Source organism: Musca domestica, unplaced genomic scaffold (assembly GCF_030504385.1).
Source record: "Musca domestica strain aabys unplaced genomic scaffold, Musca_domestica.polishedcontigs.V.1.1 25, whole genome shotgun sequence".
Taxonomy (NCBI): Eukaryota; Metazoa; Arthropoda; class Insecta; order Diptera; family Muscidae; genus Musca; species Musca domestica.
In genome coordinates, this window is record NW_026712277.1 from 2,745,986 (window position 1) to 2,890,164 (window position 144,179).

General features: G+C 31.8%; 10 protein-coding genes across 11 annotated transcripts; 3 read left to right on the forward strand and 7 right to left on the reverse strand.

Moving 5' to 3' along the window:
* Window positions 1-10,548: 10,548 nt before the first annotated feature.
* On the reverse strand, window positions 10,549-17,609 carry LOC101894938 (alkyldihydroxyacetonephosphate synthase). The gene is made up of 5 exons (XM_005188975.4): window positions 16,380-17,609; window positions 16,084-16,170; window positions 13,243-14,428; window positions 13,068-13,172; window positions 10,549-11,352 (listed from the first exon to the last, which is right to left on the reverse strand). Exons 1-5 carry the CDS (start codon window positions 16,706-16,708, stop codon window positions 10,912-10,914), a joined length of 2,148 nt encoding a protein of 715 aa, XP_005189032.2. The 5' UTR covers window positions 16,709-17,609; the 3' UTR covers window positions 10,549-10,911.
* Window positions 17,610-22,572: 4,963 nt separating this feature from the next.
* On the forward strand, window positions 22,573-24,952 carry LOC131802921 (uncharacterized). Its single transcript, XM_059123698.1, has 4 exons — window positions 22,573-23,254; window positions 23,327-23,448; window positions 23,506-23,646; window positions 23,706-24,952. The coding sequence occupies exons 1-4, from the start codon at window positions 22,951-22,953 to the stop codon at window positions 23,934-23,936; spliced, it is 798 nt and encodes a 265-aa protein (XP_058979681.1). The 5' UTR covers window positions 22,573-22,950; the 3' UTR covers window positions 23,937-24,952.
* Window positions 24,953-33,449: 8,497 nt separating this feature from the next.
* Window positions 33,450-36,170, forward strand: LOC101896093 (DNA polymerase interacting tetratricopeptide repeat-containing, protein of 47 kDa). Its single transcript, XM_011296461.3, has 5 exons — window positions 33,450-33,530; window positions 34,669-35,222; window positions 35,285-35,761; window positions 35,825-35,989; window positions 36,065-36,170. Exons 2-5 carry the CDS (start codon window positions 34,774-34,776, stop codon window positions 36,165-36,167), a joined length of 1,194 nt encoding a protein of 397 aa, XP_011294763.1. The 5' UTR covers window positions 33,450-33,530; window positions 34,669-34,773; the 3' UTR covers window positions 36,168-36,170.
* A 5,681-nt stretch (window positions 36,171-41,851) lies between these two features.
* Window positions 41,852-46,832, reverse strand: LOC101896249 (serine-rich adhesin for platelets). The gene is made up of 3 exons (XM_011296462.3): window positions 46,168-46,832; window positions 43,825-45,505; window positions 41,852-43,008 (listed from the first exon to the last, which is right to left on the reverse strand). The coding sequence occupies exons 1-3, from the start codon at window positions 46,599-46,601 to the stop codon at window positions 42,151-42,153; spliced, it is 2,973 nt and encodes a 990-aa protein (XP_011294764.1). The 5' UTR covers window positions 46,602-46,832; the 3' UTR covers window positions 41,852-42,150.
* A 1,066-nt stretch (window positions 46,833-47,898) lies between these two features.
* Window positions 47,899-49,988, forward strand: LOC101895272 (sister chromatid cohesion protein DCC1). Its single transcript, XM_020038735.2, has 6 exons — window positions 47,899-48,055; window positions 48,125-48,206; window positions 48,409-49,299; window positions 49,356-49,519; window positions 49,664-49,764; window positions 49,850-49,988. The coding sequence occupies exons 1-5, from the start codon at window positions 48,012-48,014 to the stop codon at window positions 49,761-49,763; spliced, it is 1,281 nt and encodes a 426-aa protein (XP_019894294.1). The 5' UTR covers window positions 47,899-48,011; the 3' UTR covers window position 49,764; window positions 49,850-49,988.
* On the reverse strand, window positions 49,627-52,959 carry LOC101895099 (ATP-dependent RNA helicase ddx24). Its single transcript, XM_005188976.4, has 10 exons — window positions 52,700-52,959; window positions 52,117-52,644; window positions 51,620-52,061; window positions 51,235-51,558; window positions 51,059-51,178; window positions 50,680-50,996; window positions 50,487-50,622; window positions 50,238-50,421; window positions 50,044-50,172; window positions 49,627-49,974 (listed from the first exon to the last, which is right to left on the reverse strand). Exons 1-10 carry the CDS (start codon window positions 52,883-52,885, stop codon window positions 49,818-49,820), a joined length of 2,523 nt encoding a protein of 840 aa, XP_005189033.1. The 5' UTR covers window positions 52,886-52,959; the 3' UTR covers window positions 49,627-49,817.
* Window positions 52,960-53,483: 524 nt separating this feature from the next.
* LOC101895443 (solute carrier family 25 member 3) lies at window positions 53,484-56,636 on the reverse strand. Its single transcript, XM_005188978.4, has 5 exons — window positions 56,475-56,636; window positions 54,873-55,040; window positions 54,221-54,797; window positions 53,965-54,155; window positions 53,484-53,898 (listed from the first exon to the last, which is right to left on the reverse strand). Exons 2-5 carry the CDS (start codon window positions 55,012-55,014, stop codon window positions 53,738-53,740), a joined length of 1,071 nt encoding a protein of 356 aa, XP_005189035.1. The 5' UTR covers window positions 55,015-55,040; window positions 56,475-56,636; the 3' UTR covers window positions 53,484-53,737.
* Window positions 56,637-60,499: 3,863 nt separating this feature from the next.
* Window positions 60,500-68,546, reverse strand: LOC101895623 (VWFA and cache domain-containing protein CG16868). 2 transcript variants are annotated; one of them, XM_005188979.4, is made up of 6 exons: window positions 68,392-68,546; window positions 66,615-67,279; window positions 65,346-66,555; window positions 65,024-65,281; window positions 62,931-64,955; window positions 60,500-61,962 (listed from the first exon to the last, which is right to left on the reverse strand). In XM_005188979.4, exons 2-6 carry the CDS (start codon window positions 67,164-67,166, stop codon window positions 61,151-61,153), a joined length of 4,857 nt encoding a protein of 1,618 aa, XP_005189036.2. In that variant the 5' UTR covers window positions 67,167-67,279; window positions 68,392-68,546; the 3' UTR covers window positions 60,500-61,150. The 2 variants fall into 2 exon arrangements, with proteins under 2 accessions (XP_005189036.2, XP_058979557.1); XM_059123574.1 differs by lacking the exon at window positions 68,392-68,546 and adding an exon at window positions 67,793-67,811.
* A 1,699-nt stretch (window positions 68,547-70,245) lies between these two features.
* LOC101895923 (uncharacterized) lies at window positions 70,246-85,175 on the reverse strand. Its single transcript, XM_059123493.1, has 3 exons — window positions 85,152-85,175; window positions 79,150-79,152; window positions 70,246-71,165 (listed from the first exon to the last, which is right to left on the reverse strand). Exons 1-3 carry the CDS (start codon window positions 85,173-85,175, stop codon window positions 70,308-70,310), a joined length of 885 nt encoding a protein of 294 aa, XP_058979476.1. The 3' UTR covers window positions 70,246-70,307.
* Window positions 85,176-86,607: 1,432 nt separating this feature from the next.
* On the reverse strand, window positions 86,608-100,663 carry LOC101893599 (pro-resilin). The gene is made up of 2 exons (XM_005186996.4): window positions 100,552-100,663; window positions 86,608-88,029 (listed from the first exon to the last, which is right to left on the reverse strand). The coding sequence occupies exons 1-2, from the start codon at window positions 100,555-100,557 to the stop codon at window positions 87,376-87,378; spliced, it is 660 nt and encodes a 219-aa protein (XP_005187053.2). The 5' UTR covers window positions 100,558-100,663; the 3' UTR covers window positions 86,608-87,375.
* Between the last annotated feature and the right edge of the window lie 43,516 nt (window positions 100,664-144,179).

Sequence of the window (144,179 nt, forward strand, 5' to 3'; positions counted from 1 at the left end):
TTTTTTTTTAAATTCGGAAAAAATTCCAAAAATTCTTTTAAAAATTCACACTTTTTTATCTCGAAGTAGCCGTTTAAATAAAAAAAATATATATTTTTATCAATTATATATTTCACTGCTAAAGAGAAGGCTTTTTTCTAAGTGTACTGCCATAATTCTTTCTCCCAAATCTCTCTCATCGATTCCCTTAAAAACTATTGAGAAAGATGCTCTCAGATGCTTTTGGAGTCTTGGAAAAAGCTTGACAATGTTGGATTATTTAAATATAGTTTGAATTCTGTTGTGTTTATTCAAATGTCTAACCCTCTATGGAGTAGGTTCCGATAAAAATGGACCAATATTGTCCATTTCGTATCGGATCTAAATAAATATGACATAAATATTGCGATGTGCTAGGTTTGGACAATATCGACGAATTCCTTCACTTTAAATCAAATGTGTGATAATAGGGGAGGTACCAGAAGAAATGGTCCGATCTCTACCATCTTTACAGCAGATTTTGTGTTGATGGAAATATTGAGATGTACCAAGCCTGATTGGAATCGGATGTCATTTTCGCGTTTTATGAGCTTCATGGATATTCAAAATTTTGACCCTTTTTGGGGGAAGTACCAAAAGGAGTGGACCGATATGTCTCATCTTTACAAAATATCTTGTGTTGATAGAAATTATGGGATGTGTGAAATATGAAGAGAATCGCTTGCTTATTTCGGATTTTATAAACGTTTTGGTTATTCAAAACTGTGATCCCTTTGTAGGGGAGGTACCAGAGGGAGTGCACCGATATGTCTTATCTTTACAACAAATCTTGTGTTGATAGAAATTATGGGATGTGTGAAATATGAAGAAAGCCGGATGCTTATTTCGGAATTTATAAACGTTTTGGTTATTCAAAACTTTGACCCTATGTGGGAGAGGTACCAGAAGGAATGGTCTGATCTCTACCATCTTTACAACAGATCTTGTGTTGATAGAAATATTGAGATCTACCGAGTCTGAATGGAAACGAATGTTAATTTCGCGTTTCATGAGCTTCATGGATATTCAAAATTTTGACCCTTTTTGGAGGAAGTACCAAAAGGAGTGGACCGATATATTCCATATTCACACCAGACCTTGGGTTAGTGGAAATAATGTGATGAGTAAAATGTGAAGATCACCGGATGCTTATTTCGAATTATATGATCGTTTTGGTTCTTTAAAACGTTGACCCTTTGTGGGGGAGGTACCAAAAGGATCGGATTGATATGTTCCATCTTCACACTAGACCTTGGGTTAGTAGAAATAATGGGATGCGTGATATATGAGGAGAACCGGATGCTTATTTCGGATTTAATGATCGTTTTGGTTATTCAAAATTTTGACCATTTGTGGGGGAGGTACCAGAAGGCGTGAGCCGATACATTCTATTTTCACACCAGACCTTTGGTTAATGAAAATATTTGGATGTGTGAAATTTGAAGACAGCCAGACTCTTCCATCATATTTTATACGAGTTATAATTATTCAAAATTTTGACCCTTTGTGGTGGAGGTACTGGATGGTGTGAACCCATGTTGTCCATTTTCGCACCTGACCTAGCACTGACGCAAATATTAGTATTTGCAAAGTTGGAGCAATAGCGGATCATCCTTTCTCTTTCTGTGCAAAAAATAAATTTTATGAAAATTTCGACCTTTTGTGGGGGAGGTACCAGAAGGAGTGGACCGATATTGCCCATCTCCAAACTCGATCTAAGTTTTTACAAAAATATTACGATGTACCAAGTTTGTACCAAATCGGATACTCACTTCGAGAGTTATCGTATGCACCAGCCAGACAGACAGACGGACGGACGGACATCACTAGATCTACTCCAAATGTCCTGAAACGGCTTTGGTCCAAAGAAACCGTTATTTCGACTAGGCGCATTTTAACCGTATCAAATGATATATAACCTCTGTAGCCATATGGCTGAGGGTATAATGATCTAGGAAAAAATTTGAGAAAAAAATTAAAGAAATCCTCGAATTGTTGCCTCGAAGAAGTCCCGTTCCAAAGGCCTCAAAGATCCTCAAAAAAAAAACTCTTCAATAAATCAATGCTTTTGTGGCCTTGAAAGAAATTTAAAAAATTCTTTAAAATATCAGATTTGATAGTTCTTAAAAATTTTTAATTTTTTTTTTTTTAATTCGGAAAAAATGCCAAAATTTCTTTAAATATTCTCGCTTTTTTTTTGTCTCGAAGTAGCGGTGAAAATTAAAAAAAAAATTATTTTTTTTTAAATTCCCAAAAAAATTCCAAAATTCCAAAAAATTCTTTTAAAAATTCACACTTTTTTATCTCAAAGTAGACGTTTAAATAAAAAAAATATATATTTTTTATCAATTATATATTTCACTGCTAAACAGGAGGCTTTTTCTAAGTGTACTCCCATAAGTCTTTGTCCCAAATCTCTCTCACCGATTCCCTTAAAAACTATTGAGAAAAAAAAAGTTGCTCTCAGATAAACGAATATGCTTTTGAGGTCTTGGAAAAAGCTTGACAACTCGCCTAACAATTCACAAAGAACGGCATTAACCCTAAAATGCGTTTTTAATATATATAAATTCCTGGAGTTTAGGTATGATTTAGAATCTTGATGTCTTCTGGAATCTATAGTAGAATTTTATGGTAAATAATTGTATAGGATATTTTGAATTACTATGATCCGGTTTAAAGGGAGTTTTTAACGATATTTTAAAAAAAGGACCAAAAAGACCCCTTTTTGACTCGTTTTAGGGTTAAGATTTTCCACCAAAATATTCCTGGTATTTTTCTCTGCAATAGTGCCGAAGATACTATATACCTAAAGGACATAGATTCCGAGGAATATTAATGCGAACATTTTCAAAAACCGGGGAAGAGAGGGAAACTTGCCTCCTCCTTAAAAAAAATTGATTTTATATATTTTTTAAAACAATTTTAAAAATTCTTAAAAATATTCTCTTTTTGCTGACCCGAAGAAGCCGCAAAAAATTTTTTTTAATTTTTTTTTCAATTTTATTTTTCAGACTTAGAACCCTTCAATTTGAATGATTTTTCTCTGAGTGTACTCCCATAAATCTCTCTCATAACTATCTCTCTTCATTACCCTTAAGAAACTAAAGTTCGATTGAGATGCTCTCAATCCCCTCCATAAACATTTTTGAATTTCTGGTTTTCTAAAAATTTTTAAAAATTCTTAAAAATATTATCTTTTGGCTGAACCAAAGAAGCCGCAAAAAAAATTTAATTTTTTTTTTCAATTTTTTTTTTTTTTTTGAGACTTAAAACACTTCATTTTGAATGATTTTTTTCTAAGTGTATCCCTGTAAATCTCTCTCATAACGATCTCTCTTTATTACCCTTAAGAAACTAATACCCGATTGAGATGCTCTCAGATAAACAAAAACAACAACAACACCAACAACTCCACGAAATACCAACAAAATTAAGACAAATTACAGCGCACGGATGCCCTCTGAACACAGAGAGATTTAAACGAAGATTAAACGCTTTAATCTTCGTTTTGTAAACGATGCCGTAAAACGCAAGCCAGCCGCAAACAACAACAACGGCATCCAAACTACACCACTAAACGCTTACAATTTAATGGCGTTTCACTTCGAATTTTGAATTCTGGCCAATTTTTTTCGCACTTCAACGACGGATTTTATTTTCGCTCACACCCGCTCGTTTAGCCGTTCTGGCTATTTGACGCAACAAATGTTTTCAAATGACTGAATGGACGAACATGGACGATGGCATGCCAGAGTGGGTTAAACGTGCCGACCAGGCATTCCTAACACTTTAGCGGACAGACAGACAGACAGCAGGGCAGGCAGGCCTCTCTGAGTCGAAAAATAAAATTGTCACTCTAACCAGATTCTTGTTACGACAATTAGACAGCCCGTCCATAGCTGGAATTTTGCTAAGTACATTGAAGTGCTATTAAAGTACCAGTTCGCACATAAGCAACAAAAACAATAACAACAACATCTAGCTCTAGCTGCTAGAGTCCAAAAGACAAAAACAAAACATTTAAGCTGAGCTTAGTTTAGTATTACGTGTATTTGCCGTATTAAATTTCATTGATAGAGCCACGGAGAAAATGACAATAATAACAACAACAACAACAAGACAAGCAAAAATAATAATAACAAAAACAACAACAACAAAAAAGGAAACCAAAAATTATGGCAATTGTCTATTACAGAGAACAGACATCACGAATAAAATGAGGCAAAATGTAAGAGAGAGGGATATGGGGAGAGAGAACGAGAGTGGGATTTAAGAAGAGAGACTTGAAGAGATTTTTGCTAATAAATGCAAGAAACCAGGCTTGGGATAGTAAATATACACTCGAAAAAAAATAATTTAAACAAAAAAAAAATCAGAATTTAATTTATTTATCAAAGTTCATTAAAAAAATATAAAAACACTTAAAAATAAAATATTAGTCGTTTTAATCAACAGATGTTAAACCTCAGCCAATGGCTTGCATTATTATTACACTGGGCAACAGAAAAAATAAATTACGAGGAAATACCAGCAGATTATGAAATTAGAACTAAAAAAGAAACCTATATCGGTGTTTTGCAAGTTTACATATCAAAGTAACCTAAATAGTGGGTAGGGGAAAGTTTCCCCTCTTCCATAATTTTGAAAAAATGTTCGCATTAAGATTCCTCGGAATCTATGCATTTTAGGAATATAGTGTGTTCGGCAATATTGCAGAGAAACATGCAAGGAATATTTTGGTCGGACATTTTAAACCTCATGCGAGCCAACAAAGGGGTCTTTTAGGTCTCTTTTTTAAAACATGGTTAAAAACTCCCTTTAAACGGGATCGTAGCAAGCCAAAATATTCCACAAAATTATTTGTCATAAAATTCTACTATAGGTCCCAGAAGACATCAAAGTTCTAAACCATATCTGAAAGCCAGAAAATAATATAAATTAAAAAACACATTTTAGGGTTAAAGCCGTACTTTGTGTGAGTTTGTGCAAAAATCTCCAACAAAGCATAATTTTGGAAGAAAGTCGTTGAAGACAAAAATATTCCTCATCAAATTTCACTATAAGTCGCCAACGAAAAGAAATCTCTATTTTCAGTGTGTATCAAGAAAATACCTACATCATGCGCGTCAATATGTAAAGAGGCCTTTTTGATCCTTTTTTTTAAAATATGGTCTAAAACTCCCTTTAAATGGAATCGTAGCAGATCCAAATATTCTATAAAATTATTTGTCACAAAATTCTACTATAGGTCCCAGAAGACGTCAAAAGTCTAAATATTATCTGAACGCCAGAAATGCACATATATATCTCAAACACTTTTTTAGGGTTAACGCCGTACTTTGTGAGAGTTTGTGCAAAAATCACCAACAAAGCCTTATTTTAGAAGAATAACGTCAAAGACAAAATTATTCCTCATCAAATTTCACTATAAGTCACCCAAGAATAGAAAACTCTAGATTCACTCTATATCAAAAAAATATTTGCACCAATGTTTCCAACAAAACACGAAAATATTTCCTCCTTTGTTGGGAGTTTGTGCTTTATGTATTCTGTGTGAGTTTGTGCAAAAATCTCCAACAAAGCTTGAGTTTAGATGATTAATGTCAAAGACAAAATTGATCCTGATCAAATTTCACTATAAGTCTCCAAAGAATAGAAAACTCTATATCCACTCTATATCAAAAAAATATTTGCATAAATGTTTTCAAAAAACACCAAAATATTTCCTCATTTTTTGGAAGTATTGTGCTTTATGTACTCTATGTGAGTTCGTATCAAAATCTACAACAAAGCATGATTTTAGAAGAATAACATCAAAGACAAAATTACTCCTGATCAAATTTCACTATAAGTCGCCAAAGAATAGAAAACTCTATATCCACTGTATATCAAAAAAATATTTGCATCAATGTTTTCAAAAAACACCAAAATATTTCCTCATTTTTTGGGAGTTTGTGCTGTATGTACTCTGTGTGAGTTTGTGCCAAAATCTCAAAGAAAGGCTCTTTCCAGAAGAAATACGTCAAAGAAAGAAATGTTCGTCATCGAATTTCACTATGAGTCTCGAGAGGAAAAAATCCGCATTTTCATTGCAGATCGAAAAAATATCTGCATTATTGTTTTCAAAAAACACCAAAATATTTACTAAATTTTTAGACTTTATGCTTTATGTACACTATGTGAGTTCATGCCAAAATCTCAGAGAAAGCCTTTGTCTAGAAGAAATACGTCAAAGACAAAAATATTCTTCATCAAATTTCACTATAAGTCACAAAAGAAAAGAAAGCTCTATTTCCATTGGATATCACAAAAATATTTGCTTTAATATTACCAAAAACACAAGAAATTATTTCCTCCTTTTTTGGGAGTTTGTGCTGTATGTAGTCTGTGTGAGTTTGTGCCAAAATCTCTAACAAAGCATGATTTTAGAAGAATAAACTCAAAGACAACATTACTCCTGACCGAATTTCACTATAAGTCGCCAAACAATAGAAAACTCTATATCCACTCTATATCAAAAAAATATTTGCATCAATGATTCCAAAAAACACCAAAATATTTCCTCATTTTTTGGGGGTTTGTGCTGTATGTAGTCTGTGTGAGTTAGTGTCAAAATCTCAAAGAAAACCTTTTTCTAGAAGAAAGACGTTAAAGACAAAAGTATTCCTCATCAAATTTCACTATAAGTCATCAAAGAAAAGAAAGCTCTATTTTCATTGGATATTACAAAAATGTTTGCACCAAGGTTACCAACAAAACACGAAAATATTTCCTCATTTTTTGGAAGTTTGTGCTTTATGTACTCTATGTGAGTTCGTACCAAAATCTACAACAAAGCTTGAGTTTAGAAGATTAATGTCAAAGACAAAATTACTCCTCATCAAATTTCCCTATAAGTCACCAAAGAAAAGAAATCTCTATTTCCAATCTATACCAAAAAAATATTTGCACCAATGTTACCAAAAAAAAACAAGAAAATATTTCCTCATTTTTTGGGAGTTTGTGCTGTATGTAGTCTGTGTGAGTTAGTGTCAAAATCTCAATGAAAGCCTTTTTCTAGAAGAAAGGCTTTAAAGACAAACATATTCCTTATCAAATTTTACTATAAGTCATCAAAGAAAATAAAACTCTATTTCCACTGTAATCAAAAAAATATTTGAATCAATGTTTCCAAAAAAAAAAAAACACGAAAATATTTCCTCATTTTTTGGGAGTTTGTGCTGTATGTACTCTGTGTGAGTTTGTGCCAAAATCTCACAGAAAGCCTTTGTCTAGAAGAAAGACGTTAAAGACAAAAATGTTCCTCTTCAAATTTCACTATAAGTCACCAGAGAAAAGAAATACGCATTTTCATTGCAGATCGAAAAATTATTAGCATCAATGTTCCCAAAAAAATAATGGAAAATATTCCATATTTTTTTCATCTATTTTTCCTCGGACTTTTTTCGAGTTGACACCTGAAAGTGACATAAAATTTCATTTTAGGTGAAAGTTTTCAAAGGAAGAAATATTCTATACAAAATTTCACTACTTATCTCAGAATTAATCAGACATATAGGTACAATAGTTTTTATGGAAATTACATTCTAAATTTAGATACCTGAAGTGAAAATTATGTGTTGGCTTTTTGTTGCTGTTAATTTAAAGCGTATCGAAACCGAGTCAAAATCTACTTTTATAATTCAGTTTTTGGGAAAAGTGTCGAAGGAGGAAAAATTCTATGCAAAATTTCACTATAAGTCCCGAAATAAACGATATATCTAGCTACAATAGTTTTTATGAAAATGACATTTAAAATGCATGTACTTTTCTTTTGTTCTGCCCCAAATTTCGAACATTCCTAAAAACTTTCCCACCCCGCAAAATTATTAAATCCTAATACCCCTTTTGTCGAACACACTCAAACCTCCCAACACAGGTAGCCTATTTGTATTTCTTTTCAAAATTATTATTCCACGGGATTTAATTTCAAAATAAAAACAACAACGACAAAAAACACAAACAAAAGAGGCATGTCTGGAGATGCGATGACGTTCTTTGTCATTATCGTCATCGTCAACACCATTGGCGGCATTGTCGTCACCATATCAGCTGCTGCAGGCGTTAATGTGATAATCTAGTGGGTCGTTTGCATGCCCTGTCGCTACGCCCTCCTCCTCCTGAGGTTACTCTTCTTTGTTTAGAGCATTAATTGTAATTTGTTTTCTTGTAAAGATAAAAAGAGGAATTAAAAGAAAAACACTTTTCCCTTCTGTTACAGACAATGGGATGTATCAGACATTTAATGATTAAAAAAACAAGAGGAGACAAGAAGTAATTTGACGTGACATAAGTGTCTTTTGACAAGTATATAATACGTCATACAAATGTAATGCAATACATGCACACACACACACACATACATACAGACACGCATGTGGTGTTCTATTAAAAATGGGAGAAGAAGTCTCCCAAAATGTGGATTAAAAAAATATGTCAAAGATCTAAAAAATGTTTATTTTTTTCAAAGATGATAGTCTTGAAATTTTAAAAAAAATATTTTTCAAAGTTAGTAAGGTAGTGAATTCTTAAAAAAAATATTTTTTAAAGTTAGTGATGTTTAAGGATTTTTTTTTTAAATATATTTTCAGAGTTAGGGAAGTTGTGGATTTTTTAAAAAAATATTTTTTTCTAAGAAAGTGAAGTCCTGGATTAAAAAAAAAAAGTTAGTGAAAACAAAATACAAAGTTGTGAAAACGTGGATTTTTCAAGAAATATTTTGTGAAATTTAATGAAGTCGTTTTTTGAAAGTTAGTAAATTCTTGGACTTTTTAAAAAATATTGTTTTCGAGTTAGGAAAGTCGAGAATTAAAAAAAAAAATATTTTTTCAAATTAGTGAAGTCGTGGATTTTTAAAAAAATATTTTTTCAAAGTTAGTGAAGTCGTGGATTAATGAAGTCGTGAATTTTTTAAAAAATATTTTTTCAAAGAAAGTGGATTTAAAAAAAAAATTCAAAGAATGTGAAGTCGTGGATTTAAAATAAAATATATTTTTTTAAAGATTGTGAAGTCGTGAATTTTTTAAAAAATATTTTTTCAAAGAAAGTGAAGTTGTGGATCTTAAAAAAAAATTCAAAGAATGTGAAGTCATGAATTTTTTAAAAAAATATTTTTTTCAAAGAAAGTGTAGTCGTGTATTAATGATATTGAAATATTTTTTTAAAGAAAGTGAAGTCGTGGATTTTTTAAATTTTTTTTTTTCAAAAAAAATGATATCGTGGATTTTTTAAAATATTTTTTCAAAAAAAGTGATGTCGTGGATTTTTTAAAATATTTTTTCAAAAAAAGTGATGTCGTGGATTTTTAAAAATATTTTTTCAAAAAAGTGATGTCGTGGATTTTTTAAAATATTTTTTCAAAAAAAGTGATGTTGTAGATTAATGAAGTCATGAATTACAAAAAAAATTAAAAGAAAGTGAATTCGTTGAATAATGGGGTCGTGGATTTTTTAAAAAAATATTTTTTCAAAGAAAGTCGAGTCGTGGATTTTTTTAAACATTTTTGTCAGATCTAATAAATTCGTAGATTTTTTAAAAAATATTCTTTTAAGATCTAATGAATTTGTGGATTTCTTAAAAGTTATTTTTTATTTATATTTTATGATAAAAAATTTAAGTTAGTGATGTCCTGGATTTTTTAAAAAATATTTTTTTAAAGTTACTGATGTCGTGGATTTTTTAAAAAATATTTTTTATGATCTAATGATGTCATGGATTTTAAATTAATTCTTTTAATTTTTTTATGATCTTATGATGTCATGGATTTTAAATTAATTTTTTAATTTGGTGATGTCGTAGATTTTTAAAAAAATATTTTTTTATAGTTACTGATGTCGTGGATTTAAAAAAAAAAATTTAATGTTACTGATGTAGTGGATTTTTTAAAAAATATTTTTTTAAAGTTACTGATGTCGTCGATTTTTTAAAAAATATTTTTTTAATGTTACTGATGTCGTGAATTTTTTAAAAAATATTTTTTAAAACATTACCATGGTAAACATTACCATCGTTCTCCACTAATAAACAAACATTGTTTTTATAAAAACAACAATAAAGGGATAAGCCTGACCATTTTGCAACAACAAAAATATTTTTTTAAGTTACTGATGTCGTGGATTTTTTAAAAATATTTTTTTTTTCAAAGTTATTGATGTCGTGCATTTTTTAAAAATATTTTTTTTTTTTCAAAGTTATTGAAATTGTATACATTTTTTAAAAAATATTATTTTCAAAGTTTGTGAAGTCGTGGATTTAAAATAATATTTCTTTCAAAGTTAGGGAAGCCTTGGATTTTTTTAAAAAATATGTTTTCAAAGTAATTGTAGCCGAAGATTAAAAAAAATATTTTTTTCAAAGCTAGCGAAGTCGAGGATTTTTTAAAAATATTTTTTTTTTAAATACCAACATTGTTTTATAAGTCTCTCAGAATAAAACATTTCAAATTTTTTTTAATTAAATTTTATTATTCTCTTTTACTAATTTTTAATATAAAAAATTACAAAAAATACAACAAAACAATTATGTTACAACCTAAGAAAATACGCAAAACAAACAAAAACACAACCCCCAAAAAAACGAAACACAAAGTAAACGTTCAACAAATGTTAACAACAAAAAATTACTTTGACTTCATAGCATTAGCCTAAAAGTATGCTCTACATGTTTTAAAAAATTGCTTTAAACTAAACAAATCATGGAATTTAATCATATCTATTGTGGAAAATGTAATTAAGCTAAGGAAATTTGGTTGTAATTCTTTTTTGACTTTTCAATAAGCGAGGATATTTTCCAAGAAAAGAAAATTGGAAAATGCAGAAAATCGAAAGAAAAAAACACAAAAACCTCGAAAAATTAAAGTTTCGACTTAAATTTAATATTTGTCAGGTTCGTCAATGACGCCACCGCCGCTGCTTTTGAATGTGATGTCAGTTCCTCTGATGGTTTGTCCTTGTCCTCGTCACTGTGTGCCGGCAGCAAATTACCCGTTGCAAAAATATTCTTAGGATCCAAACGCTCTTTGGTGGCCTTGTACACCTCCGTCCCTGTCTTCGTGATCGTGTGTTCATACCACCGTGATCGTATTTTTCCCACCCCGTGATGATGTGACAGTGAGCCACCACATTTCAATATCTCATCACGAGCCGCCGACTCAATGTATTCAAATAATTCCACCGGATGCTCAAAACCTTTCATGTTGAAAGCGAAGTAGAAGTAGACACAGGCTCCAGCATCATAGGTTTGCGTCACCCGGCACGATATACTGTAGTGATGGACGCTGCGGGCATGACATTCCTGAGGGCAAGAAGAAGAGGGGAGAATAATTTTAGTTGATTTTAAAGGATTTCAGAGAGAATTATTATTTCAGAGAAAAGAGAGCATTATTTTTGAGATAAGAGCCTCGGAGATAAGGATAAGATAAGTCAGCGCCATTATCTATCAGATAAGGGCCGAAGAGGAACATTATCTAGCAGCAAATGACCAATTCGGACTTTTATCTATCAGATGAGGGTCATTCAGGTTCATTATAGGTCAGATACGGAATATTATCTGTTGGATAAGTGCCAGCCAGGACCAGTATCAATGAGTTAAGGACCAATCAGGGTCAATATATCTGTTGGATAAGTGCCAGCCAGGACCAGTATCAATGAGTTAAGGACCAATCAGGGTCAATATATTTTAGATAAGGGCCTATTGAAACCATTACCTATCAGATAAGGACCCGTAAGGACCTTCATCTTCCAGATAAGAACCGGTCAGGATCATTATTTGCCAGATAAGAACCAATCAGGACGATTATCTATCAGATAAGGGTCAATCAGGACCATTATCTACCAGATAAGGGTCAATCAGCACCTTTATCTATCAGATAAAGACCAATCAGGACCATTATCTATCAGATAAGGGCCCTTAATGACCTTTATATTCCAGATAAGGACCGGTCAGAATCATTATCTGCTAGATCAGGCCGCTTATCTATCAGAACCATTATCTATCATATAAGGATCAATCAGGACCATTATCTATTAGATAAGGGGCAATCAGGACCATTATCTATAAGATAAAGGCCGGTCAGGATCATTATCTATGAGATAACGACCGGTCAGAATCATTATCTGCTAGATCAGGACCATTATCTATCAGATAAGGATCAATCAGCAACTTTATCTATCAGATAAAGACCAATCAGGACCATTATCTATCAGATAAGGGCCCGTAAGGACCTTTATCTTCCAGATAAGAACCGGTCAGAATCATTATCTGCCAGATAAGAACCAATCAGGACGATTATCTATCAGATTAGGGTCAATCAGGGCCATTATCTATCAGATAAGGGTCAATCAGCACCTTTATCTATCAGATAAAGACTAATCAGGACCTATATCTCTCAGATAAGGGCCCGTAAGGACCTTTATATTCCAGATAAGGACCGGTCAGAATTATTATCTGCTAAATCAGGACGCTTATCTATCAAATAAGGGTCAATCACAACCATTATCTATCATATAAGGATCAATCGGGACCATTATCTATCAGATAAGGGCCCGTAAGGACCTTTACCTTCCAGATAAGAACCGGTCAGAATCGTTATCTGTCAGATAAGAACCAATCAGGACGATTATCTATCAGATTAGGGTCAATCAGGACCATTATCTATTACATAAGGGCCGATCGGGGCTATTATCTATCAGATAATGGCCAATCAGGTTCATTATCTGTCAGATTAGGGCCGTTCAGAATCATTATCTGTTAGATAAGGGTCTTTCAGGACCATTATCTATCAGATAAGACTCATTATCTATTAGATAAAGGTCATTCATGATCATTATCTAAGAGATAAATGCCTATCAGGGTCATTATTCTCAGATATAAGGGGCGGTAAGGACCATTTTCTCAGAAATCAGCCCCATTTAGTTCCAGTTTCTCTCCTCCTTCTTCTCCTTTCTCTCCACCTCCCTTTTCTCTCCATCTCTCTTTTCTCTCTCTCTCTCTCTCTTCTCCATACTCACCAAGGACACACGTTGCTTTACATTCCGACACAGCCTGGCACAACGATCCCAAGGTACCGAAGTTTCGAAGGACTCCGCTATGATATCGTGCCTCAAACCCAGATCCTGGAATTCAGACGAAAAATTAAATTGAAAAATCCCTTCAGGATAGAAAATCCGACGCTCCTCCACTCACCCTCATATAGGCAATGACAAAAGTCATAATATAACCACGCTCCCCATTCTCTCCACCCGCCGCAAATCCCTTGTATTTCTTAGCGATTCCAATTACCAACTCCTCCTGCCGATTGACATCTTCCAATTCCCCCTCAAAGAGCAGTGTGGCCGCACAGATGCTACTCAAATCGATGCCCTTAATGCTCGTCACATAGAACTTTTTCACATAATCCACAATGCTGGCCTTCCAGCCTTTCGGTGGCTTAAGGCTCTGGCCCATTATGAACTGTTCATTGTCCATCAGACGCACCGACGAAGGTTGACATCTTCGCAAGGCCACTTCACGCATAAACTGGACACCGCTCTCAAAATCAGGGAACACCAAACTGTTGTAACGTCGCACCGCCGGCAGGGGTCTCACCTTGAGGACCACCTCCGTGATGACACCCAAGGTGCCCTCGGAACCCATAATTATGTGATTAAAGTCCGGACCACATGACACCCGGGGCGCAGTGCACTCCCGCTCAAGGACACCATTGGCTGTGACCATTTTCACATGGACAACCAGATCTTCAATGTTCCCGTAGACATTTTTCTTCATGCCCGAGGCACGTGTGGCCACCCAACCACCCAAAGTGGAAAATTCATAGCTGTCCGGCTCATGGCCCACCGTTAGACCTTGACTCCGCAAAGTTCTCTCCAAATCCTGGCCCACAATGCCAGCCTCAAAGCACACCGTCATATTGGATTTATTCAGCCAAACCATGCGATTCATTTGCGACGTATCCAGACAACACATCATCCGTTTCTCCTCCTGGGGACAGGTGGTGGCGCCCGACACCGAGGTACCTCCACCATAGGGCAGCACCACAACATTATGGCGATGGGCCATTTCCACCAGACGCACCACCTTACTATGGCTTGTGGGCCAGGTCACAACATCAGGTATCCGCTGGAATTTATTGCTGCACAAATAGTAGATATCATGGAGGGTCTGGCCATGGCATCGTATCAGTCGATCCATTCCCTCGAGGCTGTGCGCTATGCCAGACGTTGCAAGCTCTTGCAGAAATTCAGCATTGACGGTGGGCTTCGGAAACTCTGTGGGTAGTTCGGGTAGCGGTAGCTTATTGTGCAGGGTACATTGGAAACGATTCAGCACCCATTCGGTGAACAGGGGTAGGACTGTGCCGTCGAGGGGGTATCTGGAAGGAGAAGAGGGTATAAGTAAAGGAAGAAAAGAGGCTACTCAGGAGAATTAAGTTGGACTAATCAGATAATGACCAGAACCATTATCTCCCAGATAAAAATCCGTCAATTATCTGTTAGATATTTACATGTCAGGATCATTATCTCCCAAATGGGGACCAACCCGGATCATTATCTGGCAGATAAGAGCATGTCAGGACCATTATCTGGCAAATAAGGGCCTGTCAGGACCATTATCTGGCAGATAAGGGCCTTTTGGGACAATTATTTCCCAGATAAGGGCTTGTCAGTACCATTATCTGGCAGATAAGGGCCTGTCACGAACATAATCTCTCAGATAAGGGCCGGTCAGAACCATTATCTGGCAGATAAAGGCCTGTCTACACCATTATCTGACCGATAAGGGCCGGTCAGAACCATTATCTGGCAGATAAGGGCCTGTAAGGACCATTATCTGACAGATAAGAACCCGTCAGGGCCATTATCTGACAGATAAGGGCCTGTCAGGACCATTATCTGGCAGATAAGGGCCTGTCAGAACCATTTTCTGGCAGATAAGGGCCTATCATGACCATTATTTGGCATATAAGGGCCTGTCAGGATCATTATCTGACAGATAAGAACCTGTCAGGACCATTATCTGTCAGATAAGGGCCTCTCAGGATCATTATCTGGCAGATAAGGTCAATTATCTGTTACAGATTTACATTTCAGGACCATTATATCTCAAAAGGGACCTGTGAGGACCATCATCTGGCAGATAAGGGCCTTTCAGGGTCTATCAGGACCATTATTTGGCATATAAGGGCCTGTCAGGATCATTATCTGACAGATAAGAGCCTGTCAGGACCATTATCTCCCAGATAAGAATCTGTCAGGACCATTATCTATCAGATAAGGGGCTGTCTGGACCATTACTTGGCAGATAAGGGCCTGTCAGGACTATTATCTGGCAGATATGGGCCATTATCTGTCAGATATGGGCCTGTCAGAACCATAATCTGGCAGATATGGGCCTATCATGACCATTATTTGGCATATAACGGCCTGTCAGGATCATTATCTGACAGATAAGAACCTGTCAGGACAGATAGGGGCCTCTCAGTATCATTATCTGGTAGATAAGGGCCTGCCAGTACCATTATTTCCCAGATAAGAATCTATCAGGACCATTATCTATCAGATAAGGGCCTGTCAGGACCATTATTTGGCAGATAAGGGCCTGCCAGGACCATTATCTGGCAGATATGGGTCATTATCTGTCAGTTAAGGGCCTGTCAGGACCATTATTTGGCAGATAAGGACCTGTAAGGACCATTATCTGGCAGATAAGGGCCATTATCTGTCATATAACGACCTTTCAGTACCATTATCTCTCAGATAAGAACCCGACGGAATCATTATCTGTCAGATAAGGACTATTATCTCTTAGATTATGACCTGTCATAGTTCATATAATGGCCGGAGAACTCCATTATCTGTCATATAATGGCCGGTGAGTTCGATTATCTGTCAGATAAGGGCCAATGGGTTCCCTTATCTGTCAGATAATGGCCGGTGAGTTCGAATATCTGTCAGATAATGGCCGGTGAGTTCCATTATCTGTCAGGTAATGGTTATCTGGGACGGTCAGAACCATCTCATCACTTACTTCTTTCCTCGAAAACATATCATGTCGTTCTCCACATAAAACTCGGAGTCATTGTAGCCCCAGCCATACCATTTGAGGACATCTTGTCTAGAAGGAAAGAAAATACAATAACAACAAAATCAGGACATACAAAAACAACACCCTGCTTTCGAAAGACCAACAAAACAAAAATGTGGGAAGGCACGCACATATGTGAAGCAGGGGGATGATTTTACCACAACAACAACAACACACTTCCAAATATGATGATAACAACAAAAACAACAACACAAATAAAATTCAAAACTATGTCATACCTTTTCTTGGGGAATACACTTTCAACATCCTTAGACAGGCGCTCATCTAATATGGCCATGTCTGATGTCGTTGACGCCGGCGACGATTGGGCGCCACCATTCGCCAAATCGGACGTTAACATCTCCGCTGTTCCTGATTCTGTTGGCGTTGGCGTTGTCGTCGTCGTCGACTTTGCAGTCTCGCTTGCCTTCGATTTATACGTGTGCTCCACCAACGCCGCAGGAGCTCTGATGGCCAGATGAGGAACATTTTCACTGTCGCAACTTTTCTCCGCCGAGGATGTGGAGTTTGATGTAACATAATTTATGCATTTGTTTGTCATGGCCATGGTGCGTTTTTATTTTTTCTTCTCCTTCTTCTTTTTTTTATAAAATATAGTTTACACTGCTATATCCTTAATCCTTAAATAGTATTCTTTTTTCCGTTTGCTTTGCGTGTAGGCCTCCAGTTTCTAGGCGGGGGAGCAGCAATTAGGAATTCTTATATTTTTAATTTTATTGATTTTTTTAAGTTTCCGTTTTAGTTACTTTACTAAAGACTTTTTTTTCAAAGCTTATTTAATTTCTTTTTTAGTAATCGCTTTTATTTCTTTTTAGAATTTCCACTAAGAGCTACTTGTATCAGATTTATTAAAAAATTAATTGTATATTTTTGTGTGTGTTATTTTTTCTTGTTGTAGTTTCTGCCTTTACACGCACAGCTTTCTTTTGCAAATTGTCCATTACAACTGTCTGCCATAAAATTTGAAGGGATTTTTCCTACTCTAGTTTCATTCTCAAAAAGAAACGAAAGCTCTGCAGTGCGCCTGCACCAGATGTGTCAATTCATAATTGTTAAGGGAGGTAGTATTCACATACAAAGAGAGAGAGAGAGAGGGAGGCGGAGAGAGAAAATGGAAGGCAAACATGTGTTTCAGTTTTGTCCGCCTTTTCTCCTGTCCACCACGAACTCTAATTGGTATGTGTTTTAAAGGATATACTTAAAATTATAACGGCCATGTGGTAAACAAAGCTCTCTTCTCTTTCTCTCTCTTGTGAGTAGTAAGAGCATGGTAATGTACTCTTAAGGTGTACAACACACAGTTACTTTTAAAGGGGGTATAAGATGAGAATATTAGTATTTGTTTATATCCAATGCAATAGATACGGAAAACCAACCACAAAAAATTCAAAATATATCAAACCCGGCCAATATTTGAAAATCGGCTAAGAACGCAAAATTCGACCAAATACGACCAAAAACGACAAATACTCAAAAAATCGTCAAAAAAAAAAAAAACAAAACCACCAAAAATCTCATTTTCCACGAAAACCAACAAAAAAAGAACTTTCAAAAAACACCAAATCCGACCAAAAGCCCAAAAGCAAAAGTCCGACCAAGAACGACAAAAACTCTGAAATCGAAAAAACGCAAAAACTACCCAAAAATCTCAATCCCCAGAATACCAAACTCGACCAAAATTTGAAAATCGTCTAAAAAAAATAAAATTCGACCAAAAACGACTAAATCGTAAAAAATACAAAAACAAGCAAAACAAACCAGAAATTTCGATTCCCAGGATAACCGACAAAAATTTGAATAAATTAATGAATGAATAAAATTCGACCAGAAACTTCAAAAACTCAATTCCCAGGAAAACCGTTCAAAGAATACCAAACTCGCACAAAATTTAAAAAAACGACTTAAAAAGTAAAATTCGACCAAAACACAATTTCGTAAAAAAATACAAAAACTTTAGATTTCCACGAAAACCGACCAAAAAACGTTCTTACAATACCAAACCCCACCAAATTGTTTAAAATCAACTAAAAGGGTAAAACCCGACCAAATAGGACAAAAACATAGAAAACGTAAAAATGACCAAAAACAACCAAAAATCTCAATTCCCACGAAAACCGTTTAAAGAATACCAAACTCGACCAAAATTTAAAATACGGCAAAAAAAGTAAATTTCGGCCAAAAACACAATTTCGTAAAAAAATACAAAAACAAGCAAAACAAACCAAAAATTTCGATTTCCACAAAAACCGACCAAAAAATGATCAAAGAATGCAAAACCTGATCAAAATTTGAAAATCGACTAAAAAATAATAATAAACTCAGAAAACGTAAAAAAGACAAAAAAACAACCAAATATCTAATTTCCCACGAAAACCGTTCAAAGAATACCAAACCCGACCAAAATTTTAAAATCAACTAAAAAAATAAAATCCGGTCAAAAAACGACAAAAAACTCAGAAATCGTAAAAAAGACAAACAAAAAAACAAAAAAAATCTTAATTCCCACGAAAACCGATCAAAGAATACCAAACCTGAACAAAATTTTAAATTCAAACAAAAACCTACAATTGTAGAAAAAATGTCTAAAAACGACCAAAAATGTCAAAATTGAAAAAAAAATATATCGACCAAATTTTGGAAAAATCTAAGAAAATGCCCAAAATTTAATTCATCAAGAAAATTACAATCAAGTCCTTCAAAGTTACTCCCGAATAAAACTAGCAAGTTTTGAAATGAGCAAAAAAATCTAAATTGGACCAATTTTCCACAAAACCTAAAACAGACTAAAATAAATCCAAAATAGACCAAATAGCCTAAAATAAAAAAATAATGTAAAAAATTTGAAATATAACGAAAAATGTTCGAACAGTTAAAAAGAAAAAAAAAAAAAGAGTTGGACATTTTTTCAAAAAAAAAAAAAAAAATTAGAAAGCCAAAAAAGCATCAAAAATCTACCAAACTGTTCAAAATCCAGAAAAACATGTAAATAAACTTAAAAATGTGAAAACCAAACAAAAACTCTAACAAAAGTCTAACATTTTCAAAAAAAAAATTATGTAAAAATTGGCCAAAAAGTTAAAATTAATAAAAAGTCTCAAAATCGACCAAAATGTCTAACCCGAAAAACTGAACAATGAATTTAAAATTGTCGAATTAAAATCAAAAATTGGTCGAAATGTACAAAAAACTCACCAAAAAGGTAAAAAACTAACAAAAAAAAATTCCATATCCTCAAACATCCTTAAAAAATATTGGTTTTCAAAAAAATTCAAGTCTACAACACCCTTAAAAATATATTTTTTTCAAATCGACGTCTCCAATACCCTTAAAAATATTTTTTTCAAAAATCCATTTTAAAAAATATTTTTTCCAAAATCCAGCCTTAAATTATTTATATTTAAAAAATCCATTTTTTTTTATTTATAAAAATTTATATTTTATATTTTAAAAATCCACGTCTTCAATTCCCTTAAATTATTTATTTTTTAAAAATCCACGTCTTTAATTCCCTTAAATTATTAATTTTTTACCACGTTGTTAGAGAAATAGGAAGAACTATTTTCTAAAAAACCCAAATCCTCATGGTCTACGGTGTTATAAGTTAAAAAAAAAAAACAAACAGTTAAACAGTTGACCAAAAGGGAAAAAAATAGACCATAATTTACAAATATATTCAAAATTAATCATTGTTCACATTTCCCCTGATTTTCTAAAAGGTTCCTTATAATTTGTATGGCAACATCAGCCATTACTCAAGCAAAAATCCCTCTCTCTCGTCACGCATAAACAAAATTCTAGTTCTCTCCCCCATTGGATGCATTATTATCTCCCCCCCATTAGAATGAGAAAGAGCACACATTTCATTCCCCTCTATCATATCCCTTAATGTGCAACTGTCAAATTAGCCCAAAACAAAATATAACAAAAACTGTTATGCGCGCGCATTAAATGACAAAATACTAACAAACGACAATTTAAACGGAAATAAACAACTGCTGTTAAAAGTGTCAACTTTGTTGTTGACTACAACAGCAGCAGCAACAAAAACAACAACAATAACACTGCTATTGCCGGTGTGTAGCGCAATTTGTTCATGTCAACAAACGGGGTGTGTGTGTTATGTGTAAATCCCTTTTATGATCATGATGGTGATGATGATGGTGATGCTGTAATGCAATGTAATTGGCAAAATTTGTTAACCCTTTGGGGGAGTGAAAAACGGAAAAGAGGGGGTATAAAACAATGTAACAAAAATGTAACTTCATTGTCATGGAAAGAGTTTTCTAAATTCCTTGCATTAACTATTTCTAAAAAAAGTCCTCTCTTTTAAACGTGAGAATACATAAAACGCTTTTTGATGGGCTTAAGTCATCGGCTGGCTCTTTCGGAAAAGAACAAAGGAGTGTAGGGTCGAAATCGAACTAAGTCACCTTTAAGGTGGGAGTACATAAAACACTTTTTTGACTGACTTCGGCTGGCTGCTTCGTACACGAACAAAGGAGTTTTAGGTTATCTTAGTTCGATTTCGGCCCTAGGATCCTTTGTTCTTTTCCGAAGAAGCCAGCCGATAACTTAAGCCAGTCAGAAAATATTTTTAAAAATACACGACTTGATGGTCTTTGAAAAAATATTTTTAAAAATACACGACTTGATGGTCTTTGAAAAAATATTTTTTAAACTAATCCACGCTAGGATAGTTATTGAAAAAATATTTTTTAAACAAATCCACGCTAGGATAGTTATTGAAAAAATATTTTTTAAACTAATCCACGCTAGGATAGTTATTGAAAAAATATTTTTTAAACAAATCCACGCTAGGATAGTTATTGAAAAAATATTTTTTAAAAAAATCCACGCCATGATAGTTATTGAAAAAAATATTTTTTAAAAATCCACGCCATGATAGTTATTGAAAAAAATATTTTTTAAAAATCCACGCCATGATAGTTATTGAAAAAAATATTTTTTAAAAATCCACGCCATGATAGTTATTGAAAAAAATATTTTTTAAAAATCCACGACTAGTTGGTCTTAAAAAGAATATTTTTTTAAAAAAATCCACGCCTTGTTAGTTTTTGAAAAAAAAAGTATTTTTTTTAATACCCCAACAAGATGGTCTTTGAAAAAAATATTTTTTTTTAAAAAATCGACGCCATCACATTCTTTATTTTTTTTTTAAATCGACACCATGATAGTCTTTTGAAATATATATTTTTTTTACAAAATCCACGCCTTGTTGGTCTTTGAAAAAAAAGATAATTTTTTAAAAAATTGGTCTTTGAAAAACAAAATATTTTTTTTTAAAAAATCTACGCCTTGTTGGTTTTTGGAAAAAAAATATTTTTTTTAAAAAATCCCCGCCTTGTTGGTCTTTGAAAAAAATAATTTTTTTTTAAATCCACGCCTTGTTGGTCTTTGAAAAAAATATATTTTTTTAAATCCACGCCTTGTTGGTCTTTGAAAAAAATATATTTTTTTAAATCCACGTCTTGTTGGTCTTTAGAAATTTTTTTAAAAATCCACACCTTGTTGGTTTTTAAAAAAATATTTTTTTAAAAAATCCACGTCTTGTTGGTCTTTGAAAAAAATATTTTTTTAAAAAATCCACGCCTTGTTGGTCTTTGAAAAAAATATTTTTTTAAAAAATCCACGCCTTGATGGTCTTTGAAAAAAATACAATCCTTAGAAAATATAGTTTTATAAAATCATCTTTTCTTTTAAAAATACTACGTACCCCATGGGTTAATATAACACTTATTGGCATTTGTTTGTTATTGTTTTAAAAAATTATGAATAATAATTTGAAAGTATGCCAAGAGTAGTACTTTGCTCTGTGGCACATATTGGCTAATAGCCTGCTCCGTAGGCTACCCTTCCCAAGCAGAAAATAAACATTTTTGTGGTATTTGTTGTAATTCCAAGTGCGTATTCATTGCTCGTAAATGTCAATTATTTTGTTTTGAAAAATAACAGAAAACAACAAATAACACCAGAAGAGGGTGGTTTACAAAATAAAATTCAACCGCACACACACGGAATTGGGGTTGCTGGCAGGGTACTCCCTGCCATTCTAGGGCAGTGCGTGACCTACCCTTTAAAATATGGAATCATGAGAGTGGCGCGGCCCTAACCCCCTTCTTTTTGGAATTGAAAACTATGTCACTTAAAATGTTTTGGGAGACACCGAACGGACAATTTGTGGGAATTTGAAAATGTGTGCCATAATTAATTATTTAAACGGTATTATTTTCTTCGACAACAATGACAATTGTAAGAATTGCTTTGAATTGTTGAAATCGAATGGAAATAGATTTCAAATTTCCTAAATATTCAATTACGTCCAGTTATCAATCCCCCCTGTTAAATGCTTTTGATATCTACATATTTATAAATAATTAATTGCCACTACACTGAGGGAAAAATCCCGTTGCGAAATCAAGCACGTATGTTGTCATTTTCGCAACGACCCGTTGTTATATTTTTCAACAACGGCTGTTGGTGAATTGTGCACGAACGTGCTCAAATTGACACCGAGACGTGGTCAACTTTCGGTACCAACAACAGCCGTGCTTAATTTGTCCATTTGTAATATTGGTAATTGCAGCCGATTACACACGAGTAAAAAATGACAACGGTGGTGCATGATTCACACACGGTCGTTGTCAATATGACACCGGTCGTGTATGAATTATGCACCACCACCTGCATAATGATGCACCACCGTTGTTACTTTGTACACCGACGTGCATGAATCGTACACGATCGTTGCCATTTTAGCAACTACCGTGTATGAATCATGCACCACCGTTGTCATTTTTTTTACTCGTGTGCAATCGGCTGCATATTTACCATTTTTTCCGTGTTATTGAAAGAGAAAGGACGCATTGTGCAAAAAATTTATTGAAAATGAATAATAATTCGCAAGATCCTCAAAATATCATTGGTGAGTTGTTAGAAATCGATGGCAATATTGTTGTGGTTCGCGATACAAACCATTGCAGCAGTCAAGATGCGGAAAACAATGAGGACGATTATATGTTAAGGGAGTTCTTAAAAGGAATAAATATGGAGTCGCTTTTTGAACAATTAAAAGGTAAGTAAATAAAAATGAATTTTTCAGTTAATCAGTGTAATTAACAAAGAATTTTCTTTTTTGTTCTTTTAGCATCACATGTAACATTTCGCAGCTTGCAGTACTTGAAAAAAGAAGATTTAAAGGAAGCAGTGCCACCATTGGGACTGCGTGTTGAATTCAGAGAAAAGCTCTTTGCTTGGAAAAAACGAAAGGTACGTATTATTTGTTTTACAGAGTTGAACTCAGTATTAATATTGTCATAACAATAGCTCGGGATTGATGACGAAACTATGTCAGTTCCATCTGAAATAGGTGAATGGTGGAAACGCAACGAGACACCTGCAAGTACTCCTGGTACTCCCGACACTACAGGTTCGAACTGCTCAAAAGCCAAAGGAATTTTGTCAGAGGTAAGGTAAGAGTAATATTTGTGTAAGCATAGTTAATGTAGTTTTTTTATTTAATATAGGATCTAACGGAATTGTTAACACATACCTCGAAGGGGAAACTAGCGCTTGAATGTAGTAGCGTTAATAAGAAATTAAGTGACGAGCAAAGAGATGATATAATTAATATAATTATTGAAGATATTTTAACCAACAATGTTACTCTTTACACTCAAGACTATATGCGCATATTGGATGAAATTTGTTCCGTTTTTCCTCTTGAAAACGAAATGAGGGTAAGATTAACAATATAAACAACGTATCTGATTATGTAGTTTCTTAACTTATAATATGTCTTTATTTTTAGGATTATTATTACATTTCAAGAAAAGGAAAGAACAACGCAAGCGGAAAACTTTATGCCAAGTATAGAAACAAGAAGTCCAAAAGAATAAAGCTTTTGATTTCCGAGCCTAGCACAAGCAAAGCAGCAACTCACACATCTCCTAATTTTTGTAACAAAGATGTTCCCGAAATTGATGAATCAGTTGAAAATTCATTGAAAGCTTCCTTACTAAGAGAATGTAATGATTGGGGATCGATCTGCGAAAAATGGAAAAGATCTTTTAACATACGGCAAAGAGATATAAAAAATTTAAGTAGCCATACATTTCTCCTTGAATGGACGAAGTTGTCCGATGCAAGAGCTTCAGAATTGGTAAGTAGCCATGAGCTATTTATTTGTATATGGATACTAATGTTTCGTTTTAGGTCAACATTGATTTCGATATTATGTATCCACAGAAAGGCAATCTTCTACTTTCTAAATGGGACCAATTTAAGAAAAAAATTTACAATTATTATGGGAAAAATATTCATAACGAACATTGCAAACAACTCTTCGCAAATGTTTTGACGGCAAGCAGCATAGGTAAATTTTAATTCCTGAAGATAACTTAGAACCAAATGTTATCATTAATACGCATACCATCGAAGATTTGGCAAAAGAGGAATATTGTTACAAAAAAAGTAAGCCAGTTTTAAATTACCAAAATTGCAAAGTGTCTGATGACATTTTTTTTAAGGGAACTAGGTATAAAAAAAACTATTATTTAGCAACAAATAATGCCGCAATTGAACTTTTCAAAATTAAACATTTAATAATTGAAAATGAAAATGTTTACATTTTATGTAACCAAGTAAAAGTTAAAAACTTTGATTACCATTTACAATCGTATGAAGTTGGTTCTCTGAATGAGGATACAATTTTTTTAATACCAATTTTAGATTTTATTACTTACCCATTTCACTTATATCCTATGAATAATGGAAAAGTTTATTTCAGATTTAAGTTAATTTAATTTGTTTCTATACATTGAATATATGTAATTCGAATTGTTTTGTTAAATCAAATATGTATTTATATTGAATTTATGTAATTGGTTTCGTTCAATAAAATACTTTTCAAAAAATGTCGTTTCTTCTACTAAGGGTATAAAATGGAAAAGGAACGGATATCAAAAAATGACCACCATTGATTTCAATCTGACAACGGGCGTTGACAATCCGACAACGGAGCGTTGACAATCTGACAACGAAGCGTTGACGATCTGACAACGAAGCGTTGACAATCTGACAACGGGGCGTGCTCGAAATGACCACGTATGTGCTCATTTCATGCACATCTGTTGTTGAAATCGTTGCCAAAATCTCGGTGTCAAAATGACAACAGCGTGCTCATTTTGACACCAAACGTGGTTGATACACTATCATACACGGATGTGGTCATTTCATACACGGATGTTGTCATTTTTTCTCTGGGTGTAGGTCACACATGATTTGAATTCTTATGAGATATTTTAGATAATAGTAATTACATTTTGACGTAGATATTAATAATTATGGTACAGGAAGGAGCTATTAGTGGTTGGTCAGTAAGTAGTTACTAAAGGCAAATTAATTAATAATTTTCTTTATAGCACCTGTCGATTTGGTAACAGTTTGGAAAAATATATTTTAAAACATTACGAACATAATCTTGTAAATATATATTTTTGTATATATATATTTGTTTTTATATACAAAAATCCCATCCTTGTGGTCTTTGAGAAAATATAATTTATATTTTTAAAAATCCTTGATCCCTCAAAAAAAATATTTCTTTAAATTTTTTGCCACTTGAAACAATATTCCGCCCGAATAATGAATATCCGAGCGGAATTCCTTTCCCACAAAAAGCATTTTCCTAGATAAACAATTCCTCTCCAATCACCAATAATTGAACAAAAAATAATTAGTGAAGATGGAAACGTGAATGTGTCTTTTTCGTACCTTGTGTAACCTATGTTTGCATAAATTGGTGCAAAATTTGAAGTGTTTTTGTTTTGTTTTAGGCTTAAGAGTTTAGACACAACATTTTATGCCGGTTAATCCGGTTTATACCATCAAAATATATCTTCTCACGATGGAATTCAAAGTTTTTGGAAAATATATTATTTTTAAATCCATGCCTTGGTGGACTGTGGAAAACTAGAGTTGTTAGTTTAGTAAAAACTCTTCGATTTTTTTTCGAAATTTTTCCAAAGGTAATTATTTTTACCCTGATCCCGGGAAATTATTTTTTTCTTGGTGGACGGATCTGGAACCCCAGATTTTTGACCCGACAGTCGGAAAATTCTTTGGAAAAAATATTTAAAAAAAATCCACGCCTTGATTGTCTTTGGAAAAAATATATTTTTTTAAATCCACGCCTTGATGGTCTTTGGAAAAAATATATTTTTTTTAAATCCACGCCTTGATGGTCTTTGGAAAAAATATATTTTTTTAAATCCACGCATTGATGGTTTTTGGAAAAAATATATTTTTTTAAATCCACGCCTTGATGGTCTTTGGAAAAAATATATTTTTTTTTAAATCCACGCCTTGATGGTCTTTGGAAAAAATATATTTTTTTAAATCCACGCATTGATGGTCTTTGGAAAAAATATTTAAAAAAAATCCACGCCTTGATTGTCTTTGGAAAAAAGTTTTTTTTTAAATCCACGACTTGATGGTCTTTGGAAAAAAAAAATTTAATCCACGACTTGATGGTCTTTGGAAAAAATTTTTTTTAATCCACGACTTGATGGTCTTTGGAAAAAAAATTTTTTTTTTAAATCCACGACTGTGTGGTCATTGGAAAAAAAAATTTTTTTAAATCCACGACTTGATGGTCTTTGAAAAAAATTTTTTTTTTTTAATCCACGACTTGATGGTCTTTGGAAAAAAAAAATTTATTAAATCCACGACTGTATGGTCTTTGGAAAAAATATTTTTTTTTATAAAAATCCACGCCTTGATGGTCTTTGAAAAAAATAATTTTTTTTAAATCCACGACTTGATGGTCTTTGGAAAAAATATATATATTTTTTTTAAATCCACGCCTTGAAGGTCTTTGAAAAAAATATTTTTTAAAAAATCCACACCTTGACGGTCATTGGAAAAAATCTTTTTTAAAAAATCCACATGTTGATGGTCATTGGAAAAATTATTTTTTTAAAAAATCCACGCTTTGATAGTCTTTGGTATTAAAAAAGTATTATTTTTAAATCCACGACTTAAAGGACTTTAAAAATATTTTTAAAAAAAATCCACGCCATGATGGTCTTTGAAAAAAAAATATTTTTTGAAAAATCCACGCCATGATGGTCTTTGAAAAAAAAATATTTTTTGAAAAATCTACGCCTTTGTGGTCTTTAAAAATTCCTTTTTTTTAAAAATCCACGCCTTGATTGTCATTGGAAAAATTATTTTTTTTAAAAAATAAATTATTAAATTATTTTTTTGAAAAAAAAATATTTTTTGAAAAATCTACGCCAAGATAGATGGTCTTTGAAAAAATATTTTTAAAAAAAATCCACACCATGATGGTCTTTGAAAATTTTTTTTTTTTTTTAAATCCACGACTTAAAGGACTTTGGAAAAAATATTTATTTTAAAAATCCACGCCAAGATGGTTTTTAAAAAATATTTTTTAAAAAAATACACACCATTATGGTCTTTGAAAAAAAAAAATTTAATTCCACGACTTAAGGGACTTTGAAAAAAATATTTTGTAAAAAAATCCACGCCATGAAATAAAATGATGAAAAAAATTTTTTTTTATAAAAAATCTCTTTGAAGAATGTTCTTTTTTAAAAAATCTACTCCTTTAATTCTTTGAAAAATTTCCTTTTTAAAAAAATCCACGACTTAATGGTCTTAAATTTTTTTTTTAAATCCACGTTTCTTTTAGTCCTCAAATTTTTTTTCAAATCCACTTTTTAAAAATACTTATAAAAAATGTCCATAGTCTTTTTTTTTCGAAAAAATATTATTCTTAATATTAACCAAAATTAATGTCCTTTAGGTTTTTTTTAAAGTCCGAGTTTTTATAGTCCTTGAATTTTTTTTTTGTTTTTTATCCACGAAAAAAATAAACAAAAAAATATTTATAAACAAATCCCCATTTTTTATCCTCAAGAACATATCCGTTTTAGACAGGTCCTTGAAATTGTTTTTCAAAAAATCCACGTTTAGTTATGTTTTTTTTCAACATGCATATTTTTTAATCCACGTTTATTTTTGATCTTTGAAACTATTTTCGAAAACAATCCACGTTAGTTTAGTTCACGACCAAGAATATATTTCAAAAAACGACACCTTTAGTTGGTACTTTAAAAAAATTATTGAACTCACGACTGCGTAATTTTCGAGAAAAATATTCTTTTTAATAATATTTATTTTTTATTATATATTTTATTTTATATATTTTTATTATTTTATTATTAATTTTTAATATATTACATTTTTTTCTTATTATTATTTTTTTATTTACTTTAAAAATTAGACTTTTTTCTCGTTTTTTTTTTTCTTCAAAAAACTGCGTTTGTAAAATGTGAACGCGCCAACACGAAAATTGCAACTGCACCGCCGGTATTTCGAATTCAAAAGATTAGTTTAAAGTTCGTTAATTGTTTTTATTGTTTTTGGTTTGTTTTGTATTGTTTTGCCTTAACACTGGCTATCGGCCCTTCGTCTCTGTGTCTCTCTCTCTTTCTCTCTGGATGATGGATAACGACGAACGGCTGGATGTATGGCTTGCTGGAGTGTTGAAACTGTTGTCATTTGAAAATAAAACAAATTCAAATCGTCATGAGGTGTTTGTTACTTGCTAAAGTTTTGAGAAAAAATTCAAATTGTTTTTCAAATACCCATCCACCTCCATGCGGTCAGCCGGTACAGCATCCCTACAGTCAGCGGGTTTAGTTATTTACTTGAAGCACAAAAAACCACGTTTTTGTTTACAAAATGCAAAATCTATATTTGTTTAAGATGATGTGTTATTGAGGCAAATTCAAATAAAGACAACAAAAACGAAAAAAACAACAATAATAGTGTCAAGTTAAGGTGTTATGAAGTGCAGCGGGTCTTATTAGCAGGTAGTTATTAATACAAAATTATTACGAATGTAAAATTTGCAATTGATATGACGATAATGACGCAGATACCATAATTGTGGAACAAGAGTCATGGAAGGGATTAAAAAGGAAACCTTAAAACAGTTGCCAAACTTATGGTTTATGGTTTCGTAAAATCGTGTCAAATTACAAGGAATTTTAAGAGCTCGTAGGAACACAGTTGTTTTTTTTGGCATGACCTTAAACTGCTATCAGACGATATGGGTTTTATATATGTAGTGCCAAATTTTCCATATGTAGAAGTCGGCACGCATGGACGACATTTCAGTGGTGAAAAACATGGGTAAACTACATATGTACTTTTTCGATCACAGCGAGCCCTATTTTCATGGGAAACATACAATATAATCAAAGGTGTTGTTTGATGTGTGAAATATAATCACAATGTAACCAAAGGTAATAAAACAAGTATAAAAGCAGTAAGTTCAGCCGGGCCGAACTTTGACTAACCTCCACCATTTGAAAATAATTTGGAAATTTTCAAAAAATCAAATCAGTTAAAAGTTCTGTTTAAATCTTAAAAATACCGAATGTAGCCTTTATATTAGGGTCTATACGACAACGTGGATCTGTTTAGGCAACTTTTGTCATAGGTCATTGCAATATTCAAAAACGAAACTTGAAAGAAAATCCGGTGAATAATGTCCTTAAAAATAATATGGAACTTAGGGCGGTGCCGATATATGGGGACTACACGAAGAGGTGGACCTGCATACAAAATTGTTTGGCATAGGCTGTAGTACCCATTACGAACTTTAAATACCAAATTTGAAACAATTCCGATGAATAATGTCGATAAAATCATCAAAATACCGAATATAGGGAGTTACCGTTAATGGGGGCTATGCGAAGACCTCGACCTGCATAGACAATTTTCTGTCACAGGCTGCAGTACCGATTAGGAATATCAAATACGAAATTTAAGACAATTCCGGCAAATAATGTCGCTAAACCATCAAAATACAGAATATCGGGAGGTACCGTTGTATTGGGGATATAGGAGAGTGTGGACCTGCATAGACAATTTTCTGTATTAGGCTGTAGTACCCATTACGAACATCAAATACCAAATTTGAAACAATTGCGGTAAATACTGTCGCTAAAATCATAAAAATACCGAATATCGAAGGGTACCGTTGTATGTGGGCTATACGATATCGTGGACCTCTACAGACATTTTTCTTCCAGTGGCTAAAGAGCTTTGAAAGAACTTCTAGTATGAATTTTTAGTTAATTCCATTGAATAATGTAGCTAAAATCATTAAAATACCGAATAACGCGAGGTACCATTATATCGGGGGTATACGATATCGTGACCGAACTTGACCTGCCTCCATACCATGATCTGTGCAAAATTGTAGCGCTTATTTGCCTGACTTAAGTCATCGGCTGGCTCCTTCGTAGAGAAACAAAGCAAACAAAGGAGTTTTAGGTTGACTTAGGTCGATTTTGGCCCTAGGCTCCTTTGTTAATTTCCGATGACTTAAGCCAGGCAAATAAACGCTCTACGTATTCCCACCTTAGCAAAATATTTATATTCTTGATCAGCGTAAAATTCTAAGACGATTTTGCCGATTTTGACGATTTTTTTAGATTCAAAACAAATAAATAAGCGCTTTATTTATTCCCACCTTTAAGCCTAAATTATTATTCCGATAAATAGAATGACGAACTTAATATATACCCTCCATACTATGTAGGGTGGAGGGTATAAAAACATATAGCAAGAATTATAAAGGTGAGAGTACATAAAAAGCTTTTTTTTTTTGACTGGCTGGCTTCTTCGTAGAGGAACAAAGGAATTTTAGGTTGACTTAGTTCGATTTTTGCCTTAAGATCCTTTGTGATCCCAGTCAAAAAGCGTTTTATGTATTCTCACCTGTATACCATGGTAGAAGAATATATTGATATGTCAAAAATTTTAAAATGTTTTATCAGAAATAAGTAGATTTTTAAAGGTTTTCTTATGCGACACTAGTCGGATGTTATATATGCATTTTCAACAATTTTTACGAATTGCAATTTTTTGATTGCAGAATTAAGGAGGTACAGTCATATGTTTACAATTTTTTCAATATTATTCATTTGACAACATGTCACTGTCAAAATGTATATTTTTTAAGTTTTTTTAAGCAATTTTATACACACAAATCAGAGATGGAAACCTGTTTTCTATGCCATGTAATTTGACAAGGTAAATTACAGAAAATGCAGAAAAATTCTACCATGAAATTTTTCATTCATAATTTTCAATTCCAAAATTGATTTGACAGTTCATTGTCCCAGCAGCTGTGTGGATACGTCTACAATGACGTATATGCAATAGAATTGACCGATGAAATTCACTCGCTTAAATGAGTCTAAACGTACTTTTATTTTAACAAATTTGGTAAGTTCACACATGTATACAAATATGTGGGTAGTGCACTCACCTTACACATTTTATGGCTCCAGTTTACTTATTTGGAAAATAATAACCGTCAAATTAAAAAAATCTTGAATTGTGCAAAAATGGTTTATAAGAATTGATATAAAGAAATATTTTATTAAAACATTAAGGTCAAAGGCAATATAAATCAAAGTGTCATTGAAATATTTTTTAGTCCTATAAATTATATTAAATAGGCAGAAAAAACTGGAAATATTCATCAGAAAATTATGTATTTTAGAACAAACACTGGTGACAACAAGACATGATAAAATTCTCCAAAGATCAAAAGAAAAAGAAACCTTTTTTTGGAATTAAAAAAAACTAGGAAGCAATCTCAACGCGTGCATTCTGTCATAGCCATGGCCTCCATCGCATGTTTAATGCGTTTCTATTATTGCATTATTAACATATTTAAAAGCAATGTTTTTTCGGTAGCTAATCGACACCGCTTAATTAGAATATATGTGCGAAATAAATAGAAGCAATTAAAAAACGAAACAAAAACACTTATCGGCAAACATTGTCAAAGGTTGTCACATCATTTTGCATTGCTTATTGACGTGCCAGAAAGCAATTAAAATTCAAATGAAAATAACATAATTGTTGTGCAATTTAATTAACTAAATGAGAAAAAAATACGTATTTGTCAAATTCTTTATCGAGATTTTGAGATTAGATTTAATCGGGGATTTTAATAGGAAATTAGTAAAAGTGATTTTGGCTAAGTTTTTCAACCTTTGTTGTACCATTAATATGTTAGGGAATTGAAGTAAGAAGAAGAATAAAAGCATTTTTTTATTCGAACTTGTTTTAATAAAACACGTCATTTAGATTGTCAATTCTTTTGATATGTCAAATAAAGGACAAATCTTTTTAATAGGAAATTGGTAAAAGTGACTTTGGATAAGTTTTTTAATCTTTTTTGTACCATTAATATAGAGGTGAAATAAAAAAGAAGAAGAATTAAATAATTTTTTATCCGTTTTAATAAAACGTGTTTTTTGACTGACTTAAGTCATCGGCTGGCTTCTTCGGAAATGAACAAAGAAGTCTAGGGCCAAAATCGAACTTAGTCAACCTAAAACTCCTTTGTCCCTCTACGAAGATGACTTAAGCCAGTCAAAAAAGCGTTTTATGTATTCTCACCTTTAGTTGTCGGTTAAGGCATCCAGAATTATTCACTTGAATACCACGATTATTATTTCATTTTATATTTATACAACAATTTGTAAAATGTTCAAAAGGGAAAACTATCAGTGGGTTCGTTTTATTGACACAAAGCAGGAATGTGGCGGCAAATGTATAACATTTACCATAAACAAATACAATGCACAACAAATATTAACATACTAATAAAATATTTGTAAATAATGACACAACAATAAAAGACGAATTTGACAGAATCAAAAAGGTCAACTATTTATTTGTTTGTTTTTTTTTTTTTTTTTTTTTTTTTTTTGTTTTTCTTAGCAAAGACAGAGGTTTAGTTAACATCTGGAAAGGAAATTGTAAGATGTAAAAGTTAAACTAGTTGCTGTTGTTTTACGGAAATTCGTCATTTATTTGATATCAATCAATAATAATCAAGTAAGTCTTAGTCTCAACACATTTTATTAATTATTTCACACTACAAAGAATCCTTTCCTTTTATTGCTATTAATCTGTTAAAATTAAATTATATCTATTAATATGAACTCATGTTTTAAAAAATATATATTTTTTCCTTAAAGCATTTATTTCAGTGAAATTATTTATAAAAGTTAAAATTATTTAATAATTAACCGCTTCTTTGTTGCTTGTGCTTACTGAACACAGCCCTTTTTTTCATTTGAAGCCCAGTTGCCGTTATTGACATTTTTCATATGTGTTTTAACCTGTTGATCCCTTGAGTGGTTCATTTTTCAAACTGGTGATCCCTAACCATGTTCGTTTCTTAATCAATAGATCCCTTGCTTGGAAGCGTGTGGAGCTTGTTTACGGTAATTTCGTGTTATTTTATGAATAAAATCAGTTTTTTGTAAATGTATATGGAAAATGAATAAGCGTGTGTGCGGAGTGGACTTAAAGATGATCCTGACTGGACCTGAAAGCTCCCCAGTAAAGGAAGAAGTGTGTGGATAACGAGGTGATCCTCAAAAGAAGTTGAGATATATTCAAGCATGTGCTATAAAGGATGGGCTGTGGAACTTCAATAAGAGAGGATTTAGATGATCCCAATATGAATTGAAAGCTCTCCAGCAGAGAAAGAACTGTATGGATAATGAGATGACCCCCAAATGAAGTTGAGATCTATCTAGGCATGTGTCTATAGGATGGGCTGGGGAACTGCAATAAGAGTGGATTGGACCTGTAAAACGCCTAAACTGAACTTAAAGCCCTTCAAAGAAAGAAAAGGTTGAATGAGAATGTGGGGAGGTGGACTAGAAGACCCGTAGATGCCCATTCCAACATTTGACAATGGTGTCATCTCTTGAAAATCAAAGGTAGACCTTGGAGTCTTGGAACCAAAAAAAAAAAACTCCTTAAAGGATTGAATTGGATCTGGATGACTCTTTAATTAAAGATGAAAGCTTAGATCTATCCAATAATGTGGCCATGACGTCATCTCTTGAAAGGTGGAGTCCTGTGAATTTTATCAACAAATATGGATCTCCAAAAGGTTGTGTGTCGGATTATCCGAATACCAAGCATCTATTCTCAACAAAAGTGACGATTGAATTTAATATCCTAACTTACCAAAGCCCTGGACAACAGAAAATAGGATAGGACTTACACCAGACAATAGTGAGTCCAACCACCAAAATTCTCTTCGATAGCCTAATTTCTAGAATCTCTATTACTTCTGCCTCCTGGGATTTGCTACCCCTTATAGAAATCATACACCAACTGCCGATTAACATCCAAATCGAGCAGCAATTTCTCTAACACTTTCCCTGTCTGGCAAAACTTCGATCCGATCATATATAGGTGCCGCTCCTACCTTCTAAAGCTCCCACTCGTTTGTTCATTTAGACATCCATCTAATCATTCAAATCCACCTCCTATATATCTATAATCAAAGCCCCATATTCTAATATTTGCACACTAATAATTCTTGTTCCTTTCTATTTTTTCCAGCGAAACTGTGACATCAACATAGACTCAAATTGCAGATTGGGGTGAAATTAAATTGAAAGTATTTCAAAACTAAGTGCAATTATTGTTAAACAATAACTCCATAAAATGGCTCCACCCACCGAGGAAGAAGTCAAACAAAAACAATGGTCCGAACAAGAACGCCTTGAGTTGGCAGCAAAACTCGATGCAGAACTGGATGATTTCATCAATAGTCTAGAACGAAAACGTTATGAAGAAGGCTGGCCAGAGGATCGTTGGCAGGAGGAAATGGACAAACATCCGTTCTTTATGAAGCGTGAACCCCAGCCAGGCGATGAGATACATCCAATGTTTGAAGGATTACAGAAACTGAAGTATGATCCTGAAGAGAACACCTGTGAAGAATTGGCTCTAAATTACAAAGAAGATGGTAATTTCTATATGAAGCACAAAAAGTTCCGTATGGCTGTTTACAGTTTTACCGAAGGCCTCAAGGCCAAGTGTGAGAAGCCTGAGGTGTTGTCTGTGCTGTATAACAATCGTTCAGCAGCTCAGTTCTTTTTGAAGAATTATAGGTGAGTGAAGAATAGACACAAGATTTCCTAAGGAACTTTTAACAATATTTCCTTCCTTTCAGATCCTCCCTGGCTGATGCCCAAAAAGCCTTAGAATATAACCCCGAATATGCCAAAGCACGCTGGCGTGCCGCACAATGTGCCTATGAGCTGGAAAGATTTGATCTATGTACAGAACTGTGTGAAGAAATTATTGAACGTGATCCCAACAACCAAGACGCCCAAAATCTATTGAAAAAGAACAAAACCAAAAAACAAGACATTGAACGAAACAAACGCAAAGAAATGGCATTGGAAAAGAAAAAATTACAACGTTTCCATAATCTCTTGAGGGCATTGGATGAGCGAAAAATTAAATTTGATGATATTAAACCGGGACGACCGATAAACGAAGAATTGCTGAGACCAAAATTTTTACCTCTCGAAGACTATCCAGTGCACTTAGATGAAGATAATACGACATTGGTGTGGCCAGCGGCTTTCCAATATCCTGAATTTATGTACAGTGATTACCAGCAACAACTGTCCGAGGAGGCAACGTAAGTTTTGAGAGAATTTTTTGTTGATTTGAAATGATAATGTGTTATGTTTTATTTCCCTAGTATGCTTGATGTTTTAGATGCCCTCTTTGCCGAACCTTTACCCTTGGACAAAACCGGCAGCTATGGAGCGGATAAAGTAAATGTCTATTATGAAAATCGCAAGGTTGGCTGTGTCCACAAAGTCAAACTGGAAAAGACCATCAAGGAGATTTTGCAAGAAAAGGGGTAAGGACTTGGAATCTTTATTTGAATTGCTAAGAGTTCCAAACTTTTTATGTTTTTGATCTTCCTTTTTTACAGTTTCTTTGTTACTGGTGGCTCTTTATTGTTCTATATCGTGCCCAAGGATTCACACACAGAAAAGATATTCGTGAATGAAGAAAGACGTTGTTTATTTAAGTAAAAAGATTTTAAACAAATAAATTTAATTTAGTTAAAAATGTACAAAATTGTTAATAACTTATTTTGCAAGGTCGTCTTTTGGAGGGGCAGAAGATTGTCTGATCTGCTGCAGCAAGACCAAATGGTCTTTCCACAGAATACGTGAAGGTCTTCTCATAAAGAAGTCGTGAAGGTCTTCTCATATAAGACGTGAAGGTCTTCTCATAGAAGACGTGAAGGTCTTCCCATAGATGACATGAAGGTCTTTTCATAGAAGACATGCAGGTCTTCTCATAGAAGACATGAAGGTCTTCTCATAGAAGACATGAAGGTCTTCTCATAGAAGACATGAAGGTCTTCTCATAGAAGATATGAAGGTCTTCTCATAAGGTGCCCTAACCCCATTTTTTATACCAAACCTAACCTCAAAGCAAAATTGAATTTTATTTTTTTTTTTTTTCAATATCAAAGCTTTTTATTAGTAATCACCAGTATAATATATTATTTTGTATATAATATATTTATGTATACATGTTTTATATATATTTTACAACAATTAAGCAAAAAAACTTGCAAATATTTTAAAAGCGTTACAAATATAAAATATATGCGATTTTTATAAATCTATAAAGTAATCTTTTTACTATATATGTATATATCTGTTGGATCGAGATTGGGTTTCAAATCTTACAATAGTTTTGGTGGTATTTTCATTATTGTTACGACAACAATTTATATATTAGTTTGGAGCAAATGCATTTTCTTAAGTCTTATTTGTTTAATTGATACAATTTTAATTAATTATATATTTTTTAATTGAAACAGTTTTTTTGAACCGTTACGGAAATACAGTGGATGAAAAAGAAATAATATAACCTCTCCATGGTGGAGGATAAAATTAATAATAAATTATGGAAACAATTTTTGAGGTTAAAATACTAGAAAAATCTATAGATTTAAAAAAAAAAAAATTATTTTGATAATAATTTAGTATTTTACTTTACATATAGTTACAATAGCTACTGTAAAAATTAAAATTATAAAATTAAGTAATAAAATCGTTGGAAAATAATAATTATTTTTTTATAGGTTTTTACAATATGTTTTTTATTTTAAAACTTAATTGCAATAGCATTATAAGTATATATTTCTCAATATTTTATAATAAAATGAATTTAAAAAAAAAATATTTTTTCCTAATATAATCAAAACAATTTTTTTAATTTTCTTAAATTATTACAAGTAAAATGAATATGATTTTTTCCATTATTATTTCTTTTTTTATTATTATTATTTTATTATTATTATTATTACTATTATTGTTATTATTATTATTATTATTACAATTATTATTATTCTTATTGTTATTATTGTTCTTATTATTATTATTATTGCTATTATTATTATTGTTATTATTATTATTATAATTACTATTATTATTATTATTACTATTATTATTATTATTACTATTATTATTATTATTATTATTATTATTATTATTATTATTATTATTATTATTATTATTATTATTATTATTATTATTATTATTATTATTATTATTATTATTATTATTATTATTATTATTATTATTGTTATCGTTATTATTATTATTTTTATTATAATTATTTTTATTATTATTATTATTAATATTATTATTATTATTATTATTATTATTATTATTATTATTATTATTGTTATTGTTACTATTATTATTATTATTATTATTATTATTATTATTATTATTTTTATTATTATTATTATTATTATTATTATTTATATAATTTTTATTATTATTATTATTATTATTATTATTGTTATTTCTATTATTTATACATTATTTATTATTTATCTCCTCTCCCCAATTAACCTTATTTCTAAATTAATTTCGATATGTTTACGTTTAGTAGTTCTTATTTTAGGAAAAAGCCTTCTTTCAAATTTAAAGTTCTGCAACCAAAAGGATAGTATATAAAAATAATTCATAGACAACAACAAGCACAAATAGTCAACAATACTTATAGATATATTTAATTTTTTCCTTATTTTTTTTGAGTAAAATTATTTTTAAAGAAAGGCCAACCCAAATTTTGAAAAGTCTATTTTAAAGCAGTTTTGTAATATTTTGTTTTCTAATGAAATATTCTAACTAAAATTTATTGATATTTTTTATGAAATATTTCAGATATATTTTAGTGCATTAAAAGGCCAAATTAAATTTAAAAATAATTTTTAAAGCATTTTTATAATGAGTTACTTTTTTTAATGAAATGTTCTAACTGAAAATATTTTAAAAAAATTTCAAATAACTTTTTTTAATAATTTTTTGTAAGAAAATATTTTTTTTTTTAAATATTCTAATGAAATATTCTAACTATAATCTATAGATATTTTTTCATGAAATATTTAAGATATTATTTAGTACATAAAAAGGCCAAATAAAATTTTAAAATAATTCTTAAAGCTTTTTTATATTGAATTACTTTTTTTAATATTATATTCTAACTGAAAACATTTAAAAAAAAAATTAACTTTTTTCGAATAATTTTTTGTAAATAGATATTTTTTTTAAATAAAATATTGTAACTGAAAACATTTTAAAGAATTTTCAATTAATTTGTTTGAATATTTTTTTTGTTAAAATATATATATTTTTAAATATTTTCTATTTAACTAAAAATAAATTTGTATTCATAATTTGTTTTTATAATAAACTAACTAAACTTCTTTTTACATAAAAATGTCAAATTTAATGCTTCCAAATTTAATCTTTAAATTTGTTAAAAAAAAAATCCGATATATAATATGCATATACACGTTCTTGTAATTGAGCTTTTGATTTTATATGTAAATTTTCTTATAATTCTATGTTTTTCTTTCCTAATTAAAAAAAGAATCTTGTACCGAAGACGACAACAACAACCAATTTTGTAGGCATGCACATTTAAAGTATGTTTATATATAGGCTGGATTCACGTTACCTGATAAGTATTTATGTATTTTATGTAATCTAAATCTATGTGGCAGTTAAATTAGCATTATCATTAAGCAGGCAATTAAATAGATATGTAGAGTAAATTGTAGCATGAATTGCATATTATGATGGACATAACCTCACTTTTTTTTAGAAATGTAAATATTTCTTTAAACGTCTTGAAAAGAAAATAGAATTTGGACATATATTTTGGTGTCACATGTAATTCAAGGACTTATAGAGGATATTTTTAAAGGACCTAGGCAAATTAATAGATATGTAAATTGTAGCATGAATTGCATATTATGATCAACATAACCTCACATTTTTTTAAGAAAAGTGAATATTTTCCAACGCCTTGAAGAGAAAATAAACTTTGGACATATATTTTGGGTCACATGTAATTCAAGGACATTATAGTTTTTTTTTTCTTTTTAAAGGACCTATATTGTTTATTTTCAGAGACAACCAGGCTTGGATTTATTTATTAAAAAGGTTAAAAAGCTGTTTTCCAAATTCCAATATTTCTGGACTTTGAACTCACTTTTGTACTTATAGTAGACTGTCTTTTAAGGGTTCCAATCTGCATTTGGTTTAGTTTTGTTGGCCCTGTTATAAGACCTCCTTTTTATTTTCCGTCCTTAGTTACCAACCCGGTTGGGATTTCCTTCCAGGGCAGGAGATTGGACAAAACTTCTCATAGCTTGTAAGGAGGACACTTGAGACAATATTCACAGGTCGACATAATTGATTGATTTCAAACTTCGTGTGTCCGATTTCAACTCTGACGTACGTTATTTTGATTTGCTCCAGGTCTGTCCTTCTTGGTTTTCTATAAAATTTCTGTCTGACACCGCATTTAGCCAGCTAAAAGAGAATCCTCGTGTGGTCTGAAAAGGAGCACTTTTCACATGTCTTTCAACTGCTAAAAGCACAGTCGTCCATATTTGTTTCTAGGACCTATAAAAGGGAATTTTCTAAAGAATATCTTTCCAGGACCTAGAAAGAATCTTTTCCAAAGAAAATGTTTCCCGGTCCTATATTTCCGGACTTTGAACTCACTTTTGTGCTGACTTATAATAGGCGTTCCAATCATATCTTTTTGCTGTTTTCCGTCCTTATATACCAAACCGATTGGAATTTCCTCCCAGGTCGGTGATTGGACAATATTTCTCATAGCTTGAGGAAGGACACTTGTGACAACATTCACCATTAGGGTTCGGTTTGATTTTGGCCCATTCTGTCATTGGGTTCCTATAAGACTTGTGTCTGACAACACCCCATTTAGCCAGCTGGAAGAATATTACCTTGTGATATGAGATCAGATACCTTGCAATTGATATTAGCAGATTCTTCCATATTTAAGAGGGACCTATAAAAGAGGATTTTGTAGAGAATATCTTTCCAGGACCTGGAGAGAAATTTGTCTAAAAAATGTATTTTATTTCTTTAGATTCCTTCCAATTATTTCAAAGACCTATAAAATATGATTTTCTAGAGAATATTTTTCCAGGCCTCAGAGACTTTTCTAAGTAATGGATTTTATTTCTCAAAGACCAAATTTTGGGTTCAACTTTTTCAATTTTCTTCTCTAACAGGGAGCACTTTTCAGATTCCTTCCAATTGGTAATAATAGACACGTCCATATTGGAGAGGGTCACAACAAAAACGAAACGAGGATTTTCTAGAGAATATCTTTGCGGGGCCTAAATATAAACTTCTCTAAAAAATGGATTTTATTTCTAAAATACCAAAATTTAGGTTAATTTTTTTAATTTTTTTCTCTAACAGGAATCACTTTTCAGATACCTTCCAATTGCTATTAGCAGAGTTTTTCAAGTTGGAGAGGGTCACAAGAAAATTTATTTCAAGGACCTATAAAAGATAATTTTTTAGAGAATATCTTTCCAGGACCTAGATAGAAACATTTCTAAACAATGGATTTTATTTCTCAAAGATCAAATATTGGGTTCAACTTTTTAAATTTTCTTTTGTAACAGGGAGCACTTTCCACATACCTTCCAATTGCTATAAGCAGCGTCGTCCATATTGAAGAAGGTCCCAAGAACATTTATTTCAATGTCCTATAAAAGAGGATATTCTAGAGAATATATTTCCAGGACCTAAATATAAACTTGTCTAAAAAATGGATTTTATTTCTAAAAGATCAAATTTTGTGTTCAACTTTTTTAATTTTCTTCTCTAACATGGGGGCACTTGTTAGATTCCTTCCAATTGTTAATAACAGACTCGTCCATTTTGGAGAGTGTCACGGGAAAATATATTTCAAGGACCTACAAAATAGGATTTTTTAGAGAATATTTTTCCAGGACCTTGATAGAAACCTTTCTAAACAATGGATTTTATTTATTTTTTTAAATTTCCTTCCCTTTCTTCTGTTGTAAAAAATTCGTACCAAATAATAAGATTACGCTTCTCGTTGCCTTTAAAAATTCCCATTTAAGCTATTATACTTTGAGGTTATGTCTATTTGTTAAGAGGCCAAAACAAGCCATTTTCTTCAACATTCAATTTAATGTTTTTAAACTATAACTTATTTTTCTATACTCAATACTTCTTAGCTAAAAAAATCTGGCAGCTTTGTTTGTTTGTTTTTTTTTTTTTCAATATATAAGCTATAATACTGATGATAATCAAATTATTTAAAGTCTTTTTGTTAATTGACCTAACTATTATTAAATATAGAAAAGAAATAGAAACTAAAAAAAATTAAATATAAAAATGATACAACTTTTATTTTTCAAATAAATATCAAAAACGCATGTGATCACAATAAAATGAGAATTAAAATTAAAACGAGTATTATTATAAGTTTTTCAATTCTAATTTACATAAATAATGAAATAAAAACTTTAAATAATTGATTAAAATAAAAAAAGTTAAATGCTTGGAAGTTCTTTTTTTTGAGAGTTTAAATTCTTTTACAGAAATTTAATAAATTAAAGCTTTAAATTATTAAAAAAGATAACATTTTGTCGTGCAAAATCGGAATCGAAATCGAAATTCTCCCAGCTCAAAATTCGCTGTGCTGATTTCTTTGTAAAACATTGTTAATTTTAAATTTGAGCGGTGAGAAATCGATTTTCTTAAATCTAGGCAAAGAACCGAATTTTTTCGAACCCATTACCTGGGCTGTGGCTGCAGAGGATAGGTCTCCAGCAGCAGCAACACCACCTACCACTCCATTATTACCTGGTGGAGATCCCTCCAATTTGGCAGATTGTGTCATTGGATTTGAGCCATTTTTCAAATGCTGCTGTAGCTGTTGTTTGATACGCATAGACTGCTTCGGGGCCAAGGTGGCATATTTATGCAACAATCGCGTGGCATCCTTGGTTGCTCGATAACAATTTTCATATTCCAATTCGGCCTCCTCCAAGCGTTGAATACCACTTTGTTTCGGTGTCGAGTTGTAATCCTTATCCGTTTTATCGCCATTGGTATGACTTGAACTACTCTCACTGCCCTCAGCAGCAGCACCGGTATCATCAAATTTAAAATCAATATTTTGTAATAGAGCCAATTGCAACAGCTCCGTTTGGAGTTTCTCTTTTAGCTGGGCGGCATCCGTAATATCATTGTAGGAGGATTTTTCAGTATTATTATTGTTGTTGTTGTTATTTGAATTGAGCATTAGAGATCTACGTTTATTTATGTTAACCGTGTAAACATTTTCGGAAATTTTTTGAGCATTTTGGGTACGCCGCGGTATGGTAGCTGTTCCACCTATGGTAGGCGGCGTCGTACTGGCCGATGATTTTTTCCTTTGTTCAATGATTTTCTGTGGCGATGAGATGTACAGATTCTCCTTACGTTCCCGCCTCATTTTTATGTTGACCAAATGTTTGAGGCCAAGATTATTGGAGGATTTCTGAAAATATGAAAGAAAGAGATTGGATGTGATTTCGGAAATTCTATTTTTTCTAAGAGAAGACCTGAGAATCTTTTCATAGAAGGCCAGAATGTCTCCTCATAGAAGGCCAGAAAGTCAGGTCCGAAGGTCATCTCATAAAAGACCAGAAGGTCAAAAGGTCTTCTCATAAAACGCCACAAGTTCTTCTCAGAGAAGTCCAGAAGTTTTTCTCATAGAAGGCAGAAGGTCTTCTCACAGAAGGTCTGTAGACAAATCCCAGAAGGTCTTCTCACAGAAGTCAAGAAGGTCTTCTCATAGAAGGCCAGAAGGTCTTTTCATAGAAGACCGGAAGGTCTTCTCATAAAAGGCCAGAACGTCCTCGCAAAGGTAAGAAATTCTTCTCATAGAAGACCAGATGGTCTTTTTATAGAAGGCCAGAAGGTATTGTCATAGAAGCCCAGAAGGTCTTCCCATAGAAGATCAGAAGGTTTTCTCATAGAAGCCACAAGGTCTTCTCATAAAAGGCCAGAAGGTCTTCTCAATGAAGGCCAAAAGGTCTTCTCATAGTAGGTCAAAAGGTCTTTTTACAGAAGGCTAAAAGTCTTCTCACAGAAGGCCAGAAGTTCTTCTCACAGAAGGCCAGAAGGTCTCCTCATAGATGGCCAGATGGTCTTCTCATAGGCCAGAATGTCTTCTCACAAGGTCTTATCATCGAATGACAGAAGATCTTCTCATAGAAGGCCAGAAGGTCTCGGGAGATATCAAGGATGCCGCGCATCGTCATTATTTTCAAATATTTAAAAAATTTTCCAACATTTTATTCCCTCTACTCACCTCCTTTTCGTCTGATTTGAGAGCGGACGTCGGCGTAGTCTGTTTCGATGGACTTATGGAGCCACGTTTCATTTTCATGGTATCACAACTGTTCGGATAGTAGGAGGGCACCTTATCATCAATGCTTATTATCGATTTCCTTGGAGTTTGATAATAATTTTCTTCCTCCGCTTCGGATACAATGACAGCAGGAGAATCTTTTTCCGAGGCAGAATCGGTGGGTGTACTTGTACACATGGTGGCCGGCATGGGTTGTTCCAATTCCTGAGCTGCCTTAATGGTCAAAAGATTTTCATAGAGATTACCACTGAAATCTTTATTCAAAGGTGGAGTTTGTTCATTGGGCTTCAAGATGATGCTGGCATTTAATGGTGAACCATTTTGCATATTCTCATAGATGGTGCTTTCATTGGCCGGTATGGGAGTTTTTCTCAACGGTACCATGTCATAATCACTTTCATCCTGGCGTTTTGATTTCAAACTTTTCAAGGGTAACGTTTTAGTGGGTTCTCCATTGATTTCTTTATTGGGTTCAGAATTGGACGAGGACGAAGAAGATGTTGTTGAGCAATATGAACCCGTCGAATACCCCGATGAGGTGGAGGATGTGGTGGATGATGTGGCAGTATTGGTATTTTCAGTCTTTTTCTGTTGTATGGGTGCCATAATGCAATAGCCCGTCAAATCATCTTCAATGACAATTTTATTGCGTTTTAACTTCTGTATTGATGGCACAGCACCACTGGCTCCCACTAGATTAATGGAGGAGGTATTGCAGGCCGAAAAATTAAAGTTTTGTGGCAATTGTTCGGATATGTTGAGACTCTCCAATGAACCACTTTTCGATTTCAAGGCATGTATGCGTTTCAAAATTGCTCTGGAATTGGAATGTCCAATGGAAGAATCATCTAAACTCAGGGAACTGTAATTATGACAATCTGACTCAACAAAATCATGGAAGTCATGATCATCTTCGAGCCCATCTCCGGATGATTGTAACAACAATAAAGCAGCAATTTTCTCCTCATCAAAAGTATCCAAAAAATTGATTTTCGACAAGTCAGGACTTGAAAAGCTATTACGTTTATTGCTATTCGTGATGGCTGCCACCTCAGGCCGTTTGAGTATTTCATTGGCATACAAAGGATTGCCAAAGTCGTCTTTATCATGACCGCCACCCTTACCACCACCATTGATAATATCCTCCATGGTACAGGCTTGTGATTCGCTAACACTTTCGGCCCGCTTTGAGCGTCCCGCACCGAATATATTATCCAAAACATTTTTATATTTTTTCTTTTTAGCCAAATCCACTTCGGGATTGGTGTTCGAACGTGGTATGTCATTGAGAGCGGCGGAGGTTTCACTTTCCAAGGTGTTGATACGTTTACGATGAGGCGGCAGCGGGGGTAATGGTGGTGGACAATCCGAATGTTCCTCCATTATGGCATTAATAATACTTTGAGAACAGGGTTTCATTTCTTCATAGATGCCAGAGGCTATGGAGGCCCTTGAAAGACGTCTCGATAGACGTGGTGGTATATTACCTTCGAATATTTCCTCATAGATTTCGGAAGCACGTGACAAACGTCCAACACCACCAGCGGACCAATTAAAGCTATTATTTGAAACGGGGATTTGTGGCAAAGGTCCAAGGGCTGCCAAGGCATCCTTTACGGCGCTGGAAAGAGAGAGAAAAGCGAAAATGGATTTTAGGAGATAGAAATACAATTTTAAACTCTCGTGGAATTGTTAAAGGATTTCTTCAAGGATTACCAGACCTGTAAAAGTTTTTATGCTAAAGGAAAATTGTAAACGGACTTCATGGGAAGTTCTCCCTTTTGCAGAAAACATTTCGGAGGAATCCGATTTATAAAAGACATTTCGAAGTTATTATATTCTAGATAACCTGTGGAAGATGTGTTATCTACAGAAGACTATTAGGCTCCTACCTATAATTGACCTTTGAAAGGTATTCTGTCTCCAGAAAACATTTCAAATGTGTTCTATTCATTGGGTTCCAGGATTTCTATAGAAGATTTGTAGGGCTACAAATCTTCTTGGGAAGGGTTTCAACCATAGAAGACCGATCGAAGGAACCTATCATCAAAATGAGTACTTTATCCATAGAAGAAATGAAAAAGGCATTGTATCCATATAACGAAAATGTTTTTTCTATTATTTAACACTAAGGAAAGATTTCACTCTTCTTGGCTAGCTTTTAAAATATGGAACAATTTTCAAATTCCGTACTTAAAACAAAGTGCTTCCCAAAAGGAGGATTTCCTTTAATATAAAATATATTTTACAATATGTTCAATATCCAATATTCATTCGACTTACCTCAATTCCGTTTTGGTGCCCACCCTACTGCTGCGACGTTGTTCAAAGAAAACTTGTCTGTATACCTCCAAGTTCTTAATCGACTTCTTAATCCATTTCATGTGTTGGCGACAGGTGGCCTCCGTTTCCTCGGCAAGGTAAATAAAACAATCACGACGATTGTGAGTCCAAAAAAGACCATACGAATACTGTTTGGTACGTGATGTGGCCAGGCTAATACTAACACCAGGCACATTGACCGATACACACAGCTGGGACGTAGATTGATCCTTTTCCAAGGATTTAATTGTGATGCGCAGGAAACAGGGTAAACATTTAATTGCCTCAATTTTCACCTCACATTTGGTCCACGCTTTAAATCTCAACGATAATGGGCGTTTATCGTAGATATCTAATTTTATATCTGTTACCATACATATTTCATTCGACTCCATGATGATGATTCTGACGGCAGGATAACTAACACATTAACAAATAACTTTTTAAAGCATATAGATGATTATTTTAATTGGCAGTATTCTTTTTTGATTATCTTTAAATTTAAACAAAATAACAAAAACAAATTGAAATGACTAACATATTCTTTAAAAGACTAGCAACTAATTTTCTTCTTGCTTTTTTCTTCTTCACTTCTTCTCGTTCTTATTGTGTGTAAGTACAACAACAATTAAAAAAAGGACTCTCCCATGACCAAATAAAGGAAGAAGGGAGAGACTGAGAACAGTGATGCATTTGTTTGGTTATGTGCAGGAGAGAGTGAGAGAGAAAGGTGCCAACAAATGACGGCGTTGAAACATATTACGCGGGCATGGGATATCGACATACAGAGAGATGCATTTGGGATTCACAAGTAGAAATTTCAGTTGGGGAAATTTAAGTTTTTAGAAGAAAGGGGGTAAAAAAAAATAAATTTAATATTTTTTTATATTTAACAATATTGGATTTTTTTTCTCATTTTTCCGCCCCTTGTCTTTGCATCTGTTTAAATCACGATATAAGTTGCAATATTAACGATATATTTTGTGCCCAGGTATAAATATTATTCCCAGCATATTTACTATTAAAAATATAATATATTAACCCATGTTTCGGCTGATAAAGTTATTTTCTGTAGCTGGTGCTGATCATGATGTGAACGCGATACCTACGTATGGGATGGTCGCCCCCTTGGTCGGCAGGGGTGGGAAAAGTTTGTCGTTGGAAACGTTCGGAAAAAGGTATTTTCTGATTCCTTTTTGGTGTAGCCTTTATATAACTTTTATATAGAATTTCGATATTTCGAGGTCTTAAAGTGAGAATACACAAAACGATTTTCATTTAAGTCATCGGCTGGCTTCTTCGTAGAGGAACAAAGGAGTTATAGGTTGATTTAATTCGGTTTTGGCCCTACGATGACTATAGCCAGTCAAAAAATCGTTTTATGCACTCTCACCTTTAGTCCCATTTTTCAACCAAAGTAACCGTAGTTTGACATTTCACGTTTTTAGTGAGTATACGTCACGTCTTTCAAGAAACATTCAATATAATTAAGTATAATTAATTTAGATTATTTTACTTGAAAACATTTAAAATGAATTTAATCACACAAAATTCAAGCATTAATAAATTTAAATTTTTGAAATTGCGTTGCATTCGAGCTCAATTGGTTAATGACACCGAATACCAACTACTTGATAAAGAGTTAAACGTGAACAGATGATTGGTTTTTGGCGCGCTACAGGTGTTGGAAAACGATTTACAGGACCCTAAATTGGTTTGTTTTTCAATCTGTTGATCCCATGCAAAGTTTGATTTTTGATTGTTTTTGAATTGTTTGAGATATTTTTTGAATTATTTACAAGAAAATGGAAGAGGAATCATATATGGAAGTTGAGGAACCAGAGGGTCTGTATGTATTGTGTGCAAACAAAAATATCGGCTATGTTGTATTCAAATCATGATTGAACTTGCATTTTAGTTATGTTAGGAACTTGGACGATGTCAAGGGAATTATTAAACATGCAAAATTGGATGAAAGGAATCTGACGCATATCACACAGGTAATATGAACCAAAACTTTGGTTTTCTGGAACAAAGGATTCTTATTAAGAAAATCTTATTAAGAAAATCTCAAAAAGTCCGAAAAATTCACGGTGAAGAATACGCGTCATTCCAGAGATTGGAATCTTTCGAAGCAATCCTTTCAATGTTATCCTCGAAAAACTCCCTCTATAACTAAAATATCTTCTTTGTTCTTTCCAGGCCATTTACTATCCCTCGTCGGAAGTCGTCAGCGATAATCTAAAGCTCCTAGAACTGGATGATCACATGATCAAACAAATCCATGAAGGACAATCGCTGTACTTCAAAGGTGGCCACAACGAGAAGGTTGTCCTGTGTACCGATGAAAAAACCTATGATGTAAAAGCAGCGGAGATTTCCAATAGTTTACTGTTGATACCCGATCTAAAATTTGCAGCTGCCACAAGTACTTCCCCACTTAAAAGCCCGCGAACCGCCAACAACACGTCTTTGGAACGTAGCTTAAATGACAGTGCCGATGATGATTTGTTAATGGAACGAACTCTGGAACAACGGCAAATTCTTAAAATATTCCATGAATATTTTGAATGTCGTGAAATACGACCGAAATTTCGTAAAATGGGAGATCTCTTGCAGATGACACGTTATTCGGGACCGGAACATGAAGAAGCTATCGATCGTAAATTGCTGTTCACTTTCGATCAGTTATTGGACACCGTCCAGTGTAGTCGCAAGGAGTTTGTGGAGGGCCTGAAACAATATCGTTGCATTGAATTTGAGGGTTGGATGCGTGTCCTGGAATGTGAATATGAATATCGTATTGTTAATTTAATGGTTGGTTTAATTGCCGAAAATTCCTGGCCTCTTGATGAGGTGGAACGTGAAGAGACCATAAATGCTTTGGAGGGTATTGCTCCAAAACAAATTGTTGAAGGTCTATTTGATGTTTATACCGTACCCTCAGATGGTAAAGAGAATCGTTTTACTTATAAAGAAGAACTGGTGGCCAGAATTGTGGCCCAAAATATCTTACAGCCTGGACTAAAGTTTCGTGTTGATGAATTTTTGAGCACCTGGCAGGAAGCTGTCCCTGAGGGCATGAAGTGTGATGTAGGTGGAGTTTAATAGTTTTTTGTTTCTATATTTAATTTATTTTATTATTTTAGGAGAAATATTTGCGTGGCTTGGGTATATTTGATAAAGAGGGAGCTGTACCATGCATACGTTCTTTATCAGAGGAAAATTTGCCTCTAAATATACACGATCGTATGCGTTTGCTGTTTAAAACCAAATCCAAATGGACTTTGGAGGAAATTGAACCCTATATAGAGTAAGTGGGAACTTTAATATTTTAGGTCATGGTACTCCTTTAAAGCTATTTCAACTATCCCTAATGTTACTCCTTTTTTAATTATTTTCATTTTTTTTATATTTTTATTTATTTTCTATTTTTTTTATTTCTTATTTTTTTCAGATGCTTTTCTACTCCTGTCCTCTCAGTTTCCACTTTAATGGCAAAGCATGCCCGTTCCCTAATGGAAAATGGTGTTCGATTTTATGTTACTAAACATTAGAGTAACTATTTTAAAATTTATTATCTACAACAAAAATTATTTATACAATGGAAACTATTTCTTCTTTTTATTGCGCATTTTCTTAGCCTTTTTCATATCCTCAATGGCTTCCTGCATTGCTTTAACAGCTGAATTGGGTTTCTGTTCACTGCCCTGCAAAGGTCCGGATGAAATTTCAGGCACTTGCAAACCTCCGGTGGCAGTTGGATATCTAAAATAAATTTTTGAAAGAAATCAGGTCAATTAGTAACAACATTGAAGCACCAGAAAATGAACTTACTTGAAACTAAAGCCTCTGGGGAAAATAGGTTGGGCCAACAAAGATTTCAATTGTTGCCTTACATTGGCCAGGTGAATGCGATTACGTCGTTTTTCAATAATAAAAGCATCTTCATCCTGATCACTGCCACTGAAAGAAAAAATAAATTTTGAATTTAATGGCACTGCAAGAACATAAATATAAACTCCGCTTACGATTCATCATTGAAGCCATCGATAACCATGTCCATTTCTTCGGCTATTTTCTTCATCCAACCCATTTCACTTTGTACACGTTTCAATTTCAATTCTTGACGATCAACTTCACGTGCCAAATCAACACGTTCCCTGACGGCAGCAAGATAACGTTCCGATACGGGGAATAAAGGCAAATCTTCCTCTGCAGAAAAATAATTTTTGGAAGGTAAGCAGTAACTCATTATTTTCTGATTGAAGATAACATACTTCGCTCCAAGGTTTTATAAAGTTTGACATAATTCTTCACTTCACCGGGTTCCATAAACATGACTGTTATGCCATCTTTATTGGCTCTGGCAGTTCTGCCCGAACGATGGACATAATTTTCACTAGTTCTGGGTACCTAAAATCAATTGAAAAAATAAAAAAGGTTTTGGAATAAAAATCGCTTTTTACACACCTGATAATGTATGACATGTTCCACATTAGGAATATCCAAACCACGAGCAGCCACATCCGTGGCAATAAGGAAGCCACAAGGATTATCACGAAATCTTTCCAAATTCTTCAAGCGCTGCTTTTGAATCATATTGGCATGTAAGGGTAAGGGCTCACATTTCAAAAGGCCAAAAAGATTTGCCAAACGTTTCACACAATCAATGGAATTACAAAATACAATGGTACGTCCAGGATGTCTTTGTACAAAATAATACAAATAATAGTCCTTTTGGTCCAAGGGGCAAATTAAACGGCATTCCGTTAGATTTTGGGCAGTTTCTAGAGTAGATGAAGTAATGAAATCAAAATCAAGGATAATCATATTTAAAATGTGTACTTACGTTGTGACCTTGTGATATCCACAATTTTCGGTTGTGAAATGCCCAACTCATCAATCAAATTTTGTATTTTGTCCTCTGCCGTTTGTTTAACAAACTTGGGCTTTTTGCCAAAGTTACGCTCTAGAAACGAAACAGAAGTTTAGAATGTAACGTTGAGTTTCATAATTTCTACATACTTTGCATATGCTCCGGCAAATCATGCACCAATGTCAGGGTGGCCGAGAACACAAAATTCTGCCGGGATTGTTTTTTCTGTTCATTGTCATTTATTAGTTTCAGAATTTGTCTCAATTCCTCAAAGTGACCCTTTTCAACCATACGATCTGTCTCATCTATGACCAGGAAACTAATATCTTCCAAATGTCTTAAATGTTTATTGTCCTGTTGATAAAGTTCCCAAAATCTTCCAGGGGTGGCAACAACAATTTCAGGGCATTTCTTCAGAACACGTTCCTGTTTGGCCACTGCCAAGCCACCAAAAATTGCAGCCACTTTGATGCCTAAAATAAGAAAAGGGGAAGTTATTTCAAATTGGTTCCCACAAAGAAATATTTACCCCACCTGTATATTTTGCCGCTGCCTCAATGTGATTTTTAACCTGGACTGCCAATTCTCTGGTGGGTGTCAAAACCAAACCATAGAGAGGACTCTGATTTTCATCTTCTTCTTCGCTTTCTTCATCACTTTCTTCTACATCCATGGGAACTTCAAATTCCTCTTTATGCCCAATTTCATTATCTTCAGAATGCTTTTCTTTGGTTTTGGTTAAAGGTTTGCGAATACCGGTTTTGGAATTTTTCTTTTTTAATTCCATAATACCAGCCAGGAGAGGAATACCGAAGGCCAATGTTTTGCCGCTTCCAGTTTCTGCTGCACCCAAAATATCTTTTTTACCCAAAATGGCAGCAGGCAGTGTTCTAGATTGAATTTCGGTGGGTGATTTGAAACCCTTTTCTGCCAAGGCTTTCAGGATACACTGGGGCACACCGAGGCCATTCCAACCCTGGAAATAATCTCACAAATGAAAAAAAGTCTTTATAAGATTCATCAATATATACCTCCAAATCATCTATGCTTAAGGCTTTGCTATCCACCAATTCGGGTGCTTCTTCTTCCTCCGAATCATCATCATCGTCTTCCACTTTCTGCTCATCTTCATCACTCTCTTGTGGTGGCCTCAGTAACTTAAAACGATCTTCATTGTATTCTTCCCCTTCTGCATCATCTTTGCTTTCTGTTTCCTTTGATTTTTTGTTCTTTTTACCATCTTTTGGCTTCTTTTTATCATTTTTATTGTCATTTGTTACAGCACCGCCACCTTGCTTTTTGGCCAATTTACGTTGCAACTTCCTCTGTTCCCGTCTTTCTCTGCGTTTTTGCAGTTTCAGGGCCAAACGTTCTTTATAAGAAGCTTTTTTGCTTTTCTTTCCACCCTCATTATCATCGTCACTGTCATCTTCCGATTCTGATAGGGAATCATCACTATTTTCATTGTCATCATCTTCATCGTTTTCCTCGCTGGTCTTTTTGGGTTTCTTATTGGCCTTTTTACGTTCCATACGCTTTTCCTTGCGTGTTGATTTGGGCTGAAAAGGAGCATAAAATATAAATTGCCGAGTGAAGATTTAATGATTTACTTACCTTTGACATCTCCACCAATGCCGGATCGTAGGTTTCCAAAACCTCCAAACCAATTAAGCCTTCCAATCCTACACCATCCTCTGAGACAACATTTCCCTTGATCTTAACTTTCTCCCAACTGGCATCGTTTTTATTAATTCGGGGAAGTTTGGCCTTAGGGCCACCCCTCTGTTTGTTTTGGACCATATTTTAATTCTTTTTCCTTTTAACTGATACCAAACCCGATCCAATGCACAAAACAATGCGGTTGCACGTGTTTTTGTTTTGTTATGGGTAGGGATCACTAGATCGACTTTTGACCTCAACTTGGTAGCCCTGTCTTTGATGAGACGGGAGAGTTGTCAAACGAAGAGAACAACACTGTGTAAATCACATGGCTGTTATTTTAGGCGGGAAAATTAAAACATTTTTTAGGTAAGGCACAGATTAAAATTTCGTGGCCGCAGCAGTAGATTTGTGTTCCAAAATATACCAGCAATAAACTCAGCCGGAATTACACATATATGTTTCGGAATCACCATTTGTTTATACAGTATATAAAAAAGCTCCCAAAAAGATGATAACAAATTAAAAGTATACTATTTTTATCACACAAGGGAATAGGACATCAAAGAAAATGGAATAAACATCCAAAATTCTGTTGCAGCTGCATTTGAGAATCTTCTTGGCCTTGATTGGAGACTTCTAAAATAAAATTTATTTTAATTTTTACGTAAGTCTATTTCCCAATCAATCCTTTCTTTGCATTAGAATATATCCCTTAATTGAAATACTAATCCAAAAATTTACTACAATTTTCCTCTCTTTATTTTCATTATTTCGTGTTTCATCTTTAAATCGTTAACAATTTTAAATACATTATCACTGATTTGATCATGATGATGGCATTATGCCATCATTTATGCATGTATGTATATCGGGACGCTTGGCAGCATCCATCGTACAACGTTATTATGTCATTTACAGAATTCATTAAATTTACAATAAAATTAGCTAAAATTTAAACTCAAAAATTGTGATTTGGTTGTTGTGATGTCTTTACTGTGTGAGGCCCAACTTCTTTTTCAAAGATTCTGGCATTTCTGGTGGTGGTGGTCTGGGCATACGCAAGTATACTTTGACGGCATCATAGATGAACCATTGGGCAGCGGTCAGGGTACCAATCATGACAATTCTGGGTACCAAACCACCCCACAAACCTAAAAACGTAGACAAAAAATATTCATTAGATTTGTATATTTTCATTTTCTATTTTCAGAACTTACCGCTCCAGCCCAATGCCTTGGCAACATCCAAAGCCGAGGAACCCTTGGCGGCTTGATTCAATTTGGAAACAACAGTATCAGCAGGATGTGAAACAATAGCACAGAATACACCAGCAATATAACCGGCAGCAAATGTGACCACCAACTGTTCACCCTTGGTACATTCTTGACGTGGCTTTGGCACAACATAGCTAAGGAAATGGAGGTAGGTATATAATATCATATTCTTTTGATTTAGCCTTCTTTTGATACTTACGCATACAACAATTCCAGAGTTCTTTCAAAGCAGGCAAACTTCATCATGGTATAGGGAATTTGACGCATCCACAATGGCACCAAACCCTTGTAGAAGGCACCAATACCCTCCTGGGCCGACATCTTGGGCAAAGCCTCTCTCAGGGTGTTGGCAAAACCGGGTGTGGTCTGGATCTTTACCTTGGCAGCCTCCATGGGGGCCAAAGCAATATCAGCAAAGAACTCAGCCGAAGCAGAAGCAGCCAAATACAATGAAGTTCTGTACAAGTAAGAATTCTCCTCACCAATGGCATTGGAATAGATAACTTTGAACACTTCATAGAGACCGAATTTGCACAGACCCTGGGCGGAATAACCAAAGAAGGTGGGTGCCCAGCCCTTCGACAGACCCTTGAAACCATCCTCGGCCAAGGTGACACGGAAACCATTGACGACACTCTTATATTTGGCAGGATCGACTTGCAGACGACACTTGACCAAATCCAATGGTACGACCATTGTGTGTGTTGTACCACAGGAGATGATACCGCCCAAGCCGCAGAGGGCAAAATATAAATTGGAACCGAATTCACAGGAATCTAAAGGAGTAATATTTGTTTTTAATTTACTTTATTGTAATTTTAATTTGTATTTTCTGTTTGTAAGGGACTCACCTCCTTCAGCAGTTGCAGCAGCTTGGATATGATGATGTTCGGTCAATTGACCCTTTTCCATAGCTGGTTCACAGCTGGCTGTGGAGAAAGGCTTTTTGAAAGGCGAATTTTGAGCAGCCTCAATCATTGAGGAGAACAACATGATGTTGGGTTTTGTTGCGCGAACAACTGAAAAGGATTACAAAATATTATAGTTAATAATAAATAATTGACAAAGAGGGAGGTGGAGCAGGAAATGTTATCTTCGGATATTAAAATTGATCCTCGAAGATCTTTTCTGTGGAAAAAGAGGAATTCGAAGAAATGTTCTAAAGAAGAAGTCATCTTCGATGAACTTTTTTGTATAGGAAAAGTCATCTTCGATGAACGCTTTTTATTGGAAAAGTCATCTTTGATAAATTGTTGTATAAGGAAAGCCATCTTCCATGAACTTCTCTGTGGGAAAAGTCATCTTCGATGAACTGTAATAAAAGTCATCTCCGATGAACTTTTCTATAAAAAAAAAGCATTTCCGCTGAACTTTTATATAAGAAAAGTCATCTCCGATGAAATTTTCTATGGGAAAAGTCATCTCCGATGAACTTTTCTGTATAGGAAAAGTCATCTCCGATGAATTTTTCTATAGGAAAAGTCATCTCCGATGAACTTTTCTATAGGAAAAGTCATCTCCGATGAACTTTTCTGTATAGGAAAAGTCATCTCCGATGAATTTTTCTATAGGAAAAGTCATCTCCGATGAACTTTTCTATAGGAAAAGTCATCTCCGATGAAATTTTCTGTATAGGAAAAGTCATCTTCGATGTTCTTCATTTCAATTTTCTTTCGTTTAATTTCAATGTTATTTTGTAATTTATTCGAAAACAAATTTGGCAAGGAAATCACTTTTCAATTTCCCGTTGTCATGACCATTTGCCCAATGGATGGCCAAAATTTCAAGCTTACAAGTTCAAGGGTTCGTTCATTGCATCATTGATCATGATTTTGCTTTTTTTCATTCTTATTTTGCAAAAAATGCCCAATGAACCAGTGTTTTTTATGCATTTTCAAATTTTGAGGTTAGGGACGATCATTTGTTGTAATATGCCAAAAATGATGTAACTTTTGTTCTGTTTTGCCTTCGAAACGGTAAATTCGCGTGCAATAGAAGGTCATTAACACTATTTGATCATAAATCATGCATAATCGTTGACATAATCCATTTTGAAAAATTGGAGGACATTTGGAAATTTTCAAGGGGAAAATTATTTTTTGCATATTTTTGAAAACTGTATTTAAATGAAGTATAATTAATAGTAATATTTGTTTTTTTATTTTTTTAATGCCTATGATCGTTTTTTTTAAAACATCCAAATTTTTCTCAAAGTCGATTTTGCACATTTTGAATTTTTACATATAAATGCAAGTATTTTTACAACAAAATTTTTAAATATATACTAAAAACCTTATGACATTTCATTATTTTTAAAATATATATGTATTGCATAACCATTTGTTTGTTGCACTTTGCCGATCTTTCTGTTTCAATTTTTCAGTTTTTTTTTTCAATTTTCATTTTTTTTCAAAAATGTTTATTTTTCCATTTTTCGCATTTTTTTAACTCACTTTATCAAAAAAATAAACAAAATCTTAAATTTGTTCTAAACGAAATTTATCTTGGGAAAAGAATAAATTTCGTTCGTTTTTTTTTTTCTATTTTGTATGGGAAATTGGCGTATGCTACGCGTTCGTTAAACACCCAACAACTGAAATAGTTTTCAAATTCGATTTGAAAATTTAATGAGATTTTGCTTGCATTGACGATGTGCAGCGAAATAATTTAGACATACATAGAGACATTGGTGACTCTGAGTACTTGCATTCAGAGTGCTCAGAGCGGTAGTTCCTTCTCTATTTTAACCCATTTGAGGCGGAAGTGTGAATATATATGACGACGTCCATGTGAAATGTGTGTAAAAACAGTAACATTTTTTTAAAAGTGGATTTATTACAAACTCCTCTTTCCGCTGCAAGGGTTTCTCCTTTTTTACTCAATGTCTAAAGTAATTGAAATGTGCTATACTAAGGTTCCCCATGGGTTAAATCCCAAAAAAAAAAAAAAAAAAAAATCAAAAATGCGTGAGTGCATCGTTTCTTCTTTATTTGTTGCAAATGGCAAAAAATCACCAAAGAATAGTTTAAAAATAAATTTCATTACCAATCTGAAAGATGTTCTCAATGCAAGGCCACATAATATTTATGCAACCGAAAGAGAGTTTTGATTTCATTTTTTTTTTTTCTTTGAAAATAAGAGAATATTTTTCTAAGAGAAAATATATATTTTTTTTCAAGACATATGCAAGATTTGAAGAATATTTTTGAAAATTCTGTGGGACGGTACTTTTAAATAATTTGTTTTCAATTTGCACTTTTAATAATAAAAGACTTTTAGAAAAGTTACATCACCCCTATCCATATGACTATAGAGGGCATATATTAATTGATACGGCCAAAGCATCCTCCAGTGAAAAAACGGTTATAGACCCGAGGTCTCTTTGGATCACATCCGTTTCAGGACATTTGGAGTGGATTTAGGGGTGTCTGTCCGTCCGTCTGGCTGGTGTGAACAATAACAATAATAACTCGATGAGAGCATTTAATTTGGTCCAAGCTTGGCAAACACCTTCTCGTATCTCCCCTACAAAAGGTCAAAATTTTCACAGAACTTAATATACCTTTTAAAATTTTTATATTTTAATCAGTGATAGGTCAGATACGACAAGTAAAAAAGCTGTAAGTTTGGCCCGGCTGAATTTTGAATGCCCTCCACCATTTGCAACGAATGCCCTCCATCATTTCCAACGGCAATTTCCAAAAAAAAAAAAAAAAAAACAATCAAATCCATTAAAAATTCTGTTAAAATTTAACGTTATATTAGGGTCTATGCGACGACATGGACCTGCATAGGCAATTTTTGTCGTAGCCAGTGCAATATTCAAATGCGAAACTTGAAAAAAATCGGTGAATAATGTAGCTAAAAAAAATCATCAAATTACCGAATATGGGGAGATGCCCTTATACGGGGGCTATACGAAGACGTGAACCTGCACAGACAATTTTCTGCCTCAGGCTGTAATATCCGTTACGAACTTCAAATACCAGAATTTGAAACAATTCCGGTAAATAATGTGGCTGAAATCATGAAAATATCGAATATCGGGAGGTACCGTTATATGGGGGCTATACGAAGACGTGGACCTGCAAAGACAATTTTCTGTCTTAGGCTGTAGTATTCGTTACGGACTTCAAATATCAAATTTGAAACAATTCCGGTAAATAATGTCGCTAAAATCATCAAAATACAGAATTTCGGGAGGTACCGTTATGTGGGGGCTATACGAAGACGTGGACCTGCAAAGACAATTTTCTGTCTCAGGTGGTAGTATATATTACGAACTTCAAATACCAAATTTAAAAAAAATCCGGTGAATAATGTCGCTAAAATCACCAAAATACCGAATATTGGGAGGTACTGTTATATGGGGGCTATACGAAGACGTGGACCTGCACAGACAATTTTCTGTCTTAGGCTGTAGTATCTATTACTAACCTCAAATACCAAATTTAAAACAAATCCGCTGAATAATGTCGCTAAAATCATCAAAATACCGGATATCTGGAGGTACAGTTATATGGGGGCTATACGAAGACGTGAACCTGCACAGAAAATTTTCTGCCTCAGGCTGTAATATCCGTTACGAACTTCAAATACCAAAATTGAAACAATTCCGGTAAATAATGTCGCTAAAATCATCAAAATAACGAATATCTGAAGGTACAGTTATATGGGGGCTATACAAAGACGTGGACCTGCACAGACAATTTTCTGCCATAGGCTGTAATTTCTATTACGAACTTCAAATACTAAATTTGAAACAATTCCGGTGAATAATGTCGCTATAATCATCAAAATACCGAATATCGGGAGGTACTGTAATATGAGGGCTATGCGAAGACGTGAACCTACACAAACAATTTTCTGTCTCAGGCTGTAGTATCCATTATGAACTTCAATTACCAAATTTGAAACAATTTCGGGTGAATAATGTCGCTAAAATCATCAAAATACCGAAAATAGGGTGGTGTCATTATATGGGGTCTATACCGAAACGTGGACCTACATGGCCCATTTTCAATACCAAAGGTCCTGCAGACATAATATACATTTGAGTAAAATTTGGGGGTTGTTAGTAAATTGTTTTAATTATTTGAACCAATGAGTATTTCTTTCCAAGGGTTTACAGTTTTCAAATATGATACCCTACACCACTTTGCTACTTTAGTAGAGCTCCACATAACAATTAAAAGTTTTTTATGGTAGAATTCAATCATACACGCTATGATTATAATTATAATCTAAAGTTCAAAGGACTAAATATTCCGAAGCATTTGTATCTTTTAAATTCTGACTTGTTTTGCCCATTTGATATATATGGGAGCTATATCCAAATCTGAACCGATCTTGATAAAATTTGGCAAATATATTTCTGAGCTGTATTTCATACATTTCCCTAAATATCGTTGTTACGGAGTGCATATTATGGCTGTGGGTATCAAATATAATAAATCGAATGAACAATATATATGGGAGCTATAGCTAATTCTGAACCGATCTTCACCAAATTTGGTACACTAGCTTCTAGACTCAATTCGGTCGTAAGTGCCAAATTTCATGCCATTTGGGCACATATAAGACGTTTGGTGCAAAATAAAATGTAAATCGGACGAAATTATATGTGGGAGATATATCCAAATCCGAACCGATCTCGATAAAATTTAGCAAAGGTATTTCTGAGCTGTATTTGATATATTTCCCCAAATATTGTTGTTACAGAGTGCATATTACGGCTGTGGAGGACTAAAATAACAAATCGGATGAACAATATATATTAGAGCTATAGCTATATATGAACCGATTTCGATCAAATTTGGCATACTTATATTAAGACCTAATTTGGTTGTTTGTGCAAAATTCCATACTATTCGGGATGATATTACACGTTTGGTGCACAATAAAAAGCAAATCGGACGAAGATATATATGGGAGCTATATCTAAATTTTTAACGATTATCTCCAATTTCAATAGGGTTTGTCCTTGGGCCAAACAAATGGTTTGTGCAAAATTTCATCTGGATCGGGTAATCAATACGAACTGTAATTTGTTCAGAAAAATGCATGGACAGACGGACGGACGGACGGACATGCATAAATCGACTGAGAATGTGATTCTATGCAGATCATCAAAAGGAACTGTGGGTCTATTTCGTTTCCTTTGGCCTGTTACAAACAAATGCCCAAAGACATAATACCCTGACCACCTTGTGGTGTAGGGTATAAAAAGGGATATTGTAGCCAAAATCTTTAAAAAAACGTGGTAATATTTCCCTATATTTATTAACCACCCCTCCTTGATGTAGTTCAGATACCAACCAATTAAAGACCAAGTTTTTTTTTAATTTTTAAAAATAATTTTAATTTCTTTATTATATGTTGTTGTTTTTTGTTTTTAATAATTTCGATATCTTAACGCAGTATAGTATACAAAAATGTTGTTTTTTGATTTTTTGTGTTGTGTTATTTTTTTTTTAAATTTAATTTAAATTATTTTTATGTTACGTTATGTAGTTGTTGTTGTTGTTTTAGTAGTTATGTAAAGCGATAATACTTTGAAATAAGTACATTTCATTTTCAAATGGACATGAGCGATGATGAGGGGTTTTGGGGGAGGGATCTGGAGGACACAGCAATGCATGGGCCAACACTTATTCATTCATCTCTTAAGATTTTGTGTTAAGCACCGCATACGGCTGTTTTTTTCTTTTTCTTAATTATTTTATTATCATTTTTTTACTGAACATTTAGTATATAAAAATATAATACTCAAGTTATTTGTTTTATTTTAAAAAAATCTTAACATAAACATATTTAAGCATTAAAAATGCATGCAATTTCTTTTTTTAAGTTACAACAACATGAAGACGAAGAGGTCTCATATGGATCTCTACTCTAGAACTCTTCTCTCTGTCCTTTTTCCTTTTGTATAGTTAAACTATATAAAAAAGAAGTTTCTTAAAATAAATGCTTGTTTGGATTAAAAATGAAAATTATAAAAAAAAACTTAAACTAATATTGGCAATCATCAAATTTTGTTTGTTGTTAGGGTTTGGAATTAAATTTTCTTAACTTATGAAAATAAAACATAAATCTACAGCATATATAAACAATAAATTACAAATTATGGCTATGATTCGGAAGTTTCCATGTGTCTGTGTACCGTAACAGGAGCTAAAATAAGATGGGTGGCTCCGGGCACGGAGCTGCTGCCACAGCCATCATCGCCAGCAGCCAAAGAACTTTGCAGGGGAATCGTGGTGGGCTCATACACCCCCCGGCTGGGTGAATGTGAATATTTTTTGGGCGATGTTAAATTGTAACGTGACTCCTTGGAGGGGAATCCATAATGGGATGACTGCTGTTGCTGCTGCTGGCGATTTGTGGGCGATGATATGGATGTTGATATGGACATGGTATCTGATTTACTATGACGTTTATCATTCAACAACAACGGTTCGGCCAATGTAAAACACTGATGATCCGAGGAGTCTTCATGCGGAGTCATTGTAGAATAACCATGATCAGATTCCCCATTTGGTGGCCGCCTATAACTGCTGCCGGTGCTCATATGATATGGTGATATGTCGGCAGCATTCATAAGACTACGCTGGGCCGCAGTGTGATCATAACCACCACCAACTCCCCCACCACCCGGCGGATCATCGGCCTGACAATCATCAAAATTGAATCGAGACAATGGTAGACCATAGTTTTCTTCTTGCATTGAATCCATGTAGAATTGTTCCTGCGATGAACTGTCGACATTGTGACGGTAGCAATAGATGGCAAAACCAATGACAATGGCCAGCACAATTATGGCCCCACCCACCGGGCCAAAGGCGGAATAATTGCTGGTCTTTTGAGACGGATTATAGCCATGGGCAGCCAAGAGGTCATCATCATCCAAGTCGCCATAGGGGGAAAGGCTGGCTAGGACACCTGAAAGCAAGGAAAGGAAATGAAAAATATGTATTGAAACATTTTTAAAACTTTCATCCACAAATGTGGATAATCATCCTCTTTTGTGGATAAAATTATTATCCACTTTTCGTGGATAAAATTATTATCCATATTTGTGGATAAAATTATTATCCATATTTGTGGATAAAATTATTATCCACGTTTGTGGATAAAATTATTATCCATATTTGTGGATAAAATTGTTATCCCCACTTGTGGATAAAATTTTTATCCACTTTTCGTGGATAAAATTATTATCCACTTTTCGTGGATAAAATTATTATCCACTTTTTGTGGATAAAATTATTATCCACTTTTCATGGATAAAATTTTTATCCACTTTTCGTGGATAAAATTATTATCCACGTTTGTGAGTAAAATTATTATCCACATTTGTGGATAAAATTATTATCCACACATGTGGATAAAAATATTATCCACATTAGCGGATAAAATTATTATCCATATTTGTGGAAAAAATTGTTATCCCCACTTGTGGATAAAATTTTTATCCACTTTTCGAGGATAAAATTTTTATCCACTTTTCGTGGATAAAAATATTATCCACTTTTCGTGGATAAAATTGTTATCCACTTTTGATGGATAAAATTATTATCCACGTTTGTGGATAAAATTATTATCCACGTTTGTGGATAAAATTATTATCCACATTTGTGGATAAAATTATAATTTTTGTTGGTGGATAAAATTATTTTCCACGTTGGTGGATAAAATTGTTTGTGGATAAAATTATTATCCATTTTTGTGGATAAAATGGTTATCCACATTTGTGGATAAAATTATTATCTATGGATGTGAAAAAAATTTTATCCATATTTGTGGATAATGTTATTATCCACAAACGCGGATAAAAATTATTTTATTTTCAAAAGTGAAAATTTTCGAATTTTTGTTGATTTTTACCCCCTCCCTCAATTTTAACTCACCATTATAGCACGTCGATTGGGCACTACAGAACGCGGCCGCAAAGCCATTACCATCCAAATCCTGTTGACACCACTCACAGCCCATGACACCCAAACATTCCCGCTGGGTATTGTACATGTCGCAATTGATATTCACGCAAGAGGGTAGGGCAATCAATTGTTCATGCATTAGCTGTGACGATTCCATGGTATACGACTCATAGGGTGGCTCACAATAGGAATATTGTTTGGTTATATTTAAATAGGATAAATTTAAAGCGCCTCCCTCCAGATCTTCTTCCTCAAGTAATGATGTCACCGAATCCACTCCCACACCATTTGCGTTCACGGTCATGGGACATTCACATGGACACTCACAGTCGGATTGATCCATGCGCTTGCAATTTAAACATTGTCGATCAATGGTACTGCATGGACAAAAGGCCCCACCATCACAGGTGGAATTGAGCACAGCGGCGAATATGTTGGAACCCTTGATGAGGGCAATGGCATACTTTGTCCTCTCACCATGCACCACATTGGTCAGAATCTCATTGAGGGATGTGTTGAAGACATAATAACGCTGTAGCGTTCTATTTTGATAGTTTGCACAGGCCAATTTGCGTACTAAACTCTTGTGGTTTAGTATGTCATTGGCCAAGTAGGATTCCTTGTGGGTTATGTGTTCGTGGGGTCTTCTCTGATTCCTGGTGGCCGTTTTGGCTTCCATCATTGAGGGGTGGGCCACCAAATATCCCTCATTTTCGAACAACAAACACTTGATGTTGTGCATCAAACACAAGGGCGTGGAATCTAGTATTATCTTATAAAGATAAGCATATGGCACATCCATGGCCACAATGGCCACCGGTTGATCACGTTCTATGGAATGTAGAGCATTGGATTTTCCCTCAAATATGGTATGGGCAATGGTGATAATATAGCCCGCACCAGCGGCATCCAAGTAGGGTTCAGTAACCACAAGTCGCCCTGGGTTTTGTATGGCCTTGCGATACCAGGTGCGTTGCGAGGGATCAAAGAGATTGTTTAGCAGGCATCCTGGATAAACCTGTAGCACCCCATTCACCGAGGCAATGTATCGACGTATAATAAAGTTTTTCAATGATCCCCTGGCATCTTGATGCCTTTTCTTCAGATGTTGCATGGCTGTGTAGAGGGCATTAACTTCCTGTCTTATTTGAGGCCTCAGTCCTGGATTGGCCAACAGACCTGTGGTATCTTTTAGGTAGGCAATAATACTCTCCGAAATTGTTTTCAATTGGGCTGGTGAAGAGCTAATGCGATTGTTGTGCAGGAAGGTAAATGGTGACTCAAATGCCAGCGAACTTAAAAACAAAGTGGCAGCATCCATGGTTGATATTTGCCGAAAATAACGGCATAAATTTGTTGTGCCCGTGGCAGGCAGTAGATCCAAACGATGGTATATTAAATCAATGGTGGTAAAATACTGTTCATAGTCTTCACTATGTGGAGGTGGCGGTGGGGGATATATGGGTATATTATTTTTGGAGGCAAAATGTTTGAGGGTCAATGGTAGGGCGGCTGGGAGTTGTAGATTCAGTTTCAATTCGGAATTTTTCCCTGTGCTGGCTGCTTCCTCTGCCCTCCTGGTGTTGACCATACACAAGACATAGAACCCTAAAATATTATGCCATTGATATGTACGTATGTATTTTTCATGTTTGCGATTTTTGGTCAAATAAATGCTGGTGGTGGCATTGCCATTTTCTTCCGTTAAAATTCTCTGACGTATATCAGCAAAATTGGTGGAATTCTCTAAATATTGTATGTCCACGGGAAAGGGGGTTTGATTTAGGGTCACCGGTCTTGGGAAAGCTGGATGGGTTAAGGTATTGCCATTGGTCTCTATCAAAAAGGCATAGGAATTGTCACCCTTATTGCTTAGGGCAAATTGCTGTTGCTGATAATGATAGCTGGTGACATCTTCGATTAAATCGGATAAATACAGATTCACGCCGACCACACCAAATGGTGGCACCGCATGGGTAACAGAGACAATACTATCTGCAAGTTAAGAAGAGGGGACATATAATTGAATCAGTTTCTTTTGGTAATATTAAAAAATTGCTTACCCTTACTACTGCTATCCACAATGGGTGGATGCACCTGCCAGGTTTTAATTAGATAGGGATCTTGAAAATCCTTTTGAAATATGGCCGTTGCCGTACGTATTATGGTTTCCTGTTGCATTTTGGTAAGGAAAAACAAATTTCCTTTCAATTGCTGCAGGTCAGCCTTGTACCAATCCTTGAATTCAATATCATATTTGGTGTAGTTTTGGGATGTAATGTCCGTCAGGAATTGCCTTTCGTACATTATGCGTTTTTCATCTGGAAATATTCGAAAAGAAGTTAGACAAATTCCTTTTTATGGGAATTCATTTAAATTACTCACCCAAAACCACACCGCAGGCATTGATGACAACTGGTTTTTGCAGCAATTTCTGCCCCTTGGCCACCACATTCAAGACATGCATGGCATCGGAGAAATTGGTCAGCAATCCCCGGGTAACATAGACAAATTCAATGGGTGTCTGGGCACCAATTAGACTGGCATTTTCCAGCCTCGAAAGCATTTTAAAAGCATACTCAAAACCCAATGAATGATTGGTTAAGGCCCGACTCAACGATAAGCTATTGATGTAATTCATTATCTCCTCTTTGCGCTCTCGTGTACTTAAATACAAGCCATTTGCGGCATCCGTATCGGAGGCATCTAGCAGCAGCATGTTTTCCACTTCATCTGATACACACACCAAGGATATCAAATCATTGGGAGATAATAATTGTAAAACATTTGATATGTACGTTTTGGCTAATTCTAAAAGTTCGCCACTCATGGCCGAGCCAACATCCAGCAAAAGGAAGACATATTTCTTTTGTATGGCCGATGTGAAGAGATAACGGAAATGGGAGTCATGGTAGAATTTATTAAACGAATCACTGGCATCATCACTGCGTGACAGGAAGTAAATGTGTTTTATGTGATTACCCACATGGGGTTTCTCCAAGTTCCAGGGTGATTTGTCATTTTTAAGCAACGACATTTTTAGGGATTTAATTTTCTCCTTGATATAGGAATTGGCCTCCATGGTGAGTTCACTTTTTTCATTGAGCAACGAGGTGTCTATGTAGTTTTTCATTAGCGGAGCATAATCAGTCTTATCATAATTGAGTATTTGTATCTGTTGTTTGTTGTAATTTTCGGGTAGAGCTGTAAAACTTGTGGAGTCCACATCATAGCAGGCCTGAATAAAGGTATTCAAGTACAGGGGCTTTATGTGGGGACTTAGAGGACGTTCTATGTCATTTAATTCCATATCGAATTCTGGTTCCACATCCGAATCATCATCTTCCAAGTCCTCCTCATACTCGGCCGTGAATTGGACAATTTGTGTAATATTCGTTTGAAAGAAATCCCTTAAATCTCTGACAATGTGTAAGGCTTTTTCGATTTTCTCAGCCAAACGTTTGCTGAAATGTTGCAGATCCTGTTGTAGCTTATAGTCCAAAAGGGCCAGGGGGATGCGATCACCGTTTATGGAAAGATTTTTGTTGAATGTAAATGCCGAGGAACTGGAAAAATGCATGGAATCAAAAATTTCCTGGAAATAAAAGAAGATTTAAAAATTACATTCACAAAAAGCTAAGGAATTGAACCTACCTGTATGGTGGCCACTCTCATTTCCACATTACGCATATTCTTAAATCTCTCATCCATGTTCCTTAGGAGCTGGCGCACATTCTGTTGGCTATTGTAGTTGGTAAAGAAAACATTGGCCGGAGTTTGTAGGAATTGCTGTTGCTGCTGTCCAGCAACATTGTTGATAATCACTGAAGATGATGCCAGGGACCCCGAGGCCCCTGCCATCATATTTATTGGGCCTGCGGCAGCTGGTACCAGTTCTATCGTTGCATTATTATAGTGTAAAGGCACTTTTGTTTGTTTTGAGCCAGGAACACCAACAGCGGCAGCAGCTGGAGATGCCGGAATATTGATTGCAGCTATTTTTGCATCTCCTCCATGCTGTTGCTGCTGCTGTTGTTGTTGTAGTTGTTGTAATATAGTTGGTGTCAAAGGAACATTTTGTTGTTGTAGTATTGTATTTGAATTGGTGGTTTGATATGTGAATACCATGGAAGGTGTTGTGATAATGACATTTAAACAAATCACAACAAATAGCCTTTGTAACAGATCTCTACGAAATGGTGGCATTTTTGTTGCTGTTGTTATTGTTTTCTTTTTCTTCTTCTTCGGTCTCTTTTATTTCTAGCATTTAGATAAATTCCTTGGTTTCTTTGCTTTTACGGAGGAATATTCAGGGAGTTCTGAAACAAAAAAAGGAAAAAATTAAAATAAATTTTATAAAAAAATAATAATTTAAATTTATTCAAGGGCCACAAAAATCTAAAATTGTAAAGACTTTTTTTCTAGAAACCCAAAATGGATGCATTTCAGACCATATTGTCTTCAAGGACACAATTAGGAGGATACTAAATGAGAAAAAACTGTAGTTCAAAAAAAACATATTTTAATAAAATACTATTCTTTGCGAAAAAATCTAACCTCACGTTTCCTTCCCCATAAAATCAGAACAAGTTTCGGTTTGCTTCTTCAGCATCTCTAATGATGATAACCTTTGGTCACGGATCAATAATTTTTGAAACCCATACAATCTACAACAATAAAAACAACATGGGTGAGCATTAATCCTTTTGGGAAGCAGTTTGCTTTGATCTAAATAGACACAAAACAAGTTTTTTTTCTTTTCTTAACATGCATGACCATGAAGGGCAACAAAGGATTTCTTGGAAGAGAGGGAGAGAGAAGCAAAAAAATACCATAAAAGTGCTTGGACATCAAAGAAAATGTTACTGCCGCTACCTCGTCTCTATACTCGCTCCCTTCAGCAATCTGCAAAATAATAACATTCCACGATGCCAGCAGTGCTGTTGTTGTAGGTGTTTAGAATGAATGAATGAAAAAAAAAAACAATATTTGAAATGCAAGCACATTTTTGCTGGCTTAACGATTTGTTGTTCCATATTCATTTTTTGCTCATCACACATCCAAGACGTTCGTCGTTTTGCCTCTTTTTTTTGTCTTCTACCCACAGTATCAGTTCATATCTGTCTGTTTTTTTTTTTTGTTTATTTACAATCGTTGTTTTTTCTACGCGCGGCAGCTTTGTTGTTTGCCGACAAGAAAAATATAAACCGAAACCACACACAACAAAAAAAAAAAAAATACGCTGAAAAAACAACCTCCTCACAGATACTCCCGCCTCACACAAACCATTTTTTACACATGCCATCACACACACACAAGCACATCATATACAGAGCAGAATAAGGAAAACACACACAATCCATATTTTCCAAGACTTCAATTGATAAATTTCTTGGGATTTATTGCACTTAATCCATAAACTCTTCAATACCTTATGTTGTTAATGAATTAAACAACATTTTTGTTGTTTTTAATTAAAAGAATTCACTCGATTTGTGGCATTTTTCTTAAATATTTTGCCCGTCTTTGTTGTTAGAATGGAAAAATGTAAATCCGTACAACTAAACTAGGGATGTGGTGATCGATAATTGACTGGGTCTCTCTTTTTTTGGCTCCCACTACATTCGCATATGATTTCGACTTGGCAGCATTCTTTTCCGTTGAAGGCAGTATTTTTTCCGTTGCAAGCAGTGATTTTTCGTAAATGACTTTAATTGTACCAAAGACCCAAAAGAAATATAAAAATATATTAACAAATTAATAAAATATATAATAACTGTATACCAACTCTCATAATTAACACACATATGTACTAAGTGTGTGCAAATGGCGCCGAAATGCTATTGTGAAGTTGGGTGCAAAAAAATAAATGGTTGATCTTAACGTTTGGCGAATGGAAAAACAATTTGAATGTGATTTTAAAAGAGTAATTAAAAATATAAAATAAGTTTTTATTTCGAAAAAGAGGAAGAAATTTCCCAAACGAATATTATCGATGTACACATCAGGTGTTATTCTTATATATCAACAGCGTATATAGTGTATATATTATAGTCTCGATAACATAAATATCGTCCTCATAAAATATAAGAAATAAAAATTCATTGTGACTGCTCAAAATTGCTTATGGCATAATTTTGGATTAATCGAAAGTTATCGAAATATTTTATTTATAGTAGTTTTTGAGTTTATTTAATTAATTTATGTATAAAAAAAACATTTTTTTATCGAAAGTTATCGAAATGTAATTCTCCTTAATTTCATGATTTTTTCTGGAATTTACGTAGACTTATCATTTTCTTTCGTTATGAATGCCTAAAATTACTTTAACTTTATAAATTATTGCCTAATTTTTGATTTATCGAAAATTATCGAAGTATAATATCTTTTATATATTGTAATTCTTTATATTTTTAAAGTTATTTTTTTAGGAAAAAACGAGGTGGTATTAAAAATTTATGCATTTTTCGATTTATCGAAAGTTATCGAAATGTTATTTTACTTATATTCATGATTTTTTTTGGAATCTACAAAGATTTCCCATTTTATTTAATATTAATTTATATACGTATTTCCATATTAACGCTTAAAAATATTTTAAATTTTTATATTTTGCCTAATTATTGATTTATCGAAAGTTATCGAAGAGTAAGTTTTTTTTCTAAATATTATATTTGCTTTTTTTTAAGTAATTTGTTTATAAAAAACAAGTTGTACTTTAAAACTAATATATATTTTCGATTTATCGAATGTTATCGAATCATAATATACCTCATATTTTAGATTTTTACATGGAATATGTAAAAATTTTTCCTTTTAATTTGTTTTAATGCCTAAAAATATTAAAAAATATGAATTATTGTCTAATTTCGATTTATCGAAAATTATCGAAAGTTATTAAAAACATATTTATACAATCTTTTTGATTTTTTTTAATGGATTTGTTCTTTTCTTTAATTAAAATGAAGAAAAATGTTAAAAAATTTAGATTTTATGACCTAAAAAGTGATTTATTGAAAGTTATCGAAATCGAAATCTCTTTTTTTGTTTTTTTTTTTAAATCATTTCACATTTTGACTATTCAAACCAATTGTCTTTCAGCATTGTATTTATACAAAGGATTTTTTTTTTGAAAATTATCGAAAGTTATCGAAACCACATTTATAAAAAAATATTCAATTTTTTTGCTTTGCTTAATGATTTGCTAATTTATTCAACTAAAAATGAAGAAAAATTTGGAAAAAATTACATTGCATGACCTAAATACTGTTTTTATCGAAAGTTATCGAAATCAAATTTTCTTATTTTTTCGTTTTTTCTTTATGAAATTTCCCTCCGGAAATCATTTCACTTCTTAACTATGCGCACCAATTGTCCTTCGGCATTGTATTTGTACAAAGGATCCTTGATCTCCCCCACCTTGGTATATTTCAATTCCGCCGTAAAATCATTATCCTTGGCCTCTGCCTCCGATTGTTTGGTGGTAAATTGTACCTTTTGTATTGAATGATCAGGATTTACGACGAAATATTGACCCTGCGAAATACGATCGGATTGATTCTCCTGCAAACGATTGTAATTCTCAATGGCAGCATTCAAGGCATCGAGAGCGTATTGTTTTTGTATCTCATCTTCGTCCTGTTGACGATCATGGCCGGCCTGTCGGGGATCAATGTTTATGGGTGCACCATATTGGGCAGCTGGTTGTTGGGGAATTTGTTGGGGTTCGAATCTTTCATCGGTCTGGGGATTGGGCAGGCGTTGGGGTGTGAAAATATCACCCTGGGGTTGTTGTGGGAAATTGGGTTGTCTGCGGTCGCCGGGGAATGAGGGGCGTCTGTTGAACGGCCGGCGATTGGGTCTACCCCCACCACCATTATTGTTGTTGTTATTGTTAATACCAGGTTGCTGACTGCCAGGTGGTGGTCCATAACGTCTATGTGGCTCACTGACTGGCACATACTGGACCTCCTGACCAGCAAAGTCGACTCGTTGTTTGGAAACCTCAAATCCAAAGCCTTGATTATCGCCGAATTGCTGTTGCTCAGCTGCATCATCGAAACTGCCGGGAGGTAAATATTCTCCGGGTATATTGAATGGTATGTCTGGACGAAAACCGGCTGGGGCATAGGGTGCTGAACGATGGTTGGCCAATGGAGCTTCTGCTGTCACATACGAAGCTGCCAGGCAGCAAAGGACTAAAACCTGAATTAAACCAAACCAAAATTAAAAAAAAAAAATGGGAAAAATTAAAAATAAAAAATAATAAAAAATTTAAATATTTTAAAAATTTTTTTGAAGAAATTTTTTTAAAAAAAATTAACAATTTTTTTGTATATTTTTGGAAAAAGTGATATATTTTGTTTTTTTAATTTCACACAGCAAAGGAGTAAAACCTAAAAGGAAAATAATAATAATAACAATTAAAAATGGAAAATTTTATATAAAATAAAATAAAAACATTTTTTAAAATTAATTTTTGGAAGATTTTTTTTTGAAAAAAAATGGAAATTTAAAAATAAAGAAAATTTTTTAAAAAAAATATTTTTGGAAGAAATATATATTTTTAAAATTTCTTTTAAATTAAAATATTTTTTTGCTTGTTTTAAAGATTTTGTAGAACTGTAATTTATTCGAAATTAATTTTTTTTATTTTTTGTCACTTTATTTTTTAATTTTTTCTACATCTTGAAAAATAGTTTTCAAATAGTTTCGAAATTGAAAAAATAGTTTTTTTTCTAATTTTTTTTAAATATTTTACATATATATTACAATATTTATAATTTTTTTATTTATTTTGCGAAATTGTAAAAATTGTCTATTTTTTAATAAAATTGTTTTCCTTATTTTTTGTCACTTTATTTCTGATTTTTTTTGTCTTCGAACTCTTATTTCTTCAATATTTAAAAGAAAAGATTTTTTTGAGATTTTTTGAAAATATTTTGACTAAAATGCACATCAAAAAATTTAGTAATATTTTTTTTCAAATTTTCAAAAATTGACTATTTTTCAATAAAATTAGTTCCTTTGAATTTTTTATAACATTTTTTTCTTTTTTCTAATTTGTTGTGAATACTTTGCAAAAAATGTTAATAATTTAAAAATGAAAAATTGATTTTTTGTCACTTTTTTTGAATATTTTTTTAAATCCAGATCTTGCAAAGAGATGTAACTTCTTTTTTTTGTTCTTTTTTTTAAGTTTTTTTTTTATTTTATTTTGAAAAAATGCACTTAACAAAATATATTAAAATTTTTAAATTCATTGTTCAAAATTAAAAAAAAAAAAATACAAAAAATTATTTTCTTTATTTTTTATATTTTTTTTTGCATTTTATTTTTTAATATTTTGTTTTTTTTTTTTTAATATTTTGACAAAAATGCATATTTAAAAATTTATTGCATTTTTTAATATTTTAATACTATTACTTTCTTTGAAATTTCTTTTATTTTTTGTCACTTTATTTTTTGAATATATATTTTTTTAAATATACCTTAAAAATCATTTTGCAAAGAGATCCTAGAACTGTCTGCTTATCTATGGATATATTCGATAACTGTTATCGTTATTCTAGATTTAAGGCATATTTATAGTGAATATCTCCCCCGCTGCTAATTAAAACCAAAAATATTGAATATTCCTTACACGTAGAAGTGCATCAAGATTGCACCAAGCCAATCAACATGAGGGAGCCAGCCAAAAATATGACAAAAAAAAATTGGAAAAAAATCTTCGCCAAAAAAATCCAATGCACAAAATTCTTCAGACCTCGCAACAAAAAACTCATTGTTGACATGGTAATCACGTTTTAATATGTTTAATGAACTGCAATTAGTTTTTGTTGTTTTTATTCTGGTGTTACAACAATGAAATCATTGTTTAATTCGAATAAATATTACAACATCATTGTTTTGACTCTGAAATAATCAAAAACAAAAAAAAAAAAATAAATGAATTAACATTAAAAAATAAAATAAAAAAATTATAAATAAATAAAAAATTAAAATAAAAAAAATAATTAAAAAAAAGATAAAATAAAAAAAAATAAATTACAAATAAAAAAAAATAAAATAATATAAAATGCAAAAAAACCCAAAGAAATAACTCTGAAACAACTCAAAACTATTTCCCAAATTTCAAGTTCAATGTTCACACTTTTCCCACCTCCACTAATGGAAGATAATTATGATTTTATGTAAATTATGGCCATAAACATTTAATGCATTCCTATGCCACCACCCCCTTGCTACGACACACGATTTCCACAAATATTTGAATTTTTTAGCAAAAGTTTTTTTTTTCACAAAGCCGCCAAAGTGTCAATTTTTTAAAATATTACAAAAGGCTAAACATTTTCATTAATTTTTTATGATTGACTATAACCAATCCAGGTTAAATTTACATTGAAATTGCCATATCAACACAAAAGACTTAAGACACTAACTTGCCTTTACTCAGTTGGAGAAAACAAATCGTGTTTGTTTCTTAAGTCTTTTGATTGATTTCTTGATTTCTGTGACATTATACAAATAATGATTCATTAAAAAATTTTTTAAAAATTTTCATATAAAAAATGCCGCTGAATTTCTTTAACATTTAAATCGTGATTTTCATTCATTTCCACTTTGAAACCCAATTTTGAAATGCATTGAAAGTACATTGTCCATACAAAAGACTTAAGGCACAAACTTGCTTTTTTTCTCACTCTCAGATAAAACATAAAATCTAAATGACCCATCAAAAGACTTAGGACACAAACTTCCCAGAAAGAACTGTGTCTCTCTCTTACTCTCTCATTTCCTACTTCCAGAAATAAAGTTATTTCTTTTGTGAAATAAAACACTAAAAACTCATACTTTAAATTTGTTTTCTTTTCTCTCTCACTCTCTTTTTTAACTACTACCTTTGTAAACAAAGCATAGGTCAGATTTTTGACGAACCCTATTGAAATTGATGCTAAACGGGCCAAATTTATATATAGCTTCGATATAAGTCTTCGTACGATTTTAATTCCAAAACGTTTTTTTTTTCAATTGCTGAAAGTCGGCTCCCATATATCAATAGTTCCGATATGTACCTATATTTATTGCTGTGTTCCAGAACTATGTTATCGAGAAAATTTGCAAAACTAGTAGATTCTTCCAGGTTCTGTAACGGATCACTTAAGAGAGTAGTGGAATTGCTGACGGACTGACTTATATCAGGGGTGCTCAAAAAGAAATATCTCTTTTCAGTCAAATTTATCTTTGCTTATTTAAATCAAGAAAAAAAAACAGTGTTGAGTCATTATTAATACAAATATTTTTTATCCATTTTCTTTATAAATTATTTAGGCAAACATTCATGTTAAAAATAATTAAATTGAATCTTAAAATATAAAGAAAAACAGAATATTAATTTTCTCTTAAATTATCTCTTTTTTCTGTTCATGTTCTAGAACACGCTGAGCACCGCTGCTTTTATGGAATCAATGCGAAACGGCTGAGGAATCTTGAAATTTTCCACAAGGGTCAGTCTGGGTGCGTAGACGTGCAATAAGGCAAGATTTTTGAAATGGTACCAAAGATACTGAAATGTACTAAAAATTTAGTACTTTGTATTGGACCAACGGAATGAGCTAGAATTCTGAAATTTGGAATGGGTGTTACTGAGGGAGCGGAGGATAGATAGACCAAAGTATTTTAAGAAATCCGAACTTTGCGTTTACGAAAAGTTCTAAAATGGTACTAAACTTCTAAAATGCTACCATTTGGTATTATGTGAAGGATAGAGCTAAAAACTTGAAGTTTGGTATGAAAATAGAGGTTCGAAAGTAATTTTGAGATATAGAGGTGATTTTGGAAATGTGTACTAAGTGTGTGAACTGTACTAAATGGTACTAAATTTGAAATAGTTTGGTTTAGTTCGAAGGCATGAAGATAGAATTTTGAAATTTTGTATTGGGATCACTGTTGATTTGTGATAAAGAGGTGATTTGGGAATGTGTACCACAAGTGCACAAAAAGTACCAAATGGTGCGTTATTTGGTACAATTTGATATTGGGTGAACAGATAGTGCTTGAAATCTGATATTTGTTTTTGGGACCGAATTGATATTTAGGTTATGGATGGTATCTGTTTTTGAGATTTGGTGATGTTTTGGAAAGACAAATCTATTGTACGAAATTTACTAAATGGTACTAAATTTGGTATTGGGTGAAGAGATAGATCTGGAATCGCGATATTTGATATTGAGGTCTCTGTTGGTATCTGGTATTAAGATATGGAGGTGAATTTGGAAATGTGTACTAAATTTGGTATTGGGCCAAAGGATAGGGCTGGAATTCCGAAATTTAATATTGTGGTCTCTGGGATGGAAATAATGTGCACTTAATTGTACGAAAAGTACTAAATTGGGTATTGGGGGGTAAGGGTTTGCGCTGAAATCCTTAAATTTGATATTGATTGTTCTGCTGGTATCTGCAACTGAAATATGGGCTGGTCTTGGAAATGGGCATTATAATTATACGAAAAATACTGAATGGTACTAGATGTGGTATTGGGTGAAGGGATAGCTCTGGAATCCTCAAATTTGATATTTAGGTCTCTGTTGGTATCTGGGATTAAGATATGGAAGTGAATTTAGAAATGTGTACCATAATTTTATTATAAGTACTAAATGGTACTAAATTTGGTATTGGGTGAAGAGATAGATCTGGAATTCGGATATTTAATATTGATATTGGTTGTTGGCATCTGTAATTAAAATATGGAGGTGGGTTTGCAAATGTGTAATATAGATGGACGAAAAGTACCGAAAGTTACTAAATTTGGTATTGGGTGAGGTGGTAGAGTTGAGATCCTCACACTTGATATTTAGATCACTAATGGTGTGTGGATTTGAGATATGGTGATGTATCTGGAAAGGTGTACTATAATTGTGCGAGAAGTACTAAATGGTACTAAATTCGGTATTGGGTGAAGGAATAGGGCGGAAATCCTTAAATTTGATATTGCGGTCCCCGTCGGTATCTGGAATGGAGATTTTGAGGTGGTTTGGAAATGCTTGCTATATTTGTACGAAAAGTACTAAATGGTACTAATTTTGGTATTGGGTGAAGGAACAGAGATAAAATTCTGAAATTTGATATAGATGTATCTGGAATTAAAATGTGGAGATGGTTTTGCAAATTCGTCCTGTATCTGTACAAAAAGTACTAAATAGTACCAAGATTTGTTTTTGGGTTGGACTGGAATCCTCAAATTTAATATTGAGGTTCCGTTGGTAGCTGGAATTAAAATATAGAGGTGGTTTTGCAGATGCGTCCTATATTTGTACGAAAAGTACTAAATGGTACTAAATTTGGTATTTAGTAAAAGGATAGGGCTGGAAATCCGAAATTGTATATTGTGGTCTCTGGGATGAATATATAGAGGTGATTTCGGAAATGTGCACTAAATTGTACGAAAAGCACTAAATATGGTGTTGGGTGAAGGAATAGAGCTGAAATAATTAAAACGGATACTGAGGCAAAACTACCACAGGGTGGTTTCGCATATTCGTCTATAATTTTTTGAAGAAGTACTAAATGGTACTAAAGTACTAATTTAGTACGATGTTTGAAGTTTTGAGTAAAAAAATGTTGTACATAGCGCATTTTCAATAGCATTTTTTTAAATTTATTTTGTTAAAAATTTAAAATTGAAAAAAAATTTCTTCGAATTTTAAAAATATTTTTTTTGGATTTTTTTTAAGTTTTATTAAAGTTTTATTTAAAAAAAAATTAACAAAAATTCATATTTTAAATTTTATTAAAAATTAATTATTTTTTAATAGAACTAGTATTAGTATAATTTCACACAATGTATGAGGTTTTGATTGAAAATTCTTGTTAATCTGAATAAATTGTGCATTTTGAGTACTAAAAGTTCTAATACGAATTGTTCCAATGAATCCAAAATTTTAAGGTGGCCTATTCGCTAATGAAGTAGCGGCCACTTGCTTGTGTATTATAGTTTTGTGGGGTATCACATGGTCGGCCCCGGCCCACTTTGCTTACTTTTTTAATATATGAGTTTTTTCTTGCCATGGTTCGTGAAGCTTTTTCCTCTAAATATCATTCATGAGAATTTATGTTCTCTAAAGAATCACTTTTCCCATGGCTAATGGGCCAAGAACACCCTTTATAATTTTAATTTTTTTTTTAAATCAAAAAAGCGAAACCAAAGAAGAACAAATCGCCAAATTTCGCAAGCATGCAAAAAAAACAAGACCTCAAATAACACTGACTTTTTACTGTTATAATCTTGTAAAAACCGCTTGCCAAAAAAAAACTGAGAATTGAAATTCAAAACCATGTTAAGGTGTGATGATGATGACGATGATGTTAATGATTCATGGTGGCAGAACTTGGTCGCTTGGCTTAGATCCAATAAAATTTGTACTTAACAGCCAGTCGTTGGTGGTGGTGGGTCAATGTTAGATAACGACAGAAATAGACAGACAGACAGGCGGACTAGGCCACCTAGACCACGACCACAGGCAAACAAAAAAAAAAAAAAAAAAAAGATGGGAAACTTTGATATGCTTACTTTTTATTTATTTTTGTTGTTTTTTTTTTCGTTATGGCAACAATGAAACAATAAACAAAAAATAAAATTTTGTGTTTTTTTTTTGGGAGTTTGAATTAAAAAAAAAAAACAACAACAACAAATAAAACAAGAAGCCAAAATTTATTTTAAGAGGAGAGATATTTGATTTGTTTTTATTACCTTTGGTGTTTTTACGGTAATTTCACGATTTTTATGTTTATTGTTTTTTTTTTACTTTTTTCGAATAATTATAGTAAAAGCAAAAAAAAAAAATGAAATTAAAATTTTATTTTTTTTTTTTTTTTGAAACCCCCTCCAGTAATTGCCTTTGGCATGTGTCTTCTCACCCCCAAAACACATTCCATTAAAAGTGTAGAGCCCAAGAAATCCCCATAATGATGTTTTGACACATCTACCATCAAACTGACCCCTCAACACCTTATTAATGCCATAATCATAAGGTTCGTTGCCTCTTAAGAAGAGAAGAAGAAAAAAACAACAAATCTCCTCTCACTTTTCTTACGAAATCCAGCTCTTCATGCCAGTATGTGTGTGACACTTGACACCAATAACAAGTAGAGAAGCAAAAAAAAAAAAAAAAAAAAAAAAATTGTTACAATTTTGCTTTCAATTTTGAGAGAAGAGAAAAAAATCTCAACATCAATTGATACTTCAAAATTCGTCTTCACTTGATTTTTTTTTTTGCATTTAATGTCAAATCCACAAGTGTGGCATTTGATAAAGGGCTGGAAAAACAATACCTAACCATGTGAACCACAAAAAAATACAAAAAACACAGCCCTAAACTGTGGCCAAACTCCAATTGAAATGAGGCTATGTTTCATTGTTGCTGTTTTTTTTTTTGTTTGGTTTTGATTTGGGAATTCCGCAAAATGTTTATGTTTTTTTGTGGTTTAACAAAATTCACATGCCACCATATTTAACGGTACTCTCAACGCGATATTGATTTACATAATTCTTGCGTAATTAAGTTTAATGGCATTTTAGCGCAATACCCATACCCAAATGGAGTTGGTTTTCTCACATGACAAGTGCAAGGTGTAGTATGCGGTTTTGAGCGGAGCAAAAGTCATCAAATATCAATTTTAGATTTTAGAGAGATAAAGAAATCACTCTTGAATTCCATCACGAATAACTTGTTTTCTGGAAAGTTCTCACCAAAATGCTTTTGAATGCTTGTAAAAAATATAATGAGCTGTCACTGGAATAATTTTAACAGCTATCGGACGAGTGGCTTAGAAATGGCAGCATTCTCAAGTAGGTTGCAGTCCGTTCATCTCACCCTGTATATATGTTAGAATCATATTCTAATGCATAGCTGAGCTGGAAGGCCAATTTCTCTTAGTTTTTGTCAAACAATCAAAGTCTTTCCATTATTCAAAAAATAATTTTAAAAATTTGCTTTAACAACAATTTCACACAGCATTCGCGTTCAAAAAAGGTTAAATTATTTGTAAAATGAAATTTTAAATGTCTCTTAAACAATCTCTTTATATGATATTGCTATGCGCTGTTTTAATGAGTAAAAGAGTTTGAGAGAGATCAACTTAATTTCAGTGTTCTCTTTTTGTTTCAATAATGCCTCATATATTCTCTTACATCCTATAATGAAAAGGGAGAGACATAAATTAATCAAAGCACATGTTAAAGCCGAAAGAGAGAGCATTTAAGAGAGATAGAGAGAAAGAAATGCAACAAAATTTGAAGTATGTGTCTTAAGTCTTTTAATTCACAATAAAATCAATCAAATTTTCCCCCGAAAATATAAAATGAATGAGTGAGAGAGACAAAGCTCTATCTCTGAAGTTTGTGTCCTAAGTCTTTTGATAAATCATTTCGATTTCATGTTTGAATGAAAAATGGAAACGGGCAGGAATTAAGAGAAAAAAGTATGAAGGAAAACTATTTAAAAAAATAAAAAATTTGTTGTTGCAAAATGGTCAGGCTTAATCCCTTTATTGTTGTTTTTATAAAAACAACGATGGTAATGTTTACCAGGGGGTAAGGCAGGGAATACCTAGGTTTCGGAAAGAGCCACCAATCCTCATCAGTTCCCTTGTTTTTTGTCGGGGATATTCTACCCAGAAGTTATTTTAAAAATAACTTCTATGACAAAACAAAAAAATAAATTAAAAAAATGATAAAAATTACCATCGTTCTCCACTAATAAACAAACGTTGTTTTTATAAAAACAACAATAAAAATTTGGCAACAACAAAATACTATGGTATCCCGAACAAACAAACCAACACGGTTCCAAAAAATAAAAATAATAAAACAAGTTATAAAGTAGCAGTCGGTTTTGCCGACTCTTAGCCAATGTTCTGTTATTATACCCTTCGCAAATTGGCTAGAGAGGGTATATATCATTTGATAGGTCAAAACGTGCCTCATTTAAATTACGATTTTAGAACCTAGGCCTCTTTGGATCAAATCCGTTTCAGGACATTTGTAGTCGATCTAGCGATGTCCGTCCGTCTGATAACTCTCGAAGGGAGAATCCGAGTTGCTCCAAACTTGGTACATCCTAATATTATTATCAAACTTAGAACGAGTTCGGAGATTGGAATTATCGTTTCACTCCTTCTGCTAACTCCCCCACAAAAGGTGAAAATTTTCAAAAGAAAAAAAATAATTTGCTGCAGAGAGAGAGAGAGAGAGAGAGACAGACAGAAAGGATCATAAGAATTTGTTCAAACTTTAAAAATTCTAATATTTGTATCTCTGCTAGATTAGGTGTGAAAATTGACAATATAGACTGACTCCTTTTAGTACCTCCCTCACAAACGGTCAACATTTTGAATAATCTCAATGCTTATAAAATGTGAAATATGAGTTTGATTGTCTTCAATCTTCACAATATTTCTATTAACCCATGGTCTGGTATGAAGATGGAATATATCGGTCCATTTCTTTTGGTACCTCCCCCACAAAGGAGTAACGTTTTGAATATCCATGAATCTCATAAAACGCGAAATTAAAATCCGATTCCATTCAGATTTGGCACATCTCAATATTTCCATCAACACAAGATCTGTTAGAAAGGGGGTGGAGATCGGACGATTTCTTCTGGTACCTCCCTCACAGAGGGTCAAAATTTTGAATAATCTTAACGCTTATAAAATGTGAAATATTAGTCCGATTAACTTCAAATTACACACATCACAATAATTTTATTAACCCATGGTCTGGTATGAAGGTGGAATATATCGGTCCATTTCTTTTGGTACCTCCCCCACAAAGGGTCAAAATTTTTAATAACCATGAATCTCATAAAACGCGAAATTAACATCCGCTTCCATTCAGATTTGGTACATCTTAATATTTCAATCAACACAAGATCTGCTAGAAAGAGGGTGGATATCGGACGATTTCTTCTGGTACCTCCCGCACAGAGGGTCAAAATTTTGAATAATCTTAACGCTTATAAAATGTGAAATATTAGTCCGATTAACTTCAAATTACACACATCACAATAATTTTATTAACCCATGGTCTGGTATGAAGGTGGAATATATCGGTCCATTTCTTTTGGTACCTCCCCCACAAAGGGTCAAAATTTTTAATAACCATGAATCTCATAAAACGCGAAATTAACATCCGATGCCATTCAGACTTGGCACATCTCAATATTTCCATCAACACAAGATCTGTTAGAAAGGGGTGGAGATCAGAACATTTCTTCTAGTACCTCCCCAAAAAATGGTCAAAATTTTGAATGACTTAAACGATAATAAAATCCAAAAAAAAAAAAAAAAACATCTGGTTCCCTTCATATTGCCAACATCCCATTATTTCTACTAACACTAGATCTGCTGTGAAGATGGGATAAATCGTTCTACTCCTTCTGGTACCTACCCCACAAAAGGTCAAGATTTTGAATATCAATGAAGCTCACAAAACGCCAAGTTAACATCCGCTTCCATTCAGACTTGGCGCATCTCAATATTTCCATCAACACAAGATATGTTATAAAGATGGTAGAGATTGGACCATTCCTTCAGGTACCTCCCCCAATAATGGTAAAAATTTTGAATAAGCAAAACGATTGAAAAATTCGAAATAAGCATCTGGTTCTCTTCATATTGCCAACATCCCATTATTTCTACTAAAGATGGGATGGGATAAAGTGGTCCGCTCCTTCTTCCTTCCTCACCCACAACCTGTTAAAATTTTGAATACCATGAAGCTCATAAAACGCGAAATTAACATCCGCTTTTTAAATTGTTTCACTTTACATCTCTCTTAAAATTAAAATTTGAAAAATTTTTTTTTGAAAATTGCTTTGATTTATAAGAAAATTAGCAGGTCATGAATATTTTCATTTTCAATTTTTATTAATTTTTTTCTATTTTTTTTTTGTTGAACAACATATTATTAATTTTTTTATTTATTAATAAATTATTAAATATAATAACAGAGCGCATAAATATTAATAAAAAAAACTATGAACTTATCAAACAATAACTGTTATGACAGCCATCATAAATTTTGCCACAAAATTGACAGTGATGTTTTGATTGCACTTGCTATTTATTGGCAAAAACAAAAACAAAAAAAAAACAATTTTGAGATCTACTGACCACATTGTGGCATATATTATTATTTTTTTTTTTTTTGGATTTGAACATAAAAAAGATATATTTAAACGATAATAAAGGGGTATGAAATCAACAAATGACAGAATTGTTTTTTTTTTTTTTTTTTAATTTTAAGATCTTCTATTTATAATTTCATGGCTATACCAATTAGCAATTTTTAAGCATTTTGGTATCAGCTTGCTCTTGAAGTGCTAAGAAAATAGAAATATATCAACTACTTTTAATACTCCAAATTACAATCGAATTTCCGGAAATACAGCAAACCAACAGCTAATTGAAAAAAAAAAAAAAAAAAAAAAAAAAAAAAATTAAAAGTATTTTTAAATATCAAATATTTTGAATACTCCAAAATACAGATGAATTTCCGGAAGGCCAGCAATGGCTAATTGAAAAAATTAAATTAAAAAAAAATTCAAAAATATTTTTTTAAATATTTTTAAATATTTTTCAAGATGATAACAACTGCTACTTAAACTCAGCTAGAGTGTTATATTCACTCGAATATGAAGAAGAAAATATTTCTAGGTTTTAAAAAATGGTTTTCAAAGAGGTTTGATATGACTCAAGAAGTCATTGTGAATGACCTTGTTAAAAAAAATAAAAAATTAAAATAAACAATTATTATTTTTTGTATAGCATTCTTCAATACCGTTACTAATTCTTGTAACAAACGAATATTACCATTTTTTTAAATCCATTTTTTCCCAGGCCATATTTTGTGGTTTTAGTTTGTTCTTCTTAAACAAATAATTGCTAATCATGAGCAAGTGCTCATCATCGTCTAAATAAAAGCTGCATCATTAAATTATTTATTTTGAAGATAAAACCACCACTTCAACTTCACAAATGGCAGAGCAACCGCCAGAAGACTGAGGCGTGTATCAAGAACTGCTACTGCTAAAGTTCATGTTACACCAAAGCCCTTGAATTTGAGATGAAACGTGAACCAATGATTTTTTGTGTGTTTCCTCTTTGTTGTGGTTCTGCCATGTTTGTATTACACGTTTCTGGGGTATCATTCGAGAAGAATAGGAAGTGGAACAATTTAAATTGATAGTTCATGTTATGATCACTTTAAGTCTTTTGGGGTGTATTCGAGTAATTTGGTTGATTTTCAAATAATTTTTTAAAATATTTTTTTTTTTTTGACCTAAAATAATGTGAATATTTTTTTGGGGGCACTACCAAATTTTATGGATTTTTGTAAGGGTCTAACAATCAAAAAAAAAAATAAATAAATAAATAAAAATAAAAAAATAAATAAATAAAATATAAAATAAAAAAAATAAAATAAAAAAGCCGGTAAGTTCTTCCAGGCCGAACTTTGAATACCCTCCGCCTTTTGGAATGAATTTGGATTTTTTTTCAAAAAATAAAATCCGTTAAAAATTCTGTTAAAATCTTAAAAACACCGAAATTTATTTTGGGTCTATACCAAGACGTGGACCTGCATAGACAACTTTTGTCATAAGCCATTAAAATATTCAAATACGAAACTTGGAAAAAATCCGGTTTACGAAACTTGGAAAACAATTTATATATAGGGAGATGGACCTATATAGACCATTTTTGTTACAGGTTTTAGTACCCGTTAGGAACTCTAAATACGAAATTTGAAACAATTCCAGTGAATAATGTAGCTAAAATCGTCAAAATACCGAATAAGATCGAAAAAATACCGAATATAAGGAGGTACTGATATATGGGTCCTATACAAAGACTTAGACCTGCAAGACAATTTTCTCTCACAGACTGTAGTTCCCATTACGTTTGGTGTGAAAATGGAATATTCCGGTCAACCACCAATCTCATATAAAATGAAGGAAGTAGTCGATCCAAATCTTGCTTATATAATATCAGACTTATGTCAATGTAATTTCTATAAAAAATAGTATAATTAGGTATATGATTTATTCTGAGGTTTATAGTAAATTTTGTTTAGAATATTTCTTCTTTTGGAATCTTCCACCTAAAATCAAAATTAATGTTACTTTCAGGCGTAAACTCGAAAAATGTCAGTGGAAATAATTAAAAAACAAGTAAAAAAGCTGTAAGTTCGGCCGGGCCGAACTTTTAATACCCTCCACCATTTGGTACAAATTTGGCAATTTCCAAAAAATAAAACCAGTTAAAAATTCTGTTAAAATCTTAAAAATGCCGAACGCTTATACGACGACGTGGGCCTGCATAGGCAACTTTTGTCATAAATTATTACAGTATTTAAATGCGAAACATGAAGAAAAATCTGTTTATAATGTAGCTAAAATCGTCAAAATACCGAATATGGGGGGTACCGTTATATGGGGGTTACACGAAGACGTGGACCTGCACAGATAATTTTCTGTCTTAGGCTGTAGTATCCATTACGAACTTCAAATGCCAAATTTGAAATAACTCCGGTGAATAATGTCGCTAAAAGCATCAAAATACCGAATATCGGAAGGTACCGTTATATGTGGGCTATATGATAACTTGGACCTACATGGCCCATTTACGAACTTAACCTGCCTACTGGAAAAATATACATGTGTGCAAAATTTTAGCCTTCTATCTTAATTTGTTCGAAAGATAGTGTGATTACAACAGACAGACAGACGGACAGACAGACAGACAGACGTCTTAGAATTTTACGCTTATCAAGAATATATATACTTTGTTCGGTCTGACATGAATATTTCGAGGAGTTACAAACGGAATGACAAAATTAATATACCCTCCATAGTATGGTGGAGGATATAAATAAAAATAATAATGAAGAATATCTTCGTTTTTTTTTTGAAAGTATTGATGCAAATATTTTTTGATATGCCGTGAAAATAGAGATTTGTTTTCTGTGGTGATTTATAGTGAAATTTTGTAAACAATATTTATTCTTTTGAAGGCTTCAGCCTATAATGGAGTTTTATGTTACTTTCGGGTGTCAACTCAAAAAAAGTCCGTGGAAAAAAATTGATCAAAAAATGTAGGTTACTTTGCGATTTAAAGCTCTCTATCTCTTACCATCAATTGATGAGAGAGTCTCATTTTTAACAAAAAGACTTAAGCCACAAACTATGTCTTGTTATTATTATAAATCTACGGCTTTCTCTTTACCTCTCTTTTAGAGAGAGCCAATTCAGTTAATCCAAAACTAACAAGAGAGCACCCAAATTCCATTTCAACTGGCTCTGGGAAAAAACATATCTTTCTCTTTCCATGAGTTATTTAATTTTCTCTTTCCATGAGTAGATGAGGGAGTCTAATTCTAATGCACGATTTCAAATAATCCTTAAAATATTAAAAAAATATCAGATATAATTTTTTTTGAAAAAAAAAATGTTTTTATAAATTCAGGTTAACCAAAACAATTCCTGAAACCTTTTTTCCCAAAAATTCAATTTCAATAAAAAAATACCAAAAAAAAAATGTTTTTATAAATTCAGGTTAACCAAAACCATTCCTGAAACCTCTTTTCCCAAAAATTCAATTTCAATAAAAAAATAATACCAAAAAAAAAATGTTTTTATAAATTCAGGTTAACCAAAACAATTCCTGAAACGCTTTTTCCCAAAAACTCAATTTCAATAAAAAAAAATAATACCAAAAAAAAAATGTTTTTATAAATTCGGGTTAACAAAATCAATTCCTGAAACACTTTTTCCCAAAAATTCAATTTCAATAAAAATATAATACCAAAAAATTGTTTTTATAAATTCAGTTTTGTTTTGGTTAAACAATTCCTGAAACCTTTTTCCAAAAAATCAATTTCAATAAAAAAATTATACAAAAAAAATGTTTTTATAAATTCAGGTTAACAAAACCAATTCCTGATACCCTTTTCCCAAAAATCAATTTCAATAAAAAAATTAATGCCAAAAAATTTTTTTTATAAATTCAGGTTAACCAAAGCAATTCCTGAAACCTTTTTTCCCAAAAATTCAATTTCAATAAAAAAATAATACCAAAAAAAAATATTTTTATAAATACAGGTTAACCAAATCAATTCCTGAAACCTTTTTTCAAAAACTCAATTTCAATAAAAAAAATAATACCAAAAAAAATTGTTTTTATAGATTCAGGTTAACCGAAACAATTCCTCAAACCCTTTTTCCCAAAATCTCAATTTCAATAAAAAAATACTCCCAAAAAAATGTTTTTATAAATTCAGGTTAACCAAAACAATTCCTGATACCTCCTTTCCCAAAAATTCAATTTCAATAAAAAAATAATACCAAAAAAATTGTTTTTATAAATACGGGTTAACCAAAACCATTCCTGAAACCTCTTTTCCCAAAATTTCAATTTCAATAAAAAAGTAATACAAAAAACAAAAATTTTTTTTATAAATTCAGGATAACCAAAACAATTGCTGAAACCCTTTTTCCCAAAATCTCAATTTCAATTAAATAAAATATCCCTTATTTTTTTACTTTGTTTTATACAAAAATTGCATTTATTTATTTAAGTTGTATTTTTATACATTTGACATTTTTTTACATGATTTTTTGTAATGAGTTGCTATGATTTATAAAAAAATATATATATTTCGATATTTTTTCTTGTTGTTTTATAAAATAATGAGTATTATAAAATTAAGTTTACATGATGTAATTAGGTATATATTCATGGGGAATGTGTGTATGCGTGAGAGTGAGTGTCTTTGTGTGTGTGTGTGTCATTGCTTGTGTGTAAGCAATAAAAAAATGTATTGAAATATACAAAGAGAACAATGAAAGCACTTAACGAAACGAACGGTGATAATACGAGTAGCGCAAAAAATACAAAATACTATTACAAAAAACAATAAACAAAATATTATAATTCTTTTATAAAATATTTAAAAAATATACACAACAAAAAAAGCTTTCAAATGCCATCAGAGAGGTTTGAAAGCTTTATGGCAAGTTGGTTGGTCTCATTTCAAGGCAGGCTTAAGGGCTAAGGCTTTTGTGAAATGTGTGTGTGCGCGTGAGAGAGATGTAAATAAAACAAATTCGGTTTTAAGATGTGGCTGATGAGAGAGAGAATGGGAGAGAGAGACGGAGAGTAAGATTTTTATACAGTGTGGGAGGTAGAATGAAAGCTCTTGTTTAAAGCCTTAACTAAGCTCTCCATTTTTTTCGAATGCTTGCAATTTTTTCCTTGTTTTTTAAACTAAATTATTTAAGGACTAAAATCATTTTTTCTTCTTCGTTAACTGAGTGTTTTAAGCCTAGTTCTGTTTTTTTTTCTTAAGTTTTGAGCCTTATTGATAACCACCAAATTTGCCTTGTTGTTGTTGTGCATTGCTATCGTAACCACCGTTGTTGTATTGACCACCACGTCCGCCAGCCTGTTGGCCACCATTGACCTGTTCATAACGGATCGAGGGACGGTAACCATTCTGATCGGCTTCGTATTCCACGATTTGTTTACGACCATCGGGCAACAAGACATAGTAACGGCCGGTGGTGAAATCACCATCACGGGCCTCCATGTGACCGAAATCATTGCCGGATTCGTAGTCTTGGACATCGTATTTGAATTCGTATTTGGCTGGTCCGTAGTTTTCCTCAGCACCGCCATAGCCGCCGGCAGCATTTTGACCATAACCTCCAGCACCAGCAGCAGCAGGAGCACCATAGGCAGTCGATGGACCAGCATTTTGTTTGGGGAAAATGGCCGAGGTCAAGGCGGGAGCACCATAGCTATTGGAGGGGGCAGCCACACTACCAGCACCAGCACCACCACGTTGAGGAGGCAAATAATTGCTGTTGGGTGCCTGGTATGAGTTTTGGGGTGGCAAATAGTTATTGGAGGGTTGTTGCTGCTGATTGGGTGGCAAGTAGTTGTTCTGAGGTACTGGAGGTTCAGCCGAAACGACGGCAAGGCAGACCAAGAAAGCAATTGTGGTGAAGCACTGAAATGAGGAGAATAAGAAAATAATTTTTTAAAAATTATTTAATTTAAAAAAATATTGAATTTAAAAAAAAGTTTTACAAAAACAATTTCGGAAGCCTGATTTTTATTTTTTTTATTTTTAAAAAAAAAAAACAATGGGATATTTTTATTTTCTTGCATCAGCTTCTTTTAAATTATCGTGTGGTAGGAAATTATTGAAAAATTTTACAAATATTTTTTATTTCGAAATTTAAATTTCAAAAAAAATTTAAAAAATTCAGAAATCAATTTTTATTTTTTTAATTAAAAAAAATCAATGGAATATTTTTTTTTATTTTTTGGTATCAGTTTTATTTATATTCTCGTTGGTAAGAAAATATTGAAAAAATTTACCAAAACGAAAATTTCCTTTTAGGGGAAATTTTTATTTATCGACCAAATTTCAAAATTATTTCAGTTCTGTATTAATATCTATGAAAAATATTTTTTTTTTGGAAAAAAACTCAAATTTCCCAAGAAAATTCGCAAAAGGGAAATTTCCTTAAAAATTTCCCAAATAGGGAAATTCTATTTTTTGTTTTGATTTTCTATGAATCCGCACCTCACATAGGTTCGATTTGTAAGAAAAGTTTTGAAAAATTTCACAAAAACAAAAATTTCCCTTCAGGGGAATTTTTTCTTTACTGGCCATTTTTCAAAATTCTTTTAGTTCTGTATTTATCTCCATGTAAAACATCATCTTTTGGAAAAAAACTAAAATTTCCCAAAAGGGAAATTTTTGTAAGATATTTTCCCAAAGGGAAATTTTAAGTTTTTGCTTCCAAATAATTTCAATAATAATATAGTTTCAAAATAAAAAAGAATTTTTAAATATTTGCATAAACAAAAATTTCCGTCAAGGGGAAATTTTTATTTTCGAACCAAATTTCAATTTTTTTCAGTTTTGTGTTTAACGCTCTGTAAAATACCATATTTGACAACAAACTAAAATTTCCCTAAAAATTTCCCAAAAGGGAAATTTTCAGTTTTTGCTTCCAAATGATTTAGTTCATTATTGAGTTCCAAAATAAAAAGGATTTTTTCAAATATCAGCAGAAACAAAAATTTCCCTCAAGAGGAATTTCAAGTTTTGATTCATTCTGCATTTGTTTCTAAGTAAAAAATCATTTTTTGGTAAAAACTAAAATTTCAATAAAAATTTCCCAAAAGGGAAATTTTTAGTTTTCACGATACCACAACAAAAATTGCCTTCATTCTCAGACAATCTCTTTTTCGATTAATTTTTCAAATAACTGCATTAACAAAAAATTCCCTCAAGGGGGATTTATTATTTTCGGACCAAAATTTTGAAAATCTTTTGTTTCTGAAAAAAAAATGTTTAAAATATAAAATTTCCTGCGAATTGAGAAAATTTGTCCTTTAAAAACTTTTGAAAATTTCTACAAGAAAATATGTATATTTCGATTCCAAATAATTACTTTTTTCTACTGGCTTCGAAATAAAATGAGTCTCTAATTTACTCCAAATTACTGGGTTTACTGGGTTTAAAATTATATTTTGTTTTCAAATGTCTAAAAAACAAAAATATTTTCTTTTTCTATTTTCAGACGAAACTTTACCATTTAATATTATCGAAAATGTAAAGAAACTCCTAAAATGCCCTACTCTTAATATCTCATAAAATCGATGCCTTTCTCTTAACATTTATTTCAGACAGAGAGAAAGAGAACCAATTCAATTCATCGAAAAATAACAAGGGAGCTTTCGAATCCTGAGAACCCATTTTAAATGACTCTGGGGTAAACACACCAAACTCCAAGTTCTCTTTCTCTTTCCATGAATAGAAGAGGGAGTCACATTTCAAATGGTAACAAAAGACTTAAGACACAAACTTTTTCGTGGGTAAAGATGCTATGAGAAATGTATTTCTGAATGGCTAACTATCGCTCCCTTTCTCTCTTGTCAGAGAGAGCTAATTCAGTTCATCGAAAATTGACTAGGGAGCATTCGAATTCCATTTTAACTGGCTTTGGGAGAAAAATATACTAATTTTTCTTTCTCTTTCAATGAAGAGATGAGAGAGTCTCATTCCAAATTAGGTTTTATGGTAACAAAAGACTTAAGGCACAAACTTTTTTGTGGGTAATGTTATTATTAGGATTTTTTGTGAATGGCTAACTATCACTCCTTTCTCTCTGGTTATTTTTGAGATTACAAGAGATATCTCTTTCTTGTTTTTTTTTTCTCTTATTTAAATAAGAAAAACCTGTTATTGAAAGAAAGAGTATTTTTTTTTAAATGAAATTTTGAATTGTTTTATTTTTGTGTGATTTTTTTTGAATACCTATTAGCACGAGAAAGGGCGTAAATATTGGGACTATGTTACTGGTCAAAAAAACAAAGGTGAAGTTTTTACAGGACTGTATAACAAAAATATTTTTTAAAACCCAACGATTTTTACGATTTTTAAAAATAATTTTTTAAGACCTAAAAAATATTTTATATATTTTTTAAATATTTTTTTAAAATATTTTATAGACAGTTTAAATATTTTTGAAATTTTTTTTCAAAAATATTTTTTAATACCCAAAGATTTTACGATTTTTAAAAATAATTTTTTAAGATCTAAAAAATATTTTATATATATTTTTTAAATATTTTTTTAAAATATTTTATAGACAATTTAAATATTTTTGAAATTTTTTAAAAAAACTTTTCAAATTTTCTGCCTTTAAAAATATTTTTTGATTATTGTATTAACATTTTCAAATCGACTTCTTATGCATATCTATTTCTTAATTGAATTTTATTTTTTTTTCGCAATTTTTTATATTTTCTTGAAATTTGCTCTGCATTTACATTTTTAATCCGCCAAAATCTTGTGTTGAAATCAAACAACATTTATTCAAGCCATTCATTATCTTTTCACAGTTTAATCTGATCTTTATGTATAATTGATATAATTTGGTTTGTTTAAAGACTTTCAAAAATTTATGCTAATCTAAAACCGAAACTGGCAGCTGAGACCGAAGGCAAAACAAATTAGTCAAATTCGTTGCACAACAATGTAATAAATGTTGTTGTCGGTGGGGAGGGGGGATTTTTTTGCTGGTGACAACATTTGATGACATTATGTTGATGTTTGTCGGCAAAGTTGCCGTTTTCGCATGTCAAATTGTTTTTTTTTTTTTGGTGTAATAGAATTGTTAAAATATTCATGATTTATATCAGAAAAACAAACAACAAAAAGAAAAAATGTCAAAAGACATAGAAAAAAAATATATATAACAAACCTCCATCCATTCACACAAATCTGCAAATGGTAGACGATGGATGGCACATGATTTAGTTAATGTAAAAAAAAAATTGAAAAAAAAAAAAATCTGCAGACAGACAGACGAACCCCCAATTTAAGATTAAGATCTTAAGAAGCATGTTGATGCTTTGTAAATCTCAGATGATTTTTTTTTTCTGTTCGGTTTTTGCTTTCAAGCTTCTTTTCGTGATTGATGTTTGCCATGTCTTCTGTGGCTGTTGTACAAGCTGTTAGCACATTGTTAATCAGTTCAGACAACAGTTTATTATGCCGTGCTAATGTTTTTTTGCGTAAAGAATTTTTTTTTGCGATGTGGGATTATTTTTTGTTGTCGTTGTTGTCTTTTTTTATCTAAATATGTTAATTAGTTGCCAATCCAAAAAGAGATTGTCTTGTGAATGGAGGCAATTTTTGTTGCGGTATCGTTAAAAGAGTAATTAAACTAGATTATCAGCAAAATGGTTGGAAAATGTCACCGAGGCAATAGAGTAAATAGGTATTTATTATTTTTGGAAATTGGCAAAATTTTGAGTTGTAGGGTTTTTATTTGATTTTTATTTTTTTAGATTTTTTTTTATTCAAATATTAAACTTTTCAGATTTTCTCATCAATTAAATTTTGAAAATTTTTGCATTTTAAATATATTAAAACTATTGGACTGGCATTTTTTAATTTATTTTTTTATATTTATTTTTGTCATAAATTAAATAGAAAAAAATTATTTTGGATTTTTTTGTTATTTTTTTTTTATTTCCGCCATTAAATTTTATTCCAAATTTTTATCCAGACTTTTTTTAATTTTTTAGAATTTTTGTTTTCCATTTTTAGAATTTTTGTATTTTAGATATAGCAAAAAAAAAAATATATTAATTTTTTTCTAATTTTCTGCCATAAATTTAATTGCAAATATTTTTCCAGATTTTTTTTTAATTTTTAGAATTTTTTTTTCCATTTTTAAAATTTTTGTATTTTAAATATATCAAAAATATTTTAAATGGATTTTTTAATTCCATTTTTTTGTCATCAATTTTTATCTTGATTTTTCTGATTAATTTTTTTATTAAATATTTGTATTAAATTTCTATAAAAACAAATAAAATTTTCTATAAAAACAATAACATTTTTATTTTTTTTCTTATTTTTTTTGGATTTTTTTCGGTTTTTTTTTGTTTATTTTTCCTATTTTTCCTCATCAAAATAAATTGCAAATATTTATCACGTCCATGAGTGTGTGTGTGGTTCGTTCTACAATAATTTATTTCATATTTACCATGTTATTACAGTAATTGTTGCGTCTGAGGTGGTCTGTCGTCGGCATTCTGTGAGCTTGGGCAATTTGCCGACAATTTGAAAGTCGTTTGAAAAAAAAACCCGCAAAATTAAAAGCTATCAAAGAAGTCAATATACCTTGAAAAGATTTGCAACAAAATGAACAACATTTTGAAAATATTTTTAGTGAATTATTTACGGCAACATTCCAATGGTTAATGATAGTGATAATTTGCAATACAATTTTTGAAAATTGGAAAAATACTTTAGACTTCCATTAAAAATTATAAAAATTGAAATATTCGACTTTTTGAATTTTGTGGATAATATTCTAATTTTATGAAAAAAAAAATCGAAAAATATGGCGATATTTTAAACCATTCATATTTATTTTTTACTTGGAATATTACTCAACATATTGTAGAAAGAGCTCATAACTATTATATAACCATATATTGGCAAGTAGGCACGCCAGCGTTGATGTTTTTTATTTTCCGTAAAGGGTAAAACATCAAAAAATAGACATATAGGAATAATCTTCAAAAATTGTTTCTTTAAAATAGTTTTTGAGCCAATTTTAAATTATATTTTTGTTTCAAAATTATTGAATAAGTACAAAATCAACACAGAAAAGTTATTTTTAAATTCTCTTAAGAATTTCTCTTTCATTCGGCCGTAACAGAGATTTTTGATTGCTGCTATTTTTCTTTGAGAAATTTATCACTTCACAAAATAACACAATCCTTTCATTTAATTAAAAATTTTTATTTAATTTTTCGATTTTTGTAAATTTTTATTTATTTTAATTAAATTTGGAATTTTTAATAAATTTTATTAATATTCCCTTTTAAATAGAACAAAAGACTTAGGAAATAAACCTTCTTACTCAATAAAACTGTTAAACTCTTACCGAACTAGCAATTCTCTTTTCTCTCTAACTCTCTTCTCTTGAAAGGGCTGTTTTCTTGCACAAACCTTTGCAATGAACAAAAGACTTAAGAAACGAACACTACAACACAGTGAGTAAATGAGTACCGTTCGTGCGCCTCAGTTTAATTCCTCTTGCTCTCTTCCTAAAATGCCTTGTGTAAAATTCCCCTTTAAAGGCGCAAAAGACTTAAGACACGAACACGAAACTCAGTTATTGAACTAAATGGGAGAGAGATAATTTTCTCTTTTTTAAGTCTTAATTAAGAGTGTTTTATATTCATAGATGGGAAAACAATTTTGAAAGGGATATTCTTAAGAGAATTTTTAAATAACTTTCCTGTGTTGAATATAAATTAATTTATTGATTTTTAAGCAAAAATATAATCAAAATAATCTAAAAAAATATTTTTTTAAAAACAATTGTAGAAAAATATTCGTATAAGTCTGTCTGTTGATGATGGCAGAGAATAAGAGACAGCAACGCTAGTGTGCATACTTGTCTATGTTTAGTAAATGAGCATGGAATTATGTCTCAGTTTAATTTCTCTTGCTCTCTTCCTAAAATGCCTTGGGTAAAATTCCCCTTTGAAGTCACAAAAGACTTAAGACACGAACAGTAGAACTCAGTTATAACACTAAATGAGAGGGATTATTTTAAAGACAAAAAGACTTAATTAAAAGTGCATTAGTTATCCAAAGTTTGAGTCAAAGTAAAATTTTAATATAGAAAGGTGATATATATTCTCTCCCAAATGGCAAAATAAATCGTCACCTGGGGAAGACATGAAGCATGTGAATTTCAGATCTTCCCTAGGTGACTAAAGACTTAAGACACGAACGCTAGAACTCTATTCTCAATGTGTAAATAAGTGCTTGAGCGTCTTCTCTCCTATTTCTCCATACTCTATCTCTCTCTCACCGCTAAAGGTGATATGTTATTTTCCCTTTCCTTCCCAAAAGACTTAAGACACAAACTTTGGAACAAAGTAAAAGAGAAAATTTGGATTGAGGGAAAATAAAAAGACTTAAGACACGAACTTGGGAACAAAGTAAGAGAGGCCAAAATTTAATGCAAATCTGGATTGAGGGGAAATAAAAAAGACTTAAGACACGAACGTGATATACTTTCTCTCTTGAATGGTAAAATAAATTGTCACCTAGGGAATAATATAAGTTTTATTGTCATTTTTCCTATTCATAAATATCTAATTCCTTTGTCATCGGATAATCTTAAATCTTGTTTATGTTTGCAATAAAATAAATTATTCAAAGCATTTAAAATAATTGCACAAGCAAATTAACAAGATTTGTTAGTTAGGTGTCAGATGTTTTATGGCATTTTATGTTCTATTTTTTTATTGCATTTTTTTATGGCAGAGGAACAAAAAATATAATCATAAATTATGCAAATTTAGAATAGAAAACTAAAGTTTATACCAATTTAACTGGTTTAAAGAGATGGGCAATAATTTAATTTTATGTGACAATTTAAAGAGGTGATTTAATTTGAAAAAAAAAAAAAAAAAAAAAAAACGGAAAGTGATATATTTATTTCGTGATGGCAACAGAAATGGTCTGGTTTTTAGAAATTAAAAAAAATAAATAAATAAATCAATAAAAAAAAGTAAAATATAAAAAAAATAAAATAAATAAATAAATAAATGAAAATAAAAAATCAAAGAAAAAAGAAAAATTAAATAATAAAAAACCAAAAAAATGGTGTGATTTTTATAAAGTCTAAAAAATAAATAAATAAAAATAAAACAAACAAAAAAAAAATATACAAAAATAAATTAAAAAAAAAAATCAAAAAATAAAAAAAATCCAAATATTAAAAATTCTTTAAATACCGAAAAATGTAATTTTTATTCACTTTTTAATGAGCTGTTATTTTTTGAAAACCGTAGGCGTTTCACAAACAAATTATTGCCCATAAACCCCTTCGAAATTTTGATGGCATTTTGATTTATGTTGGCCATTAACAATTTTTATGACACATTTAGCGCCCCAAATCTATCACTTATTTACAACTTAATCCAAAAAATTTTGATTGATTGATAAGAAATATAAAAAAAATTAACAAAAAATATGCTCATATCTTGTCTTGCCATTTTCAAAATAAAGGTGATAAATATTATGACAATCGTTATACATATTTGATGACAAGCCAGATTAACATAAAATTATTTGTCAGGCTTTCAGTCATTAGAGATACAAAATGTGGAGATAAGACTCGCAGACATGTGGTGTGGAATTCATTAACAAATTAATGAGGAGGATGAAGAAGAAAACGAAAAGCAAGCTACATAATGGAAATGGCTAAAAGGTTGGTTAGGAAGAAGTAAGGTGGGTAATAGAGATGGCTAAGAGGTTGTCTGAGATTTTTTTTGTTGAAGGAAATTCAAATTCCAGGGCTACTGCTTTTTTGTTTGTTCGGCCTTTTAATATGCCAAGCAATTTATTGCCAGAAATTCCAAAATGAAGTGTTAAATTTAAAATAATTTCCAAAAAATCCAAATAAGGCGTTGAAAATTTTATAAAATATTCAAATTGGAAATAAATAACAAATTGAAATATATTTTTTTCTTAACGCAAACACCTGCTTTTTTAATATGGGTCGGCTTAATGGCATCATGCCATTTAAAAATATGCGTGTGTGCAAAACCGCCTGGCCTGATGAACTTGAACTTCATTCCCTCCAAATTTGTAAAACATAAATCTTGTTGTTGTTTTTTTCGTCTGCTTCAGCTTCTTCTTTGCCTTGATGAAGTTGCAGCGATTATGTTTTAAATAAGATTATATTTTTTTAAAATATTATAATTTAAATGGTTTTCGTGGAGGGGGGATTTTGTAATTTATTAATGCATGCTTGCGGCCGGCTGGCGTTTTTTGATATTCAAGGAATTTATCAAAGATATTCGAAGAAGAAACTGGTTACAATAAATTGGCATATTGATAAAGTTGTGATAAGGTCTTGCGGATGAATATATTTTTGGGTTTCAATATCGAGGGGAGGGGGAATTTCGTGAAATTTATCTTAAAAGTGTAGTAGAAATGTGTGTTAAGGCCGTATCATTGAAAAGAAGGTTTGTTTTTGGTTTCATTAATAAGAATATTTGAATAACTATGCATTTAAAAAATATTTATTAATAATAATATTTTTTCATTAATAAATTTTGGCAAATATTGCATAGATTTTATTTTTGAAAGAATTTTTTATAAAAGTTATATAAAAAATCACAAAAATTAGAAAGTCTTTTAAATCAAATGTTAAGTTTTTTTTTTACAAAATTGATATAAAAATGAAAAAAATATATTTTTCAACAAAAACTACGATTTTTTTTAATTTTTTATAAAATGGATATATATCTGTGAAAATAAATTTTAAATTTAATTTTTTTTTCTAATTTTTGTGTTTTTTTTTAATTTGTATAACATTTTGAACGAATTATATTGATATTCCCTCTTAATAGATCAAAAAACTTAAGAAACAAACCTTTTTACTCTGTGAAACTGTGATACTTTTCTTCTAACTAGCAATTCTCTTTACTCTCTCTATCTCTCCCTTTCTCTATCGCCTTTAAAAGGGCTTTAATTTTTCAATTTTGTAAAATTAAATTATTTTTTGTGGTTTTTTAATTATTTTTTAATTAAAAATTACATTTTTAATGAATTGTAGTGAAATTCCTTCTAAATAGATCAAAAGACTTAGGAAACAAACCTTCTTACTCTGTAAATGCGTGAAATTCTTTTTCTAACTAACAACTCTCTCCTATCTCTCTCTCTCTCTCTCGCCTTTCCAAAGGGCTTTTAAAAAGGGGCTTTTATTATTCAATGAATGTATTTTAAAATTAAATTAAATATTTTTTTTAATAATTTTTAATCAACGAAAGAATTAAAAATATGTTTTTTAATTATTTATTATCTGGAAAAATACTTTTAAATTTATTTAATTTTGAAAAATCGACATTAATTATTGAAAATAAATTTTAAATTTAATTTTTTAAAATTTCTGTGATTTTTTATTATGTTTTTATTTAAAATCACATTTTTAAATAGATCAAAAGACGTAAGAAACAAACAATCTTACTCTGTGAATGCGTGAAACTCTTTATCTAACTAGCAACTCTCTTTTCTCTTTAACTCTCTTTTATTGATTAAGGCCTTTTTATTGCCCCAACCTTTTGTAATGAACAAACGACTTAAGAAACGAACACCACAACTCAGTGAGTAAATGGGTAATGATATCTTGTCTCAATTTAATTTTTCTTGCTCTCTTTCTAATATGGCTTGTGTAAAATTCACCTTTAAAGGGACAAAAGACTTAAGACACGAACATTAGAACTCAGTTATGAAACTAAATGAGAGAGAAAGAGTATTTTACATTATTTTCTCTTTTTTTTAATATTTAATGGGAAAGTGCCTTTTAAATGCGAAATGAACCCTTGAAAATATATATTTAAAAATAAAAAAATGGAAATCTGATAAAAAATATTTAAATGAAAAAATAAAAATAATTGAAATTCTAAAATATTGAATTATAAAAAAATATAAATGGATATATTATAGAATATATTAAAATAAAAAAAAAAACAATTTACATTTCTAAAATGCCAAAATTAAATACATTTTCAAACAGAAAATTTTCTTAAAAAAATTATTAAAATTTTGGAAGGGAAAATATACTTAAAAAATGATTAATTTTTTTAATAATTATTATTTTTTTAATAATTATTAACTTATTACTGATTATTGGCATTTTTTTACTAATTATTAACATATTTTCAATAAAATTAAATTTTTTTAGTATATTTTTCCAAATTCATTATTTCGAAATACTGAATAAAATTCACCAAAAAAATAAAATAAATTAATAATCGTATGCCACCTCCACTATGTCACAAAAAAATTATGATTTATTTCCCTCCGACACCTTGGAAGAAAAATATATTTTATATTTATTGCTGTTTCCTTGATGTATTGACTTCATTCATATCCAAAAAAAAAAAAAAAAAACACACACACAAATACCACTCACTTTTCAATTGGGTTTAATGTGTCAATTATAAATCAAAATTTAATCAAAAATAAGAGACTGATCTGATATTGCCTTTCTACAATTTCTTCTTCTTTGCCAAACATTTTTCTAAAAAGTCATTCTTTTTTGTTTATGGTTTTTGCCATTGTTTGCTACATTAACTTTATGGTAAGTAAAACCATTATAAATTATGATGGCGTCTAAGGTTGTCTATTGTTATGCGAATGCATTTCATTCATTCATTTAATTTGTTATTTGGCCATTATGGCCAAATTAGATAATCGTGACTTTTGCAAAAGAAGTATAACTTGGCTATGAATTGAAATTGGGCGTAATTTAGTTGCTTAATATTTGTTACTTCTATGTTTGAGCAACAAGTTAAATTTGTGGCTATTTAAGGAAATTGCCCAAGGTAATTCATTTAGATTTGGTAATTTAATGTGGGGCACAAGGAATGATGGACAATGGCTTAGAAAAACCAATGGAGAGCAGGTCCATATTCAAAGACCTAAAGAAAAGGTATTTGAAGAGCTAAAAAATCAATGACTAATGTGGATTTTAGGGAAGTTAAGGAGAAGAGTTTTAAATTATTTAATTTATTTTAAGCCTTTTGTGGATCATTTAAATTTTTTGATATTTTTTGAAAAAAAGGGCTAAAAAAGTTGATAACTAATGTATATTTATAGAAAATTTTGGGAGAATAGCTTGAAAATAGTTTTATTTAATTATTTTTTACCTAATTTTTTACTGATCATTTTAATTTTTTGAAATTTGTTGAAAAAACCCTAAAAATTATTTTCTATATTTTTTTTTCAATTGCATTTTTAAATTTTATTTTATATTTTTGAATTAAATAATTTATTTTTCCCTGCTTTTTTAAAGGGCTAAAAAATCAATAACTAATTTAGATTTAGAGAAAGTTTTGGGAGAATATATTGACAATAATTTTATTTAATTATTTTTTGCCTAATTTTTTGCGGATCATCTAAATTTTTTGATATTTGTTGAAAAAAAAACTTTAAGAATTATTTTTTATATTTTTTTAAATTTTATCAAAAAAATCAATAACTAATTTGTATTTAGAGAAAGTTTTGGGAGAATATATTGAAAATAATTTTATTTAATTATTTTTGTTTAATTTTTTGTGCATTATTTCAATTTTTTGTATTTTTTTTAATTTAAAAAAAATATATTTTTTTAATTTCATGGATTTTTTTATTTTACGTTTTTGAATTAAAGAATTTATTATTTTCCTACTCTTGAATACTTTAAATATTTTTTAAAAATTCATATTTCCCCCATTTTTATTCAAACAAATTTTTAACAAAGGAAAGTAAGTGAATTTAACAAAAGACTTAAGCCACAAGCACCACAATGACAATTTACATTTATTCTAACGGTTATAATTCCATTACTCTTACTTTCTCTCTCACCCTATCTCAAACGAGCACTATGCTCTATCATCAAAGAGAAAATAGAGGAAATTGATGAAAGACTTAAGACACAAGCACCATAATGGCAAGGGATACCAAATACTCTAACGGTTCTCTCTTCTCTTGTCCCATAACTCATTATCGAAGAGAATCAAAGGAAAATTGTACTAAAGACTTAAGACACAAGCACAACCAATTGCAAGGGGGTTTAATTACTTTCACTCTCACTCTCTCTCTGAATGCCATTACTCTTTTCCTTACACTTGCTCAGAGCAATATGAGCACCGTAACTAATCATGGAACAAAAGACTTAAGGCACAAACTTTTTGAGGGAAGGTGAAACACCACTAAAGTTCTTGCTTAATTTTGAAAACAAAAACTTTGCAGGCGATGAAATTCACACATTTTCAAGACAATTTTAGATTTTTTCTTTTTTGATTTTTTTTTTGATATTTCACAATTATTTCCATGTCCTTTTGCAACTGTTCATATATTGCACAAATATTTTTATTTTAATTTTTTTTAATAAATTTTAAAATATATTTTATTCAATACCTTCATTGTTGTATATTCAAAGCTTGGGTTTTTAAGGATCACACACAAAAAGGAGTTTTAAAGTGTTTTAGTTTTTTTTTGGTTTGTTGTTTTGGACTTCTTGTGAAGAAGGTTGAATGGGATTTGATACTGTAACAATTTTGTAGGCTGCTATTTATATTTGAATCGAGTAAACTGATGTTAGGAAAACAACACCAAAAACCGAAACATTTGCAGAAACAGAAAAACAACAACAACATCATCATTGGCGGCGTCATCGTCATCAGAGAAGATGAACGTACTTATTACGTATACACTTATGTTGGCACAGACACAAACACACACACACTCTCTCACAACTGCCATGGCAAAACACTCAACATCATGGCAAGCACCACAGCATAAGAAGAAGAAACCATCACAAGTTTTTTTTTTTTGTGTTCAAGTATTTGTTTTTGTTTTGGTTTGACGAAACAATAAACTCCACAGCAACAACAACAACAACTAATGGTACCCAAAAAATCTTAATGAACAAAAATTCGCGCCAAATTCAAACAAATTCCGTTGTGCTACACTTGCCCAGAGAACATCAAATTCACTATTGAAAATGCTCAATGTGGAAGACGACAACAGCAACAACAACAATAACGTTCATAGGCAAATCTCTAACTCTTGCTGCACTTTGCTCACAATAATGTTGATGCCCTGGGAGCAACATTGATGGGTTTTTCGGAGCTAAATGTTTTTAGTTGAGTGTTTGCCTTTGCAGAGGATGGGTTGAATGAATAAGAGCCCTTTTCAAAACTTAAATAAATTTTTGTTTTGGAAGAATGTCGGAAAATTTAAGGTACATTTTTGAAGAGGAACCTTTAAATACCCACATCATTTAATGATCAGACGATCTTCAGAGGGTCTAGTAGATATAAGGAATATCTGTGAAACTTAAAAGAACTCTGAAAGGATTTTAGATCCTCAAGGCCTATGAAGATCTAGAGTGTTCCTTGCGATAAGAAAGCCTCTAGTAGGACTTCTGTGACTGGAAGGCCCTTTAGAAGTTCTACTGTGACTTGAAGGTCCTTAGAAGGTCTTATCTCATTAAATTTTCTTAAAAAGTTCTTCTGTATAAAAAATGTTTTAGATATTTTTTTGTCTTTAGAGACCTTTAAGAAACCCTTTTTTGACTAGAAACCTGAAAAAGGTCGACCATGACTAGAAGAGCTCTATGAAATTTTCCACATCAACTGATCCTCCATTAGTTCTACCATATCTAAAACCCCTCCAGATGACCTTCTGTGACACAGAGATACTTAGGGTGATTTTTAGTTCAAATTTAACTGGAAGACCTCTTCCGATACCAAAAGATCTATTTATGGACTAGAAGACCTGAATAAAGTTTTTTTGTCGGGGCTGGAAGACCTCTACAAAATGTTCTACCTTTATCTCCCATCCAAAAGACCCTCCATGACTTGGAGATCCTTGGAGAGCCTTCTCTATCTAGTAGCCCTCTAAAAGGTCATCTGGGCTAGAAGAATTTTAAAAGGTCTTAAGAGTCAAAAAAACCTGTACAAGACCTTATAGGTCTAAAAGAGTTTATACGTAGTCTAGAGGACTTTAAAAGTTCCCTTGGAGGGTCTTGCAGTCTTAATGAAATCTCTACTGGGAATAGAAGAAACTATCTTTTCACAATTTATTTAGGCCCTCGCACACTCATGTCGCCTCTAACTAGAAAACTTCTTCTGTGAAGAGAAGCCGTTTACAAGACTTCTAAAAAAATCTACAAGGTCTTCAAGATCTAAAAGACCTCCAGAAGTTCTTCCAGATGTTCTGTAGTGTCATTCCTAGGTCCCAAGGCCTCTAAATACTCTTTTTTGCCTCAAGAAACTCTTGAAGCTTCTCCATGTTAAAAAGACCTCTGGAAGGTCTTCTGGGACTTAAATATTTTAGGGGGCATTCTAGCCTGGAGTCATCGACAAGATCTGCTCTAGAATACCTCGAGGTCTTCTAGATTCCCTAAAACAGACGAAACAGATTGTCTGAAAAACATCTATAACGTCTTCTATGTCCCTAAGACGAAGACGGAGAGGACTTTTATATATAAAATACCTCTAGAGGGTCTTTAGGGTCTTGCAGGCACCTTGAATAACCTTAAGGTCTAAAAGACCTCTACAGGATATGTTATGCCCAAAACACGTCTAGAAGATCTTCCAGGTCTAAAATGTCTCTGGATAGCCTTACATATCAAGAAGAGCTGTAAAAAGCCTTTTTGTGTCTATGTCTAACGGGTCTCCATAATTCTCTCTTTGTATCAAGATGATCTTTAATATCCAATAGGCCACCAGAAGAGACTGAAAAACTCCTAAACGAACTTTTACATCTCGAAAATATCCCAAAATGACTTATTATGGCAGATCTCCAACTTCCATTTTTTCCCAGCAGTCGTCTAAAAATCTACCTTTTCAAGAAGTGTCTTAAAAGGTATTCTATGCCTCGAAAATCTTTCGCAGATTTCCCTGTCGTGGGTCCCTTTTTCCTTCGTTTCTCCAACTATTTACCTATATTTTTCCGTTCATTTTTCCAACTGAACCTCGAAAAAATCATCCTTTCAAGAAAACTCCTAAACGGTTACACAGCCTTTTATTTATTCTCTCAAGAGCACCTCGTTGTTCAGAGGTTGCTACTTGTCTGAGGGACTCGTAAATGGTATTTAACGTCTATAAGATATGCCAAAATACTCTCTATGGTCGGTCTTCCCCTTTCGTTTTTCTCCAACGGCCGTCTAAAAATCTCCCGTTCCAGAAGTCTCTTATAAGGTCTTCCATGCCTCCAATATGTTATGAAGATTTTCCTGTTGTAGGTCTCTTCTTCCTTAATTTATCCAATTATTTTCCTGTATTTTTTCGTTTATTTTTCCAACTGAACCTCGTAAAAGTCTTCCTTTCAAGGGTACTAGAAGTTCGGCTTTTTATGCCTTTTTTGTCTAAAGTGCACCTCGTAAAAACCCCTTTCTCATGAGGACCCCTAAATGTCCTTCAATATCGCGAAAATCTCTCATAAGTTTACTTTTGTCAGATCTCCTTTCATTTTCTCCCACACAATTCCTTAAATATTTCCCCTCATTTTCTTAACTACACCTCGTAAAAATCTCCCTTTCAAGAAGCTTACTCACACACATGCATGCATCCATTCATCCATCCAAAAAATCAAAAAGAAAAACCAAAACAAAAAACTAATCCGCAACTTAATAAAACAAATGAGCAATGCGGGAGTAATTTAAACATCACTATAACATAAAACATGTGTACCAACATCATTGTTGTTGGCTACCAATTTGGAGTTGTTGGTTTGTTTGTTTGTTTATACAACAAACACAATAACACTAACAGCAACAATACTACAATACAAGCAACTCCACTGGATGATGGGTTTTATGGATGCCATTGGCTGGCTGGCTGGTGGTGTTGTGGCTGCTTGCTGACAATGATGCTGGTGCTCTCATTACTTTTAGTACTCGGAGAGTGTATATGTGTGTGTGCAATAACCGTTGTTGAGGTATTGTCTCAATGAGGGCCCAACGGCTCTTTGATGCCTTTCGAAAAAACAACACTTTTGATGGCAATTGTTCTTACAACCGGGTTGTAACACCTTCCCTCTCTCTCTCTCTCTCTCCCTCTCTCTCGCCCTATGGGGATTTTAAGATTCCCTTTCTTTTTTGTTTTTGTTATTTTTCTTCTACATCAAATTAATAATTCTCACCTTTGTTGTGGAGAGGTTAACAGCCAATATGGTGTGTGTGTTGTGCGTGGGAGTTATATTGAGAGAGTAAGAATTATGCCGCTATTGAGCAAAAATCCAACCCGTTGTGGGTGAGAGGAATTAGTTCACCACACAAAACAAAAAAATGAATGGTTAATTGTTGTTGCTGCCAGCACTTTTGCTTTCATGTGTTTTCATAGGTGTGTGTGTGTATGCGTGACTCTGATGATGCCAAACAATAAATGTTTTCTTGTTTCAAGAGCATGTTTTTTTTCGGGTTGTATTTTTGAAAGCGAAAGGAGAGTCTGTTTGCGGTTCTCTCCATCAATGGTGTTTTTAATGCTGTGAATGGTATGCGCTGCGCCTGGGGAATACCACTTCGGTGAAGAACAATCATGGCACGCATCTTCATTCATTGGCCGTCCATTAAACGGAAGAAACATTTGACGGATGTATGGCGAGAATGACGAAATTGGAGGATATTTCGACGTTATTTAAAAGAAATACGTGTTTGTGCTTAAAGTCTTTTGATTTTTTTGTAGTGGAATTAAATCTAAAAATGTGAATTAAAGGATAACAAATATTTAAAAAATATATAAAAAATTAAAAAAATTGAAATCAGCAAAGGAAATAAAATTTATTTTTTAGGAAAAAAATAACGTTTTCCAGTATTAGAAAAAAAGTCGGAAAATAGTTATTTTTAGGTCTCCAATAATTTAAGCATATTTTTGGAAATTATTTTGGTAATTTTAAAAGAAAAAAGTTATTAAAAAAATTAAAAGTAAAACTGCAATAAATTGACATTTTGAGAGATAAAAAAAAAATAAATGATAAAATCTCAATTCAACACCAGAATATTTTAAAGATTTTTGCTAGGAACCAATAACTTCGAAATTAAAAAATTCTAAAAATGCGCCTGGCTATAAAAAAAAATTAATTATATAAATAAATTATTTAATAATTTTTTAGCATAAAAAAATAAATGTGTGGCCCAGAAAAAATATTGAAAATAAACGCAAATTTATAAAAATAGGACATGTGTCAATCTAGGAATAAAATTAATTTTTTTAAGTTAACTCAACACAAAAACAATTTAATCCAAACACCATGAATATTGAAAAAAAAATATCAAAAATTGTTAAAAGAACTAAGGCACAAGGGATCTTAATTCTCTCACACATGCAGAAATAATAGACTTTGAAAAAAAGTTAAAAATTAGGACAAATAACAAACAAAATAAAATGAATGATTTTAGGTTAACTAAACACCGCAATAATTTAAAGATTTGCTTTGGGAAACAATAAATTCGGAATTTAAATTTAATAATAAATTTTTACAAAAAAAAAAAATAAATAAATAATTAAATTTGTAGCCTACAAAAATTTACAATAAATGCAAATTTATAGAAAGATATCATATTTCACTCTAGAAATTTAATAAATTATTTTAAGTCAACTCAACACAACAACAAATTAATTCAAACACTTGAATATTGAAAAAATAGCAAAAATATTTTGAAAGACTTAAGACACAAGCACAACAAATTGCAAGGGCTTTTAATTACTTTCACACTCCCTCTCTCTATCTCTCTCACTGTCATTACTCTTTCTCTCACACCTGTTCTGTTCAATTGGGGCACTGTAACTAGTCATGAAACAAAAGACTTAAGACACAAACTTTTCATTGAAAGGAGATGAGGCGCTAAAGTTCTTGCTTTAATGTCCAAAATCAAAATACTTAAGACACAAACTTTGCAACTGATTAAATTAACACATTTTCAAGATTTTTTTGATAATATTTTAGTAAAAACAAATATAGATATCTTCTATAGTGATATGGCTGAGGGTAGAAAATAAACAAAATTATGAATAAAACAATAATTTAAGCGCTAGTAAAAATTTGAAAGAAATTGGAATCATGTCAGTATATTTTCACAAAAAATTGAAATTAAAAAAATAAAAAAAACAAAATTATGATAATAATAATAATAATAATATAATAATAATAATAATAATAATAATAATATAATAATAATAATAATAATAATAATAATAATAATAATAATAATAATATAATAATAATATAATAATAATAATAATAATAATAATAATATAATAATAATAATAATAATAATAATAATAATAATAATAATAATAATAATAATAATAATAATAATAATAATAATAATAATATAATAATAATAATAATAATAATAATAATAATAATAATAATAATATAATAATAATAATAATAATAATAATAATAATAATAATAATAATAATAATAATAATAATAATAATAATAATAATAATAATACTAATAATAATAATAATAATAATAATAATAATAAATAATAATACTAATAATAATATAATATAATAATAATATATAATAATAATAATAATAATAATATAATACTATAATAATAATAATATAATAATAATAATATAATCATAATAAATAATAATAATAATAATAATAATAATAATAATAATAATAATAATAATAATAATAATAATAATAATAATAATAATAATAATAATAATATAATAATAATATAATAATAATAATAATAATAATAATGATAATAATAATAATAATATAATAATAATAATAATAATAATAATAATAATATAATAATAATAATAATAATAATAATAATAATAATAATAATAATAATAATAATAATAATAATAATAATAATATAATAATAATAATAATAATAATAATAATAATAATAATAATAATAATAATAATAATGATAATAATAATAATAATAATAATAATAATAATAATAATAATAATAATAATAATAATAATAATAATAATAATAATAATAATAATAATAATAATAATAATAATAATAATATTAATATTAATATAATAATAATAATATAATAATAATCATAATAATAATAATAATAATAATAATAATAATAATAATAATAATAATAATAATAATAATAATAATAATACTAATAATAATAATAATAATAATAATAATAATAATAATAATAATAATAATAATAATAATAATAATAATAATAATAATAATAATAATAATAATAATAATAATAATAATAATAATAATAATAATAATAATAATAATAATAATAATAATAATAATATAATAATAATAATAATAATATAATAATAATAATAATAATAATAATAATAATAATAATAATAATAATAGAGATCCCTTAATAAAAAAAATCATTGAACAAATCTTCGTTTTGGGTTGTTGTTGATTAAAAATTTTTTTGTCTTTTTGTCTTTGGACTTCCTTGCAAAAAATTATTCAAAAAAAATCCAACTTTGTGAATCTAAAGGTCCTTCAAAACTATGCCGAAAATCCTCGTTTTTGTTTCTGGACTTCCTTTAGAAAATTTTATGCTCTAGAGCTCCTTAAATAATAATCCTTCAAAAATCCACATTTTGTGGCTCAAGGGGTTCTTAAAAACAAAGTTCTTTGAAAAATACATGTTTGTGAATCTGGAGTTGTGTGATCCTTGCAAAATATTTTTAAAAAATCCACATTTGTGAGGTTTATGAAAAATATTTAAAAAAAAAATAGTTTTGTCTCTAGATTTCCTTGAAAAAAAAGATCGTAAAAACTCCTATTTTAAATATCAAAGTTTTACGCAGGACCTTAAAAATATTTTTTTACATATTTAGGTTAGGACCATTTTCTAGGGAAAATGTTTTTAAACAACAAAAATTTTAAAATCCTTAAAAAAATATTTGGATATATCCACGTTTGAAGATGGTTTTTGGATTTTATTTTTAAAAGTCCAAGGTGAAAATAGTACCTTAAAAATATTTTTAAGAAATCCATATTCCATGTAAGCCTTAAAAAAATGTTGAATGTCCACATTTTAAGACGTATTTGGAAAAATCTTAAAAAAAAATCAGGATTCAATTAGGATCTTGAAATCTTATAAAATCCACGCCTTGAATAAAAAATGGTGCTTAAAAACCAAATTTTTCTTAAAAAGTCAAGAAGAGCTTTGAAAATATGCTTGTTCGGTTGTTAAAAAAATATTCTTTAAAATATCCTCATTTGTTGGATTTTAAACAAACATTCGTAAAAAATATATATTTAATTTTTATTTTTTTTTATTTTTTTGATTTCCCATTTTTTTTTTTTTTTTTTTTTCAAAAGTTTTTGATAGACCACTGCTTCTAAAGTCACCTTTTGTAAATAAATACAGCATTTCATAGTGTTTGCAATATTATTGAAAGTAGGTAAAACCATTTACTGACCTATTCCAACAAAAATTAATTGATCTGCAAAAAAATAAAAACAAAAGACTTAAGCAGCAAACTCCACAGATAATGAGCTAAGCGAAGATAAAAACCCAAATAGTTGCTAAACGCAATTTGCCAAACAACCCTAAATATTTGAAACAAAACAAGGTCCTTGCCATTAAAAAAACAAAAAAGAAATTGTAATCACGATTTTCTGGACCGACCGTAACAACACCCACCACAACAATTTACCTTAACATTTTAGCCAATGTTTAATAATTTTTAAATGCACTTTTCAAAGCTTAACACAATTTATAAAATAATCAAAAAAAAAGATTTTTTTTATCAATTTTTCTTGATCATTAATCATTAGTGTTTTGGAAATGAAGAAAAGAAAGAAGAAAACAATGAAATGAGTTCTATGGGTTTGGTCCTTGAAAAAAAAAAAAAAAAACTAATAAAAGTTGAAGTTAAATGCGAGTTTTGATAGGAAATATATTGTTTTAATCATTGGTATTGAAAATTGCAATTTTGATTATTTTGTTTTTATTTTTTCATTGTTTTTTTTTTTTTTTTTTTTTTTGAATATATGTTAGGTTGGTGGTAATTATTAGCAGATAAAATAAATTTAATTTAAACAAACAAATTCTGATCTTAAAAGGCTTTATTGGCGAAAATATAGTTTCTAAATTTGAAGTTGATCTTTAAATCAAATTTAAAATCGTTTGAAGAAGGAGTTTGAAAAAATATTTTTAAAAAATCCACGTTTGAAGAAGGAGTTTGAAAAAATATTTTTTATCCTGAAAAAATATTTAAAAAATATTGAAGAGAGACCCTGAAAAAATATTTAAAAAAATTTCATGTTTGAAGAAGGACCCTGAAAAATATTTTTTAAATCCACACTTGAAGAAGGACTCTAAAAAAATATTTAAAAAAAAATCCACTTTGAAGAGGGACCCTGAAAAATCTTTTTCTTTTAAATCCACTCTTGAAGAAGGATTCTGAAAAAATATTCATAAAATCCACTTTGAAGAGGGACCCTGAAAAATATTTTTTTAAAATCCACATTTGAAGAAGGATCCTGAAAAGGGACCCTGAAAAATATTTTTTTAATCCACGTTTGAAGAAGGATTCTGAAAAAATATTTTAAAAATCCACTTTTGAAGAAGGAGCTTGAAAAAATATTTTTTTAAAAACCTCGTTTCAAGTGGGACCTTAGAAAAAAAAAAAATATTTGTATAAAATACTCGTTTTAAGTTGGACCCTGAAAAAATATTTTTAAAAAATCCACGTTTGAAGAAGGAGTTTGAAAAAATATTTTTAAAAAATCCACGTTTGAAGAAGGAGTTTGAAAACATATTTTTAAAAAATCCACGTTTGAAGAAGGAGTTTGAAAAAATATTTTTAAAAAATCCACGTTTGAAGAAGGAGTTTGAAAAAATATTTTTAAAAAATCCACGTTTGAAGAAGGAGTTTGAAAAAATATTTTTAAAAAATCCACGTTTGAAGAAGGAGTTTAAAAAAATATTTTTAAAAAATCCACTTTTGAAGAAGGAGTTTGAAAAAATATTTTTAAAAAATCCACTTTTGAAGAAGGACCCTAAAAAATATTCAAAAAAATCCACGTTTGAAAAAGGACTCTGAAATTTTTTTTTTTAAATCCACGTTTGAAGAGGGAGGAAAAAAATATTTTTTTGGATCCATGTTTAAAGAAGGACCTTGTAAAAATATTTTTAAAAAATCAATGTTTGAAGAAGGACCCTGAAAAAACATTTTTTTAAATCCAAGTTTAAAGAAGGACTTTAAAAATTTTTTCCTAAAAAATCCACGCTTGAACAGGGACTTTTAAAAAAATTCATGTTAAAATTAGAATCTTGAAAAATAAAAAAATATTTTTAAAAAATTCAGGTTAAAATTAGAATCTTGAAAAATATTTTAAAAAAATCCATGTTTGAGGATGGACCCTGAAAAAATATTTTTAAAAAATTCACGTTAAAATTAGAAGCTTGAAAAATATTAAAAAAAAATCCACGTTTGAAGAGGGACCTTAAAATATATATTTTTTTATATACAGGTTTGAAGAAGTAGCTTGATTTTTTTTTTAAATCCTCGTTTCAAGTGGGACCTTAAAAAATATTTTTTAAAAATTCTCGTTTCAAGTGGGACCATAAACCATATTTTTAAAAAATCTACGTTTGAGGAAGGACCTTAAAAAATATTTTTAAAAAATTACACGTCTGAAGAGGGACCTTGAAAATTATTTTTAAAAATCCAAGTCTAAAATAGGATTTTAAAAAAATATAAAAAATCCGCGCTTGAGAAAGACCTTGAAAAATGTTTTTTTTTTAAGAGGGAATATTCAGAATATTAAGATTTTGACAAAAAAATCAAAAAGTTATTGAAACAAATTATTTTCCTTATCCATCCAGTTCCAGTGTTGCTTTATAACGTTAAGTAACATAATCTTTTTTTTTAATATTCAATATTGTCTCATAAAATAGTTATTTAGAATATCTACATAAATCTCCGTTGTCATATTCCGATTTGCAATTTTGAAAGTAATTTATTCTGAAAACATAAATCTGAATATGCTAATTTGGGTAGTATTCAGGCTAACACTTGCTGAAGTAACTTCACAGAAAAAAAGTCAATAAAACGTGTATTTCTTTTCAACAATATTTTGAAAGTAATAAATATTGAGAATTCATTTGATTTATTTGCTGCAATGCAGTGAATTATGATTTCAACCAAATGCCAAAGAGAAACGGAATATTTCAAAAGAAAAAAAACGGGAAGATTGAAAGGAAAGATCAATAGATTGAAGTGGGGTGTTTCAAAATGACTCATGGAGCTCTTCTCTCTCAAAAAAAAAACAAACATTATTTAAAGAAGCCTTGAAAATTGTTTTGATATTGGATAATTAAGCAATTTCAAAAAAAAAAAAAAAATAAATAAATAAATAAATGGCAAATATAGATACCCATTGTCATTTAATTCCAACGGAATTTTTAATTTCTTAATTATCCAGCATCAAAACAAATTAAACCAAGTTCACTTGCCTCGAACCCAGCTTCCTTCCACAAAAGAGTCACAACAAATGTGGTTCGATATAACACAACTGACCACACAAAGGAAATCTCTAACAACAACAACAACAACAAGAGTTAATATCTTTAACACTCATGACCTCAATTTAAATTGAGCAACTCCAACTCGAAGTTGTAAACCGCATTCTACATTAATTTCAAATACTCAAAACAAAACAAACAAATAAAACCAAATTACAGCATCTCTAGATCATCACCAACCAACCGCCCGACCATTCAACATATGGTGGGGTTCAACCATTCAAAATTTAATCTAATCTTCCATTTTTAAGGAAATCCAAAGCACAAAAAAAACAAATATTCTGCACAAAATGTTCCATTACAACTTGACAAAAGGCGAAATCAAATTTTTGCTAATATGATGCTAACATGTCATGTCATTCATACATACCTACCTACCAACCAACCAACCAACCAACCATCAACTATGTAATCTGTGGCATCAAATTTATTTTTTTTTTGTTTCTTTTGAGCAAATGAACTCTCAAATGGCCTAAGCGAGACACCGAGACACACACACACACACAACCAACCTGTCAAGCACTTGTTTAGCTATGTATGAAGCAGACCCACAATTCAACCATGTATGGTTTCAAACAATCATCTATCTATCGTATGCCCATCCAATCGATCTGAACGTATTTAGATTTATACCAAAGTAATTTGTATCTGATTTTTTGAATAGTTGATCGCTGGCATGGTAACAGCAGTGGCAGATGGCTTTGAAGAAGATTTCCAAAAAAATCTAACAAATATTTAAACTCCAGCAACATGTTGCGAAATGCAGACTTTTTATTTTTTGTCTACGACTTGCAGCCATCTGGTGACATGCCACATGTGCTCTTCTTCAAGGAAATCATGGCAGAAGAGGTTCGAAGGCAGCGGAATTAGTGGCAGGTGATCATCAAAAACGTGGGGAAAATAGGGTCTTTGGAAAAACGTTATTAAAAATCTGAAGAAGAAAGTTCGGAAAAAATATTTCTTAAAAATCCACATTTGAAGAAGGAACTGAAAAAATATTTTTTAAAAATTTACGTTTGAAGAAGGACCTGAAAAAAATATTTTTTAAAAAATCCACGTTTGAAGAAGGACCTGAAAAAATATTTTTAAAAAATCCACGTTTGAAGAAGTATCTAAAAAGTATTTTTTAAAAATCTACGTTTGAAGAAAGACCTAATAAATATTTAAAAAAAACCTACTTTTTGGAGAAAGAGCTGAAAAATATTTTTAAAAAATCCACGTTTGAGAAAAAGCCTGAAAAAATATTTTTAAAAAATCCACGTTTGAAGAAAGGCCTGAAAAAAATATTTTTTAAAAATCCCCTTTTGAATGAGGACCTGAAAAAAATTTAAAAATCTACGTTTGAAGAGGAGCCCTGAAAATATATTTTTACAATATCCACGTTTGAGGAAGGACCTTGACAAAATATTTTTAAAATATCCACATTTGAGGAAGGACCTTGACAAAATATTTTGAAAAAATCCACGTTTGAAGAAGGACTTGGAAAATATATTTAAAAAATCCACACTTACAAAAGGACCTGAAAAAATATTTAAAATAGAACCCACGTTTAAAGAAGGGTGTGAAAAAAATATTTAAAAAAACACGTTTGAGGAAGGACCTGGAAGAAATATTTAAAATATTGAGAAGGACGTGATAATTTTTTTTAAAAAAATCCACGTTTGAAGAAAGGCCGGAAAATTATATTTTTTGAAATTCTCCTTTTGAATAAGGATCTTAAAAAAATATTTTTAAAAAATCCACATTTTAACAAGGACCTGAAAAAAAATTAAAAACCTACGTTTGAAGAGGAAAACTATATTTTTATAATATCCACGTTTGAGGAAGGACCTTGACAAAATATTTTTAAAAAATCCACGTTTGGAGAAGGACTTGGAAAATATTTTTTTAAATAATTAAATAAAAATATAAAATAAAATATTTAAAAAAGCCACGTTTGGAAAATATTTTTTTAAAGTCCGAGTTTGAGAAGGAGCTAATAAAATATTTTTAAAAAATCCTGTGAAGGAAGGCCTGAAAAATATTTTTCAAAAATTCACGTTTGAAGAAGGATTTAAAAGTATATTTTTAAAAAATCCACGTTTGAAAAAAGGACCTAAAAAATATTTTTAACAAATCCACCTTTGAAGAAGGACCTAGAAAAAATATTTTTTTAAAGTTCACAGTTGAAGAAGGATTTGAAAAAAAAATTTAAAAAATTCACGTTTGCGGAACGTCCTGAAGAAGGAACTACATTTTTTTAGAAGTCCACGATTGAAGAAATACCTGGAAAAATATTCACAATATTCAAAAAAAAATTCCATGTTTTTAACGAAGGACCTAAAAATATTTTATTGGTACTAAATTGTACCAAATTGGATATTGGGTGAAGGAATAGAGTTGAAATCCCGAAATTTGTTATTGAGCGCACTAGCCAGCCAGACAGATGGACCGAAACGTATTTGGTCCAAGGAACATAGGGTATATAACCCTTATTCCGATAAGCACATTTTGGCCGTATCAAATGATATATACCTATACAGCTGAGGGTATGAAAATCCTATTTGTAGATCACGAAAAATATTTTTGAAAAAGTGAACAATTTTCGTTTTATTTTTAGCCACAGTTTGTAATGTTTTTTAAAAATCCACTTCTAAAGATTACCTTTTTTTCAAAAGTCCCCTTGTAAAAATAGTCCCTAAAAAGTATTTTTTTAAAAAATTCCATTAAAAAGTTATGAAAAAATATGTTTTGAAAATCCACATTTTTTCGTTGCGTGGTTTTGGTGTTGGTGTCATTATTGCCGTGAAGATTCTCTTAAGTTTTGATATGCCTTCGATTGTCATTCATCTGATGCTCCAAACCGAACTCGAAATTTTTGCAGTAATTGTCTAGCCTTCGTTAAAACCAATAGCAACAACAACAAGCGATATTATTATTTGTTGTTGTTTATGCTGCCTGCCTACCTTGTCGTTGCCTGGTAATTGAATTTTGTTAACAACAGAAAAAAAAAATTGTGCAATGGCAACATTTTATGTAGGCAATTCTATTTCTTTGTTTGTTTCGTTTTTTGGAAAATCATTCACAATGCGTTTACGTTCGACAAGAAGAACAACAATGACAACAACGAAAAAACCAAAAAATATTATAACAGTAAATCGACAGCAGACAACAATTGCCGTGGAATAATGTACGCACGAGATTGGTAACAGGTGGTGCAGTTTTTTTTTTTGTTTGTTTTGATGCTGATGCTATGGCGGGGGCCTTTCCGTTTGCCTTGTCGCCAACAATGCAGGGGTGCGTGTCTTGTTGTTGCATGCAAAAACCCCCAGCTTATCATCTAGAACAATATGAGCGTTTTTTTTTTTCCAAAAACTCACTACCGTTTTGTTTACAATCAAAAAATTAAAAAAAAAAAAACAACAAACAACAATAGGAAAATTAAAATTCAATTCAATATTCAATTCTTTTGTGTGTTTTGAGAGAAGGCTGTCGAAAAAAATTAGTCGTCTTTTTTGTTTTGTAAATTTTCAAACAAAAAAAGGTTTGTTGCCTAAGTCTTTTGTTTACTAGGCAGTAGTGTTTTTTTTTGTTTCTCTCAAAACCAACAAAAAATATCCATAACAAATTGTTAATTTATTTAGATTCCAAAATAAAATTTTGGTAGTATTTTGTTGTTCCTTTTTTTTTGTTTTAATTGAATACTGAGAGCATTTTTTTCTCTTCGATTGACATTTTGCCGATGAAAGGCATTCGTAATCATTCAATAGAATGTTGTCTTATTTTTTTACTCTCTCCACTCTCCCCTCTCTTTTGTATGGTGCAGTTTGTGTTGCGCTCCATAATTTATATTTGTTGTCTTCTTTAAATCCAGCAAGCCCTTAAATGCCTGAAAAAAATTGAACACGCGTACCAAATTCCAATGGCATTTATTTTTAACATTTCAAACGCAGTTAAAAAAATAAAAAAAACAAACTTGAAAATATCAAATGTCTGGTATGACTTCAAATTTGAAAACAATTGACAATAAAATTTTCCATTTCTTTTAGGTTTCTTTTCTAACTTTGGTTAGCTTAAATCCGTTCTATGGGATATATATTATGGGAAATATTTTTGTTCATCAAATACCATCCTTAGAAGCGAATTTTTATTAATATATTAAATTTTCAATAGATAATATTCATAATTGATTTTTTTTAAATATTTCTTTAAATCCTTCTTCAAACGTGGTTTTTTTTTTAAATATTCCTCCAAGGTGGATTCTTCAAACTAGGATATTATAAAAATATTCCTTCAAGGTCTTTCTTCAAACGTGGATATTATAAAAATATTTTTTTCCAGATGCTTCTTCAAACGTGGATTTTTATACCCTCCACCAAAGTATGGAGGGTATATTAGGTTTGTCATTTCGTTTGTAATACCTCGAAATATAAATTTTATACCCCACAAAGTGTATATATTCTTGATCAGCATAGAATTCTATGTCGTCTGTGGAAATCACTCTAGCTTCCGAACGAAATGGAGTAGGTTGATAAAATATTACTCAAATGTGTATTATGTCTGCAGGACTTTTGGTATTAAAAATGGGCTATGTAGGTTCACGTTTTGGTATAGCCTCCATATAACGGTATTTTGATGAATTTAGCGACATTATTTACCGGAATTGTTTCAAATTTGGTATTGGAAGTTCGTAATGGATACTACAGCTCAGGACCGAAAATTGTCTGTGCAGTCCTACATCTTCGTATAGTTCCCATATAACGGTACCTCCCTACATTCGGAATTTTAATTATTTGAGCGACATTATTCACCGGAATTGTTTCAAATTTGGTATTTGAAGTTCGGAATGGATTCTACAGCTCAAGACAGAAAATTGTCTATGCAGGTCCAAGTCTCCGTATAGCACCCATATAACGGTTCCCCCCGATATTCGGTATTTTGATGATTTTAGCGACACTATTAACCGGAATTGTTTCAAATTTGGTATTTGGAGTTCGTAATGGGAACTACAGTCTGTGACAGAAAATTGTCTATGCAGGTCCAGGTCTTCGCACAGGCCACTTATATCAGTACCTCCCTATATTCGGTATTTTGACTATTTTAGCTACAATACTCACCGAAATTGTATGAGATGTCGTATTTGAAGTTCGCAATGGATTCTACAGCTCAAGACAGAAAATTGTCTGTCTTCGTATAGCCCCCATATAACGGTACCTCACGATATTCGGTATTTTGATGATTTTAGCTACATTATTCACCGATTTATTGTTTTAGTTTCGCATTTGAATATTGTAATGCCTTATGACAAAAGTTACCTATGCAGGTCCATGTCGTTGTATAGACCCTAATATAATAGCTACATTTGGTATTTTTTTAGATTTTAAAAGAATTTTTAACGGTTTTTTTTGGTCTTGAGAATTGCCAAATTCGTTCCAAATGGTGGAGGGCATGCAAATTTCGGCCTGGCCGAACTTACAGCTTTTTTACTTGTTTTAAAATATTTTTTCAAGGTCCTTCTTCAAACGATAATTTTTTAAAAATATTTTTTCAAGGTTCTTCTTCCAAGGCCCAATTATTTAAAATATCTTTTAAAGTCTCACTTGAAGCTTGTTTTTTTAAAAATATTTTTCAACGTCCATCGGCAAACGAGATTTTTTTTAAAAAATATTTTCCAAAATGTATTTTTTCAAATAATCGTTTCAATTTTTTTCTTCAATCGTGTGTTTTTTTTTAATTTTTTTTTCAAGAACCTTCTTTAAAAGTGAAGTTTTTAAAAATACTTTCCAAAGATCCATCTTCAAACGAGGATTTTTTAGAAATAATTTTCCTTCTTTTTTTTTCAAGGCCCTTCATCCAAGGCGCATTTATTAAAAATATCTTTTAAAATCCCACTTGAAATTTGTGTTTTTTAATATTTTTCAAGGTCCTTCTGAAAGCGAGAATTTTTTTAAGAATATTTTCAAAAGTGGACTTTTTTTGTTTCAATTTTCTTCTTCAAACGTGTGTTTTTTTAATTTTTTTTTTCAAGAACCTTCTTTAAAAGTGACGTTTTTAAAAATACTTTCGCAAGATCCTTCTTCAAACAAGCAATTTTTAGAAATAATTTTCCTTCTACAAATGTGGATTTCTTAAAAATACTTTTTTCAAAGTCCTTCATCAAACGTGGACTTTTAAAAATATTTTTTCAAGGTCCTTCTCGAACAGTGAATTTTTAGAAATATATATTTTCAAAGTCGTCCTGCAATAATTAATTAATATTTTTAAACGTCCTTCCTCAAACGTGGATTTTTTAAACATATTTTTATTCAAGGCCCTTTTCAAACGTGAATTTTTTCAAAAATATTTTTCCAAGGCCCTTCTTCAAACGTGAATTTTTTCAAAAATATTTTTTCAAGGCCCTTCTATAAACGTGGATTTTTTAATATTTATTAAGGCCCCATTTCAAAGGTGGATTTTTTAAAAATATATTTTTAATATATTTTTTAAAAGTATTTTTTCAAGGTCTTGCAGGTCGACCTTTTTTAAATTTTTTAACGTCCTTCTTCAAACGTGGATTTTTTAAAAATATTTTTTTCGAGGTTCCTCTTAAAACGTAGATTTTTAAAAATTATTTTTTCAAAGTCCCTCTACAAATGTGGATTTCTTAAAAATATTTTTTCAGAGTCCTTCCTCAAACATTGAATTTTTAAAAAATATTTTTTCAAAGTCCTTCTCCAACAGTGGATTCTTAGAAAATATTATTTTAACGTCTTTTTGTAAAGGTCGATTTTTTGAAAAATATTTTTTCAAGGTTGACTTGCAAACATGTTTTTTTTTTTAAATATTAAAAAATAATATTAAAAATATTTTTTTAAGGTCCTTCTTCAAACTTGGATTCATTAAAAATATTTTTCAGGGTCCTGCTTCAAACTTGGATTTTTTAAAAACATTTATTCCAAGTCCTTTTTCTGTAGTGAATTATTAAAAAAAAAAAACATTGTTTCAAGGTCTTTCTTCAATCTTGGTTTCATTAAAAATATTTTAGGGTCTTTCTTCAAACTTGGATTTTTTAAAAATATTTCTCCAAAATCCTTCTTCAAACGTGGATTTTATAGAAATATTTCTTCAAAGTTTCAAACTTGGAATTTTAAAAAATATTTTTTTTCAATGAACGTAATCGGGCATAGATATTTTTTCAAGTCCCACTTAAAATGAGTTTTTTTTTAAATATTTTTTTCAAAAAAAAAAAAAAAAACTCTTGTATTCCGGCCTATAAAACAAGTGCTACAGAAAATTAGATTTATCAACATTTAACTAATTATAGATTAAGTTTTTTATGATTTTCAGGCATCATTTGAATTTCTACCTCTAATTACTCTCTTAATGAAAATATCTCTCTTAATGCTACTTAAGGGAGAGGACTGGTAATGATTGTTTTTTTTTTTTTCAAATTTTGAAACTACCAACAATTTTGTTTATTTCCCCTAATTTTTTTTCCAAGTTAATGAATTTTTATTTTCGTTATTCCATATTTACTGTATTTAAGCCAAATTATATTTTTGTTTTTATTACTTTTTTTTTAATTTTTCCTTCCACTTTAACCTTCAAATCATTTTGAAGTATTTATTTTCGTTTTTTTTTTCGTGTGTTCAAAAGACATTTAACGCATCTGGGCTTGGAATGCATTCGATTTTTTTGTTGTTTTTGCTTTTCTAGATTGCTGAATGAATATTAAGGCAGATGGATGGCTTACTGACTGGAGGTTTGGTCTTGTGATCTTTGATGGTTTGTCATTTTCTGGTGATTACATAAAAATTGATTTCAAATCATTTGTTTTGTTTTTTTTTTTCTTCTTCGTGGAGTATGGAGTGTGAAGTGTGTGTGCATTTAAGAGAGTGCTGTTTTTTTCATCTTCAGGGTACTTTAATGATTGAACTGAAACAAGGTGTAAATTAAAGAGCTGTATTATGAAACTGTTGCAGAGGTAAATGGAAACCGATTTTCAATTCCCCTTGACATGGGTGAGATGTGAGTGAGTGTGTGTGAGTGATTTTTTGTGGAGCCAGTAAAAAGAGGTACTTAATATTTCTTCAAAAAAAAAATAAATAAATGATTTTTCAAAAATTTGATATTTGGTTAATATCGAATTCAGGTGTGATGAAATTTTGGTCACACTTGTAATAAGAGCTATTGATTTTACATAAGAAGATCAATCGATCAATCAATCAATCAATTTTTGATGGTATTCTGTCAGGAATGATTTATTTGATTTGTAAAAAAAACAAAAAAAATTTATAAACTATTAAGCTTTTATTTTTTTTATTTTTTGAAAAGTCTTTTTAGTCTTAAAAAAATTGAAAAAATAAGATTTTATTTATTTTTTGTCTAAAAAATAATATTTGATTTTTTTTTATGAAAAAAAATGCTGTAGTATCTGAAAAAATAGATTTAGATTTTTATAAAAAAAAAAAATCATAAAAAAGGACATATTAAGTTTGCCATACCATTTGTAACACCTCGAAATATACATTTTAGACCCCACAAAGTGTATATATTCTTGATCAGCATAAAATTCTATGTCGATTTATCGATGTACGTCCGTCTGTCCGCCTGTGGAAATCACTCTAGCTTCCGAACGAAATGAAGTTGGTTGATACAATTTTACTCAAATGTGTATTATGTCTGCAGGACTTTTGGTATTAAAAATGGGCTATGTAGGTCCACGTTTTGGTATAGCCCCCATATAATGGTACCTGCCTTTTTCGGTATTTTGGTGATTTAAGCGACATTATGCACCGGAATTGTTTCAAATTTGGTATTCGGAGTTCGCAATGGATACTACAGCTCAAGATAGAAAATTGTCTGTGCAGGTCCACATTTTCGTATAGCCCCCATATAATGGTACCTCCCTTTTATCGGTATTCCGGTGATTTAGGCGACATTATTCACCTGAAATGTTTCAAATTTGGTATGTGAGGTGCGTAATAGATACTACAGCCTGAGACAGAAAATTGTCTGTGCAGGTCCACGTCTTCGTATAGCTCCCATATAACGGTACCTCCCGATATTCCGTATTTTGATGATTTTAGCTACATTTTTCTCCGGATTTGTTTCAAATTTGGTATTTGATGTTCGCAATAAATGCTACAGCCTATGACAGAAAATTGGTTGTGCAACTTTACGTCTTCATATAGCCCCCATATAACGGTACCTCCCGATATTTGGTACTTTGTTGATTTTAGCGACATTATTCTCCAGAATTGTTTCAAATTTGGTACGTGAAGTTCGTAATGAATACTACAGCCTATGACAGAGAATTGTCTGTGCAACTTTACGTCTTCGTATAGCCCCCATATAGCGGTACCTCCCTATATTCGGTATTTTAATGATTTAAGCGACATTATTCCCCGGAATTGTTTCAAATTTGGTATTTGATGTTCGTAATAAATGCTACAGCCTATGACAAAAAATTGTCTGTGCAACTTTACGTCTTCATATAGCCCCCATACAACGGTACCTCCCGATATTCGGTATTTTGATGATTTGTGTGGCATTATTCATCGGAAATGCTTCAAATTTGGTATTTGAAGTTCGTAATGGATACTACAGCCTAAGACAGGAGATTATCTGTTCAGGTCCACGTTGCCTGTGCAGATCCATGTCGTCGTATAGACCCTAATATACCAGCTACATTCGGTATTTTTAAGATTTTAACAGCATTTTTAACGTTTTTTTTTTTTTTTTTTGAAAAAAGCCAAACTCGTTCTAAATGGTGGAGGGTATTCAAAGTTCGACCCGGTCGAACTTACAACTTTTTTACTGTTTTACTTATATAAAATAAAATATTTAAAAATCTTAATTTTTTTAAATAAATTTTTTATTTATTTTTAATAATATTTTTTTTATTTTTTTATTATTCTTATTGTTTTCAAATCTAATTGAAATAAATTTAATCCAAAAAAAAAAATATATTTATTTTTTTCGTTTTATTCCCAACCTCTTCCTAAACGCTTTAATTTTCGGAAGTAATCTCTAAATCATCTGTTGATGTGATTACCTTGTACTTCTTCATATTTCTCTTCTTCGATTACCTGTTGCTTCTTATCGTTTAATTTGTTCATTTATTTGAAACCTATAATCGATTTCCATTTATTTAATTTAATATTAATGGCATTTTAATGTCCCCGCCATTTGCTCACAGAGTGTGGCAAAATTGAAATGAATGATATAAGCTAATAATAAAAAAAATCAATATTTAATTTTCAATGAAAAAAAAAATATATATTAATATGCCATTAAAGCTACCGCTTCTTGAAGACATTAAAAATCCAACACTAATTTTATTTGAAAAAAAAAATATAGAAAAAATCTAATTAATATTTTTAAATGTATAAATATCAATGCCTTAATATTTAGAGGGGCAGTAATTTAATTCTCTTAAAATTCAAAAAAAAAAATCCAATTTTTCAAGAGAATTAAATCTCTGCTCAAGAAAAAATATTAAAAAAATTTAAAATTTATTAAAGAATAATAAAAAAAATAATTCCTTGACAAAGAAGTTTTCAAAAAATCCCCATGATTAGTTAGACCTTGGAAAAATATTTTTAAATAAATGTTTTCACATTTTCTATAGATCCAAAGCAGTTTCAGGTTCTTATTTCACATTTTGAAATTTTCCATTTACATAGCTCAATATTTTTTTTATTTTTTTTATTTTCCATAACTGATTGATGCATCTAACTTGACCTTGCATTCAATTCCATTTAACGATTTTACGTCAAGAAACCAAACCAAACATTAGAGAGTCGATGATGATGATGATGATGATGATGATGATGAAGATGTTGTTGTTGATGTTCAAGTCAATGGTAATTGAAAGCATGGCTAAGCTGTGAGACATATGACAACCCACGGTGCTTTAAATTCTGAAAGTAATTCAAATGAAGAGCAAGGTGACCGTAAAAAAAAACTCCACATTCATAAAATGATTGTAATGGACCGAAAATTTGCAAAAAAAACCAACAATCTCTAATTACAATAATTTCCATTACAGCTGCACAAAGACCGCCAATGATGACAACAACAAGAACGATAACATCGTCAGCAGCAATGCTGCTCATCCGCTTTTTGTTTTGAGCAATTATAAGCCACACACATTGTCAGCTTCAAAATAAATATCAAAACTACAACTCCACATTTGTGACATCAAAAGCATCTGAGTGTGAGAGAGATCTAGATTTTTCTGAGCAAAAAAAAAAAAAAAAATGTCATAAATTTAAGAATTTTTATGGCAGATTATTTTTAATGCATATTTTTAGAGAAGGTCAATTGATCTACTTAAAAGTGTAAAAGAGCACCAATTAATAAGAGAAAACTGAAAGAACAACTGATTTTCTCATAAAAAATTACCGAAAGTGAAACGTGGATTTTTTAAAAATATTTTTTCAGAGTCTCATTTAAAACGCGCTTTTTACGTGGATTTTTTAAAAATGTTTTTTTAAAACGTGGATTTTTTAAAAATATTTTTTTTAAATCATGGATTTTTTTAAAATATTTTTAAACGTGGATTTTTTAGGAATATTTCTTTAAACGTGGATTTTTTAAACATATTTTTGGTAAACGTGGATTTTTTTAAACGCGGATTTTTAAAAATATTTTTTAAACGTGGATTTTTTAAAATATTTTTTAAACGTGGATTTTTTAAAATATTTTTTAAACGTGGATTTTTTAAAATATTTTTTAAACGGGGATTTTTTTAAACGTGGATTTTTAAAAATGTTTTTTAAACGTGGATTTTTTAAAATATTTTTTAAACGGGGATTTTTTTAAACGTGGATTTTTAAAAATAGTTTTTAAACATGGATTTTTTTAAACGTAGATTTTTTAAAAATATTTTTTTAAACGTGGATTTTTTAAAAATATTTTTTTAAACGTGGATCTTTTAAAAATATTTTTTAAACGTGGATTTTTTAAAAATATTTTTTTTAATATTTTTTTAAACGTGGATTTTTTAAAATATTTTTTTTAATATTTTTTTAAACGTGGATTTTTTAAAAATATTTTTTTAAACGTGGATCTTTTAAAAATATTTTTTTAAACGAGGATCTTTTAAAAATATTTTTTAAACGTGGATCTTTTAAAAATATTTTTTTTAATATTTTTTTAAACGTGGATTTTTTAAAAATATTTTTTTAAACGTGGATTTTTTAAAAATATTTTTTTAAACGTGGATTTTTTAAAAATATTTTTTTAAACGTGGATCTTTAAAAAATATTTTTTAAACGTGGATTTTTTAAAAATATTTTTTTTAATATTTTTTTAAACGTGGATTTTTTAAAAATATTTTTTTTAATATTTTTTTAAACGTGGATTTTTTAAAAATATTTTTTTAATATTTTTTTAAACGTGGATTTTTTAAAAATATTTTTTTTTAATATTTTTTTAAACGTGAATTTTTTAAAAATATTTTTTTTAATATTTTTTTTAATATTTTTTTAAACGTGGATTTTTTAAAAATATTTTTTTTAATATTTTTTTAAACGTGGATTTTTTAAAAATATTTCTTTAAACGTGGATCTTCTAAAAATATTTTTTTAAATGTTTTTTAAACGTGGATCTTTTAAAAATATTTTTTAAACGTGGATTTTTTAAAAATATTTTTTTTAATATTTTTTTAAACGTGGATTTTTTAAAAATATTTTTTTTAATATTTTTTTAAACGTGGATTTTTTAAAAATATTTTTTTAATATTTTTTTAAACGTGGATTTTTTAAAAATATTTTTTTTTTAATATTTTTTTAAACGTGAATTTTTTAAAAATATTTTTTTTTAATATTTTTTTTAATATTTTTTTAAACGTGGATTTTTTAAAAATATTTTTTTTAATATTTTTTTAAACGTGGATTTTTTAAAAATATTTCTTTAAACGTGGATCTTCTAAAAATATTTTTTTAAATGTTTTTTAAACGTGGATCTTTTAAAAATATTTTTTAAACGTGGATTTTTTAAAAATATTTTTTTAATATTTTTTTAAACGTGGATTTTTTAAAAATATTTTTTTTAATATTTTTTTAAACGTGGATTTTTTAAAAATATTTTTTTTTAATATTTTTTTAAACGTGGATTTTTTAAAAATATTTTTTTTTAATATTTTTTTAAACGTGGATTTTTTAAAAATATTTTTTTAAACGTGGATTTTTTAAAAATATTTCTTTAAACGTGGATCTTCTAAAAATATTTTTTTAAATGTTTTTTAAACGTGGATCTTTTAAAAATATTTTCTAAACGTGGATTTTTTAATTTTTTTTAAATATTTTTTCCGAGTCCCACTTGAAACGTGAGTTTTTTAAAAATATTTTTTCAGGGTCCCACTTGAAACGCAGATTTTTGAAACATATGTTTTCCCATTTGAAATGTGGATTTTTTAAAAATATTTTTCAGGATCCCAATTGAAACGTGGTTTTTTAAAAATATTTTTCAGGGTCGCACTTGAAGCATCGATTTTTTTAAATATTTTTATTCAAAGTCCCTCTTGAAATGTGGATGTTTTAAAAATATTTTTTTATAAAATATTTTATATATTTTTTCATGGTCCCCTTTAAAACGTGGATTTCTTAAAAATATTTTTTCAGGATCCCCTTTAAAACGTGGATTTCTTAAAAATATTTTTTCAGGGTCCCCCTTGAAACGTGGATTTCTTAAAAATATTTTTTCAGGGTCCCCTTTGAAACGTGGATTTTTTTAAAAATATTTTTTTCAGGGTCCCCACTTAAAGCCCCACTTGAAATAAATATTTTTTTAAAAATATTGGAAATTTAAAAATATATATTTTTAATAGTTGTTGTTAATTTTTACAACATTTATAAAGCCGCACTTCGTGGATTTTTAATTTTTTAAATCTTAGAGATTGATCAATTGATCCACTCAAAAATCTAAAAGAGTACCAATTTAGGGAGAAACCGAAATATCACTTGACTTGCTCATTGGAAATTACAAAAAATTCTGCTGGGTGATATTTGATCTTCTCATAGTTTGATCTTCTTCTGATAATATTCCATATCTTCCATATCTGATAATATCCAAATCTTCATCAAGAAGATCCAATGATCTTCTAGGTAAAAAAAATCAACTGCGATTCTGGAAGAAGATCAAATGATATTCTCAAATTTTGTCAATTCTGTAGACAGTCTGTGAAGATCTGTAGATCTTCTCTTCCAAAAGTGAGATCGATTCCCAGAAAACGACTCACTGACTTTCCAGGAGAAGATCTGCTAATCTCTATTATATACTCTCCTAATCTTCATTGAAAAAAACGGAGCTTCTGGGAGAAGATCTATGGATGTTTACACCTGATAAACTTTCGTCGTTTCTGTGAATGTTCTTCAATTTATTTAGAATCTCTTATTTGGACGAAAGGCCTCAATATCTAGATCCCCAAAAAAATCCTTGTAAAACTTCCTCCATTTACATTTTTTTTTGTTTTTGGACTTTAAATCCAAATCACCCAAAATTGAAGAAATCGTGGTGTGCTTGTGTCTTAAGTCTTTTGTTTTCACCTCAATGGCATTCCAATCTAAGCATATCGGGAGTGCTCTAATTAACAATTGTCTGAAAACATGTTATCACAATTTATGTAAAATAACATTTGTTGTTGTTGTTGTTGTTATTTTTATACAATAAAAAACATAGCAACAACAACACCTATTTGGTTCCACCTGGCAAGCATAAAATAGAAAAGGTTAAGTATTGTCAGGTTTTTTTTTTTGAGGGTAATTCTTGCCTTTCATCGAAAAACAACAGCAAAATGCTGAAACCTTGAGGGCAAAGAAAAACTTCTTGACCCGCTAGAGAGCGAAAAAAACAAAAGAAACAAAAAAAAAATGATACAATAGCAACAACAAATGGTAATAATTTTTGTCTGTGTGAGGGTGAAGATCATGTTATTCGCTTTGAAAATTAAAATTAATTGAATTAACAAGTCTAGCGAAAAACTCCTATGAAAAATGATATGAAATGTTATAATTTTGCTGTTCAGCTGGCTGTCTAAGGCTGGCAGAAAATGCTTATTAAATACAATTGTTTTCGGTTTTTTTGTTGGCTTCTAAAGCCATGAATTAATGCGTTTTAATGCCAGCTTTGTAATATTTAGAGGAGGAGGGGGAGGTGGAGATCCACTTTGTTGTTTTTTTTGGTAATAATTCAAGTGTTTTCGTTGTGTTTTTTTCTTGGCTTGTGATTCTAAATAATTACTTAAGATGATCTGGGCTTTAACAATGAATGGTTTTCAATAATTTCCGCTTTTTTTTTTGAAAAAAATTTGCTGACGTTTTAAATCGTTTTTTGATATCAAAACCCACCAGCCATTCTTCACAGTAGTCAGTCAATAATAATTGATGTTCAAAATGTTGTAGCGTTTATTTTTTTTTTTTTTGCTTCTCATTGTGAAGTGCTCTCGAGACTGGAGTTAAGCGTTTCTGCTTTGAATTGATTACCCATGTTAGGGGGGGTTCTGCCAAAGGTAGGCTTAGCTAAACGCTTAAAAGCCGTATCTATTTTATTTTTTTAGCTTGGCTTACTTAAAATTCCATTTGAAATGCCAATTGGCAATTGTTGATGTGTCTGACGCATTTTTTCCAAATTTTTTTTGCTTCCATCAAAGTTTGAACTTTAGCGAAGGACTTTGGATGGTTGGATGATTGCTATTGTCATTTAAGGTTTTCATTTTACAAAAAGAAAAAAAAAACACAAAACATTGTGAAGGAAACAAAACTGTCAAGGCTTGTGGTGCTGGGTTTTGATGAACTTAAAAATTAAAAGAAATAAATTTCAAAGCATTTTTTTGGAAATAAAAAATTAGAGATCTTCGGTATGAAGAAAAAAATATATTTTTTCTAAAAATCAACGTTGTTAGAAAGACCTTGAAAAAATATTTTAAAAAAATTACACATTTGAAAATGAGGTAGAAACAAAAAAATATTTTTATGAAAAACACATTTCAAGAGGAATTCTGAAAAAAATTTAAAAAAATCCACGTTGTTTTAAAAGAGAATAAAAAATATTTAAAAAAAAGAAAAAGGAAAAAAAAATGATTTTTAAAAAAATATTATTAAACAATCCAAGATTCAAGAAAAGCCTGTAAGGAAAGGTCAAAAGTCGGGCGGGACCGACTGTATGGTACCCTACACCACCATGCGTCTATAGTAGAGCTCCCGTAACAAAAATGGTTTATATTGGGAATCTATTTGAATGATATGACTTCGATATGAATTATATTAAAAAAATAAAAAAGTTGTAAGTTCGGACGGACCGAACTTTGATTACCATCCACCAATTGGTACAAATTTAACAATTAAAAAAAAAAACCGTTAAAAACTCTCTTAAAAATACCGAATGTGGCCGTATAATAGGGTCTGTACGGCGACGTGGACCTGTATAGGCAACTTTTGTCATAAGCCATTAAAATATTCAAATACGAAATATAAAGAAAAAATTATAGTGAGGTACCATGGGGGTTATAAAACGTGGACCTGCACAGACCATTTTCTGTCACAGGCTGTAGTATCCATTACGAACTTCAAACGCGAAATTTGTAATAGTTCCGCTAAATAATGTCGCTAAAATCATCAAAATACCAAATATCGGGTGATACCGTTAATAGGGGCGCTATTCGAAGACGTGGGCTTGCATAGACAATTTTATGTTTATGCTGTAGTATCTATTACGAACTTCAAATACCATATTTGAAACAATTCCGCTAAATAATGTCGCTAAAATCATCAAAATACCGAATATCGGGAGGTAGCGTTATATGGGGGCTATACGAAGATGTGGACCTACATGGCCCATTTGCAATACCAAAAGTCCTGCAGACATAATACACATTTAAGTTAAAATTTATCAACCTACTTCATTTCGTTCGGAAGCTAGAGTAATTTCCACAGACGGGCAGAGGGACGGACACTGATAAATAGACATAGAATTTTATGCTGATCAAGAATACTTTGTGGGGTCTAAAATGTATATTTCGAGGTGTTACAGACGGAATAACAAACTCAATATACCCTCCTTACTATGGTGGAGGGTATAAAAATATTTATTGGAGCAATAGATATTTCGGACCGAGTTTCATCAAATGGAAAAATTTGGCTGAATGTGAAAAAATCTATCCAATTTGGGCTAATATTACATATATGGTGGGGAATAACTGTAAAATCGAATAAAGATATATGTATGAGAGCTATATCCAAATCGGATTCGATCTCAATAACATTTGGCAGAGGTATTTTCGAGCTGTATCTCATGTCGGGTATGAATTATCCCTGTTGTAGAGTGCATATTACGCATGCGGGGGACTTAAAACCCCCAAATCGGATGAAATATATATATGGGAGCTATAGCTATACCTAAACCGATTTTCATAAAATTTTATGTACTTGCTTCTAGGCTGAATTCGGTCGGATGTGCCAAAATGCAGGCCATTTGGACTGATATTGGCCATTTGGTGCACAAATAACCCAAAATCGAATGATGATATATATTGGAGCTATATCCAAATCGGAACCGATCTTGATAAAAATTTCGCAGATGTATTTCTGGGCTGTATCTGATATCTGGTACCAAAGATCATTGTTGTGGAGTGAATATTACGCGTGCGGAGGACTTAAAACTCCAAATCGGATGAAACATATATATGGGAGCTATAGCTATACCGATTTTCATAAAATTTTATGTACTTGCTTCAGGACTGAATTCGGTCGGATGTGCCTAAATTCAGGTCATTTGGATTGATATTGGCCATTTGGTGCACAAATAACCCCAAAATCGGTTGAAGATATATTTGGGAGCTATATCCAAATCTGAACCGATTTTCATCAAATTTAAAGTACTTATTTCTATACTTAATTCGGTCGGAAGTGTCAAAATTCACACCATTTAGACTGATATTAGCCGTTTGGTGCACAAGAAACCTAAAATCGGATGAAACATATATGTGAGAGCTATAACTATATCTGAACCGATTTTCACCAAACTTCATGTACTTATTTCTAGGCTAAATTCGGTCGAATGTGCCAAAATGCAGGTCATTTGGACTAATATTGGCCATTTGGTGCACAATCAACCCAAAATCGGTTGAAGATATATTTGGGAGCTATATCGAAATCTGAACCGATCATGATAAAAATTGGCAGAGGTATTTCTGGGCTCTATAAGATCTGGTACCAAATATCGTTCTTGTGAGGGACTTAAAACCCCAAATCGGATGAAACATATATATGGGAAACATATAGCTGAACCAATTTTCACCAAACTTCATGTACTTATTTCTAGGCTAAATTCGGTCGAATGTGCCAAAATGCAGGTAATTTGGACTTATATTGGCCATTTGGTGCACAAATAAACCCAAAAATCGGTTGAAGATATGAATTTCTGAATTTGAACCGATTCTCACCAATTTCAGTAGGGTTCGTCCTTGAGCCAAACAAATATTGTTTTGGAAAATTTCATCTCAATCGGATAATAAATGCGACCTAAATTTTGTTCACAAAAATACATGGACGGACTGACGGAGGGACAGACGGACTGACATGCATAAATCGACTCAGAAAGTGATTCTATGAAGATCCTCAAAAGTAATTATGGGTCTATCTCGCTTCCTTCTCCATGTTACAACAAATTCACAAAGACATAATATCCTTACCACTATGTGGTGTAGGGTATAAAAATCAAAGAAACTATTTTTAAAAAAATTAAAAAAAAATAAAAAAAAAATTGAAAAAAGACTCAAGTAGGCTTGGAAAAAAATCATGAAAAATATGTATTTTAATTAGGATTTTGAAAAATATTTTAAAAAATTCATATTCCAAGGAGTACTTTAAAAAGTACTGAAAAAATCATGCTGATGATGAGAACGTAAAAAATATTTAAGAAAATCCACGTTCTGAATTGTGTGTATGTGTGTGTGGAAAGGGTATTTTCAAAACTCTGCTTTTAGGTGGACCTGGAAAAAATGTTTTTAAAAAGTCCCCGGTTTTGATCTGAACTTGATACATTATTATTATCAAACATAGATCGATAAGATAGATATCAAAATATATTAAAAAAAAACAAACAAACGTCGGCTGAGGATCTACATCTTTCGGAAAAATCGACTGATACTTTTTCTCTTCTAAAGGAATTTTTATAGGAGCCAATAAGACATTATTTTAAAAATCCATTTTTGTGCCCGATATAGATTTATTTAGGAATATTTTAAGCACCGATTTGAAATTTTTTGAGGGCCATCTTAGCAGACCATAATCAATATTTATGTTTGGTTTTGAAAAAATATTTTTTTTCTCAATTTATTTGTTTTTTATTTTTAGCATCCAAATGAAAGTTAACGATGTGCACTGAACTACATTTAATTTGATGTCATAACGCCATCCGAAAATCAACGACTTTTGCTGTCAAGTTCACAGTAAGTGTTGTGGTGGCTGTCAATGTCAGTTTTTTTGAAAAATGATTGCTGGCATTTTTTTTTTCCATTTCATCTTCACTCTCCAAGACCCGCAAACATATTGCCGGCTAGCGAATATGACAAAAATCCCAGCGGGTGTCATATTGAACTTGGTGGATGAAAGCTGCCGATCATTTGTTATAAAACTAATGATAATTGCAAAAATGTTTTTTTTTTTGTAAAGAGTTCACAGTGTGTCAATTTTATTATGACAAATGGGAAAAATAATATTTTTTGGGAAATGGTATTTTCAAAAAAAAAAAAAAAAATAAATAAATAAAATTTAGTGAAATAGTTTAAAATACCACTTTTTGTAATATTTCGAAGATCCCTTTTGAAAAGTGGATTAAAAAAAATAAAAAGTAGTAAGATCGGTGGGGGCGAACTTTTAATACCCTCCACTATTTGCAACAAATTTGGAAATTTTCAAAAAAAAAAAAAAAATAAAATACAATCTGTTAAAAATTCGGTTAAAATTTTAAAAATACCGAATATAGCCGTTATATTGGGGTCTGTACGAAGACGTGGACCTGCATAGACAATTTTCTGTCACAAACTGTAGTACCTATTTGGAACTTACGGAATACGGAATTTCAAACAATTTCGGTGAATATTGTACCTAACATTGTCAAAATACCGAATATAGGGATGTACTGATATGCAGGGTGACATGAAAAAACGACCACCAACTTCAGACTGCTTCCCGACTCTAAGCCACTCCTCCGACAGCCTTTAAAATTATTTCAGTGACAGCTCATTACATTGTTTACAAGCGTACAAAAGCATTTTGGTGAGCATTTTCCAGAAAATAAGTTATACGTGATTGAATTCAAGCGTGATAGTGTGATTTCTTTATATTTGACAGGAAAACCACAAGTGGCTATCGTTAGAGCACTCCTGCATTTAAATGTGAATAAATCTTTTGTGTCTCGTACCATAGCTCCTTACCGTGACACTGGTGGTGGCGTAGCCCAACGTCAAGGAAGGGGACGGAAGAAACCAGCAATATCAAGAGAAATTGTTCGAAAAGTAAAGAAACGACTTGATCGAAATCCGCGTCGCAGTGGCCGAAATATGGCTCGTGAGCTGAACGTATCGCAATATTCCATTCGGCAAATATTGAAAAATTAATGGAGCTCGGGGTAAAGCCATTGAAATTCCAAAAAGGGCAAGAACTTACACCGTAACAGAAAGAAAAGAGACTCAAAAGAGCTAAAGAGTTGCTTCGCTTGGCCGAAAGTGGTGAACTGCTGAATTTGGTTTTCCCCGTCTCCGATGAGAAAATATTCGTTGCCCAGCAGCAGTTTGTAAACAAACAAAATGGTCGTGGTTACTTGCCAGCAGAGGTCAGCTGAAAATGTGCACCTTCGGTTGGCCACCAGAACTCAAGCACCGGCCATGGTGATGGTGTGGGCCGCCATAACAGCCGATGGTCGCTCTGCGCTCGTATTAATCGACCGTGGCATCAGAATAAATGCCGAATATTATCGCGAATATATTCTGGAGGGTGTATTAATGCCTTGGGCACGCAAGCATTTTGGCCGCAGACCTGGGACATTCCAACAGGACTCAGCACCATTGCACTCAGCACGCGCCATCCAAGAATGGCTACAAAATGAGGTTCCCCCCTTCATTTCCAGCGCACAATGGCCACCAAAAGCTCCGGATACCAATCCCTTGGACTATTGTGTCTGGAGTATTTTGGAAAGCAAGGTTGGCACTAAAAAATACCAAAGTGTCGATTACCTCAAGCAAGCACTTTGCCGCAAAATTGGCCAAAATACCGCAGAGCAACATTCGGGGGCAACGTGTGACGGTTTCATTGGCCGTTTGAAGGCCATAATTCGTGTCAAAGGTGACCAATTCGAACAAATCTAAACTTATGCTAAAATTTGATGCTATTTCGGAAATTTTTTCTTTCATTCAATAAAATTTGAAAAAAAAAAAATGAAAAAAATTATGGCGTTTGACTTTGTTGCAGTTTTTTTATCTCACCCTGTATACCCCCTCTAGCCATATGGCAGAGGGTACAGAAATCTACTTTAAAGAAAAGGGAAAAACAATCATTGACATGTTAAACTTAGTCTAGAGATTAGAAAAGACAGGAAGATGTGGATGTAACGAAGATAAGATTTCATAATCGAACATGGGTAAAGATTTGTCTTCGCTGAAGAAATCTTATTTGTGGTCTTTTCGAATTCTTATTCTATGAGAAGACATTGTGTGGATTCGATATTGTCTTTCAGGAGCCTTGTGTTTTAAAACATGGTATTTTTCGATATTGTAATATTTTAGAGATATTTTTCTTTTTGTTGTTGTTGTTGTTTTTTTCTGTAGTGTTATTAACTCATTATTAGCTAGCTGCAAGCAAGGTATTACAAATATGCAGAGGTTTGAAGAACTCATTTATTTTTCGTTTTTTTTTTTTTTTTTTTGCAAATAATTTCAAAACACTAAATTAGCATAATATAAATTTGTATGAAAAAAAATATATTCAAAATACTAAACGTTTTTAAATATTCAATATTATTTTTGTTTTTTTTTTTTTTTGCAATGTTTTTTTCCACAACAAACAAAAGAAACATCTTTGAGAATAATGGTATGTTTTTTTAAAGGGGTTTTTTTTTCAAAACTATTTTCTCAAATCGTTGTCAATGTGACTTTGAATGTTTGAAACGTGTCCAATGCAAAGCAAAATTGTCACGACTTTGTTGCTTGGAAGTGAACACAAAAAGTGAGATGCCTGAAAAAAAAATATAATAATCTTAAAAGATGGGTAAAGCTTGGAAGATTAGCATTTTTTTTCTTCTGTGACAGATTCTGAGATTGGAGGATTTTGTTTTTTTTTTTTTTGTCATCAAAATGAAAACATAGATTTTGATCTAGATATTTTTTGTGGGGTTTTTTGATTATGGCAAATTAAATTAATTTCAATATTTGAAATAATAATAATTTTAATAATCATTATTATGTGGAGCAAAATAAAATCCATATTAAAGGTCTCACTTCCAGTTCACTGAGAAGAACAATTGACCTTTTGCCGAATTGTGGGAATATTTGAGTTGCAAATATATATATTTTTTTATTTTTTTGATTTAGCTTTTTCCCTAAATAACCACGAAATAATATTTTTTGTTTTTGAATATTGTTTGAAATTCCTCTATTTTTTATTTGGCCACAACAATTGGCCAAATCTCCGTTGTTTGTGATTGGCAAACGAATTCGCTTTTACGGCCATGCATTGTGAAATTAAATTGAAAAATGACACAAACAGATTTGCAACCTTCATTTTTTTTGTTATTTTTTTGTGGTTTCCGAAAAAACACCCCACCATTAATATAATTCCACATATTATAAATAATATATTTAGTTTAGTTGTTATTAATAATATTTGAAGAAAACAGAACTCGGGCCACATGATCTGTGTTTCTTACCTCATTTTTATAAGACTGACAAATGATGGGTGTTCGCTTTTGATGTCTTAATATAAGGGGGGAGAGATTTCAGGGTTTTAAGAAAAATAAATAATTATGGTTTTAGGAAATTGTGACAGAACAAGGATATCAGTTTTTTTGGGGGGATTTTTGGCTGCAAAGAAAAAACAAAACAAAAGACTTAAGAAATGAACTCATTTATAATTTTTAGATTTTTTTTTTTTTTTTGAAAACAAAGGTGTTAGCTCATTTCTACCTTATAGCACTCTCTGATAGGAACACAATGTTTGCGTGCCAAAATGTTTAAAGGCTTTAATACAACCTCCAATATATTTACGCTATAATATTCGGCATTTATCCTAATGCCACGGACGATTAATACGAGCGGAGAGCGACCATCGGCTGTTATGGCAGCCCAAACCATCACCATGGCCAGCGATTGAGTTCTGGTGGCCAACCGAAGGTGCACATTTTCAGCTGACCTCTGCTGGCAAGTAACCACGACCATTTTGTTTGTTTACAAACTGCTGCTGGACAACGAATGTTTTCTCATCGGAGACGGAGAAAACCAAATTCGACAGTTCACCACTTTCGGCCAAGCGAAGCAACTCTTTAGCTCTTTTGAGTCTATTTTCTTTCTGTTGCGGTGTAAGTTCTTGCACCTTTTGGCATTTCAATGGCTTTACTCCGAGCTCATTTTTCAATATTTGCCGAATGAAATATTGCAATATGTTCAGCTCACGAGCCATTTTTCGGCCACTTCGGTTGCTGTTTTCTTCCGTCCACATCCTTGACGTGGGTCTACGCTACCAGTACATTTACCGTGAGGTAACGAGCGATGGTACACAAAAGTCTTATTCACATTTAAATTATGAAGTGCTCTTACAATAGCCGCTGGTGGTTTTTCAGCCAAACATAACGAAATCACAGGCTTGAATTGAATTCCATCACGAATAACTTTTTTTCTGGAAAATTCTCACCAAAATGCTTTTGTACGCTTGTTAAGAATACAATGAGCTGTCACTGGAATAATTTTAACAGCTGTCGGACCAATGACTTAGAAATGACAGCAGTGTGAAGTTGATTGCAGTTTTTACATCTCAACCTGTACACCATTCCTGTGGAACCCTGAAAATATATTTTTAAAAAATTTCACTTTTCATGTGGGACTCTAAATTTTTTTTTTAACTCAACATTTCAAGTGTGACTTTGAAAAAAATTATTTTAAAAAAATCCACGTTTCAATTGGGACCTTGAAAAAATATTTTTAAAAAATCCACTTTTCAAGTGGGGCCCTAAAAAATTTATTTTTTCTTAAATCTACGTTTAAAGTGGGACCCCAAAAAAAATATTTTTAAAAACTCCACGTTTGAAGAATGACCTTGACAAAATATCGTTTTAAAAAATTCACATTTCAAGTGGGACTCTGAAAAGACATTTCTAAAAAATCCAAGTTTCAGGTGGGACCCTGAAAAAATATTTTTAAAAAATACACGTTGTAGGTGGGACCCTGAAAAAATATTTTTAAAAAATACACGTTGTAGGTGGGACTCTGAAAAGATATTTAAAAAAAAATACAAGTTTCAGGTGGGACCCTGAAAAAATATTTAAAAAAAAAACACATTTCCAGTGGCACTCTGGAAGAATATTTTTAAAAAATTTACGTTTGAAGAAGGACCTTGATAAAATATTTTTAAAAGTCCACCTTGCAAGTGGGACCTTGAAAAAATAGTTTTATAAAATCCACATTTTTTATGGGGATGCTCAAAAAAATAGTTTTACAAAATTCAAGTTTCAAGTGGGATACAAAAAATAAATATTTTTATAAGTTGGGCCCCGAATTTTTTTTTTGAAAATTCACATTTCAAGTCGGACCCTGCAATTTTCTAAGAGAAAATCACTTGTTCCTTCAGTTTTCTCATATTAATTTGAACTTTTTTACATTTTTTGAGTAAATCAATTGACCTTCTCTAAGAACATTCAATAAAAAAAAATCTGCCATTAAAATTCTTAAATTTATGACAATTTTTTTTCTCAGCCAAATCTAGATCTCTCTCATATTCTGATGTCTCAAATGTGGAGTTGCAGTTTGCAATTTTTATAAGCCTGCAATGTGTCTGGCTTATAATTACTCCAACAAAAAACGGATGAGCAGCACGTATTAAAGCTGTTTTTTTTACTTATTTCGGTTAACGTCGCTTATGTGAGGATTTTTTTCCTAGCAATTCTCTCTTTGTACCCATCACGATGCAGTGTCCTACGAATTATTATTGGTTGAATTCCTTTGCCATATCCCTTGTTAACTTCTGCAGCAGCTTGAGTTGAGGTAATTTTTTTTACCCATTTTAATTTTTCTGACAATTTGTGGCTCTTCTCTCTCTCACTCTCTCTCTCTCTCTCTCTCTTTATAAATACGCATTCATTCACAATAGCTTTGCATGGTGTGCCAATAATTTTGTTGAGGCTAATACTGGGTTTAGATTAAGAATCTTTCAATATTTCGAATAAATATTCCAAATGTTTATCGATCTTTTCTATCCCATATCTCGAAGTGGACACGGCAGGAGGTAAATTTTCCTCGATAAAAAAATTGAGCGGGTCTTCTGTTCGAGGCAACTGCATATGATTCTTTCCGGGTCTCTAAACCACCTTCAAAAAATAAAAAAAAAAAATGAGCGGGTCTTCTATTCGAGGCAACTGCAGATGATCCTTTACGAGTCTCTAAACCACCTTCAGCAGGTCTTCTGTTCGAGGCAGCTGCAGATGATTTATTCCGAGTCTCTAAACCACCTTTAACTTCTTCTCAAATTGCTCTCAATATTTTGCCATTGTCAAAATTATTTTTGATCCAATTGGAAACTTTTATATTTTCAATTGTTTAAAAACAAGAGCTAATTAGACAATTGCATTGCCTATTTGTATTTTTTTGTTGTTGTATTTTTTTTTAATTTTTTTTTTTTTTGGTTTCCAAAATTTCATAATACCTTGGCATGAGAAACATTTATTTGTCTTCTTTCATTGCATTGCCAGTTTGAATTTAAAATAATTACACATTCATTAGATACACGCATCGCAGGCATCCGACGCAGAAGACTGGAACTGCAGTGGAACTTCATTCAACACCCATTTATTTAAATATTCCCAAAATAAAGAAGCCGATGAAAAAAAAAACACAAACACAAACAACAATAAAAACCAAATCTTTTCCAAATAAATTTTCTTAAAAAAAAAAACAAAGAAAAAAATCTATTGATTTCCAGTTGTTTGGAAATCCCCCCTCGCGTGAGGAGGAAAGAGGAGAGCAGAGCACCACATAATTACATAATTTTCTGCCAAGAAACTAAGTACTTCAGCTAAATTCCAATTGTTTTGGAGTTCCCTGGAGACTACTAACCGGCGGCTGGCATAGAAAATTGTTTGGCAAAATATCGATATCGCAAATCTTGCACGGTATGAGGTGGCAGTCTAGCCTAAGTAAAAAATGAGGAAAAAAGGAAGAAATAGCCGAAGAGACGGCATGGAATACTTTCAAATCTTCCAAGTTTTCGATGGTGTTAACAATTGTTTTTATTTTTTTCTTCGTCTTCTTCTTCTTTTTTTCCCCATTAAACGGAAGCCTTCAAATGTCTATTTAAAAGTTGTGGCAAAACAAATGTAATCCCTCCTCGAAAACAAGAGATTCATTGTAGTCCATTAAGACCTCGAGGGAAGGGAGTTTCTTTGCAAAAAAAAAAAATAGAAAAAAAAAAAAGAATGCCGACCATAGAAATATAGGATTGTGTGAATGATAGCTGTAAACAAAGTTTTAAGCGTGAAGATTTCAACATGCCTGACGAAGAAGAGAGAGGGAATCGTTTTTTTATTATTATTTTAGTCTTTAAACCAGGAATGATTTCTTGAGGGGTGCTTCAAGGTAACATCATTTGGTAACGGGAAGATGTGTGGTGGTTTCGGAACTAATAAGCATTGAAAGCCTCAGGCAATTTGTTGTTATTGATATATTGAAATTTGATATTCCGCAATGGGTTTAGAAGGCGGTCTTTTCACAAAAAAAAAAAATAAATAAATAAACGTGACCTTGCCAATACGGGAAAGATAATGGAGTTTTCAAAATGCTAACAGGTAGTTTAATTATATTAAAAACAATTCGAATCGGAGCGGTACACAAATGTGGAGGACAAAATACATGGTGAGTTAAAAAAAAAAAACTGCAACAAATTCAAATGCCATAATTTTTTTTTTAAATTTCATTGAATAAATGCAAAAAATGTCGAAAATCGGCATCAAATTTTAGAATAAGTTTAGATTTTTTTCGAATTGGTCAACTTTGACACGAATTATGGCCCTTAAGCGGCCAATGAAACCGTCACACGCTGCCCGAAAGTTGCTCTGCGGTATTTTGGCCCATTTCCGGCGAAGCGCTTGCTTAAGGTGATCGACACTTTGGTTTTTTTTTTTTTGGTGGCAACCTTGCTTTCCAAAATACTCCAGACACAATAGTCCAACGAATTGGTATCCGGAGGTTTTTTGGTGGTCATTGTGCGCGCTGGAAATGAAGCGAGGAACCTCATTTTGTAACCATTCTTGGGTGGTGCGTGCTGAGTCCTGTTGGAGTGTCCCAGGTCTGCGGCCAAATGCTTTGCGTCCTTGGGCTTTAATACACCCTGGAATAATTTTAACAGCTGTCGGACAAGTAGCTTAGAAATGACAGAAGTCTGATTTCAAAGTCCCTGTATACCCTCTGTAGCCATATGGCTGAGGGTACAAAGAGAAAGATCAAGAAATAATTAGGTTTAGTGCCGATTAAAGCGATTTGTAATGACGCAAAGGGGATTTACGTTGGGCGCCACTTTTTAAAATATTCGAAAAATTAATGTTTTTAAGTATTTTAAAGAATATTTCATCGGAGGTATCCCCTGGGGACATATTGGGGAATACCCCAGGTCGTGTAGGGATTATAGAAGAGTTGGAAAACAGGGAGTAGCTATGAATGAGTTGGAGGCCAAATGGGGATTCCCCCGGGGCTATAGGGGGATTCCCCCATTGCCATGGGGGATTCCCCCAGCCCTCTAGCTCGTCTATGGAGACTCTCTGGCCCACCAGCTCGTCTATGGAGAATGAGCTGGAGGCCAAATGGCCAAATGAATGAGCTGGAGGCCAAATGGGGATTCCTCCGGGGCTATAGGGGGATTCCCCCATTGCCATGGGGGATTCCCCCGGCCCTCTAGCTCGTCTATGGAGACTCTCTGGCCCACCAGCTCGTCTATGGAGACTCTCTGGCCCACCAGCTCGTCTATGGAGACTCTCTGGCCCACCAGCTCGTCTATGGAGACTCTCTGGCCCACCAGCTCGTCTATGGAGACTCTCTGGCCCACCAGCTCGTCTATGGAGACTCTCTGACCCACCAGCTCGTCTATGGAGACTCTCTGACCCACCAGCTCGTCTATGGAGACTCTCTGACCCACCAGCTCGTCTATGGAGACTATCTGCCCCACCAGCTCGTCTATGGAGAAGCTCTGGCCCACCAGCTCGTCTATGGAGAAGCTCTGGCCCACCAGCTCGTCTATGGAGAAGCTCTGGCCCACCAGCTCGTCTATGGAGAAGCTCTGGCCCACCAGCTCGTCTATGGAGAAGCTCTGGCCCACCAGCTCGTCTATGGAGACTCTCTGGCCCACCAGCTCGTCTATAGAGAATCTGCTGGCCCGCCAGTTGCCTATAGAGACTCTCTGGCCCGCCAGCTCGTCTATATAGAGACTCTCTGCTGGCCCACAAGCTCGTCTATAGAGACTCTCTGCTGGCCCACCAGCTCGTCTATAGAGACTCTCTGCTGGCCCTCCAGCTCGTCTATATAGAGACTCTGCTGGCCCGCCAGCTCGTCCATAGAGCCTCTGTTGGCCCTCCAGCTCATCTATATAAAGACTCTGCTGGCCCTCTAGCTTATGGATAGAGACTCTGTTGGCGCTCCAGCTCTCGTCTATATAGAGACTCTGCTGGCCCTCCAGCTCTCGTCTGTAGAGACTCTGCTGGCCCTCCAGCTCGTCTATATAGAGACTCTGCTGGCCCTCCAGCTCGTCTATATAGAGACTCTGCTGGCCCTCCAGCTCGTCTATATAGAGCCTTTGCTGGCCCTCCAGCTCGTCTATATAGAGACTCTGCTGGCCCTCCAGCAGCTCGTCTATATAGAGACTCTGCTGGCCCTCCAGCAGCTCGTCTATATAGAGGCTCTGCTGGCCCTCCAGCTCGTCTATATAGAGACTCTGCTGGCCCTCCAGCTCGTCTATAGAGACTCTCTGGCATTTCAGCCCAACAGAGGTTACTGCGGAAGTAGAAAAGGTGGTAAAACCTGCTTCTCTGAGTTAATATCCCAAAAAGATGACAGCATGACCTGAGGCATCGTTTTTTTTTCTTCAGAAAAAATTGATTTAAAGCCCCGGAGGCTTGTTTTTCTTAGGAAATTCCAAAGAAGTTGTTATGTCTTTAGCCCTTAGGGCCCGACAAATTCCCTTTTGCAACACATTTCCTGTCGAACACAATTGCTTATCACATTTATGGTACTTAGAGAGGTATTACGACAATTCAAATGGATTTTTTTGTGGCTTTCAATTTCTGTAAATTAGATATTTTTTTGAGTGGCTTTCGAAGACCAAAGACCATAATTAAAGGTACACTAAAAATAACAACAACAATAACAAATCTGGCCAAGAAACGACGAAGAAGAAGCCGCTGCTCTCGAACATATTGGTTATTTCACTAAACGATTGTAATCGCCAAAGCATTACAAATGACCTTCAGCGGGTATTGAAACACCAAACTGCTGATGGATCCACAAATTTATTGTTGCCAACTGAGGCTGTCCGGCAGTCGCACATATTTTTTGAAAGAAGTAAATCAAAACTCCAAAAATATTTCAAAAAAAAAAAAAAAAAGAGGAAAACAAAACGGAATCATCGATGATGGTTAAGTTTGATTTTCAAGCTGTCATCTCAGAAGTCCATCAATGGTTTGGATGCTGGGGCAGCAGTGACCGGCCAGGCCAGCAAAAGTAGTTAATGAAAAATAATGACAATATCAAACGAAAACTACGACATTAAATCGCATGCGAAGCAATGCAACCCCGGCTGACTGCCTGGTTGGCTGGCTGACAGACGGGCACAAGCCTCAGCCGTTATCATCATTCTCATCATCCTCGGCATCATCATCATCATCATTATTTCTATTATCAATGTTAGTAGCATCATCCAGTATTTGTTATGGTATTGCCGGATGATTTTGAAAGCCACCAAAGCCGTCACCATTACCATCCGCAACTAACCAACCATCATCGTCATTGTCATCATCTTTGGTTCACCATTCACCATTGGCTGCGATGGAAAGGCGTTGGAATTGTCCAATACCATCTAAAGCTCAATAAATAAGTTTTCCAACAACAAGAACAACACCACCACCGACCATTAACAGCAGCATGATTATTATTGTTGTCATTACCACCATCACCGCAAAATTCCATACCTTCCATACCCCTTCTGCAGTAGATCTTCTTCATCAGACATGCCTTTACCAAGAAAAAAAAAACAACAATTGTTTGGGGTTTTTTTCCTTGGCCGGTGGTATTGGGTTATTTGTTTTTAATTTGTTGTCTGGAAGGCATAAACCAATGATTTTCCAACAACAACACCAACAACAAAAATTAAAACAAATTAAATCGAAATAATTAAAAAAACTATAGCAGCAGTTTTGGTTGATCTACTTCGGTAAATGTTTGCGCTTTGAAAATTTGAGTTGGAATCAGATTTTTGTGATTTTTATTTTGAACGGACATGAGTTCCAATCTCGCAGTTGTGGAGAGGTGTTCGGGTGAGATGCCATAAAATGGCTCAGTTTTAGTCAAAATTGCCATTGGAGAGATTGTCAAGGTCTGACACAAGAAGGTACAATTTTCAATCAGATTTTTGTGGTTTTATATCTAGACCTACAAAGTGGAAATTACCATACACCCCCCCCCCCCCTTGAGGCAGAACATTAATAAAATCTAATACATGTTGGGCGCCATTTTCAAAAAAAAAGGCAAGAATCGATTGGCAATGAATATCAAGAATAAATTAGGTTTGGCTGAAGTTCTTCTACAAGCTTTCCAAAATCTTCAGATCTAGACCTACAAAGTGGAAAATACCATACACCCCTTCCCCCTTCCATTTTAGGCAGAGCATTAATAAAATCTAATCCATGTAGGGCGCCATTTTCAAAAAAAAAAAAAAAACTGCAACTATTATTGGCAATGAATATCAAGAATAAATTAGGTTTGGTGCCTTTTTAAGCTAATAAGGAGAATATGGACTCACGTTGGGAGCCAAGTCTTAAATTAGGAAAAGTAAATCTGTTGGGCGCCATTTTCAAAAAAAAAAAAAAAAAAATACGGCAAGACTCTATTGGCAATGAATATCAAGAATGAATTAGGATTGGTGTCTCTTTAAACTAAATAGGAGAATATGAACTCACGTTGGGCGCCAAATTTTAAAATTAGGAAAAGTAAATCTGATCCATGTTGGGCACCATTAAAAAAAAACGCAAGAATCCATTGGCAGTGACTATCAAGAATAACTTAGATTTAGTGCCTCTTTAGGCTAATAAAGGGTAAATTGACTCACGTTGGGCGCCAAATTTCAAATAAGAAATAATATCATTTCTCCGCTCCTTCCTGTGAAAAACTTTGCACCTATTTACCCCCAAAGTCTTGTTCTAAATGCTAAAGCTATTCGAATTTAAAAAATATTCAACGACAGAATATCAATTAAGACTAACCCACGTTGGGCGCCAAATTCGGAAAAATAGTGCATGCATTAATTGACCGAAAAGTTAAACTAATAAACAGTTTTAAGTCCGATTGGAGCAATTTGAAATGATGTGAGTGAGAATTCACGTTGGGCCCATATTTCAAAATCGACGAAAAATTGGCTCTAAAACTATCTACACCTACTTAAAGAAGAACACGATCCATCCCGCGCCTCTCTTTATCTAAAACCTTTTGTCTTTAAAGCGAGTTGACAGAACATTAGTTAAATATGAGCCACGTTGGTCGCCACCTCCAGACAAAAGATCAAACATTAGTTTGAAAAAGAAAATCAAGTAATAATTAGGTTTAGTGCCGATTAAAGCGATTGGGAATGACTCAAAAATAGCTTCACGTTGGACGCCAATTTCCAACATCGCCGAAAAATTGGATTTAAAACTATCTACATCTACTTGGAGAAACCTTTTGTCTTGAAAGCTAATTCATTGAGTATTTGTTGACAGAACATTAGTTAAATATGATCCACGTTGGGTGCCACGTTCAGACTATAGATAAAACATTACTTTGAAAAGGAAAATCATGAAATAATTAGGTTTAATGTCGATTAAAGCGATTTGTAATGACGCAAAAATAGGTTCATATTGGGCGCCAATTGTAAAAATACACGAAATCTGGATGTTTTAAAGGAAATGTCATGGGAGATCTACCAGAGGGCATATTGGGAAATCCTTCAGGTCATAGAGTGTATAGATGAGTTGGAGAGCAGGGAGCCGATATAGACGATCTGGTGGCCAAGGAGTTGATGTAGCCAAGCTGAAGGCCAGCTGGACGACCTGAAGACC

Coding starts and splice junctions, on each gene's coding strand:
- LOC101894938 (XM_005188975.4), bottom strand. CDS start 16,708: ATGGCCATGACAAACAAATGCATAAATTATGTTACATCAAACTCCACA. Junction 13,173..13,242: donor TTGTCATTGCCTATATGAGG/GTGAGTGGAGGA, acceptor TCTGAATTCCAG/GATCTGGGTTTGAGGCACGA. Junction 11,353..13,067: donor TAAAGCAACGTGTGTCCTTG/GTGAGTATGGAG, acceptor TCTTGCCCTCAG/GAATGTCATGCCCGCAGCGT.
- LOC131802921 (XM_059123698.1), top strand. CDS start 22,951: ATGAATCATGCACCACCGTTGTCATTTTTTTTACTCGTGTGCAATCGG. Junction 23,255..23,326: donor GCTTTTTGAACAATTAAAAG/GTAAGTAAATAA, acceptor TTGTTCTTTTAG/CATCACATGTAACATTTCGC. Junction 23,449..23,505: donor TTGCTTGGAAAAAACGAAAG/GTACGTATTATT, acceptor TCATAACAATAG/CTCGGGATTGATGACGAAAC.
- LOC101896093 (XM_011296461.3), top strand. CDS start 34,774: ATGGCTCCACCCACCGAGGAAGAAGTCAAACAAAAACAATGGTCCGAA. Junction 35,223..35,284: donor TTCTTTTTGAAGAATTATAG/GTGAGTGAAGAA, acceptor CCTTCCTTTCAG/ATCCTCCCTGGCTGATGCCC. Junction 35,990..36,064: donor GAGATTTTGCAAGAAAAGGG/GTAAGGACTTGG, acceptor CCTTTTTTACAG/TTTCTTTGTTACTGGTGGCT.
- LOC101896249 (XM_011296462.3), bottom strand. CDS start 46,601: ATGGAGTCGAATGAAATATGTATGGTAACAGATATAAAATTAGATATC. Junction 45,506..46,167: donor GGCACCAAAACGGAATTGAG/GTAAGTCGAATG, acceptor CTCTCTTTCCAG/CGCCGTAAAGGATGCCTTGG. Junction 43,009..43,824: donor TCAAATCAGACGAAAAGGAG/GTGAGTAGAGGG, acceptor TCATATTTTCAG/AAATCCTCCAATAATCTTGG.
- LOC101895272 (XM_020038735.2), top strand. CDS start 48,012: ATGGAAGAGGAATCATATATGGAAGTTGAGGAACCAGAGGGTCT. Junction 48,056..48,124: donor GTTGAGGAACCAGAGGGTCT/GTATGTATTGTG, acceptor CTTGCATTTTAG/TTATGTTAGGAACTTGGACG. Junction 49,520..49,663: donor GAAATTGAACCCTATATAGA/GTAAGTGGGAAC, acceptor TATTTTTTTCAG/ATGCTTTTCTACTCCTGTCC.
- LOC101895099 (XM_005188976.4), bottom strand. CDS start 52,885: ATGGTCCAAAACAAACAGAGGGGTGGCCCTAAGGCCAAACTTCCCCGA. Junction 52,062..52,116: donor TAAGCATAGATGATTTGGAG/GTATATATTGAT, acceptor GATTATTTCCAG/GGTTGGAATGGCCTCGGTGT. Junction 49,975..50,043: donor CCCAGAGGCTTTAGTTTCAA/GTAAGTTCATTT, acceptor AATTTATTTTAG/ATATCCAACTGCCACCGGAG.
- LOC101895443 (XM_005188978.4), bottom strand. CDS start 55,014: ATGTTGTTCTCCTCAATGATTGAGGCTGCTCAAAATTCGCCTTTCAAA. Junction 54,798..54,872: donor TGCTGCAACTGCTGAAGGAG/GTGAGTCCCTTA, acceptor TTACTCCTTTAG/ATTCCTGTGAATTCGGTTCC. Junction 53,899..53,964: donor CAAGGCATTGGGCTGGAGCG/GTAAGTTCTGAA, acceptor CTACGTTTTTAG/GTTTGTGGGGTGGTTTGGTA.
- LOC101895623 (XM_005188979.4), bottom strand. CDS start 67,166: ATGCCACCATTTCGTAGAGATCTGTTACAAAGGCTATTTGTTGTGATT. Junction 65,282..65,345: donor TGCCTGCGGTGTGGTTTTGG/GTGAGTAATTTA, acceptor GAATATTTCCAG/ATGAAAAACGCATAATGTAC. Junction 64,956..65,023: donor TGTGGATAGCAGTAGTAAGG/GTAAGCAATTTT, acceptor CTTAACTTGCAG/ATAGTATTGTCTCTGTTACC.
- LOC101895923 (XM_059123493.1), bottom strand. CDS start 85,175: ATGAGACTCTCTCATCAATTGATG.